Source organism: Ursus americanus, chromosome X, assembly GCF_024610735.1.
Source record: "Ursus americanus isolate L20-20 chromosome X, mUrsAme1.1.p, whole genome shotgun sequence".
NCBI classification, from domain to species: Eukaryota; Metazoa; Chordata; class Mammalia; order Carnivora; family Ursidae; genus Ursus; species Ursus americanus.
This window is the reverse complement of record NC_142164.1, coordinates 44,464,847-44,609,025: the sequence shown is the minus strand read 5'-3', so window position 1 is coordinate 44,609,025 and position 144,179 is coordinate 44,464,847. Positions and strand designations below refer to the sequence as shown.

Genomic DNA, 144,179 nt, shown 5'->3' with positions numbered 1-144,179 from the left:
GGGAGAGGAAGAGAGAATCTCAAGGAGACTCCCAGGGAGCCCACCTTGGGGCTCCATCTCAGGACCCTGAGATCATGACCTGAGCCAAAATCAAGAGTCAGAAGCTTAAGCGACTGAGCTACCCAAATGGCCCCAGAGTAAATGGCATTTATTACATGAACTTCCAGGAATATGAAACATCAGGCAAATAATATTACCATCCATATAGAAACACTGAATTTCCTCTTCTCATAATGTTTTTAGTATTTAGCCTTACATTATTAAAGTATACAAAAGACACTAACTTTTACTATTTGAAACTAGATGCCACTAATATCCAAAGTGTCAGAGTGAACAAACAAAAAACCTGAACGCTGTAATATTCCCATTTTTTAAAATATTATTTTATTATATTATGTTAGTCACCATACAGTACATCCCTGGTTTTTGATGTAAAGTTCGATGATTCATTAGTTGCGTATAACACCCAGTGCACCATGCAATACGTGCCCTCCTTACTACCCATCACCAGCCTATCCCATTCCCCCACGCCCCTCCCCTCTGTAGCTCACAGTTTGTTTCTCAGAGTCCATAGTCTCTCATGCTTCATTCCCCCTTTGATTACCCCCCTTTCTTTATCCTTTTCTTCTCTTACTGATCTTCCTAGTTTTTATGTTCCATAGATGAGAGAAACCATATGATAATTGTCTTTCTCTGCTTGACTTATTTCACTTAGCATTATCTCCTCCAGTGCTGTCCATGTTGCAGCAAATGTTGAGAAATCGTTCTTTTTGATAGCTGAGTAATATTCCATTGTATATATGGACCACAACTTCTTAATCCAGTCATCTGTTGAAGGGCATCTCGGCTCCTTCCACGATTTAGCTATTGTGGACAGAGCTGCTATGAACATTGGGGCGCATATGGCCTTTATCTTCACTACATCTGTATCTTTGGGGTAAATACCCAGTAGTGTAGTTGCTGAATCATAGGGTAGCTCAATTTTTAACTTTTTAAGGGACCTCCACACTGTTTTCCAGAGTGGCTGTACCAACTTGCATTCCCACCAACAATGTAGGAGGGATCTCCTTTCTCCACATCCTCTCCAACAATTGTTGTTTCTTGCATTGTCAATTTTGGCCATTCTGACTGGCGTAAGGTGGTATCTTAGTGTGGTTTTGATTTTAATTTCCCTGATGGCTAATGATTTTGAACATTTTTTCATGTGTCTGTTAGCCATTTGTATGTCTTCATTGGAAAAGTGTCTGTTCATATCTTCTGCCCATTTTTTGATTTGTTTATTTGTTTCTCGTGTATTGAGTTTGAGAAGTTCTTTGTAGATCTTGGATACCAGTCTTTTATCTGTAGTATCATTTGCAAATATCTTCTCCCATTCCGTGGGCTGCCTCTTAGTTTTTTCGACTGTTTCCTTGGCTGTGCAGAAGCTTTTTATCTTGATGAAGTCCCACAAGTTCATTTTATCTTTTGTTTCTCTTGCCTTTAGAGATGTGTCATGAAAAAGGTTGCTGTGGCCGATGTTGTAGAGGTTGCTGCCGCCGATGTTGTAGAGGTTGCTGCCTATGTTCTCCTCTAGGATTTTGATGGATTCCTGTCTCACATCGAGGTCTTTCATCCATTTAGAGTTTATCTTTGTGTATGGTGTGAGAGAGTGGTCAAGTTTCATTCTTTTGCATGTAGCTGTCCAATTTTCCCAGCACCATTTATTGAAGAGACTGTCTTTTTTCCACTGGATGTTTTTTCCTGCTTTGTCAAAAATTAGTTGCCCAAAGAGCCGAGTAATATTCCCATTTTTAAAAAAAGATTTTACTTATTTATCAGAGACACAGAGAGAGAGCACGTGTGCACACAAGCAGGGGGAGCGGCAGGCAGAGGGGGAAGCAGGCTCCTCGCTGAGCAAGAAGCCCAATGTGGACTCCATCCCAGGACCCTGGGATCATGACCTGAGCCAAAGGCAGACGATTAACCGACTGAGCCACCCAGGCGTCCTCCATTCTTTTTTTTTTTTTTAAGATTTCATTTTATTTCCAAAATAACTGATAAAACAATATGCAATTCTTTTTGGATTTTGAAATACTATTAGACACATGATCACAGGGAAATCTTAGCTATTCTGATAATACCATAGACTTAGGGAGGAGTCTGGAATTCAGGATGCAAAATTAATGTTTTTTTCTCTGGTTTTGGAAACAAACAAGCAGTAATTTCACCTAATATATCTAAGGTGAATGGAAAATATATGCATATATGGAATTTTTATCTTAACTGAGAAATTGTAGACAGCAGATGCTCACTTTTCTTTACTCCTAGTCCTAACCAATTTCTCTATCACACTCCTTTCTTTCCTTCTTCCCTCTCTTCCTTCCTTTCCCTTTATTTCCTTCCTTCCTTTTTTTTGAGATAAAATTCACACACCATAAAATAAACACCGTTCCACCACTGAGTGGTTTTTAGTGTAGTTACAAAGCTTTGCACCTATCATCACTAATATCAGAATATTCTCATCACCCCCCCCCCCAAAATTCTGTATATATTAGCCATCACTTTCCATTATGCCCTCTCATCTCCTGGAAAACAATCTATTTCTGTTTCTCTGGATTTGTCTACACTGAACATTTCATATAAATGGAATCACAAAATATGAGGCCCTTTGAATATGGTTTCTTTCACTTAGCATAATGTTTTTGAAGTTCATCCACACGGTAGCATATATCAATACTTCATTCCTTTTCAAGGCTGAATAATATTTCACTGTATGGATATACAATTTTTATCCATCTATCAATTGATGTACATTTGGGTTACTTCCTTTTGAACTGTTATGAATAGTTCTATGAACAATAAAATACAAATTTTTGTGTGGACATGTATTTTCAATTTTGGGGGTATATATACCTAGGAGTAGAATTGGTGAGTCATATGGTAGCTCTCTGATTAAATTTTGAGGAACAGCCGAACTGTTTCCCAAAGTGGCTGTACCATTTTACTTTCCCATCAGCAATGTAAGAAGGTTCCAGTTTATCCACATCTTTGTCTATACTTCTTATTGTCCATTTTTTAATTATAGCCAACCTAGTGGGTGTTGAGTGGTATCTCATTGTGGTTTTAATATACATTTTCCTAATGACTAATAATTTTGAATATATTTTCATGTGCTAATTGGTCATTTGTTTATCTTTTTTGGAGAAATATCTATTCAAGTCCTTTTCTCTTTTTTAAAAAACTGAATTCAGTTGGTTTTTATTACTATAATAAGTGCTAATTTTATATTAGTAGTATTTGGGGGTTTTAGTTTATTGAGTATTAATAGTCAAGATTATTGGTGAAATTTTGTCTTTTTTCTTTTTTGCATTTATTGAGATGACCATATTTTTTGCCTTTAATCTATTGACATATCTAATTATTCCATAGATTTTTTTTATCTTTAACTCATTGAATTTCAGCAATAAATAATGCCTTGTATGTTCAATTGAATTTACCTATATAAAGTGCTTTGCCATACATATTAATATTGGGAATGGCATCTATTTAAAGTGCAGTAGCAGATGCCTAATAGAAGCCACTAACACAAATGCAGTAGTTCTTTTCAGAGAAAGCTCAGGTTCAGAGGAAGTTCACAGCAGCCATTCATTATTTCTCCCTTAGAAATGCATTCTAATTGGAGAGATAAACCATTTGAACAGAGCATTATTATGGTCAGGAATATGCAACCCTGCCCCCAATCTTCCCTCATTTTACACTGAGTTGTTTTCTTGTTTTTTTGTTGTTCAGTTGTTAAGAGTTCTTTGTATATTCTGGATACAAAACCCTTTGCAGATATGTGACTTGCAAATATGTTCTTAAGTTCTTAAATATTTCTTAAATCAAGGTTTTATAGGGACGCCTGGGTGGCTCAGTTGGTTAAGCGTCTGCCTTCGTCTCAGGTCATGATCTCAGGGTCCTGGGATCGAGTTCTGCATCAGGCTTCTTGCTCCATGGGGAGACTGCTTCTCCCTCTGCCTGCAGCTCCCTCTGCTTGTGCTCTCTCTCTCTCTCTCTCTCTCTCTCTCTCTCAATAAATAAATAAATAAATAAGATCTTTAAAAATTTTTTAAAAAATCAATGTTTTATAGTTTTCGGTGTACAATTCTTGCACTTTCTTGGTTATATTTATTCCTAAGTATTGTATTCTTCTTGATGTTATTGTAATGGAATTGTTTTAAATTTCATTTTTGATTGTTCATAGCTGGCATATTAAAATACAAATGATTTTTGCTTATTGGTCTTGTAGTCTGGAACCATGCTGAACTTGTTTATTAATTCTTATAGTTCATTTGTGGATTCCTTAGGATTTCCAATACACAAGATCGTGTCATCTGGAAATAGAGATCATTTAACTTCTTTTCCAATTTGGATGACTTTTATTTCTTTTTCTTTCCTAAATTCCCTGATAAGAACTTATAGTACAATGTTGAGTAGATATGGCAAAGAGAGGATGCCTGTCTTGTTTTTGACTTTAGTGTATTTATCTAATCTTGCTTTTGATTCATTTTCCATCCAGAGAAATAATTTGAAAAGTTACATTATTCAAGTCACTACCCTTCTTAAACACTTCAATGGATTCCAGTCATACTTAAAATAAAATCCAAATTATTTTTCTTGGCCCTCTATGCTCTTTTTCTCCAACCTTATTTCATATTACTTTTTAAAAACTCTCTGCACAATAGCCACATGAATCATTTGTAGGACCTAAAATGTACCATGTTCTGTCCTTCCACAAGCCCTATACACATGCCCCCCCTTTTTTTGACAAGCCAATTTCTTCAATTCTCTTGCCTCTTTATCCTGATTTAAAACCACCTGAAAAAATTCAATCCATCGAAGAATCAATCCACTTTTCTTTTTTTTTTGCTCTTAATATTATTTGTGAGTGCTGCTGAGAAAAAAAAATCACATAATCTCAAGATTTGTTCTCAAAGTCTAGGTGTGCCCAATGTTTCTTCAGTGTTTCACTGCTGTTGTCTCTCAGTGAATTTTTGCAGTGACCATGCAGAATTTCTCTAGTGTTCTTGAACTTCTGAACTCTCTCTATCATCTCATTCTACTTTCTGTTTAGTGTTAAGCCCTTCACCTTTGTTTTGGATCTTTTTCCCTACTGCCTCTCTCCTGTGACCTTACTCCATCAATTATTCTCAATTTCTTCTATAGTTTCAATCTCTCTTCCACTGCATGTCCCCATCGATTTTAAATATGCTCAGATTGTTCTCAGGAAAAAAGAAAAAAATAAATCAAACAAAGCTTTTCCTTACCCTTACGCCCATCTCCAGCTATTGTTCTCTCTCCTGCCCTTCCTACCCAAACTACCAGAAAGAATCATATACGTTTTCTGTTTCCAATTTCTCACCTTCCCCTTTTCCAGCCTGTTTGTATCACTACTGTTCTTATGAAATTGCTCTCATTAAGGTCATAAATAACTTCATCGTTGCAGAATCAAATGGATAACTCAGTCTTTACACCTAAGTGATCTCTTGCTAGCATTTAGTCACCTTTTCCTTTATACATTTTCTTTTTCTATGTACAACTCTATATCTTTTTAAACAATCTAAACATTTTAGAAATATATAGTACAGAAATGGAGAAGTCCTGTAATCAGGATTGTTACAGATCAGTGTTTATTCTTCCAGTCTTTTTTCCCCTATGCCAAAACTAATATACTGTATATAATAATAATCTTTGGTGAAAAAGGGCTTATATTATTCATAATTGTTTCAAAACCTCATTTGTAACTTATTATATCTTGGTCCATTTCCCATGTTGGACCATATTATAGTTCTCCTAATTCTTTTTAAAATTGATTAATCATTTTTTCATGGCAAAGATTTTTTGTAATTTATGGAACTCTCCTATATTGATGGATATTTGTTTACAAATACTTGCAATTACAGACAATGCTACAGTAAGCATCCTTGTAACTTGTGTACATATTTCTGTGGGACAAAATTGTAGAGCTAAAATTAAACCATTAAATGATATAAGAAGGCAATTTTTATTTTAGTAGAAATATATGGTTATTTTAAAAGTTTGGGTAGTACATCAATTTTAAATAAAAATTACCACCAATCTCCCATTCATAGATAACCAATTTTATTTATCACTTGGTATGTGTCTAAAGTGATATAATGCTGTCGTTTTGTAATACATTGGCTCATTTAACCTCTATGACAGTCCTGAAGGGTCAACATTATTATATAAAATTTCATAGCTTAAGAAACTAAGTTTATGAGAGGATGAGGAACTTACTGACAATCACATGACTAGTAAGTTTAAGAGTTTGCATTCTGGTCAAGGCACCGTGCCAGTGTCCCTACATGTGCAATACATGGAACTATTATCTCCATTCTCTAGATTGGAAAACCGAGGCTTTGAGTTAGGTGTCTCACCCTGGGTCAACAATGAGTAATTGACAAAGCTGGAGTTTCCAACCTGGGTCTGACTTCAAAGCTTATGTGTTTTCCTCTAGATTACATTTTCCATGTCTTCTTACTATTAATATTTTAATGGATTGTTATGTTTATGAAAGTAATTTACTCTCATTTATGAAATTGTTGAAACCATGATCAAGTTTAGATAAGAAAATGTACGTAACAAATCATCTCACCACCCACTAACAACTACTATTTTGGTATATTTCCTTCCATTATTTTCTATATCCACAGGCTTTTCCTTTCCTGCCTTCTGGCTTTTGCACATTTGTTCCTTTTGTTTTCCCTCTTCTACCTCTTCTACCAGATCTTCATTTGGCTGATTTCTTGTCATTCAAGGCTAAGTTTAAATGTCGTCTTCTCAGCTAGTGCTTTTCTGACCATCTAACCTAAAGGAGTCCAAAGTTACTTTCTAGCCTTTACCCTGTTTTATGTTCTTTTGTGTTCTTTACCTTGTTTTATTGTTGCTTTTTACTTATTTATTTTAAAAATTTTGTTTTATTTTATGTATCTAACCCAGAAGCTAGACAGTAACATACAGATGGGTGAGGACCATGTATATCTTGTTCTTTTCTGTGTATCTTTTGTGCCTGAAACAGTGCCTGCCTCATGGTATGCAATCAGTAAATATTGAGTGCTTGAATTGATGAATACTCATAGAGCAAGAGCAAAAGTAAAAGAAATATATAGATATTCTCTGATAGGTACAGCTGTCCAGACACCACACAACTCTCTGTTTGCTTATTGAATCATGTTTTTGGGGGCTGTGCTTATCCCTCTGAAAAATTTGAACATCCAAACCATAATTTTCTCTCTTTACTACATTCAAGTGCTGCACTCTCTAAAATATTTTAAATAGGTATGTGTTTATTGTATATTTTCTACAGTTAGAATATAAGCTGTAAGATGTTCTTCTATTTTGTTAACTGTTGTCTCTCTAGCACATAGAATGATGCTTGGCTCATAGTAGGTGCTCAATAAATATCTGTTGAATGAATGAATAAGCATCTCTTGATATCAGTGGTGTATTACCAATCCTGTCTCTCAGACTAGAAACCCAGATCTGTGGGCCACATAGATTGGATGGTCAACATGATCATACACGTAAAGGGCCTTCAGAAAGAGAAAAGATGGCATGGGGAAAAAAAAGCTAATGTGCATAATGTACTTAAATTTTATCTCATAACAACTTTTTGAGGTAGGTATTATCTCCATTATGTAGCTGAGAACATTGTCTTTAAAAGTCAAGTTCCTTGACTTAGGTCACCCAGCTAGGAAGTGACGGAGTAAGGAATTAATATCAAATAGAGTCTGAAGCTCAATGGGCTGATATTTACCCACAGACTGTCAGAAGTTTAGTGCAGTCCTCATTCTGGTCACTACCAGTTTTGAATCCAGTCTCAATTATATAAGGATTGTTAAAGCACTAAAAAATCTATAGACTGATAAAACCACTTTTGAATTTATATCAATCTATTATTAAATATCTTACAATAAGGTGTGTTTTATAATCAGAAAATAAATAAATAATGTTTTCTATATTGCCTAAACCACCATTGAAAGGCATATGAGAAACAGTAATGAAATATTTACATCATATGTTACAATCAGGGGGATAATATGTTTAATATGTAAATATCTCATACATTTTACACCAGAGAGATCATCCAGAGAGATTATCAAAGGAAATTAACAAGAGATTTAGAGAAAATCAATTTAAAGAGATACTCTATAGTATTAATCACTTAAAAATTACAAGTAAAAATAAAAGTACTTTTTGTACCTCTCAGGATAACAACGATGAAAAATGTAAATAACAGCCAGAACTATTCAGGATGTGGCAAAACAAGTATTTTCATACTGTATGGAAGGCACATAAACTGCTGGATTTTTTGAGAAGATCATATGGCACTATCTGCTATAATAAAATGTATTCATATCATTTGGTTCAGAAAGCCCACTTTTAGGAATTTATCCTACAAAAATCCCCTTTTAAATATACAAACACACAAGCTTAAAAATTAATTGTGGCAATACTTACAACACTGAAAAATTACACGAGTGAAACACTGAAAAATATTGGAAACCAGAAAATGACGAAATCTCTACCAATGGAAGAAAAGATAGTTATATTTGAGTATAGTACTTTAAAATAATAAAATTCTCCACAGATCTAAAGAGAAGTAAAGAAGTTTTTTTGTACTGAAAATAATATGTCCAAGATACATTAAGTGAGAAAATATCTTGCAACAAAGTTGTAATTGTTTTGTAAAAAATATATGTAAGTGTATATATGCACCCTCAAATTAATGAAAATATACATAAAATACTAATAATATTTTTAAATGGGAAGTAGAAGAGAGTGGCTTTCCCCTTTTTGCTTTTATGTGTTTCTGACTCTCTATAATGAAAATGTACTATTTGTGTAATAAAAAGTTAAAGAATGAGAATGTAATCTCATCAGAAATTATTAGGGTCTGTTAGTGGAAGTCTAGGTTATATAATACTCAATGCATTCAATATGCTGTAAATTCTTTTCTGGCTTCATGAAGTATAGATGAGAGTATAATTTCAGAGAAAGTTTATGTGACATTTTAAAGGAGTGAGGCCACACTTTGGTGGCAGTGGAAAGTGTATCTAAAGCCATTTTCAAGAATTGACATTACTTCAGAAAATAAAAGAAAAAATAGATAAGAAAGTGTAAGTCCATAAAAAACCTTGAATAACCAAAGCAATCTTAGAACAAAGCTGGATGCATCATTCTCCCTGATTTCAAACTACATTTCAAAGCTATAGTAATTAAAACAGCATGGTATGAGCATAAAAACAGATACATTGGTCAGTGAAACAGAATAGAGGGCCCAGAAATAAACCCACATATATATATGGTCAATTAATTTACGACAAGGAGCTAAGGATACACAGTAGGGAAAGAACCTTTCCTTCAATAAGTGGTGTTGGGAAAGCTTCACAGCTATATACAAAAGAGTGAAACTGAACCACTTTCTTACACAATACACAAAAATGAACTCAAAATGGATTAAAGACTTGAACATAACATCTGAAAACATAAAATTCTTAAAAGAAAACATAGGCAATAAGCTCCCTGACATAGGTCTTGGCAATGATTTTTTAAAAATTAGACACCAAAAGCAAAAGTGACAAAAGCAAAAATAAACAAGTGGAACTACATAAAACTAAAAATCTTCTGCACAGAAAAGGAAACCATCAACAAAATAAAAAGGCAACCTACTAAATTGGAAAAAATATTTGCAAATCATATATCTGATAAAGAGCTAATATCCAGCACACATAAAAAAAACTCATACAACTCAATAGCAAAAAACCAGGCAATCCGATCAGAAAATGGAAGACTATTTGAATAGACACTTTTCTAAGGAAGACATATAGATGAACAACAGCATATTAAAAGATGCTCTACATTATTCATCATCAGGGAAATGCAAATCAAAACCACAATGAGATATCACCTTACATCTGTTAGAATGGCTATTATCAAGACTAGAAAAACTAGAAATAACAAATGTTGGCAAGGATGTGGCAAAAGGGAACTAATTGCACACAACCAAAATGTGTATATATATATATATACTTCTATCTATCATCTATTTTTTTTAAAAAAGCTCATACATACAGAAAAGAGAAAAGTGGTTGCCAGAGGCACAGGATGGGGTGGGAGACATGGGTGAACTGTTTGTGTTTTGTTTTGTTTTTTATTTTAAATAAATTGAATACTTTTTTTTAAATAGAGAAAGGGTAGTCTTTTCAACAATGGTGCTGGAACAATTAGAAGTCCATATAAAAATATGAACCTAATCACAGATATTATATCTTACACAAAATTAATTTAAAGTGTATTATATACCTAAATGTAAAATTAAAAACTGTTAAAATTCTACAAGAAAACATAGAAGAAAATCCATGTAACCTTGGGTTTGGTGATGACCTTTAATATATAACACCAAAAAGCATGAAAGTAAAAAGATGATAAACTAAACTTTGTTAAAATTAAAATTAAAGTCTTTCATTCTGTGGAGGACACAGACTAACTTATAGAAGCTCTTGGTTTCTAGCACTATCATCCAAATAAAAGAAGCCAAGCATCTTTGAAGAAAAGCCTAATTGTAGGACTGGGGTGCGTATATACAAAATAAGCTTGTACCATATTATACTGCCACAAAGTAGGAGGAACTAGAAACAAATGAAACAAAATGCCATACACAACTGTGGGAGTATGTCAAAAGGCACAGAAGCTAACTGAAAGAGCTTCCTATAGCCAAAGCTAGAACAATTTGAGGGGCCAAATAAGTAATATAGTATTGGATTGTAACAAAGTATAAGATAAATATCCATAAGCCCATATTAAAATAAATGATTAAATAAGTAAATGAATAAATAAACAAAGAGAGAAGAATAGCCAAGTTTCCTCTGCAGAAGAATTTCAAATAATTTATATAGAAACTCCTTCCTCAAGTTGTGGAGAATGGGCATAATTCTCTACCCTAAGAAGGACTTGTGTACAGTGACTTCCTTCCAAATAGTACATTATAGAACGGAGGAAAAAGAGTAAGTTTATAGTGAATAAATCTGACAAACACTGCCTCTGCCAAGTGATCACAGTTTATGTCCACAGTGATATCGTGTTGGTAGCATGAACTCTTGCTATGATGTGATAAGAATAACATCTTACCTTCATGGCCCTTTTCCCCAAAACACATAACTCCAGCTTAATCATAAAAAAAATAAATCCCAATTCAGAGATGTTCTACAAAATGTCTCTTCAGTACTCCTTAAAACCTTTAAAGTCATCAAAAACAGGGGAAGTCTGAGAAACTGTCACAATCTAAAGAAACCTAGAAGGAAACATATCAATTGAATGTAGTGTGGAATCCTGGATGGAATCCTGGAACAGAGAAGGATTAAGTAAAATTTGGTAAAATCTGAATAAAGTATGAATTTTAGGTAATACTAATATGTAAAAAAGGGAAAGTATAAATCCCCTGGACTATGTAAATCAGTTGCAGGAGAAATTTCAGCAGTCTCATTAAGATGTGAACGATGGGGAAATATCATGTAAGACTTTCCAGTGAGAAGCTGACTGAATAAAGAGGGTTTGGAAAACAGCCCCAGATCCCATGGAGACTTACTGACCACAGACGTTGAAAGTGGAAAATGTTAGGAGAAAAGCTCGTCTGTTCTCTAGAAGAAAGGGTCAAGGATAGGGTGAGGGTTAGGGATGGCTGTTGCATACATAGTTTGGTAATCAAAAACATTCTTTTGACATTCAACATGGACATTTTGAAGAAGCCTTGACGTAACAGCTGCATTAAATCAGCCTTGTCAAAATGTCCTGCTATCCTCTGAGAGAAAGGGCCTCTGCAAGGGAAACTAGCATTAAGGATGACAATGAGCATGCCTTGAAAGACGGGATTGAACAGAGACCTGCAATAAGAAAACCTACCAGGTAATTAGAGTAATATTTGCACAAATTCTGCTTCTGGTGACTAGGAAAGTACAACCATTTCCTCAACCAGTTTGATGGAACTGGTCATATGCTTGTCATCAATTATTTATTTTTTAAAAGAAGATGAAAAATAAGGACAATAATAGAAATACATGGGAGCTACAGTGGAGTGCTTTCCCAAACCCCAAAATAATTTGGAAATAAGCATACAATCTGAGAGTTTAAGAATAATAATCTACTGGGGCGCCTGGGTGGTTCAGTCGGTTAAGCATATGATTTCTTAATTTCGTCTCAGGTTGTGATCTCAGGGCCATGAGATTGAGCCCTACATTGGTCTCCATGGTGAGCGTGGAGACTGCTGAGGATTCTCTCTCTCTCTCTCTCTCCCTCTGTCTCTCCCTGCCCCACTCACGTGCACGCTCTCTCTCTAAAGAGGAGGAAGAAGAAGAAGAAGAAGGAAGGAGAAGAAGAAGAAGAAGAAGAAGAAGAAGAAGAAGAAGAAGAAGAATCATCTACTGGCAGATGTTATCCAACTCTGGGACTAAAGATGGAGATAATCACTACATGTATTATGAAGGATCTGTGTTTCAGTTCTACAACCAAAGGAAACCAGCAGTAATCCTATGGAGGCAGGGCTGAAATGCACTTGCATTTACTGAAAAAAATCCAAATACAAACTGTTTCCGAGAGACACAATAGGAGCAGTAATAAACAGCAGACTTCAGAAGTCATACAGAAAATGGAGAAAGACATTTTTGGTAGAAAACTAAGGAATGGATGGCATAAGTTTGATTCACGAAGTGGCAGAACTTCAGAAATATTCAAGAAGAGGAAAGGAGAGATAAAATGACCCAAACATATCTAAGATATGTTGGATTTCTGCCCTTTAAGGAGAGGGTGTCTGCAAGGGAAGATGACCATAGTGAGGCACCAGACTATACAACATCCTTGTGGATAAATGCAGGACTCTAGTGAGAAAGCCTACTAGATAATCAGAGGAAGCCTGGTACACAGACAGTAGGCAGAATTTTGTTGCAAAGGACTATATATTCAGGCTGATTAACTCCAATACTCATGGGGCCACTGGTAACAAACAGATGACCAAACAACTGATGGGATAGAGATATATCAGCAGATACCTTCTTGGCAGGAGATTCAGAGACCAGAAGGTTCTCCCTAACAATGTTCTCATACTATATAAGACTTCACATTACAGAACTTAGGCACAGCTCCAGGAAATTAGAGCAAAGTGATCTAAGAGAACTGTGTATCCATCTGGCCCAACATGGGCAATATGATCAGACCGACAATCAATGAATACTCAAGATGAAAATAAGGTTTGCTTAAGATTAAAATAAAGGAGGGGTAACATCTCTTTGGGAGACTGTGAAAGCAAACCCTCTCCCTCTAACTTTGAATGAAAATCAATTTCTGAAAGGCAAACAATTAAAAACTACACAATATGATATAAATAGTGCCCAGTCGGTTTAAATGTTAAAGGTAGGATTCCCCAACTTGAGAGCAAAACTTATAGTAGTGTGGTTAGGTACATCTTGGAATAATGAAGGAACAAAAAATTATATCATTGTTATTATCTCTTAATTTCATTTTATTCTTCTTTTGACATTCAAAATTTGAGGTTCTTTCTGGCATTAACATATTAGCCACATTTATAGTTTAAAAGGAGGCAAGAATACTATCAACTAGAAAGTGAATCTAAAGGTTATTTATGTTTGCATTTTACAGTAGCAACAGAAACAGGTGGCTGATCTGAAATATTACTTCTAAGTGTTGTTACTACACTGAAGAGTTCTTTATAGGAGTGATGCCAAGCATTAGGAAATGCAAATTTCTGTTTAGGCATTGAATTGAGGAATAAGAGCCATATTTCTCAACTAATATTTAGGATTTGAGTATTGATTGCTTAAATATGCAGGTACATGTACTTATGGACTATACCATCTGCTATCAGGGTTTGTAAGTATGGCCTGTGGACAAAATTCAGCTCACCCTCTGTTTTTATAAATAAAGTTTTATGGGAACACACCCACAGTACTTTAGCACTACAACAGCATAGTTGAGTAGTTGAGACAGAAACTGCATAGCCCCAAAAGACCAAAATATTCACTATCTGTCCTTTTACTAAAAAAAAAGTTTGCCATTCCCCAGGCTAGGTGGTCAAAGTAGATACAGACCAACCAATATAATTCTTTCAGCAGGTCCATTTCTTGGTCAGCCTGCCAAATTCTATATTAGGTCTTCTGTTCTTTTTGCCCATCCTTTATTTTTCTGAAATTGTTTATGCAAGCCTGGGGACTAGTATCTTCATTCTAAATGAATTAGTCTTCCTAGGGACAATAGGTTTAAGAGATTCATATAACCATTATTTTTTTCTAAAGAATATTTTATTTATTTATTTATTTATTTATTTATTTATTTATTTTTGGCATATGAAAATTTATTATTGTCATGTTTTCACCATCAAAACTTATGATCTTGGTCTTTCTTTCTTGCCTTTTCATAAGGTCAAAAGAGAGACATTGGCTACTTTGATAACCTTAAATGAACTCCAGGAATGTCACCAACAGCATGATCTTTGCAACCAAATCCAGCAACCAGAACCTCACCCTTTTCCTCAATAAAATTCGAACTACCATCACTGGGTACAAAGGCTGTGATTTTTTTTGCCATTCTTGATCAGGTGGACCCTGACACACTTCCCGATGGCAGAATTTGGCTTTTTGGCTTCAACCCCTACTTTTCCCAGCACAATTCCCTTTGCGTGGGCAGCTCCTTCAAAAGTGTTGGCCTTCAAGGTTGTGCTCAAATGGGCTTTTTTGTCTTGTTTATCATGCTACTTCTGATTTTGTCAGTAACTACGGAGCTTCCTGACAGTACGAAGACCAGTACACTTGCCCATCCTGCTGGTGCCACAGGCCTGAGCAAAAAAGCTCCAAAGAATATTTTAAAAGTAAGCAAACAAAAATACATAGTATCAAACCTGGATGAGAAGCAATTGAATGTGGCCATTCTGTCATTGTGGCAAGAAGCCTTTAATTCACAGATATGGATGACTGAGGCCTGAGGGCTCTAACAGAATACAAATATCTAGGAGAGAGAGAGAGAAGCAAAACTGCCTCTTGATGAGGGTGAGAAGGGGCAGGATCTCTGTGGCAGAAGCTTGAAGTGAATAATGGGGATGTCCCTTAGTACTTTGTGGGGGTCTGGGAGAAATGGTGCTTCAGATTATACTAGTACATTTAGAGAAAAACATAAGCTTGTGAAGGCTCTTAAGACTGAAAATTTATGCAAGGCTTTTCTGGACCATGAGCTTTCTGGCTCACTCTATGAAAGGGCCTCTCATACACAGGGGCCTCCCAGAAGGGGAGACACCAGCTGTGAGTTATATTTTAAAGTTCTAGGAAACAGGCTACACAGAGGGTCTATGTTTATATTATGAGTCACAGCAGGGACAGGTGGTGGGTCTGGAGCTTAATGTCTGCAAATGATGTCTCTGACTGCCAGGATTGTTCAGAGGAGTTGTTTGTAGGAGTGAGTTTGGAAGAGAGATGAAGAAATGAAAAGGATTCTTTCTCTCAGTGGCCATTTTAAATATTGGAGTCCTTCCTTGAATTTGTTAAGGAAAAATGATACCAATATACAAGGGCTGTTGTAGCAACTCAAATTCATCAACAAAATGTGAGCAGAACCTCCAGTGGAAAGAACTGAATGCTAGATAGTACCAACATTGGGAATAATATAAGAATGAATGAGTAAATGAATGAATGAATGATGAGGGATACTCTAGATAAAGAAAAACAAAAAATAAACATTCCATTTTTCTTAAATAGAGTGTCAGAATTCAAATATTAGCTACATGAAAACTCCATTATCTTGGCCTTAAAGCTCTCCCTTTTATTCCTGAATTTATATCTCTAAAATGTTATGTGTCATCTGACAGATGTCTTAGCTTGTCAACATAATATCTATCAACATTTTTGTGGGTCCACTCCTCACTCAGCAAGATTGACATCAAGGACATATTATACAGAACTGCCAAAGAAGTCAGGCCAAATACAATTTGCTGTATCTATCTAAATTTTGCCTTAACTCTTTTGTCAAAGCTCTGAATTACAGAACAAAAGAGAAACTTGGCAAGAATGGCAATGACAAAGAAAGAGGAAGATACAGCACTGTTCTATGTAGAAACACACACACACACACACACACACACATACACACATCCACACAGAGAAATAAACAGCAAAATTTGTTCTGGACAGCCACTACCATACTTTACCACTGGTGGGGCTTTCATCACCCAGCCCATTATTAACCTAGGGGCGTTTGAAGAGAAACAAGGAGGACATGTTCCACAATTCTGCAGTTGTGCTAAACTGTTGCCTGAGATAGATAATCGCGCTTTTGACTGATAGGACCATCTTAGTCCAAAGAACTCCTTTCTGCAGTGTCCAGCCCCAGCAGCCCAGTTCCAGTTCTCAACGAGGCCAGATGTTCTCTTGAATTCCGTGTCTTTGCTCACATTGTTCCCTTTGCATGCTGTGTCATATGCCCACAAGTACTCACTCAGTGTTTTTTATTTCTTGGTGGTGTTGATAATAGACATGTCATGCTTGTCATTGGACTAAGAGACTAAGGCTGGACACTCCAGGAACTTGAATTAGCCCCATGCCAATGTCTTGGAAAGCAAAGAGCACAGATTGGGAAATAGAAAGGACAGATGTGAATTATAGGCTCTGCCACTTACATACTATAAAATTCAATTAGTGAAATGTAAGAATGCTAATCTGAAGAATTGAAATAATAATGTTGCCTCATAGGCTTACTTTAAGTATTAAAGATGGCACATGGAAATCTTACAGCGCACTAGCAGGTAGAGTTCATATGAGTTTTCTTAGTTCTATAGAGAGCAGGATCCATGTCCATCTGAGTCTCATTTGTGTTTTATAAGTGTTTGTTGACATTTCATAGATAATTTCCACTTGAGTGTCTAATATGTAGTGTTCTGTTATTCATGCAAATTAATTTCTGTTAAAATAATTCCTTGGCCCTAACAGATCTTTCCATCTGAAAACCCAGAGTGTTTGTCCAGCTTGGGTCTTATGGATTTCCATAGCACTCCAGGGTGGTTGGGTAGGCTTCCCGATTTCCTCTTGGTGATCAGTCTAGACTAAAAGAGGAGAAGTGACTCACTGAAGGTCCTATCATCAAGATACTTCCAGTTCTGGAATCCAGGCAGCTCTTCTGACCCTCTCTCTAGCGTCCTGCCTAGCAGATTTATCACTGTAGCTTTGTGCTCCCATCATTTTTCTGGGGCTAAAAGGATAGCAGCAACATCCATATTATGGACTTTCCGAATGTTTACCTTTAGATATAGAAAGAGGGGGAAGTCAAAGGAAAAAGAATGAATATTGTTCCCCTCTTTGAACTCAATACACAATTCATTCTACTAGATTGAAAGATATGAAATCATTGTTTTTGTAGGTAAAAAATGACTGAACATCAGCAATTTTATGTGGTTTGGTCAAAAATAACAAATAATGTACTGTTTGCTACATAATGTAAATGTCTGTGGTTTTTCTGTTGCATTTATGACAACACCATCTCTGCTATAGAATGGAGGGGATGGGATGGGAAGTAAACTTCTGCTGAGTGCCTAGTATGGGCCAGAAACTCTGTTAGGCATTTTACCTACCTTTTCTCTATGCTCTAAAATGTGGTACAGTAGACACCAGGATCTCTTTAATATTCACATTGTCACAAATATGTGCCGTGAAGTTCAGAGAAGTTAATTACATATTCCAAGTTTACACAGTCAATAAAAAGCAGAGGAGGTGTTTTAACCCGGTTATGTCTGACTTAAAGGCCTAAGCTCTCTCCACACTGCCATATGGCCCTCCCTTCATGGTGAACTTTTAGGATGCAGGGCCAAAGTTGGTCTAAACTCGTTTGGTACAGTCCAAGTAAGATCATAGACATTCAGTTGGTTATAAATATTTATCTTCTTGAAATAGGCATGTGTAGTAGGGAATTTGCTATATGAATTTGGACTTTAGGAGAAATAAGTTATGGGATGAAGTTATGAAATTGGATTTCCCATGACTGACACATAATAATATCCAATAGATACTTCTTGAGTTAATGAATTATTGGATGAATTATAGATTTTGAGAGTCACTAGCAAGTAAAAGCAAATGTGTGCCCATCTAATTTTTTCTATGCCTATCCATTTTTCAAAGTATTTGAGATCGTACTATACAAACTGTTTCATCATCTCTTTAGAAATAACTTTTATTATTTTTAGTGGGTACAAATTTCCAGGATATAAAATTCAACTGGTAAAGAAATCTGTTTTTATATAATTAATCTATGCATTTTGAACTCCACTTTACCTATTGCAAAAAAAAGCAATCTTGCCAGCTGAAGGTAAACTCAGTCATCTTAGGGTTTTCTCAATCGGTTTAGTGTGAGGTAAATCAATTGAGGCTGGAACTTAAGTTCCATAGGTGGGGGACTTATATTACATCACCGAATGATGAATCGGTGTGGGTAAGTAAGAATAACTTGTGTGGCAGCAGTTAGGCATGGAAGAACAAGTAACCACCCTTAAATGAATTATTATTAAAAAAAAGGAAGTGGTGGGGGGGATATATCCAGTATCCATCCTTATCCACCTGACAGAAGGGGACCCTGAGGATAACACCTATTTGTTGGTTTGCACATGTGAATTACTATTGTAGACAAATTTTGTACAGCAACTTTATTCTTACCTTCTTTGAGTGGTGATGTCTAGAGAAATATATTTTCTTTGTGAGGGAAAAAGATTTTCTAGGGGTAGTAAATGTGGCAAGATGAATATACGATATATTCATAGATGAATATAGAATAGATTCAATAGAATTCATAGAACTCATAGATTCAATATATTCAAGATGATATATTTCCTGCCCCCTCACATATATCTTTTACCGTGTGATATTTCCCTCTCCCTGTTTCGATACCTGAGAAAAGATAGCCTCACAGGAATTCTAGGTGTCACCATAATGTGGGTATGGTATAATAGGAATGGCTTCCTTTCATATAAGGGTCAGAGAAGGCCCAGGTAGATCCACTGAGTTTACCATATCCCTCAGAGTTGTGCCACAAGTCCAGTCTTTTGTGTTCCCAGCAAGGCACAAAAGCTAGCTGAGCAAGAGTCCTTGTGGTCCTGAGCCAGTCTCAGGGTCAAGATGAGAGGTTGCGGCATGGCAACATAAACCATATAGGTTTAGATGGGAATTGAAATATCTTAGGGGATGTCACCAAGGACAGTAAAGATCAAGACACTACATAAGCTCTGAGAATTTAGATGTCATATGATGAGAAGGGGAGACATAAATTAATTGGATTTATCATACATTAACAGAGAAAAATGAGATGAACTGAATTTATGCTGAATTACCCTCAGTCTACTGACAGTATACTTCTTTTTTTTTTTAATATTTTATTTATTTATTTATTTGACAGAGAGAGGGGCAGCAAGAGAGGGAACACAAGCAGGGGAAGTGGGAGAGGTAGAAGCAGGCTTCCCACCAAACAGGGAACCTGATGCAGGGCTCGATCCAAGAACACTGGGATCATGACCTGAGCCGAAGGCAGACGCTTAACGACTGAGCCACCGAGGCACCCTGAGAGAGTATACTTCTTTTTTTTTTAATAATAATATTTTTAATTATATTTTGTTAGTCACCATACAGTACATCCCTAGTTTTTGATGTAAAGTTCGATGATTCATTAGTTGCGTATAACACCCAGTGCACCACGCCATACGTGCCCTCCTTACTACCCATCACCAGCCTATCCCATTCCCCCACCCCCCTCCCCTCTGAAGCCCTCAGTTTGTTTCTCAGAGTCCATAGTCTCTCATGCTTCATTCCCCCTTCTGATTACCCCCCCCTTTCTTTATCCCTTTCTTCCCCTACCGATCATCCTAGTTCTTATGTTCCATAGATGAGAGAAATCATATGATAGTTGTCTTTCTCTGCTTGACTTATTTCACTCAGCATTATCTCCTCCAGTCCCATCCATGTTGCAGCAAATTTTGAGAAATCATTCTTTTTGATGGTTGAGTAATATTCCATTGTATATATGGACCACATCTTCTTTTTTTTATAATAATATTTTTATTATATTATGTTAGTCACCATACAGTACATCCCTGGTTTTTTATGTAAAGTTCGATGATTTATTAGTTGTGTATAACACCCAGTGCACCACGCAATACGTGCCCTCCTTACTACCCATCACCAGTCTATCCCATTCCCCTACCCTCTCCCCTCTGATGCCCTCAGTTTGTTTCTCAGAGTCCATAGTCTCTCATGCTTCATTCCCCCTTCTGATTACCCCCCTTTCTTTATCCCTTTCTTCCCCTACCGATCATCCTAGTTCTTATGTTCCATAGATGAGAGAAATCCTATGATAATTGTCTTTCTCTGCTTGACTTATTTCACTTAGCATTATCTCCTCCAGTGCCATCCATGTTGCAGCAAATGTTGAGAAATCATTCTTTTTGATAGCTGAGTAATATTTCATTGTATATATGGACCACAACTTCTTAATCCATTCATCTGTTGAAGGGCATCTCGGCTCCTTCCACAATTTAGCTATTGTGGACAATGATGCTATGAACACTGGGGTGCATATGGCCCTTCTCTTCACTACGTCTGTATCTTTGGGGTAAATACCCAGTAGAGCAATTGCTGGATCCTAGGGTAGCTCAATTTTTAACTTTTTAAGGGACCTCCACACTGTTTTCCAAAGTGGCTGTACCAACTTGCATTCCCATCAACAATGTAGGAGGGATCCCCTTTCTCCACATTCTCTCCAACATTTGTTGTTTCCTGCCTATACTTCTTACAACAGAATTGGGGCTCAAAATAGAGATTAGATTCAGTTACAATGTAGAAAAGTATACAAAATAACACTTCTTGTATACTTGTGTACTTTACTGTGTCTTGAAAATTCGTACCTGCCATATTTTTCCTTCCTTGTAAAAATCATATTTATTTTTGGAGGAATTTTATAAAACATAGCAAAATTTCAGCTCTTGATTAGAGCCAGAAATGAAACTTAGATATATCAGACAAAAGAGGGAAAGAAGGGGTGGGGGAAGGATCATTGCTCTAATCTTATATGAAGACCTATCTGGAAGTTTTTTCAGTAAAGGAAACATTCCTAGAATCCCCAGTCATTTTCAGAACTCTTTACAATATGTGAAAGAAATACATAGTTGTAAAAAATTTAAATAATACAGACATACATAAGGCAAATCTGTCTATATTTCCTTTCTTCCAAAGATATCCTTTGAGCTAAAAATCCTTTAATAATTTCTTTGCATTTATTACGCTAGCACCTATGTATACATATACATATACAAAAATTGTTCATATCCTTACCCTGTTTTTCTGTTGGTGTATAAGTGCTTTTTATATATTAAAAATATTGACCACTTTTATAATACACTTTACAAATATTTTCTTTCAAGATTTTTTATGGCTTTTAAATGTATTCATGATGATTTTTGTCATATAGAGTGTGTTAACATTTTGCTTATGTACAAAGTTCAACATAAATAAATTTGGACCAGAAACACTGCACGACGGCTAATTGTATAAACCACTCTCCTAATTATATAAATCTGAAAGTCTCCTTGCTGCCAGCTCCAACTGAGCTCCCAGTCAGTAGCATGCATCAACCTTTAATCTGTACAACTGAGGCTATTTTTGACCTTTTGACAACACCAGCACTCCAGTTGAGACCATCTAAAACAAAAGAACCACCTAGCCAAACCATAGAATCATTACAAACAATAATAATAAACTGTTGATGTTTTAAGCCTCTATGCTTGGGTTGATTTGTTATGGATCAGTAGATAACCAAACACTGCCTACATTTGGATTGGTTGAATAAAGGAAAGACTATGTATATGTTTGCAAAAGCTCTCAAGAGCTGATGAACAGTGACTCCCTGACCTACCTCATGAAGCAGTGTCTCCTGCATGGGGACCTCTCAGAAAAGAGATACAAGCTTCAGATAATATTTCAAAATTCTAAAAGACAGGGAGTTACTAACAGATACTACTACATAATAAGTTTTAGAGCCTAATGTCTGCATATGATACCTTGGGACTGATTTTTTTTTTTTTTGAGAGTGGTAAGAATGGTCCCATCATTTTGAAACATAAAGAAAGGAATGAAATGGCCTCTTTCTCTCTGATTATTTCATATCCTGGACTGACTTCTTTCATTTTGGAAGGAAGAATTTGATCAACATCCAGGGGGTGCTGCAGTATTCCATAATCACCAACAGACCCTTCCTTCCTATCAAATCCAATGAAAACGACTGTACACGCTACTGCTACGATTCAATTTGCTACACAGCAGAAGTGAAGGAGAAGAGAAGGGGAAAAAAAACTTAGAAGAAGAAACAAATACCATATTTTAATAGAAAGGATTCTGAATATTAGCTGTTTGGACACCTTGTTGACATGACTGCATCTCTAGAACGGGATGTACAGTTGTTCCAGACAGTCAAAATAACATTCATTAACATTCAGTACATCCATTCCCCTGTTAGTAAAGCTGTTGGTGTCAGGGTCAGCATAGTCAGAAGTGTCAGGGAATCAGTTCAGGTATGATTTTATTATAATCACATGAAAGTGAGCTTAAATTATTTGATAAAGGCCCACATTTAGAGAGAAAAGAGAATCCCCAACAAGAGGGCAGCAATGCAGAAAGACATGCAGAAAATTGTAGTTAGGAGCAGAGATACAAACAACACGTATGTGTGTGTGTGTGTGTGTGTGTGTGTGTGTGTGTGTGTGTGTGTATTTATAGAACACTGCTGTCTCAGAATAATCCCTCTTTCAGAACAATCTCAGTGGCTTGCTGGAATAATTAAATGAACTGACCGTGTAAAGAAGTAGTCATAGTGAGAGTTCCCTTAGCTTGTTCCTTAATGGGCAGTCTTCACATATTCTGGGGTGGCCTCTGAATTCTACCAGGTACCTTGGGCATTTAAAAGACAAAATTGGTTTAGTCAGTAGACCCTGTGACTCTTGATCTCAGGGTCGTGGGTTTGAGCCCCATGTCGGGTGTAGAGATCACTTAAATAGATAAGACCTTTAAAAGACAATTATAGAAGAAAAATAATTAGTAGAAGACATATATCGGGTGACTATTCTCTAGAGGCCTAATTTTCTTACATATAATTCTTGTCAAATTGATTCCTTGCACATAAAAGAGCTTCTTCCTTCCCTTCTGAGAACCAGAGTGCTTGCAAAAATGGGGATCTCATTGATTTTCACAACATTTCTGAATGCTTGGGAGTGCTTTGTCCTTTCATCAGGTATAAGAACTGGGACCTAGACAGAATTCCTGACTCTTGTTCTTGTCTCCTTTCTGCAGATTCATCGTTATGCATGATGTTTCTACTATATCTTAACATTCTGAAGCTCAAGGAATACTAAACCTCCCAAGCCATATGTATTCATCATGTCAATCTAAAAGGTCCAAATGAGTTAAGAAAAGCACAATGATTGAATTTTATCAGACGTGTTCCATTATACAGAAATGATGTTGGATCACATTCATGATATAAACATGTTTAATTTTCTTTTCATTGTCACATTTCTGAATGTTTTCTATGATATAGTTATGCTATTGAGTTCAGGGCAGAGTTATATCTATTAAAAAAGAGAAGAGATGGAGTGGGAAAAAATTAATGTGCTAAATTTTCAGACAGAATGGTTGGGTGTGCTACACTCCATATGGTTTGCTTTGAAACCTGGATTACAATCCCCTTGTACAGATCAGGGAGTTAGGTTTTGTAGATGCTAAGCAAACTCTCCAAGTTTACACACCTTAAATGAGTGGCAGAACAGGATTTTAACCCATGTTTGCCTATTTAAATCCTATGCTCTCCCCATGCTAATACCATATAGACTTCTATTTGGATGGTAAGCTTTCAGAGTTCAAAGATTATATAATTTGAATTAGCTTGATAAAGTGTCCTTGCCTGGTCATACATGTAAATACATATTATGCTGTAGTTGGATAATAGGGCTTGGAACTCTGAAGAAAAGGCCTGTGATGGAGATATGATTTAGTCTGGCAGTGCCTTGCACTTACTATGTGTACAGTAAGTATTTGTTGAATGAATAAAAGAAGAGAAAGAAATAAATTTATATTTGTTAGTCATCAGTTAGAAAATAAAGCGTAAAGAATATCTCCTTTTAAAAATTATGGAATTGAAAAGAGAATTGGGATAATTCTGTACAAGCTATTTAATAAAATGCTTTTTTATAAATAAAAGAAAGTGGGGGCGCCTGGCTGGCTCAGTTGGTTGAACGTCTGACTCTTGGTTTCCACTCAGGTCATGATTTCCAGGTAGTGGGATCTAGCCCTGTGTTGGACTCCTGGCTCAATGTGGAGTCTGCTTGAAATTCTCTCTCCTTCTCCCTCTGCACCTCCCCCTGCTCATTCTCTCTCTCTCTAAAATAAATAAACAAAATCTTTAAAAAAGAAAGTGTATTTCTTTTGTTTATGTTGTAAAAAATGATATTTTTAGTAGATATAATACATTGTACACTCACAAAGCTAACGCAAAGTAAAAACTGTCACACCTTTAGTATTGTCTAGAACACAGTAAACTTTGAACAGATATTACTCCCATCTCCATGCCTTGTCTTTCCCATTAAAGATATGATTTTAATATAAATTAAATAATCAATTTATTATAGAGAATATTTAAAGATGTTGACAGCAACACATGAAAATGCAAATACATTTTTAACAATCTGCGAGCTTCATTGTTATTTCTGAGTTGTGGATAGATCACCTGATAAATATGGGTGAAGGGAAAAATAACAATTATGCTCTTTCCTTTAATTTCGTGTGCTCTCCTTTCTCTTATATTACCTTCTAGTGGATCATTAGAGAAACAGTTTCCTACTGAGTCCAAAAAATAAATGATGGTAATGACTCTGCTTGTTAGAAGACTGGAGATAGAAGATCAGGGATCCAGATAGCAGACCCCTTACCAATTATTGTACCATGGGCATGTTTCTTTTTCTGGGATGGCCTCATTTCTAAAATACATAGTGCTGTGTACTAGATTGTGCAGTAAGAAATTGATATTATTTTAGTCAGCAATGCCCCAATATTGACCATTTCATACAATTCATTTTAATATAATAGTGGGTAGGAGTATGGGCTTGCTGTGATAAGACCTGGGTTTGACACTAGGTTCCACATCAAACCAGTTGAGTCTTCTGTACCTCAAGTTTCTCACTTTTCAAATGAGGATAAGTACAGTATCTACACCACTATGTGTAGCTGAGAATTAAGCGTGATAATGTAAGTAAAGTGTTAGATACATTGCAAATGCTCAATAAATATTAGTTACATTTATTGTTGTGTTGTTGTTGTTATGCTTGACTTTCCAGAGAGCAAACAATGGGGGAAATGTTACTTTTTAGCTATTAAAATACTCTATGAAGCAACAATATTAAAACTGGTAAGACTGGTAGAAAAATATGAGATATAATTTAATAGAACAGAATAAAAATTCAGTCCCAAAAAGGTTTTAAAAAGTGATAAACTTGGTATTTCTAACCAGTAGGTAACATGTATTATTCAGGAAGTGGTATTGGGTCAGTTGGTAAATTTTTCATTAAAAAATGTAACTTTGACCCTCTTCTCACACCATGAAATACGAAGAAAAAAAACCCCACCATGGTACAAAAACTAATATACAGCTTAGTAGTAAGGAATTTTTAAAAACCCAAAAGTTTAATCAAATTACACAGAATGTATTTTAAGTATCTGGCACTGAAATTCATTAGTAGTTTCTAATTAAACAAAACTGAAATATCCCTTATCTCATAGACAAGCAAAAATTAGAATGGTGGATAATGCCAAGTGTTGCTTGGGGTTATGGGGCCTGTCATACTGCTGGTAGAAGTACATACTAGTGCATTCATTCTGGAGATCAGTATTAAAGTGCTTAGTTATAACAAGGGTACACATGCTCAGTGACCCACCAATTCTGCTCCTGGATGTATATCTCAAAGTCATATTTTACATAGCTAAATAAGGGAATATGTATAAGGATATATTTGTGGTGGTGGTGGTGGGAAATTGAAGGCAAGTTGGAGGTCTATCACAGGTACAGTGGAGAATACATGCCTGTTTTTCAGAATCGTTGCTGATTTCTGTTTCTGATATGTAGTCCTTTCTCATCCATAAATCAGCTCTGTCATCAAAAAGTCACTGAACCACTTCTGGCTTCTGTTTCCTTAACCAAATAAGGAAACTAGATTGATTAAGATGTCTTATCCTTTTTACATCCTCTGATGTATTATTTCAATGGACATTCCAGAAACCTTTATGTTTTCATGCCTCTGCCCTTTTAATATTAGAATAATGGATAATAACTTTAAATAATAGTTTAAATATTAGGCGTTTGACTCTCTTTCAAAGGAATCTCTACTGTAAGATCTTTATGTAATAAGAATAAACAGTTCATAATTCACTTATTCAGAATACTGTAAATACAGATAGCTTAATAGTGAGTATATTTATGGAAAAACATAAAACATGAAAGAGTAGAAAATGGTATTTTGTTGGGCACTGAAATTTTACTTGAAAAACAGTCAGAGAGGCCTGGTGTAAAACTCAGTTTATCATGGTAATCCTTTTTTTCTTATTTTCCCTCTTATTTATCTCTTGGCCATTTAAAAACTTAATTTTTAATTCCAAATCACAAAAAGCAACATATGGTAAAGTATGAAAAGAATGTAAAAAAAAGTTAATTGTAAATATTTTAATTATTTTAGGAGTGTCTGGAGTAAAATGTGAAAGTCTAGCCCTCATAACCAGTTTTATGTAATGCCTGTATCTACCTCTTGCAAATTCTCGTGTAATACAATGAAACAAACCTGATTTTTCAGGCCTCTTTCTATAACATTTGGCTGAGTAGTACTGTTTTCAGAGGGACTCTGTTGTGCCAAACTATATCTGCTAAAAAAGAAAGAAGAGCTTGTGTTCAAGTAAGAAAAGTAATGGCTCCCTGATTCCAGGGTCTAAAGCAGAATGTCTGGAATTGCTTGATTGCTTTCTGCCTCAGTCATCTGGCCCTTATATAAACATTTTACTATTCAGAAGTTTCGCTTGGGGACCAAGCCAGGCCAATCCAGCACCAAAATCAACAATCTCTGCCCCAGTCATTTGTTTGAGCCCTTCTAACTCTTAGACATCAAAAACGAAAGTACTAACTTTTAGGTTTCAAAAGAGGTGCTAAGCATTCAGAGCAGGCATCTGCAACAACTTGCAAAGTCCAAGCATCTTTCTCTTTATCAAGCAATCTTTGGCAATGAGTGCTCAGATAATAAAACAGAGCCATATCCTTCTTTCAGGAGATCCTTGTGATCAGTGGACGCAAGAGTCTCTTTCTGCTGAGGAGATAAAGTAGGAGAGCACTGACCCATACATTGGTTCAAAGAGAACTTGGATTAACTCTGGCTAAATGTGGTGCTGGCCTGGGGGTACAACTTGTCTCATAATAATTATAATACAGGGATTTTAAAAACAGTTTTCTATATTCTTCATCAAATTGCCACTGTAATCCAAGGTGACTGACTTCAAGTCCTTTGCCCTTTCCATTATTTAACCCCATGCTGCTTCATGATGTGCTTATGTTTAGTATTGCCATTCACTACTGACCAATCTGAGGTGTATTTACTGTTATTGTGACCTTAAAGCTTCTGCTCAGTGGAATCTAAGGCCTGCACTTTCTAACAGAACATCAGTAGAGCCATGCTACTCACTTCCCTGAGGCTTTTTTTCACTTAATTCCAGTTTATGGACTTTAAATTGGTACAACTTTTCTGGGTGGCAGGTGGGGAATTAAATTAAGCATGTGTATACCATTTGAGGCAGCAATTCCATGTCTTGAAATGTACCCTAAGGAAATAGTTAAGGATGTGCACAAGGGCATGGAAACAATAAAATTCATCAACCTAAATTCCTAATTTTGGTCTTTACCACAAGTATAAATTTACTGAAAGATAAACAGAAAACAAAGGATATCTATCAATGAAGGGGTATATGGAAACATAGATAAGGGTTCTAGAAACACACAAACACTCATGAACACTCATGTACACACACATCAAATTCGTCATCAAGTTCTGTTCATAAAAACCTAAAAAGTACCCATATGGGTTTCAGGGGCACAAGGAGGACAAACTCACAAATGAGCTAAATCTATTCTAAACACAAATGTGGAATGCCTTCTTTAGCAATAGAAACTGACAATGTCATTCATCTCGCCATTACTTATTATAAGAAAAATGTATTAGCTGTGTGGTAGGATTATGAAAGATTTATGTTCTTTTGATCTTTTGTATTAATTTTTTTTCTTTATGGGTAGGTGTTATAAGATAAAACATAAATTAAAGAATGACGACCTATCAGTCAAAAATTATGAATTTCTCATTAATATAAGTACATAAGTTTCCATAATTTTAATAGCATGTGGAAACTCATTTGGTATGACCTAAATCAAATTAAATTATAATGAAATTATAAAAGGGTGAGTATATTTCTTTGATATAGCAAAAATCAGCACTAAGAATCCACATCACTTTTGAACATAAATAAAAATACAGACATGAAAACTTAGAGATGTAACACATTACAATGGTAAAGAAACAAAAACCCAGGGACATCACCCTGACTTTCCTAGAGCTTGTAGTATAAAGGGTAAGATAATGAAGCCAGCAGTAATAAAGTATTGTAGCTACTATGATAGGGGAAGTCAGTGTGCTGTGGGAGCAGAGTAGATAGCACAATTACCCGCCTGGGCTTGGGTGTGTTGGGGAGGCTTCCCACGGGAAGTGATGTTTAATCTAGGACCTGAGGGATAACAAGGCATTAGCTGAGTAAAGAGAGGGCAGGGCTAATCTGAGACCCTAGCCAGATATAACAGTCAGGAAATACTCTATGACCTGCCTCATCCCCAGGGAAATCCTGTGTGGAAATCCACTCCCAGCAGTTGGGCATGTCCGGAAAAGTGCGTGAAACTTAACATCATAATTGTAGAAAGTGCCTGAACTCTGCAGTTCATACCCATGAGAGAAACCATGAACGAGACTTCCCAAGATCTGTCTCATCTTTAACTCTTTCTACACCATCTTGGCAGTGAGCTCTAGTCAGGAGGACACAAATCACAGATGGTAGCCAGAATTGTGAGCTCAGCATAACATATAGAGTTGCTGATTATTATGCTGTACACATGAAACTAATGTAACATTGTGTGTCAACTATACTCAAATTAAAAAAAAAGTGAATGCATAAGTGAGACGGTAGCTCAAATGCTCAAAACATCAGGATGATTTCTACTCTACTACTGCTCCCTTCCCTTTAGAAGGTTGTCTTCCAAGATTCCTGGACTCTGGTTTATGCTAGTGGGCTACAATGTCTGAGCCTGATCACATGTGTACAGATGAACACTAACATTGGGCAGATCTAGTGGAGTATAAACTATTATACTTCTGCAACTCGGGAAAGATGAGGTCAGGAAGCCAAGATTTAGGCTGGCCGTGGGAGGCACACAGGAGACACTCAAACACTACATGATGAATGGAAGGATGAATGAATGAATGAATGAATGAATGAAGATTTTGGAGAAAGCAGAAAATGAAACTGTGTGTTTATGTCTTCAGGGAGTTTCCATCCATATTTATGTTTTGAGATGGATTGGGATTATATTATATATCTGCTTTCTAATCTGACCTTTAAAATATTGTTGATTTTTATTATTAGAAAGTCATTTTTTTCTTTTCAATAAAAATACTCATTTTCATTAATGTGGGTTGCAGTTTGAATATCATAGAGCAGGAATTTGGGGAATGAGAAAGCTGTTTATACTCCATCAACCAGACAGAGCTTTCTGGAAGTATCCTAGAGCAAGATATTGCTAAGGAACTTAGGAACTGTTTACGACTTGAGAGAGGAGGAATAGGCAACCTGAACCCATCTTAGAAGGAGATGTATGTGCAGAACATTCTCCAGAATAGATCACATATTAGACCATAAAACAAGTCTCAACGAATTAAAAAAGATAGAAGTAATACCCTGCATCTTTTCTGACTACAGTACTATGAAACTAGAAATCAACCACAAGAAAAAATCCGGGAAGACCATAAATACAGGGAGGTTAAATAACATGCTGCTAAACAATGAATGGGTCAACGAAGAAATCAAAGAAGAAATAAAAAAGCACACGGACACAAACAAAAATGAGAACACAATGGTCCGGAAAAAGTTTATAGCAATACAAGCATACTTCACAAAGCAAGAAAAATATCAAATACACAACCTAACCTTACACCTAAGGGAGCTAGAAAACAAAGAACAAACAAAAGCCAAAACCAGGAGAAGGAAGGAAATAATAAAGATTAAAGCAGAAATAAATGATATAGAAACTAAAAAAAAAACCCAAAAAACAGTGGAACAGATCAAAGAAACCAGGAGCTGGCTCTTTGAAAAGATCAACAAAATTGCGAATGTCTAACAAGATTCATCAAAACAAAAAGAGAGAGAAACGACTCAAGCAAAATCACAAATGAAAGAGGAGAAGAAACAAATAACACCACAGAAATACAAACAATTGTAAGAGAATATTATGAAAAGCTATATGCCAACAAATTAGACAACCTAGAAGAAATGGATAAATTCTTAGAAATATCTAACCTACTGAAACTGAAGCAGGAAGAAATAGAAAATTTGAACAGACCAATTACCACAAGGAGATTAAATCAGTAATCAAAAAAATCCCAACAAACAAAAGAAGTACAGGACCAGATAGCTACACAGGTGAATTCTACCAAGCCTTTAAAGAAGAGTTAATATGTATTCTTCTCCAACTAGTCCAAGAAATAGAAAAGGAAGGAAAACTCCTAAATTCATTCTATGAGGCCAGTATCACCTGGATACCAAAACCAGATAAAGACATCACACACACACACACACACACACACACAGAACTACAGGCCAATATCTCTGATGAGCGTGGATGCAAAAATTCTCCATAGAATATTAGCCAACCAAACCCAATAATAAATGAAAAAATCATTCACCATGATCAAGTGGGATTTATTTCTGGGATGCAAGGGTGGTTCAATATTTGCAAATCAATCAACATGATACATCACATCAATAAGAGAAAGGGTAAAACCATATGATCATTTCAATAGATGCAGAAAAAGCATTTGACAAAGTACAACATCCATTCATGATAAAAACTCTCAACAAAGTAGGTCTAGAGGGAACACACCTCAACATAATAAAGGCCATATATGAAAAACTCACAACATCATAGTCAATGGGGAAAAACTGAGGGCTTCCCCCCAAGGTCAGGATCAAGACAAGGGTGTCAACCCTCACCACTTGTATTCAACATAGTACTGGAAGTCCTAGCCATAGCAATCAGACAACACAAAGAGATGGTAAGGGAGAAGTAAAACTTTCACTGTTCGCACATGATATAATACTTTATATAGAGAACCTGAAAGACCCCACCAGAAAACCGATAGAACTGATAAATGAACTCAGTTAAGTCGCAGGATACAAAATCAACAGACAGAAATCTGCTGCATTTCTATACACTAATAATGAAGCAGCAGAAAGAGAAATTAAGGAAGAAAATCCCATTTACAATTGCACCAAAAAGAATAAGATACCCCAAAATAAACTTAACCAAAGAGGGGAAAAGCTGTAGTCTGAAAACCACAAAACATTGAAATGGAAAGGCATTTCATGCTCATGATTTGGGAGAACAAATATTTTTAAAATGTCTACACTACACAAAGCAATATACAGATTTAATGCAATCCTTATCAAAATACCAACAGCATTTTTTTTTGCAGAGCTAGAATGAAGAACTCTAAAATTTATATGGAAACACAAAGACTTAAATAGCCAAAGCAATTTTGAAAAAGAAAAGCAAAGCTGGAGGTATCACAATTCCAGACTTCAAGTTATATTACAAAGCTATAATCATTAAAACAGTATGGTACTGACACAAAAATAGACACATAGATTAATGGGACAGAACAGAGAGCCCAGAAATAAACTCACAATTATATGGTCATTGATCTTTGACAAAGAAGGAAAGAGTATCCAATGGGAAAAAGACAGTCTCTTCAACAAATTGTGTTAGAAAAACTAATCAGCTACGTGGAAAAGAATGAAACTGGACCACTTTATTATACCATTCACAAAAATAAAATTTAAATGGATTAAAGACTAAATATGAGATCTGAAACCATAAAAATCCTAGACAAGAGTACAGGCAGTAATGTCTTTGACATCAGCTGTAGCCTCTTTTCTAGATCTGTCTCTTGAGGCAAGGGAAATAAAAGCAAAAATAAACTGTTGGGACTACATCAAAATAAAAAGCTTCTGCACAGCGAGGGAAACAATCAGCAAAACTAAAAGGCAACCTACAGAATGAGAGAAGATATTCGCAAAGGACATATTTGATAAAGGGCTAGTATCTAAAATACATAAAGAACTTTTACAACTCAAAACCCAAAAAGCAAATAATCCAATTACAAAATGGGCAGAAGACACAGACATTTCTCCAAAGACATCCAAATGGCCAACAGACACATGAAAAGATGCTCAACATCACTCATCATCAGGGAAATGCAAATCAAAACTACAATGAGATATCACCTCACACCTGTCATAATGGCTAAAATCAACAACACAAGAAACAACAGATATTGGTGAGGATAAGGAGAAAAAAGAACCCTCCGCATTGTTGGTGGGAATGCAAACTGGTGCAGCTGCTGTGGATAATGGTATGGAGTTTCCCCAAAACATAAAAATAGGACTACAACATGATCCAGCAATTGCACTACTGGGTATTTACCCCTCAAATACAAAAACACTAATTCAAAGGGATACATGTTTGTACATTGGTACAAACATATTGATGTTTACTGAAGCATTATTTACAATAGCCAAATTGCGGAAGCAGCCCAAGTGTCCATCAGTAGATGAAGGGATGAAGAAGTGGTATATATATGATGGAATATTAGTCATAAAAAACAAAATCTTGCCATTTGTAATGACATGGATGGAGCTAGACAGTATAATGCTAAGCGAAATAAGTCAGTCAGAGAAAGACAAATACCATATGATTCCATTCACATTTGGCATTTATGAAACAAAACAAATGAGCAAAGAGAAAAAAGAGAGAGGCAAATTGAGAAACCGACTCCTAATTACAGAGAACAAACTGATGGTTACCAGAGGGGAGTTGGGTGGGGGGATGGGTCAAATAGGTGATGGGGATCAAGAAGTACACTTGCCATGATGAGCACTGGGTGTTGTATGGAATCGTTGAGTCACTATATTGTACTCCTGAACTAATATCACACTGTACGTTAACTAACTGGAATTAAAACAAACAAACAAACAAACAAAAAACAAAAAGGAGATGTGTGTGTTTGTGTGTAAATACTTGGGGTTATATATTTTAACATACTTTACACATATATTGGTTTATTTTTAAATAATAAGATCTTACTGTATAGTTTATAATTAGATTTTTCCCATTGTAAAGTATATTGTGAGCACCTTTCAATATCAATACATATATTTTTCATGATCAGTTTTTTGATTCAGTTTAAAACCAGCTGCTTTCTGTGTGTTGAAAGTATCAATACAATTACTTTTCACATTATGAGATCAATAGGTGCTTCTTGAAATAAAATGAAACAATACAGCAGTACATTATTTGAAGTCAAAATTTAACTTCTATGTCTCTTATCTCACAACACTTTACTCCATAAAACCACTATTGCTAGTAGGCTATATGTCCTTCCAGATGTTTTTCCTTATTAATTACTTATGAACTTAAATATATGAACAGATTATACAGACACACATATAATTTTATATTCCTTTGCTGAAATGGGATCATATACCCATAATGTTCTGAAATTGTATCCATAATATTCTGAAATATTCTGATATATTTTCATTTTTATAATTAATTGTAGTTGAATTTTTCACATTTTATTGCCAGCAGTATTCTTCTGTGAGATTTCTGCTCCTTAATAAGTATTTATAAATTTCCATTTATCTCCATTATTATTTACAAATTTTTTGATTTATAAGGCAATCAATATAGCAGGTGCTTGAAAATGCACTGCAGGGGGCATCTGGGTGGCTCAGTTGGTTAAGCGTCTGCCTTTGGCTCAGGTCAGGATCCCAGGGTCCTGAAATCAAGTCCCACAATGGGCTCCCTGCTCAGCAGGAAGTCTGCTTCTCCCTCTCCCTCTGCTGCTTCCCCTGCTTGTGCTCTCTCTCTCTCTCTCAAATAAATAAATGAAATCTTGAAAAAAAAGAAAATGCACTGCTGGGCATTCTTCACTGTCCTGACCATCTCTAGGTCAATTCCAGTGCCCTGAATAATTAGATTGAAAGCTTAGGAGGCTGCAGGTTGATTTGGAAGGATCTTGGGCCTAAGGGACAGTATGGGTTTTGAGTCCCTCCTTTGTCACTTACAAGCCTGGAGACTTGGGGCAAGTTACTTAACCTATGAATCTCATAGTCTTCATGTGTTTAATGGCAATGATTCTAGCTACCTTGAACGGTGGTTATTAAGAATAGAGGAGATAAAACATAATGTTTATCCCATAGAGTAGAAATTATATAAATGTTATGTTCATTCTTCTTATTTCATCTTCCCAAATTGCAACGCCAATACTTCTGCCTGAACCCTACACCATCTCAGGAACCAGCTAATTCATGTGACTCTTTGTTTAGTTGTCTTAGCATAAGGTGCACATTTCAGCCCTACAATCGTCAATACAAAAGATCGTTGCATTAGTTACCATATGTGCGTGACACAGATGAGACACTAAGAAAATAATCAAGCCCTTTCCTGTTGTTTCACTCTCCACGTTAATGTTAGAGGTTTCCCATTGAGTCCTGGAAAGACAAGATGCAAGATGCACAGAACAAAGCATAAGAGCCGGTCTGTTTGAGAGATATTTGCATTGAGATTCAGGTCCTTGAGTAGCAGTCGTATTCAAGTCACTTATCTTCTTTCAACTTCATTTTCACAACAAAATAATGCTATCTGTAAATTGTTAATAACGTGGATTTTGAATACACACAGTCCATCACCATAACTTTGCCAATAACTGATTGTGTGATCTTGCACAAGTTACTTAATCTTCGAAGCCTCAGTTTTATCTCTAAACAAAGCATAATAGTACGACCTATTCTACAAGGTGGTAGGAAGAATTACACAGATAACACATGGAACAGTCTCAGCATAATGACTAGCACATAGTGAGTGCTCCGTTAATTTTAGCCATCATTGCTATTACTGTTCCTCTCAACCAGGGCCAGGAAGAAGGCCAGGTAGGTGAGGTAAGTGAGGCACCTAGAACACACTCTCAGGATAGTACAAATGCTGATTCCACACCTGGAGAATATGGAGTGTCTCTTTGAGAGGGAGGGCTTTTTTTAGGCAGGCCCCACCCTAGTCCATAGCAGGATTTCGGGTGGGGGCTTTGGTTTTTTTGCCTTCTAGGGGATCCAGAGAACTCTGAGCATCTGCAGTGTGCTTGGCACTGTGATTTCTCCCTTACGTATTTTACCTAATTTATTCATTACTCATAACTCTGATGTGGGTAACTGTCTCCTCCATTCCACAGATTAGGAGACTAAGGCACAGAAAAATGAAGTACCTTGTTTGGGGCCACACATTCACTAAGCGGGTAAATAGAGATGAGAACAAGTGTCCTTCTGACTGTCAGCTCCATGTTTCTTCCAATATACGACAGAGCCTCAGCTCTAAATCCCAAATTTATAAACCAGGGGATATTTTCTTCTTGTGTTCATGTGTAACAAAATTGAAATGCATATGCTCTTTTTTTCTGATATGTAGTTCCCAATCCTTTCTCTTTCATTCACCAGGTGTCTTTTTTTGGGCAAGTCATTGAACTTCTCTGGGCTCCATTTTGTCACATGTAAAAGTAAGTGAGCTAGATGCCATTGTCAAGAACTCCCTATTTTACATCATATAATTTATTATTTTATTGTGCCTATCGTTTAGCTTTGTGTGTTTCTGCCTTCTTTCTCTTGTTACATGGCAACAATGTGCAAAGATGCCCTTAAAAACTTTGGGAGTGAAACTCTCTAAAATAAGCCTCTACAAGAGAAAAATATAAAAAATGAGACTATAAATCTTCTGTTTTATATAACAGAATATCATATATGGATATAGAGTAATACAGGGTATATTTATTTGGAAATGTTCAGGATATAGAAAATATTTCTTGGCTTTCAGTTGGGATTATACTAGACAAAAAGTAAAGAAATAAATCAAGCAAAACCTGAGTGTATTGGCTGTGACTGTAAAATAATAACCTCGGTATTTTTTTTGAGGATTATAAACTGATTGTGAAGCCAGTCGCCACAGTCTCGATCAATGATAGTCTCGTTGAACAGGTGTATAGTTTTATGGGAATGGAGGTCTATTTTGAAGAACAAACCTGGTCTGCAGTTTAAATTCTGGTGCTGGTAAGAAGGGACAGAGGTGTACCTCATTACTCCGTTATCACTTGAATACAGAAAGGGGGCCTCCAGTTTAGAAGAGGAGGACACCATAGATATGATGAGAGGACAGCTGGATTATATCTCTTAAAGCAAAAGACATACTTCAGTTTGATGGGGACTTGAAAGAACTCTGAATGCTTAACTGGGTCCTATTTTGCAGTAAAATGATAATCAAAAACTTCAATTCAAAGGATTTAAAGTATTTTCACATCCTTCTCCTAAAGCTGGAATGGCACTCATGGTAATGAGTCTAAGGCCTGTGCCTTTGGCAGCATTCAGCTCCAAGATACCATATATTGGTTCCCTATAGTTGGGGACACTTGATTGCAATATACAGCTCATTTTTCACCTTCACAATCCTGGATGATTGAAAAGCAGGGCAAGTAGAATTCAGATAAGCGAGGTCAAAAGAGGTGAACGAATTTACCCAAAGTTGTCACAGAGATACTGAGTTTGGTCTGTTAGGACCCCCAAAGGTCTCCCAACTTAGTTGGACTCTCCAGAAGCCATGCCAAAGAAGGCTTTTCCCCCCTATGAGTGCCTTGCCTTTTAAGGGATAAAGGAAAAATGATTCTCTGATGTTAACATTTAGAAAGTAAAATAAGAAGACAGGAAAGCACATGGAACATAAGAAGTGCATGTATAATGTTATTTATTTTTACCTCCCTCCACTCCCCTCTAGAATTTCCTGTGCCCTTGGGAAGGGAACTCTGACTTGAAGCAGAAAAACAGTTCTCTTTTAGGAGAGGACGTTGGGCATAAAGAACAACAGGAATTCTAAATTGCATAGGTCACCCTTCCAGAGGTGGGGTAAGCCCAAATCTCTCCCAGAAATCTACCATTGTGTTATGTCAGAAAGGGCTACATAGAAACACTTTCTTTTATGAGAATTCACTATACTCAGATCGATTAGATCTCAACAAATACTTGTCCAATTTAGTTGCATTGAAGTGACTCTTCAGTAAGGTTTTTGTAGGTCTTAGTCAGCTATATTCAATGGAAACCCTTTTAATAAGGTCACCACAAAGTTCCACAAACCCATGAATCAAAAACCCAGCTTGACAAGATGGGACAAGTAGATAGACAAAAAGCAGAGGGAGGAGCTAAACGTGAAATTTAGCCAGATAATCCACCAAGTCATTACTTTTTCTTTGAGAAAATTTTGTATAGAAATGTAACACAGCTCAGATAATAATATGTTTCTCTGAATAAATATTTCCTGAATGAATGAATGAACAAGAGAGGTACAGATTTGGGAGTCGTCATCAGCAAATAAAAAGAACACACTATTTCCATTTTTTCCTATCCATACAAAAGTTTTCAAATATTTTGTATCGTAGTGTACATACTGTTTCATATCTGCTATTAAAGAGTACGACTATTACTAGTGTTTCTTATAGAAATCAAGGCTTTTCTATCTCAGCAAAGGTAACATATTGAGATAATCGCCACCTGCTGGTCAGAGTCAGAACTACACCTCTCGATATCTCTGGGAGGAGGCTATACTAGGGTTTGGGGAGGGAGGGGCCTCTGTTCTGACCCACCAAACACGGCTTGCTGGAGGCTTGAATGGCACAGGCAGGCCTTCCTGCAGAATCAGATACTGTTTAGTTCTCTGAGCTCTCGACAGGAAGTTCCACCCCTGTCTCAGATGAAGAGAAAGCCGCTAGTGTGAGTGTTTCTGAGGGAGTGTGTATCTGTGTGTGTGTGTGCGTGTGGGTGGGTGGGTGTGTGGTGTGTGCGTGTTTGCGCATATTTCGTATTTTGGGTCATATCTTTTAGGCACATTTACTTTATAATATGTACTTACTCCTACACATAAGTGTATTATCCACAATAAATACGATCATATTGTACATAGTGTATAATCTGCTTTTTATTGCCTAATGGTGAATGCTGTTCTAAGGGAATAGATCTATAACATTATTTGTATGAGCTAGATCATAACGAAATGTTCCTTGTGCTTTGAAAATTGTATTTCAATTACTTTTCTGAATTATAAAATTGATATATATGTACATTAAGGACATTAAATCATAGAGAAATGTATAAATACAGGTGAAACTGCTGTTTGCCCTCCTAAGATAAATGTTCTTAATAGAGTGTTAATATATTCTACAAATGTTTTTATCCCGATATAATGGTACTAGCATATATAAGTACTTTTGTACAAATACATGCACAGTATATATATATATATGCACAATATAAATATACAGCTATGCATATCTACTATTCAGCAAAAAAAAAGGACAACATGCTAATCTGCATCTTTTCTTTTCTTATGAAATCTTAGGATTTTTATTTGTATTTCTTATTGCGTTTGGGTTATCTTTTCATTGATTTGTTGGGCACTTACATTGCTTTTTATGAAAATTACAAGTTACCCTTTCCCCATCTCTTACTAGTCAAAAAGAATTATTTATATTGAGGATGACTGTATAATTTATTGTTTGAACTGGGCACTTTTGAAAGTGAAGGTTGCACTGTTAAACAACAGACATAAATTGGGAGCATGTCAAACCATATGGTCACCTTCTCATGTATCATGAATATTAACTCAATGTCTATACTATATGTGAATGATTTTCCTTTCCATTTCATATTTTGTTTTACCTTCTTGCAATGCAAGTGTTTTAAAATCTTACTGATTTTTATTATTAAAAAACAATATGGTTAATTATAAATGTTTGAAGAATACACTGGGGTGGAGTAATTGTCAGTCTACTGGGAGGTTAGACAGAGAAAGCATTCAAAGCCCATGAGGCCATAGGAAGCAGAGAGAAAAGGTCAGGTTTTAGGACAAGTCGAGGTTTAGAGTTCCTGGTCTGTAACTTAACAGTATTACTAACCTGAATCTATTGACTTGAGCTCTAGGTTATGAAGAGGATAGTAATTTCTATCTTGAATGTTTGTTTTCAGGATTAAATGAAATGAGACATGAAATTACTATGATATAGAATGAGTTTGATGAATGTTTATTTTCATCACCCAGGTCACCTTCCTAGTTCTTTAAAAGGCTGAGCTTCTGTACAAGCTCCACTCACTGCCTCAGGGATCAGCCAACAGATTTGGTCCCACAGCCAGGTCCCTTGGCATAAGGGGCGGGATTTCATCTCCTCTGTCATCTTCATCTCCCAGAGGGGTTGTTGAGTGAGTACTCAAGGGGCCACAATGGCAAGGGAGTGTGATCCAACCACTCCTCCAACCTTAGAAGCCCATCTTCCAGAAGGGAGGCTGCTCTGTGTCTATTGTGGGGAGAGAGAGCAAGAGCTGGAACCTCCATTCTTGCCTCTTACAAGATCTATGTATGACTCTAGAAAATTTACTCTCTGTGAACCTGAATTCCTCTGCTGTAAAATGGGAAGAATTTGATGCTTCTCCCACAGAGTTGTGTGGGGAAAATGAGAAAACTTAAAGAAGTGTTTGGCATTTAGTACGTAACTTAAAAAAACGTTTGTGCTGCCCACCTTGACTTTTCTGTACCAAAAAAGAAACTGACAAAAAGCAAAGAGCAGAACTGTCAGAGAGATTATTCGGAAATGTAGCAAGAATAAATGAAATGTTTAAATACATAATGTATGAAGTTGAGTGCCATTTCTGTGCTATGGAATGAGTTATCTGAGGAAGTTGGGAAAGGGAAGGCAGCCATTGCACTATTTCCTCTTATTCCATGTGATTTCCTGTCCCTGTTACTTCACTTTCTATTTGAACATCCAAAGAAACCGTTTTCCCTGAGCCCTGGAAAAAGGAGACAGTAGGGGCGAACCAAGCACAATAATGTACCTCAGGACCTTGGATGAGTCATTTCCCCTGTGCTGGCCTCACCTTTAATGTGGAGTCACACGCAATATGACTATGGTTAAGGGTTTGGGTGTTGGGTGCTACCATTTTCTGGTTGCATGACCTTTGGCAAATCCCTTAATTTATTTGAGCCCCATTAAAAAATCTTTCAAATGGCTGTTATAACAGCAATGACCCACAAATTAAGTTGTAATGAAAATTAAATGAAAAAAACACATGTAAAACATTTAGTGAAATGTCTGGCACCAAGTGCTCAATAAATGTTATCTTTATGTTCCTTTATTATTAGCTTTCTCAAGCCAGTCAGAGGAAGGATAAGGGGCTTGTGCCTGGGAAGGGGTATAGAGTATTACCTTAGATGGCAAGGTTCTATAAAGATGCAGTATTAAAACAGTCCAATCCTGGTGCAAGAACTGACATGTATGTTAATGAGACAGAATAGAAAAATAATCAGTAGCACCAAGTGCATGGAAACATTGAGTATTTGATAAATGCGCTGTTTCCGATTGCTTGAGAATTCATAGTCAATAAGAATTGGTGCTGGATCATTGGTAAATTCCTACAAAGGAAATAGAGATCTTATCCTCATGTCAAATGATATAATGTGAAGGTCAAAAAATCAGTACACAATACCATATATCCATCTGATGTGGCTCTAGTCACATAAAAGGTATGTGTAGCTGACATGTATGTGCATAAATGTGGATGTTTCTGACTGCAAGGGGATGCAGCAAACCATGAACACTGTTCATCAATGAGAGTGAGATTGGAGGTTATTTGTATCTTCATATAGTTGCCTGTGCTTTTGATAATATCCTAAATGAACATGAATTACTTTCATAGTCAGAAACAAAGCTCATGAACACTTTTATAGTTAAAGAACACAAGGCAGTGTGACGAGTTGAAAAGAGAAAAAGGCTTTGTGGTCATACACACTTTGTGTTCTTATCTGAGTTCTGCACATTACTAAGGAGTGACCCAAAGGTAAGATACTTAACCCTTCTGTGCTTCAGTTTCCTCATTCTGAAAAAGAGGAAAGTAACCCTTTCTTCACAGGGTTGTTGAAGTAATTTGATGGAATATCAAAATATAGATTAACGTGCTGTGTTTTATTCTGAAGTACACCTGGGATCCCATTCCAACTCTGTTACTTACTCCTGCAAGCTTTTTCACCACTCTGAACCTCAGTTTGCATATCTTTAAGTGTAGTGATGATATTCATCATGCAAAATTATGTATGTTAGCTGTCAAGCAGTGCCATAGTAGGCACTCTCCCTCGGTAACTATTTCCGTGAATATTATAATATGCCAGTAATAGAAAATAAAAAGATGGTTATTTCTGACTAGTGGCGGAAGAATTAATGGTAATTATTAATTTTTTCAAGTGATTCTTCTTCTTTTTAATTGAATATTTTTAAAGATTTATTTATTTGAGAGAGAGAGAATGAGAGAGAGTGTGCACGTGGGGTGAGGGCAGAGGGAGAGGGGAAGAGAGAATCCTGAGGGGACTCCCCACTGAGAAGGGAGCCCAACTTGGGGCTCGATCTCACAACCCTGAGATGATGACCTTAGTTGAAATCAAGAGTCCTATGCCTAACTGACTGAGCCACCCAGGCCCCGCAGATTAAATATTTTATATCTGAGAAGCCTTGATCCAGCCATTCTGCCCTGAGGAATTTATCCTACAGCAAAACTTGTTTCAAGAATTTCCTATTTGAAACAATGGTACAATCATGGTGATTGTACATATATTTTTAGAACTTGTGTAAGATTTTCCATAGGATAAATTCCGGAGAGTAAAAATTTTCAACGAAAGCATATGGCATTGTCAAATGCAGATTTAAAATGTTCAGTACTGATTTCCGCTCCCATCAACAATGGGTGAGAGCTTCTCCTTCCCCCACAGTCATCCAGTAAGTTAAAAAAGGGTTTATGCATAAACCTTGACCCAGTAATTCCTTTTGCAGGAATTTTTTTCCTGCAGGGCAATCTTCACAGTTATATATTGCAGGGGTTTGCCCCATGGTTGAGGCAGAAGGACCAAGGGACAAAAGAGTGGGGGATCACTGAAGGGAAACAGTTGAAGTGATGCACCATGCATTTTAAGCTGGATTGGGAAGGAGGGTGTAGATTTAAGGAGCTGATTCACTGGGAGAAAGTACAAGGGTCAGATGATGGGTTCCATGGTCCATGCCCCTACTCCCTGCCTCCCCACACCCTGGGGAACCCAAGGGACTCTGGGCACCTGTTCTGTGCCTGGAGCTGGGATTGTTGCTGTACACAGTTTTACCTCCCTTAATCCTCATGACAGTTTGATTTTTCAGCTCTATATTCTAGATGAAGAAACTGAGGCTCCAATAGGTAAAGAGCTGTATTTCATTGAATATAAGATGCCATCACTTTTAAGGCATGCTACTTTAGATATTACCAAGAAAAATAAAATGCTTGCTGTAGTAATGCTAAGACACCAGTGATTGAAGTGTTAAAAAGTGAAACAAATGGGTATTTTAGAATGGATGAAATGCAACAGCCTGTGTAGGGTTGATCATCCATTCTGTGCAAAAATTGTGATTAGAGGCTATCTTTTTCTGGTATCAGTCAGACTCCATGTTCTTGACATAATACAAATAAGACAAATCAGGTATTGTTTTCTCCTCTTATTGCCTTATTGTGTGGTACAGTAGAAATATTTGTATTCCTTTCTGATAGCTAGGAGTTAGTCCTTTGTGTCCTGCATAGTGGTTCTATGACCTTGGACAAGTCACTGCTTATCTGTGTGCCATCTTTTCCTCAGCTATAGGTATTAAAAAGAGGATTCTGTCGTTAGGATCACTTTAACCCATTCACATTTTATTATTTAGAATTCTGACTTTCCTGGGGCGCCTGGGTGGCACAGCGGTTAAGCGTCTGCCTTCGGCTCAGGGCGTGATCCCGGCGTTATGGGATCGAGCCCCACATCAGGCTCCTCCGCTATGAGCCTGCTTCTTCCTCCCCCACTCCCCCTGCTTGTGTTCCCTCTCTCGCTGGCTGTCTCTATCTCTGTCAAATAAATAAATAAAATCTTTAAAAAAAAAAAAGAATTCTGACTTTCCTGACACTCAGTCTTACATGACTCTGCCTCACTCTAATCTGTTACTTACAGAACAATTTAGAAACAGTCACTAATACCTTCTGATTAGGAGCCAGGATTACTTGGGGTGGGATGAAATGGTAAAGGGTGGAGGGTGTTCTCTTTGAAAGATGCCTACAGTCACATGACTAAGTAATGGGATTTATTCCTTCATTCTTCTACTTAATGGAATCCACATTACCATTTATGGAGCTTTCTTAATGCAGAGCACGTACATACAGAAACAAGAGGAAAGTGCCAGAGTGTTGGAAGTAAGTCAAGCAAAACCTGGTAAGGGCTTGCCTATGATATACATGGAAAGATTACTAAAAGGTAGAAAATAAGTTGTTTTGGTTGAGCTCTAAAATTCTAGTTGAAAAAAAAAAAAAGAAAGCCGAGGGAGGATGCAAGCAAAGCCATTCAGAAGTTTAGAATTTTTATTCGTTTCCTTTTAATACCATTATTTTAATAATAAAAATATTACCCTTTTAATGTCGACAATACAGACATGTGTAAAGTAAAATTAGATTATTGTTTCCCTGTCTCTATATTTCCTGATCACTCTGGATTGCTAAGTACTACCCTATAGAAATGATCCTTGTATAAGATTATTTATTATTGTTTGTTTGTGAGTAAAATGTAAAATTCCCAATGTGCGTGGACATGGAACACTGATTTTCTCCTCTTAAAAATGTAGGGACCAAGAGGATAAATGTGCTTAAATGAGACATGTCACAAAATGCACTTTCAGAAAGGAGAAGGGCGCAGAATATTCCAGGAGAAAGACAAATGAGAGAGCTTCAAAATACAAAAGAAGGCCATTTTTAATGTTTATATTGTGTGCATTATAAAAGAATATTGATCACCCTATGTGCCTTTAACAATTCAAAAAATAAATGAGCATATAAAGTAAAAATCTGAAAATATCCATCACTTACCAAGACCTTGTTGTATAATGTTGTGTATCTCTTCTGTGGGCCTGTAGATCAAAGCATTTGGCTGATTCTGTTTTTACAAGGACTCTGAAAAACTATTTCTTGCTTACAAGAGAAAAGTGGGCATCATGTTGCCTCTGACCCATATGAAGGCATTTCTATTACAGATAGCAGCCATTCAGAAAAAAGCTTCACACTGCCTCACATTCCATCCCTTTTCAGTCTAAGGGGCTGCTAGAAGTCCATCCCTGACCAGACCTACAGGATGAAGAGCAGAGGACACCTAAAACTGAAAACAGTCAAGGTATCTGAATCTTCTAGAAACTTTCATAGTCTGTGTGGTGTCCTTTTCTTATTGATTCATATAATAGATTACATATTCTTTATGAATTCTGGATACTGTTTTGTTCATTATATTGGTTGCAGATACGTTTTTCTACTTTGAGACTTAGGTTTTCATGCATTTTAAAATGCATGTTTTGATACACGAGTTTTAATTTCATTGTAATTTAATTATCAGTCATTTCATTTATGGTTTATACTTTTTGTGTCTTGTTTTAGAAAGTTTTCCTACCCCAGTGTCAAAAAGTTAATTCCTATATTTACCTCTATGTGTTTCAAGATTTTTTTTTTAGCTTTAGTCTTTAATCCATCTGGGACTGAATTTTCATTGGTGTGAGATACAGAAGCAATTTTACCGTATTTTTCATATAAATAAACAATTGTCCCAATACCACATATTAAATAACTTATCTCTTCCTACTGACCTGATCTGCTACCTTTGTAAAAGGTTGAGTTCCCATATATGTATGGTTCTTCTTCTGAGCTCTCTCTGGTGTTCCAATGGCTTCAATATATGTAGGGTTGCCAGATTTGGCATATCAAATAGATACCATTGTTTATCTGAAATTCCAATTTAACTGGACTTTCTGTATTTTATGTGGCAAACCTATTTGTTTGTCCCCGTGCCTATATCACAGTGTCTTAATTACTATAGATTTCTAATGGGTCATGGTGTCTGGTAGGGCAGGATTCCCTATCTTGTTTCTGACTTCAGAATTATCTTGGCTATTCCTGGCACTTTTGCTCTTTCCAATACACTTTAGAATCAGCTTGTAAATTTTTTTATTTTAATGTTTTTTTATTATATTATGTTAGTCACCATACAGTACATCCCTGGTTTCTGATGTAAAGTTCGATGATTCTTTAGTTGCGTATAACACCCAGTGCACCATGCGATACGTGCCCTCCTTTCTACCCATCACCGGTCTATCCCATTCCCCCACCCCCCTCCCCTCTGAAGCCCTCAGTTTGTTTCTCAGAGTCCATAGTCTCTCATGCTTCATTCCCCCTTCTGATTACCCCCCTTTCTTTATCGCTTTCTTCCCCTACCGATCTTCCTAGTTCTTATGTTCCATAGATGAGAGAAATCCTATGATAATTGTCTTTCTCTGCTTGACTTATTTCACTTAGCATTATCTCCTCCAGTGCCGTCCATGTTGCAGCATGTGTTGAGAACTCGTTCTTTCTGATAGCTGAGTAATATTCCATTGTATATATGGACCACAACTTCTTAATCCAGCTTGTAAATTTTTTGACATTTATTTTACGGGCTAGTATGTCAATTTTTATAAATGTTTCATTTACAAAATGCTTGAAAAGAATTTGATTTCTCTAAATGTTGGTGTAGAATCCTATGTCCACTAGATCAAGATGTTAATTTCATTTTTCAAGTCTTCTATACCTTTACTGATTTTTTACTTGCTTGATATATCAATTACTGGGAGAGGAATGTTAAGAACTCTCACTGTAATGGTAGATTTGTCAATTTCTCTTTGTAATTTGTCGATTTTTGCTTTGTCGGTGTTGAAGCTGTGTTATTAGGTAGCATAAAAGCATATAACTGTGATACCTTCCAGGAGAATTACACCTTTCATCATTCTGTACTGACCCTCATTATCTTTAATAATGCTTTTTGCCTTAAAGACTGTTTTTTTCTTGTGGCAATAATATAGCTACATCAAGTTTCTTTGTTCAGTGTTTGCCTGACATATCTTTTTCTGTCCTTTTACTTTCAACATTTCGATGCTGTTATTTTTCAATAGTAAATCTTGTGAACTCCATATATCTGGGATTATTTTTTCTTTCTGTACCATTATATTTTAGGCATCTCTCGCAAATCAATCAAATATTGCCTTTTAACAAGTGACTGGGTTAGTTTATTTATATTTACTATGATTTCTTGTGTATTTGGAGTTATTTATACCATTTGATTTTGTCCTATTTTCTTGCTTTTTCTGTGCTCCTCTTTTTCCTAGTTTCTTGGAATCTTATGGATTCTTTTAGGCTTTTTGCCCTTTAAAATCCTTGGTTTAATTCTACTCCTTTGGAAATTATACATTAACTTACTATTATGTTAGCCATTATCATTAAATTTTTTAAATAATTTGCTCACTTTATTTTAAAATCAAAAAGTTTGCATAGAGGGGAAGGAAAATAACTGAATGTTAACAATTGCTGTCCTAATTGTTTTTAAATGTTTCCTGTGGTTTCTGACAAGTATTCTTCTCTAAGTGTTCTACCAGCCTCTTCAACTCAGAACTGGTCTTAAATGTGGTCGTTTTTTTCAGCTCAAGTTATTGAAGTATACTTTGCATATAGTCACTCTGGCTCTTCTTAGGTGTTCAGTTCTATAAGTTTGACAAAATATACAATTGGTTAGCATCCTCCACCACAATGGAGATAGAAACATTTATTATCATCTGGTAAAGTTCAATCTCCTCCCCCCTTCCACCAGTCTCTGACAATCTCTGATTTGATTTTTGTCCCCATATTTTAATATTTTCCAGAATGTCATAGAAAAGGATCATATAGTAAATATTCTTTGTTTGGGCAGGGGTCTGGCTTATATTACTAAGCATAATTATTTTGAAATTCACCCATGTTGTAGCTTACAACAGTACTTCATTTTGTAATTGCCAAATAATACCCTATTGAATGAATGTACTGCATTTTGTTCATCCGTTTGCTTTTTTCCCACGTTTTCCTATTATAAATAATGCTGCAATGAACATTTGTGTACAAGTAGTTGTGTGAACTTATGTTTTTATATCTTTTGGGATTGTGTCAAATCTGAAGAGTGCTTTGAGTAATAATGCTGTCTTAACAATAGCATGTTTTCTAACCATAAACAAGGAAAGAATGCCTTCCCATTTATTTAGGTCTTCTTTGATCTTTTTCAGCAATGTTTTGTAGTTTTCATTGTACATATCTTTCACCTCCTTGGTTAAATGTATTTCTGGGTACTTTATTTCTTTGACTGCTATTGTAAATGAAATTGTTTTCTTAATTTCTTCTTCAAATTGCTCATTGCTCGAGTATAGAAATACAACTGATTTTTGTGTGTTGATCTTATACTCTGAAACTTTGTTGAATTGGTTTATTAGCTATAGTAGTTTTTGTGTGTGTGTGTGTGTGTGTGTGTGGATTCTTAAGGATTTTGTATATACGACCTGTTAGTATAAATAGTTGTAAGTCTTCCTTTCCAATTTAGATGTCTTTTAATTCTTTATTTGCCTAACTGCTCTGACTAGAACTTTCAGTACTATGTTGAATAGCAGTGGTGAAAGCGGGCATCCTTGTCATGTCATTATCTTAGGTGGAAAATTTTCAGTTGCTCACTACTGAGTATCATGTTAGCTTTGAGTTTTCTATAAATGTCCTTTATCATGTTGGGGAAGTGCCCTTCTAGTCCGAGTTTTCTGAGTGCTTTTATCTTGAATGTGTGTCCCATTTTGTCAAATGCTTTTACTGCCTCAATTGAGATGATTGTGTGTGTTTTTTCCCTTTTTTCTATTAATGTGGTGTAGTACATTTATTGATTTTCTTATGTTGAACTACCGTTCATTCATGAGATAGATGTCACTTGATCATATTGTATAATCCTCTCACCATGCTGTTGGATTTAGTTAGCTACTGTGTCTTTCAGGATTTTTGCATCTTTATTAATCAGTGACATTGGTCTGTTTTTTTTTTTTATGGTGTCAGAGGAATGCTGGCCTTATAGAATAAGTTAGGAAGTATTCTCTCGTCCTCTTTTTTTTTTTTTTTTGGAAGAGTTTGAGAAAGATTGGTGTTGATTATTTTTTTAATGTTTGGTAATAATCACCAATGAAGTTATCTGGTCCTAGGCTTTTCTTTGTTGGGAAGTTTTTGATAACCGATTCAATTTATTTACTTGTTACAAATCTGTTGAGCTTTTCTTTTCTTTTCTTTTTGAGTCAGTTGTGGTCATTTGTGTTTTTCTAGGAATTTTCTCATTTCACCTAGGTTATATAACTTGTCATATCATTGTTCATAGTATTCTTTTATAATACTTTTTTTTTTTATTTCTGGAAGGTCAGTGGTAATGTCCCCACGTTCATTATTGATTTCAGTTGTTCAAAGCTTCTCTCTTTTGTCATTCTAGCCAAAGATTTGTCAATTTGTTGATCTTTCCAAAGAACCAGTTTTTGGGTTTGTCAATTGTATTGTTTCTGTATCCTCTATTCACTTATCTCTGTTTTAATATTTACTATTTCTTCCCTCTACTATGTTTAGATTTAGTTTGCTCTTTTCTTCCTATTTCCTTAAGGTGTAAAAGTATGTTACTGATTTGAAATCTTTTTTGCTTTTAATGTAAACATTTATAGCTATAAATTTCCCTCTGGGTACTGTTTTCACTCCATCCCATAAGGTGTTGTGGTATGTTGTGTTTTCATTTTCATTTTTTCAAAGTATTTTCTAATTTATTTTGTAATTTGTTTTACCCATTGATAGTTTAAAATGGCATTGTTTAATTTTCACCTGTTTGTGAATTTTCTAGTTTCCATTGTGTTATTGATTTCTAGTGTCATGCCATTGTGGTTAGAAAAGATACTTTGTATGTTTTGATCTTTTAAAAGTTTTGAGGCTCATACTGTGACATATGGTCTATTCTGGAGAGTGTTCCATGTGCAGTTTGAGAGGAATGACAAAATAAAAACACGACATATCAGGACATATGCAATGCAGCTAAAATACTTTAAGAGGGAAATTTGTAACTCCACTTACGTTAGAATCCCACTGTCTACTCCTTTGTACTTTCCCATTCCCCAGAGGTAAACACTCTACTGAAATTGGTTTTTTTTTTATTCTCATGGTTTTCTTTATACTTTCATTACCAGTGACTGCATCTCTAATCAGAATGGATCTCATAATATCGGTGTACTTGTACTCCTTACTATTGTTACACCACCTTATGCTTCTGAGATGCTCTATGTGCTGATTCCTGTAGTTATATTTCATTGATGCTTCACCACTATGCATGATTCCAATGATTATACCGCAAAGCATCTTTTTTGGTGTTCTATTATTGAACATTTCCCCCGAAGATTTATTATCACAGTGTATCAAAGAATATTCTTTTTATTTGTTTCCTTGTGCTCACCCGTCAACTATTTTTTCACGTTGCGTACCAAGGTTGTGCAATTGCTGAATCATTATGTAGGATCACACTCAGCTTTACTACATAGGTACTAAGAGTTACCATATTGCTCTCCAGAGTGGCTGTACATTCACCAGTAGTACCTGTCATTTCCATTTGCCCAAATCGTGCATCTAAAGGGAAGGTTGCATTTCTGGTTCCAAACTTGGGCTCTGGAGTTAGGCAAGCAAGAGAGATGATAATGGTTTTGTCTCTTAGTGGCTGAGGGAGCCTAAGGAATCTACTTAACTTCCCTCAGCCTCACCTTCTTGAGGTTTAAAAAGAAATTCTGACTCCTGCCTCAGGGGAGCATTGTGAAGAGTTCAAGAAGAAATCTTTGTAATGATTCCAACATGGTATTTGGTACATCCCCCACAATGCCAGTGTTGGCTTCCTTCCCATCCCAACTGTTCCAGTCTGTAACAAGGATGTTGTTTCTCAACCTCAATAGCATTACCATGTTTTAGTGAGCGTATGTGAATGTAAGACGAGAACCACATGTACTTATCTATTTTACATAGGTATTTCAGTGCCATCTCTGTGACGTGCAGCATTGTGGAGCTGCGCTGGGGCAAAGTCCTTATCCTTTCCGTGGAACAATTCTGCTTTTCCTGTCCTCAGTCGGTACCCTCTATGTGCGCATCAGGACTGCACATGACCTGGGCTTCTGGGAAGACCTTGACGCCCAGGACGAGGTGACTGGGGATCTACTGGGAGGGACGCTGGAATGCGGGTCAGGAGCTCTTCCTGGGACTCAATGCCTGAGCCACCCCAGGGTAAGTTCCTTGCCCTGCATGTCCTACACTGTCCCATGGGCGTTCACTGAGCATCTGTCACTCTTCACACCTTCGGTGGCCCAGGGGCTGCAGAGGTCATGGTAGTGGTTTCACAGGGTCCAGGTCCTTGTGGAACTTATGGTAACCTCTGTAGAACCTCCTTAATGTGTAAAGAGGAGGAAGGACTCACTGGAGTCACCCAGAGACTCCCCAAAGATGAGCTGGGCCTGACACAGTGGGCAGGACTAATGGAGGCTGGATGAGAGGGAAGGGATAGGGAGTCCAGCCTGACTGGTGAAGAGTGGGGGCTCCCAGGGGAGCAGACATGACTCAGAGGTAACTGATTGCACACTCCAGGGGGCTGAGACCATCCTGGCTTAGGAGCAATTGCAGGATTATTACGTATTTGCTTCTTTGTGATCTTACACAATCTTTTAGGAAGTCTGGGTGAGATCAAAGCCTTGCCTGACCTAAGAGATACTTGGTTAGAGGTGTGTCCTCCTACCACTACCTCACCACCACCTTTTCTGATGCAGGCTAGGGCACTAAGAGCAGCCAGGCATCACTTCTTCCCACTTTATTCTATTCTGGAGGGGTGGAGGCAGTGTCCAATCTTGTCTGCTCTAGGTCTGAGGTTTCTGCTTTTGGATATGGCCACAGAGGGTGAAGTGTTCACAGCCAACCACTGTTTTTTTTCCAGCACAAGAATCACAGTACAGTGGGATGTCAAGGCACTGTAAATGCAGGGGACTTCTGAGATCATTAAGGGTATGATGCCATTAAGGCTTTATGAGCAGTCAAATAGGATCAATGGAATCCATATTTAGGAAGATCAGCAGTTATGCAGTACTTTGGGTTTAGGGACCACAGACGGGGACCCCAGGGTATCTGATTAGTCAGAGATAAATTCTGGAACAAAGTATTGGGAGCAGAGAGTAACACAGGATCCAGAGGTATTCTGAGTGAAGGCACACAAGCTAGTTGGAGACGAAGAGTGGAAAAGGGCATCATCAGGCCACTCCCCCTGGAGACTTGCAGCTGCTTCTGGGACTCCTTCCCCACAGAGGCTCCTGGGCCCTGATAGGGGACATGAAGGGAGGCCCACCACCCATCCGACTAGCAACCTTTGTGAGAAGTGCACCTCTTTGGAGGCGTCCATGAACTTGATGCCTTTGTTCATAATGGGCAGGAAAAGAAGCAACGTACAGGAAATAATGCCTTTTCGTGGAACTAAGCCCACATGAATTCCACAGCCTCATCTTTCCATAAGCAGAAGATGCCAGGACCCAGGGAAATGAACGGAGAGGCTGCCTCTGGGCATTTCTCTCATTACAGTTAGGGAAAATGCACACCAGAGACCCATGGGGTGTCTCAATAAGAGGGTATTAGGAATTAAGTATTATGGGATTTGGGTTTGTGTTAGGTGAATTTGGAGAGGGTTCCAGGAAATGAAAAGATGGCAGGATGGGGCAATAAGCTCCCCAATCCTCAGGCCTCCTATCCAGGGATTGAGCAGAGGACCTTCCCTCATAGGGTCCTGTGGACATTTGAGGAAATCACAAGGGCAGTGTAGGTCACACAGGAGTTTTGGCCCCAGCCACGCCTGGGATGTAGGGCTCAGCTTTCTCATCTGTAAAGAGGGAAACACAATGTGGACCCCGCAGTTATGTCAAGAGATTCAATATTATTATGTAGATTAAAAGAGAAGTCAGTGTCATATTACGCACACAGTTCATAAGAATATAGAGAATGATTGTACATCACCAGAATTTAATAGAGAATTTTGCTCGTTTCTTTAATTTTTCCTCTTTTCCAAGTTCATGGATATATTTTAGAAAAGTATTTTCTACAGTATTCCACAAAGTAGATTGTTTAAAACTTTCAAACCCACAATTCCACCTCTAGAAGGTTCCTGTGGTCCTTGCCATGGAGTACGGTGTCTGGTAAAAAGAAGAGACTCATTTAGGAGTTCTCACGGGATCTTTTAGAGGAGGGAACATCAATCCGCAGCCTCCACAGCTTCTCTACAGTACCTGGCCCCGCTGTTCTCCATGGAACAACTCTGCGGTTCCATTGCTCAACTGGCCCGTGTCCGGGGCATCCCTCTCAAAAGTGCAAGAAGTTGGGACGTCTGGGTGGCTCAGTCGGTTAAGTGCCTGCCTTCAGCTCAGATCATGATCCCAGGGTCCTGGGTTTGAGTCCCGCTTCAAGGACAATGATTTTTTCTTGTGTCTGTTAGCCATTTGCATGTCTTCATTGGAAAAGTGTCTGTTCATATCTTCTGCCCATTTTTTGATTTGATTATTTGTTTCTCGTGTATTGAGTTTGAGAAGTTCTTTGTAGATCTTGGATACTAGTCTTTTATCTGTAGTGTCATTTGCAAAGATCTTCTCCCATTCCGTGGGATGCCTCTTAGGTTCTTTTTGACTGTTTCCTTGGCTGTGCAAGAAGTCCCACAAGTTCAATGTTTTCTTTTGTTTCTCTTGCCCTTGGAGATGTGTCATGAAAAACGCTGCTGTGGCCGATGTCAAAGAGGTTGCAGCCTATGTTCTCCTCTAGGATTTTGATGGACTCCTGTCTCACATCGAGGTCTTTCATCCATTTGGAGTTTATCTTTGTGTATGGTGTGAGAGAGTGGTCAAGTTTCATTCTTTCACATGTAGCTGTCCAATTTTCCCAGCACCACTTATTGAAGAGACTGTCTTTTTTCCACTGGATGTTTTTTCCGGCTTTGTCAAAGATTAGTTGCCCATAGAGCTGAGGGTCCATTTCTGGTTCTCTATTCTGTTCCATTGGTCTACGTGTCTGTTTTTCCTGGGGCACAGCTTCATTTTTTTTAATAACAATTTTTTATTATGTTATGTTAGTCACCATCCAGTACATCCTTAGTTTTTGATGTAGTGTTCCGTGATTCATTGTTTGCGTATAACACCCAGTGCTCCATGCAATATGTGCCCTCCTTAATACCCATCACCAGCCTATCCCGATCCTCCACCCCCCTCCCCACTGAAGCCCTCAGTTTGTTTCCCAGAGTCCATAGTCTCTCGTGGCTCATTCCCCCTTCTATTTACCCCCCCTTCATTCTTCCCTTCCTTCTCCTACCGATCTTCCTACTTCTTATGTTCCATAAATGAGTGAAACCGTATGATAATTGTCTTTCTCTGCTTGACTTATTTCACTTAGCATTATCTCCTCCAGTCCCGTGCATGTTGCTGCAAATGTTGGGTAATCGTTCTTTCTGATGGCTAATATTCCATTGTATATATGGACCACATCTTCTTTATCCATTTGTCTGTTGATAATCAAACCATCATCTGTGTCTGAGGAAACTTCCCACAGGAAGTGAGATTTAAACTGTGACTGGAGGGAGGCTAACCAGGGAAACTAACCAGGGAAAGAGGGGAACTGAGAGCTAATCTAAGACCCCCAACCGGGTATCATGGTCAGGAAATACTCTAGGACTTGGTTTGTCTCTAAGGAAATCCTGTGTGGAGATCCACTACCCGGCGGTTGGGCATCTCTGGAAAATTGTGTGTGCCTTCACAGCACAATGGTAGACGTACCTGAACCTCTTCTCTCTTTGCTCTGATCCTGGGCCTGTAATATGATTTTCATCTGTGGAACCATAGAAAAGAAGAAAACTGCTCAGCAAAGGGATTTAATCATGATTTTGTTTTACATACTCTTTTACAACTCACAATGCAAAATAACTTTTAATAGATACTTACTTTTCCCAAATAACATTTTTCATTGGAGAAAATTAAAAATTGGAGATTAATCCAATGACAAAGTCCAGAATGGGGGTTTGGACATCATTTACCAGGAAAGGAGGGGCTCCGTCAGAAAGAATTTTCTGGAAGTTTACTCGAAAATGCAATAATCTAGACAGATCTCCCAGACGTTAAATCACATTAAATCATGTGACAAGAGGTTTTTTTCACCTTCTTCCAGGATGTAATAGCTGTGTGTGTGTGTGTGTGTGTGTGTGTGAGAGAGAGAGAGAGAGAGAGAGAGAAAGAGAATGTTAAAAATGTATAGATGTATATAGCGGAGCACATATGTAAATGCCTGCATACAGGTATAAATTCTGTTAAACTTTTTGTAATCTTTTAAAATTATGTGTGTATGTGTATTAAATGTGTGTATATATATAAAATGTAAAGATATATTATATTTTGACAATATTTTTATGATCAAATTCCCAATCAGGAATAAACTACAATATTATAAAACTTTATCTCAGTTTTTTATGATTTCAAAATTATATGTATTTGTTTCAAAATTAAATGCAGTGGAAAAATGTGTATTGGCATTGAAAACGTTTTTGTTATATTTCTTTGATACTATTACATAATAAGATGTCCATCCTTGGTAATTTAGTTTATATTCTCCAAATATATTTCTATGTGTCTAGTACTGTATAAGTAGGTTCACATGTTGTTTTTCTAAATATTAATCACTACACATATATATGAGTGTCTCTATATATTCTACTTTATGCCTTTTAATTGTATGTTACAATTATTTGTTCTTTAATCCTACATGATTGAGATGCAGAACTTTTGTTTAAATTATTTCATTGTAGATTTTGAATAACACCGTTCTAGGTATTCAAATTTATTTTTATATTAAGATTATTTAATATCTGCCTGTGAAATATACTGGAAATCTTTTCCCATAATTCACACTTCCTTAATGTTACTTCTTTTTGTTTTGGGGTAGACAAAGTCCTTTTTAACTTTTCATTATTTTTTTCTAAATAAATTCTTAATATAGTTCACTGTAAAACATTGGGACCAATGAATGTCCATTTGCTACTTAATGATGATTGTTAATGATTGTTCAAAAGAAAATTTGTGACTTTACTGATACTGAGGGAGCTGAGGATTTTGTCAGGAGGGTATGTGAAATGGTGGATTTTGGAATTAAGTTTTTATGGTATAGATATTTATGAAAGTGGCAACAAGGAGAAAGTTAAGATGTTAATGTGGGGAAGAACATTGGTAATAAGAATGAGGCATCAAAAGCCTCTGAGGAACGGAATTCATCCTTGAAACTCCTTTTTAGCCTGGGTGCTTTTCTTTGTTATTTCATATTTTAGTTGAATATTAAAGAAACAATTTCCCATTAAGTTTGAGAGAGAAGTGATAGTCGTGATGAGCAGAGGACTGGAATCATGATACTTAGGCCCCAGATTCCAGACCCATCACTGATCATTAGACTGGTAGCGAGTTACTTGCCCCCTGTGCTGGCCTCTGCTCTAACACACAATTATCCTCTATACGGGGATATGTCTTTACTCAAATGCCACGTTCTTCAGAGAACTTTCGTGACTGCACTACTTAAAGAAATTCAACACCCCCCCCATTCCAGACACTCCCTCTCCCCTTTCCCTGCATTAATTTTTCCAAAATAAAAACGATAGGAAAAACATAGGTAGTGCTCACTTATGTCTTCATATGTACTAACACGTTTATTTCTCACATCACGGGAAGGACTATTATTATTACCATTAGTATTATCGTTATTTATTATTATTATATCCACCTATGAGATGAGGAAAGGTAGGCACTGAGAGGTTTAAGTACCTTCCCTAAGGCCACGCAGCTGTAATGTGTGCAGGGCTGTGACTGAAACCCATCGTAATGCCTCCAAAGTCCCTGATCTTAATTAACCTTCTTGCTCCCCTCCAAAGCACATATGCCTTCTCATACACTCTATATTTTCCTTCTTGTTTACTGTCTATTATCAACTCTACTATATCATGAGCTCCATAAAGGCAAGGACTTTGTTCACTTTATCTGTGGTTATATCCTGAAGCAGAGGCACAGAGTCCTGTGGCCACCACGTCAAAAATCTAATACTAATAGGGCCACCACAGTTTTCTTATGCTTACTGTTTGCCTGTTTGACCTTTTTATTTAAACTGCATGTCCTGTAGACAGCATATATTTAGATCTTGCATTTTAAATCCATTCCTATATTTTAACTGAGGTGTTTAGTCTATTCACATTTAAAATAAATATCAATAAAATTAGATTAAATTGTAATACTTTGTTATTTTTAATGTATCTCCTTGAAAATTTTTCTCCATTCTTTCTTCTTTGTCTTCTTATAGATTAAATGGATATATTTTAGAATTCCATTCTACTTTATTGACTTTTTTTTAACTATACCTCTTTGCATTTCTAAGTGTTTGCTTTAAAGATAACAATATAAATCACTCATTTTTTACAGGGTTTTTAGAGTCCATATTGTACCACTTCACGTAAAATGAAAGAACCAAGTCGTCTTACATTTCCTTTCACCACACCTCTCTTTTAGGCTATAGCTGTCATATATAAATTATAATTCTTCCCAGCGGCTCCCTCCCCCTTCCGTTTATCTTCTGATAACTGTGCGCGGAGTCCCGGCTCCCCGCTTCGTACCTCAATACTCAGCGCTGGAGATGTTCGTTTTTAGAGATCCAGATGTATCCTCCTGTGTCTCAGGCTGATTCCGTGGGTTTTCAGGCTGGTCTGGTACATATCCTGCTGGACTCAGGGGACCAGCTGAAAAAGGGGTTCCCTACTCCTCCGCCATCTTTTTTCCCTTCCACCTACCTACCTATGTATATAAAGAAACTGTATCCAAATATTAACTCTATCAGTGAGTATTTGAATTGCTGGTTATTATTACCTCTATCTTGATTGTACTCTCCAGCAATTTACTGCTATTCCTATTGCCATTTAAATGTCCACCGGTACATGGTTCCATTGCAGATGGGTTCTCTAGTTCCTGCCCTGTAGGGAACTCAGAGAATTCTGAGCATTTGTCCCACATATGTTATTTTATGTATTCCTGCGAGGAAGATAATTATCATCTCCATTCTCTAGATAAGGAAACTAAGGTTTGAAAACAAGAGGGATATTGTCTAGGGTCACACAACCCCTGGAGGAAAAGACAGAGACGGTAACCAATGCCTTTCAGACTGCCAACCCCATATTCCCTCCAGGATACCACCAGGTCCAGCTATAACATAATCCCTCAGCTGCAAGTTACATGCTTACAAAATTCAGAGTTATTTTCGTATCGGAAAAGCATCAGGATGATGTGAAACGAGCTTATGTCTTAGGCTTGATTCAGCTTTCAAGAACCTTACCCTCTTTGTCCTTGCTTTACTTTCCTTATTTGTATAATGGGAATTGTAGATCTGGCCTCCATTGGTTGTAGTTAGAATTAAAGGACCTAAAAGACGCTGGCACGAAGTGAGACACCAAAATAGTTAATTTATCATCCTTCCCACAGGTCTTCTTTCCCCCTTGTAAAGGCTGTGCTTTTATAAAACTACCTCAGTAACTTGAGGACTGGCTGAATCATGAGGCCATCGTGCTAAGGCCACTTACTCCTTGTCTTCATGATAAAACCTATGAAGGCAACCCACCAAGTGAAGACAACCAATCCTTGAGACTGGAAGACCACAAAGCTTCCAGATGGGAGGTTTCTGGGTGCTAGGGGTCAAGATCCAGAACCCTTCTTCTGTCTCTTACAGAATGGATGTCCTTGTGTGCCTCAGTTGGGTTATATGTAAAATAAGACTAATAGCACCTTTCTTTTTCTAATTTAAATTCAGTTAGCCAACATATAATACATCGTTAGTTTTTGGTGTAGTGTTCAATGACTCATTAGTTGCTTATAACACCCAGTACTCATCACATCACGTGCCCTCCTTAATGTCCATCACCCAGCTACCCCATCCTCCCCACCCACCTCCCCTTTCCACAGCCCTCAGTTTGTTTCCCGGAGTCAAGAATCTCTCATGGTTTATCTCCCTCTCTGATTTCTTCCCATTAGTTTTCCCTCCCTTCCCCTATGATCCTCTGTGTATTCCACCTATGAGTGAAACCATATGATAATTATCTTTCTCTGCTTGACTTATTTCACTTAGCATAATGCTCTCCAGTTCCATCCATGTCGATGTAAATGGTAGGTGTTCATCCTTTCTTATGGCTGAGTAATATTCCATTGTATATACGAACCACATCTTCTTCATCCGTTCATCTGTTGAAGACATCTTGGCTCCAAGACAAGACTTATAAAACGCGACACCCCCCAAATGCATAATCCAATTAAAAAATGGGCAGAAGATATGAACAGACATTTTTCCAAAGAAGACATCCAGCTGTCCAGCAAACATATGAAGAGATGCTCAACATCACTCATCATCAGGGAAATACAAATTAAAACTACACTGCGATATCACCTCACAGCCATCAGAATGACTACAATCAACAACACAGGAAATAACAGGTGTTGGCGAGGATGTGGAAAAAGTCATTAAAAAAGAACGAAATCTTGCCATTTGCAATGGCATGGATTGAGCTAGAGAGTATTATGCTAAGTGAAATAAGTCAGTGAGAGAAAGACAAATATCATATGATTTCACTCATTTGTGGGATTTAAGAAAACATATAAATGTGCACCGGGGCAAAAAAGAGACAGAGAGGCAAACCAAGAAACAGACTCCACTGTAGAGAACAAACTGATGTTTACCAGAAAGGAGATGAGTGGGGAGGTGGGTTAAATAAGCGACGGGAATTTAAAGAGTACATTTGTTGTGATGAGCACTGGGTGTTGTGTGGAAGTATTGAATCACTATATTGTACACCTGAAACTAATATGTTAACCACCTGGAATTTAAATAAAAACTTAAAAAATAAATAAAACGTGCAGAACCTCTGACTTTGTAATATTTGTGGGAATTTATCCTCGTCTTGTTTCCAGGATTTTGCTTGATAAATAATGTCACTGTGTACTTCATAGTGTGTGGTTTTTTAAGCAGTGGTTGGGATAAAAGGAGGATGGGGTGAGAGAATTGAGGAAACTGTCAGGAGAGTTGTTGAAGTAATGGCCTGTTGTGACATTGAGGCTGCCTAGCAGAGGCGGAGGGCTGATATTCATTGAGACTATGCCGGTTGAACAGAGGGCGGTAGCCAATCTGGAGGTTAGTGTTAACGTCAGCAAGAGCATTGGCAATAGAATTGAGGAGCAAAATTCACACTTAAATTGGCTTTTCCCTGGGAGTTTCCCTCCTGGACGACATCACTGCCTTTTCTGCATTTAATCACTGTGCTGGGGAAGGCAGTTAGGATCACAGAAGCCTGAGGTGTAGAAAAGCAGCAGAAGAGTTAAGACATAAGACATATGACTTCTGCCTGCTTGGGAGCTAAGGGATACCCTAGAGCCTACCGTATGCCAGGCACTGTGGCTGCTTCCTTGTCTGGCCTGTCAGTTTTATCCTCTGTATTCTTGTGGTGTGGGGAGTTATCACTTCCATCTCCTAGGTGAAGAGACTAGAGCACAATTCAGTGAATTATCTTGTCTGGGATCACAAAGTCACTAAGTGGCTAATCAGAGATGAGAACCAAATTCCTAACTGCCAATCCTATGTTCCTTTCAGGATACCATGGAACCTCAACTGTAAATCCAGTGGTTATAAATCAGGTAATACAGATATACTGACTTACTCCGTAGGGTAGTGGGTATACTTTATTTTTGATAATTTGGTCCCAGTTTTTTCTCTCTGATTAGTTAACTGCATCATCTTGGACAGTTCCTTGGACCTCTCATTCCCCAGTTGAATTACGTGTAAAAGCCCTGGATTTGGGGTGGACCTTCTAGTCCTCTTTGACTTCTTTTTTTTACATCAGTCTAGTGTTTCACTGGGTCCTCCTTTTGGCAATGAAGGTAACAATGCACAGGCACTCACTCAAGAACATCAGGTGCGGACCTTTTCTAAACTGAATCTTAGCTAATGAACAGATGTGAGATGAGAGGTTTTGGTTGAAGTAGATTTCCAAGACCTGGATTTGATTCATTCCACAGCAGACACATAAATACACACACACACACACACACACACACACACACACACCAATGGGGGTGTCAAGTGTAAGGAGGAGAGGAGGGAACCTAGATGTGTGATACGTGTGACAACCAGGCCCCACCATCAGGACAGTCAGCTATCTGGAGCACCCTTAGTGCACTTCCACTTTCATCAAGCCTGAGGTCTTTTGTTTCTCCGGTCTATCTCTTCGGTTGTTTTTGTGTGTCTGTACGGGGGGTATACAAAATATCTTAGTGAGGTGGTGACAGAAGCCTTAGTGTTAGCAAGTGCAAAGAGCAGGATCAGCCTTGCACTTTGCTGTCCTTTAATTCCCTCCATTTTTAGGAGGTTTGAAAAACTTTTCACATGTTTGATTGCCATTTCTGCTTTGAGCGATCTGTTTTTATTCATTGCCAATTCATTTTCTTCCATTTACGTTCCTCTCCCACCATTTTATTGTCTGGTTGTATGTTAGGGACAGTATTCCATTGAGCTGGGAACAGAAGAAGCAGTACATTCATTTTACAAATATTTGTGGAGTGCCCACTTTGTGCCAGGCACTGTGCAAGGTCAGGAGACTCAGCAGTGAAGAAAACAGTCACAAATTCCTGCCATCCTGAAGTTTATTTTCTGGTGGATACTGATTTTAAATATTGGAAAATTATCCATGGTGTTCAAAAAGAAATTTATTGGCACTGTTCTAGATGCAGCAGATATAGTGGTAAACAAAACAAGCAAAAATTTCTTCCCTGCTACGGTTGTACTGGGAGTCAGTGTGAAAACTTGAACATGGTGGACCCAAGTACTCCTTGAATTAAAAGTTCATTGACTAAAACCAGTGGATCATGTGTTCATTTAAAAAATTTATATTTTTGTGACAGTTTATTGAGATAGCAATCACATACCATACAATTTCTCATTTAAAGTGTACAATTCATATTTCATGGAGCACTGCATGTTATACACAAACAATGCATCACGGGGCACTACATCAAAAGCTAATGATGTACTGTATGGTGACTAACATAACGTAATAAAAAATTAAGTGTACAATTCAGTGGTTCTTAGTGTATTTGCAGATATATGCAACCACAATCTTAAAACACTTTCATCACCATAAATAGAAATTTTGTACCCTTTAGCTATCACTCTCTTATCCCCTCATTCTTCCCCTAGTCCTAAGCAACCACTAATGTACTTTCTGTCTATATGGCTTTGCTCATTCTGGACATGTCATATAAATGGAATCATATAATATGTGACCTTCTGCGTCTGGCTTCTTTCACTTAGCATAATGTTTTCAAGGTTCATCCATGTTGTAATGTATATCAGCACTTTTTACTGTACGAATAATATTCCATTACATGCATATACATTTCATCTCTCCATTCATCCACTGGCGGGCATTTGGGTTATTTCCACCTTTTGGCTATTATAAATAATGTTGCTTTTAAGATTAGTGTGCAAGTTTTGGTTTGAACGCTTGTTTTAATTCTTTTCTGTATATACCTAGGAGTGGAATTGCAGGCCACATGTTCATTTTTAAACCAGAACAGATATTATTTGTGCGTAATTGACCAAAACAAATGCACAAGTGAATAAACGAGACTGTTTTCATGACATTACCGAAAGGCTGGATATGAACAAGAGTCAGCATGGAATGTGGACAAACACAATATCTGAAATTTTAAGAGAGGGCATTTAGCAGTTAAGTTAATGCTTTCCCATACTTCACAAATAAAAGTTACACATGTAGAAAGCAGCAGGAGTTACTTACGTTACTGAAAATCCAAATCCATTAAGTTCATTCCCTGATTTTAGGCACTTAAAGCTATGTTGAGTATTTGCAATACAATTTTTGTAAAGGCATAAAGCGAACCACTCTGAAAACAGGCAAAGCCTGTTTCCTAATTCAGACCACTGCCTAGCTCTAAATGTGAGCTGGTGCAACTGAAATGCTATTGCTATATAACTTCGCTTATTGGGTCAGAGGAAAATAGCACGGCCAGAGGTAACTTGGAACAGAACTGAATTTATCTAATACGTATTGTATTCAATTACCCCATTGTGACTTGCCAGGAAGAAGAATATAATCCTTTTTCTGATAAGAAGATAGGACAGTACTAAATATAGCAAATGAAAGTTCATTATATCCTACCACCCATTCTTCTAGTCTGTCATTAAAAATTCACTTCAAATATGCTTGCCCTTTAAGTGTTTGAATATTCTAGAATGTGCATATATATATATATATATATATATATATATATATATATCATATTCTCCTCAGAAAGCTTGTGTGGCATATTAGTGATATGACGTGGACAACTTTTAACTCCAGGAAGGCTAAACTCAAAGCCTAGGGTGGCCACATTGGTAATGTAAATAATGAAAGTTGGTGAATTTAAAAATCAAGGGAGGAACCCTTGTTTCTACAGGTGTATATTCTCCCTCCAGTCTTGAAACGAACAACACTCTCAGTCTTTTGGCCCCACACTTTCGGTTAAATGGAGGCAAGAAATATTTCAGTTTTCTCTTTACTGTAAGAAAATCAATGGCATTAATAGCAAAATAGAAGCTAACATTCTGTGTCAGTGTGCGGAGTCATAGAATAGGGAGTGAGAAATATTATGGCGAATGCCTGATGAGGAAACTGCTATCAGCTCCAGCCAGTTGTTCTCCTGAGGGAATGTAAAAATGTAGGTCCCATATGGCTAAACCCCATTTTTCAAGATAAGCCAGAAAGCTGTATTTATATATGAAATATCCCAATTTTTAGATGTTTACAGTTATGCAACTAAGTAAACATTATGTAGAAAAAATTGTGGTCCTCAGGTCACTAATTTTTATCCTCCGTTGTAAATGAAAATTAATTGAAGGAACATAAGCCATCTAAAACCAGATAAGCTAAAATCAAAAGACAGATTTGATTAATATTTCACAATTACCTTGTATAAACAGAAATTCAATTAAAATCAGAAGTAGAGAAAGAAAGGGAATGAAATTAAAGTCGGAAACATGAAGAAGCTCGCATTACATACTTCATCCAGGTGCAGTTGATAGAGCAAATATATATAAGTAGATACATAAGATGAGACTTTTCATTCCTTGGGTTATTATGGAGGTTAATTAAAATGTTGACCAAAATTTCAGAACTATCAAGGACAAATACAGTATTCAATGAGAAAAATGGGGACACTACAGCCAGCCCCCCAAGAGCCTTCCTAAAATAAGAATGGTTCTCATTTTTGACATGCCATGAGTAGTGTAAATATGGCTTTCTTGTATTGTACAGGGATTCTCAGTTTATAAGCTCTTATACAATGACCACGGTCTCTTTTTTGGCAAGGAGTGATGATCTGTATTTCATAGATCAGGAAATCAAGGGGCATAAACCACATTACAGAGAAAGGACTAGGAATAAATAACCTTTTATTCATGCAAATCTCAGTTACAGGTTCACATAGTGAAGGTGGAAATGTCAGCCGGATGTCTAGAATACAGAAAGTCAGCACTAGTCTTTGCTGAGCCTTGAATACTATTTTTAAAATTATATTAATGGCATTAAGGAGGGCACGTATTGCATGGTGCACTGGGTGTTATACGCAAGTAATGAATCATGGAACTTTACATCAAAAACTAGGGATGTACTGTATGGTGACTAACGTAATATAATAAAAAATATTATTAAAAAAATCTAAAAAAAACTACCTTAAATTTTATATTAGACTCAGTAATATACTGTATTGAGGTAAGGGTACTCTCTTTGCATTATATTTTTATGTTTTCATTCTACTTATTCGAACAAAGAAAAAGAAGAAGTTTATAGAAATGCATTTTGTGTAAAAAAATGACATATAATTTTAGCAAAATGGTTTATCAATAAAACATTTGATTGATAAAAAAATTATATTAATGTAAAAGAGTCAGGGCACCTTTTACCTTCATTTCTGAAGTTTTCTCCGCTAGTACATGGACACTGTTTACAGAGAAAGAAACGTATTCGGCATTTGACTCTGGGGGAAAAAAAAAAGAAACCACAAAAACCGCCAGTTCAAAACTCTCGCTGTCAGGGGCACCTGGGTGGCACAGTCGTTAAGTGTCTGCCTTCGGCTGGGGTCATGGTCCCGGGGTCCTGGGATCCTGGGATCCAGCCCTGCATTGGGCTCCCTGCTCAGCAGGAAGCCTGCTTCACCCTCTCCCGCTCCCCATGCTTGTGTTCCCTCTCTCGCTGTGTCTCTCTCCGTCAAATAAATAAATAAAATCTTTTCTAAAAAACCCGAAAAGCTCACTGTCAAAACTAAGCAGGAAACATACAAAAACATAATTTCCTACTGAATGATTTTTCTCAACATTAAATATTTCATTTTAATGCACTCACTAATGAAAGATTGAATGACAATATTTTTGCTAGTTGGTAATACAAATAAAGACCATACAAATAGAGAACAAAATTAGGTTGCCTTCATTCCTATTTAAAGGATGTTTGACTCCCAGCCCCCAAGAAAGTAGCCTCACTATGAACACTCTATTAAATTATCAAAATAAATATGGCTGAATACAAAGCATCCTTGCTCTGCCATTGACACCATTCATTTTCATACACTGGGAACAAAAATGGTTTGGCAGAAGGCATGAGAACAGTGTTAGTTTAAAGTGAAGAAGTGAATGTCCACAATGAAAAGGCAATAGCCTGTCTACTGAAAATATTAACTTATACGCTGAGCATTAAACTGAGAATTCCGAATTGATTATCTTCTAACACAGCGGTGCCCAAATTTGATCACTATGCACTTAGGTCAGCAAAACCACGTAGGGCCTTTAACTGTGTCATTGCTCTAGTTGTCCTCATTGGCTCCGGTTGCACCTGGCTTCGCCTGTTGTAGCCCTTTCTGTTTCCCTGAAAATACTTACAGTGTCTCAGGTTAGTCTTGCCCTCCACCCAACCCATCGTCCATCACGTGGTTTTGGTTATGTGAGTGGTTGTGGATGGGGTGGGGAGGCAAAAGGCATTGGTGGCTTACTTGATCCTGGGCATTAGGCTGCTCCCTGCACTGGTGACTGCTGAGATCTGACAGATTTGGGCTGCAACTTTTCCCCCCTGCCCTTTCATCAGTGCAGTGTTTTCATAAATAGTTAAGTGTCTCTTTATTATCACATGTACATACATACAATATTTTATCAGGTGTCTGTATAAATGGAAAATAGTGAAGGAAATAGATATCGTTGAGTTGCAAAATTCCTGCCTGACAGGATTTTGATGGCAACATCAGATAAACTATAGGAAGTGTCTGGCACATACTCGGCCTTTAAGAAATGTTAAAAATGCTAGTCCCAGAGTTCTCTTTTCTATAAAAACGGGATTTTTATGTAGAAGAAATAGCAAGACTGTAATAAAGAGCATATGAAAAGATACACAAAAGGCATGAGATGTATACACATTTATGAGCTTTGGTGCTATTTTTTTTTTTCATTGTAGTATATGGAGTTGGAAAAAGGAAAGGATATTTGTGCCATTCCTTTTTATTGCTTAATGAGTTATCCTGTCTGATTCTTTAGTTTTCAGTTCGACAGCAGAGAAACACATACACATGCACACCCTCACTCCATACATAGAGAAAGGCATTGCAGTCATTTGTCTCCAAGGGAACGTATCTTGTAGGTAGTTGGAAATGAGAGTCTGGGGATCAGAGAAAAGAGTGGGATGGACACATGAACTCGAGCTACCAATGTCCCACATATGTGTGCTGAAAAAATGAATGGCTGTGAGAGACTCAGCTTTGGGAGTCATTATCAACAAATGAAACCATACATACAGTTTGAGTCTTTATATATATATATATATATATATATATATATATATATATATATATATATGTCTCTATATATTCCTATACCTATTTTCCTATATATGTATGAATTCTTATACATATGAATTGAAAATATTTAGGCTTATTCATTTCATATTGTCTTTGTCTCTTTTTGCAAAAATTGATACTTTGCTTTTGCAACGAAGGTAGGGTATTGAAATAATCACCACCTGCTGGTTAGAACCAGAACTACATCTCTCGATATCTCTGGAGGCGGCTATGCAAGAATTTGGGGACGGCCTCTGGTCTCACGCACCCAACCGGGCATGCTGGAGGCTTGAATGGCACAGGCAGGTCTTCCTGCAGAGTCAGATGCTGCCTGGTTCTCTGAACTTCTGACAGGAAGTTCCACCCCGTCTCATGAAGAGAAAGCTGCCGGTGTGAGTGTCTCTGAGGGAGTGTATCTCTGTGTGTGTGTGTGTGTGTGTGTGTGTGTGTGTGTGTGTGTGTGTGTGGCTCTTTTTGGCCGTATCCTTTTAGACACACTTGTACTTACCCATATACATACACTTTTGCACTTTGGTGTCTTGTAAACAATAACTGGGATTATATTGCGCATACCTCATGTTTGTTTTTTTTAACTTAGCAATTAACTATGAATTACTTTTCAGGTCAGTAGATTTATGTGAAATCAGGGATCAGATCATAACAAGTTGCTTCCTGTCTTCCAAAATTTATCTCATTTACTTTCCTCAATTATAAAGCTAATGTATGTTTGTAATTGAAAGAAATCAAACAGACAGGTATGTATACGTGGAAAATGAAATGATCTGGCATCTTCCTCTTTTCATCCTGCTGAGCTATCCCTTGTTAATTCTGTAGATGCTTTTCTCAAATGTATATGTGCAATGTACGTGCAGATGCACAATATGGATGAGCAGATTTTTTTGTACACACTTTTTTGTAAGAACAGGGTGACAGCTAACCTTATTACGCTATTTATCATTTTTTAGCTGAGGATAAAATTACCAGGACTTTTATTGGTAGGTGTATTGTTGTTGGATGTCTTTTCTTAAGTTTATTTGCATTCCTATAGTTTTCTATGAGATTTTTCGTTTTCATTTATTTATGTCTTTCCTGATTCAAGAGAGCTTCTGGTATACAAAGTATGTGTTGCAGTAAATGTGAATAATTTCCCTCTCCTTTTTCAGACACCTTTTAATCTTTAAATCTCATTGACTTTTATGATGGACTCATTTGCCATTGTCAATTCATTATCAAAGTTTTGAAGGAATGTTTTGAAAAGTGTTTATTGCTGAATTAAGGAATTAATCATGATTTTATTTTTCATACTGTTTCATAACTTCCATTCAAAGTAGAATTTGTTCATCTTGCCAAACGAATCGTTTTTCCCCTTTGGAAAATAAAATTTAATTGGAGGCTCATGCCATCTGGTGGCCAAATGCAGAATTGCAGTTTGGTCTGAAAAGAGGGGGTGGAGGGGGGTGGAGAGGGGTGGAGGGGTTGGAGGGGAGTGGGAAGGCTTTCCCTGTGGAAGCCCTCTGGAGAAAACTTTCTGGGCTTTATATGGCACGGGAAGTATTAAGCGGCGATGCAGAGCCCATGGATATTAACTCCTGTGACAGGATGTTTTCTTTGGCCCTCCTCTCAAACAACAGAATGCATGTATGTGTGTGGTTATAAATATAAAGCTGTGTGTAAACTTTTTAAAAAAAAGATTTCTTTGAGTGAGGAGGGAAGGCAGAGGGAGTGGGAAGAGAGAGTCCCAAGCAGACTCTGCTACCCGATGCGTGCGCTCGATCCCATGACCCTGACATCACGACCTGAACTGAAACCAAGTGTCGGACACAACCAACTGCACCACCCCGGTGCCCCTGCGTGTAACTTTCTGATTTTATAGTATATTTAACACATTTAATGTCCAGAAATATATGTTTCAGCATTAGTTTGTTTGTTTGTGTTTGTTTATAGCATGAACAGGGGGAGGGGAAGAGGGAGAGGGAGAGAGAGAGGATCTCAAGCAGAGTCTGCGTTGAGTGTGGAGCCAGACGTGGGGCTTGATCTCACGACCCTGAGATCGTGACCTGAACTGAAATCAAGAGCTGGATGCTTAACTGACTAAGCCACTCAGGCGCCCCAGCATTAATTTTGTAAATAAAAACACAGCTAGGTTTATCTTATGCTGTCATAATCTTATCTTAGTTATTTTATTAATTAAAAATCAGTGCACAGTGGTACCTGGGTGGTAGAGTTGGTTAAGCATCTGACTCTTGGTTTCGGCTCAGGTCGTGATCTCAGGGTCAATCGATGGAGCCCCATGTCAGGCTCCACGCTCAGTACTGCGTCTGCTTGGAGTTTCTCTCTCCCTCTGCTTTTGCCCCTTCCCCATGCTCTCTCTCTCTAAAATAAATCTTTTTAAAAAATCATTGCACATGTACCCTGAAGCCCCTGGAAAAAAGAAGAAATATACATTTGTGTTCCCCTCTTCAAATTCTATGTGCCACCTCAAAATAACCAGGGTTTCTTCTTTTCTATGGCTAAATACACACACACCACCAGCAGTGCACAGGGTTCCCTTTTCTCCATATTTGCCAACATTTATTATCTCTTGTCTTTAAAAAAAAAAAGGATTTTATTCATTTACTTGAGCGAGCGAGCGAGCGAGAGAGAGAGCAGGAGTGGGGGAGGGGCAGGGCCAGAAGGGGCAGGAGAAGCAGACTCCCTGCTGAGCAGGGACCCCCCCCCCCCCCCCCCGCCCCCTCCGCCCAACACAGGGCTTGATCCCAGGACCCTGGGATCATGACCTGAGCTGAAGGCAAATGCTTAACCAACTGAGCCATATCTCTTGTCTTTTTTATGATAGCCATTCTAACAAGTGTGAGGTGATATATCACTGTAGTTTTGATTTGCATTTCCCTAAAGATTATTGATGTTGAGGACCTCTTCATGTATCTGTCAGCCATTTCTGTATGTTCTTTGGAGAAATGTCTATACAGGCCTTTGCTCATTTTTTAATTGGATTGCTTGCTGTTATTGAGCTGTGTGAGGTCTTTATATCTTTTGGATAGTAACCCCTTATATGATGTATGGGGTGTATGATATATGATTTGCAAAATTTCCTCCCATTCCGTAGGTTGACTTTTTATTTTGTTGTTGATCTTGTTTGTTGGGTTTTTTTCTGTGCAGAAGCTTTTTAGTTTGATGTGGTTCCACTTGCTTATTTTTGATTTTGTTGCTTGCCCTTAAGGTGTCATACCCAAGAAATCATGGCCAAGATTCATGTCAAGGAACTTTCTTCTCTATATTTCTTTCTAGGAGTTTTATGGTTTTAGTTCTTACAAATGGTGTAACATAGAAGCCTAATTTTATTCTTTTACATGTAAATATCCAATTTTCCTGGCACCATTTATTGAAGAGATAGTTTATTCTCTATTGAGTATTCTTGGCTTGCTTGCCAAATATTAGTTTACTGTATGCGCTTGGCTTTATTTCTGGGCTCTCAATTCTTTCCTATTGATCTATGTGTCTGTTTTTAAGCCAATATCACGTAGTCTTGATTACTCTAGCTTTGTGATACAGCTTGAAATCAGGAAATGTGATGCCTCCCAGTTTGTTCTTCTTTCTCAGGGTTGCTTTGGTTATTCAGTGTCTTTTGTGGTTCCGTATAAATTTGAGGATTGTTTTTTTTTCCATTTCTGTAAAGAAAAATGCCATTAGAATCTTGGTAGGGATTGCATTGAATCTATAGATGACTTTGGGTAGTGTGGACATTTTAACAATATTAATTCTTTCCATCCACGAAACAGGATACCCTTTCCAATCATTTGTGTTCTTCAATTTCTTAAATCAATTTGTAGTTTTCAGTGTAGTGAGCTTTCACTTCCTTGTTTAAATGTATTCCTAAGTATTTTATTGTTTCTGGTGCTAGTGTAAATGAGATTGTTTCTTTTATGTTTTTTTGATTCAGATTTTTATTTAAATTCTAAGGAGAGAACATAAAGTGTAATGGTGGTTTCAGGAGTAGAATTTAGTGATTCGTCATTTACATATAACACCCAGTGCTCAACACAAGTGCCCTCCTTAACGTCCATCACCCATCCAGTCTGGCCCCTGCCCACGTCCCTTCCATCAACCCCACAGTTTTTCTCTATTGTTAGGAGTCTCTTATGGTTCGCTTCCCTCTCCTTTTCTCCCCCTTCCCCTATGTTCATCTGTTGTGTTTCTTAAATTCCACATATGAGTGAGATCATATGGTATTTGTTTTTCTCTGACTGACTTATTTCACTTAGCATAATACACTGTAGATCCATCCACATTGTTACAAATGGCAAGATTTCATTCTTTTTGATGGCTGGATAATAGTTTTCTCTATATATATCACTTTTTTTTTAAAAGATTGATTGATTTGAGAGAGAGTTGGGGGAGGGGCAGAGGGAGAGAATCTTTAAGCAGACTCCCCACTGAGCATGGAGCCACACATGGGCCTAGATCTCAAGAGTCACGAGTTCATGACATGAGCCAAAACCAAGAGTTGGATGCTCAACCGACTGAGCCATCCCGGTGCCCCTATGCCACTTCTTTATCCATTCATCAGTCGATGGACATTTGGGCTCTTTTCATAATTTGACTATTTTTAATGATGCTGCTGTAAACATCGGGGGTGCGTTGCCCTTTCAAACCTTGTAGTGCAATTGCTGGGTTGTAAGGTAGTTCTATTTTTAACTCAACCTCCATAATGTTCTCCACAGTGGCTGCATGACTTTGCATTCCCACCAACAGTATAAGAGGGTTCCCCTTTCTCCACATCCTCGCCAACATCTGTTGTTTCCTGTGTTGTTCATTTTAGCCATTCTGACAGGTGTGAGGTGGTATCTCATTGTGGTTTTGATTTGTATTTCCCTGATGATGAGTGATGTTGAGCATCCTTCCACGTGTCTGATGGCCATCTGGAGGTCTTCTTTGGAAGAATGTCTATTCATGTCTTCTGCCCATTTCTTAACTGGGTTATTTGTTTTTTGGGTGCTGAGTTTGATAAGTTCTTTATAGACTTTGGATAATAACCCCTTATCAGATATGTCATTTGCAAAAATCTTCTCACATTCCATAGGCTGCTTTTTAGCTTTGTTGATTGTTTCCTTCACTGTGCAGAAGCTTTTTATCTTGATGAAGTCTCAATAGTTCATTTTTGCTTTTGTTGTAAATGGGGTTCTTTTCTTTATGTCTTTTCCAGATAATTCCCTGTTGGCCTATAGAAATGCTACTGATTTTTGTATATTAATTTTGTATCCTGCTGCTACTGAATTCATTGATTAGATCTAACAGTTTTGGGTAAAATCTTTAGGATTTTCTCTGTGTAAAATCATGTCATCTTCAAATTGAGATAATTTCACTTCTTCCTTTCCAATTCTGATGGCTTTTATTTCTTTTTAACACCTAATTGCTTTGGCAAGGACTTCTGGTACTATGTGGGGTAGAAGATGTCAAAGTGGGCACTTTTATCTTTTTCCTGATCTTTGAGAAAAAGCTTTTAACCTCTTGCCATTGAGAATGATGTTAGTGGTGGGCTTGTCATATATGGCCTTTGTTATGTTGAGGTCTGTTCCTTCTATAACTAATCTGTAAAGAGTTTTTATCATGCGCAGATGTTGGCATTTGTCAAAGGCTTTTTCTGCATCTATTGAGTGATCATGTAATTTTTTTTCTTTCATTCTATTAATGCAGTGTATCGCGTTTACTGATTTGCGTATGTTGAACCATCCTTGCATCCCAGGTATAAATCCCACTCGATCATGGTGAATTATCCTTTAATGTGCTGCTGGAATTGGTTTGCAAGCATTTTATTGGTATTGTTTGCATCTATATTCATCAAAGATATGGGCCTGTAGTTTTCTCTTCCGGTAGTGTCCTTTTCTAGTTTTGATATAAAGGTAGTGCTGGCCTCGTAAAATGAATTTGGGAATGTTCTTTCCTCTTCAATTTTTTGGAAGAGTTGGAGGAGGATTGACATTAATTTTTCTATAAAAGTTTGGTAAGATTCACCAGTGACACCATCTGGTCGTGAACTTTTCTTCATTGGGAGATTTTTTTTTTTTAATGGTCATCCAATCTTCTTATGAGTAATTGGTCTGTTCAGATTTTTAAAATTTCTTCCTGATTCCATCTTAGTAGGTTGTATGTTTCAAGAATTTTTCCATTTCTTCTGGGTTGTCCAGTTTGTTGGTGTATAGTTGTTCCTTCTTTTTCTTTTTTTTCCTTAATTAAGGAGTTGGCTCATGCTATTGTGGAACCTGGCAAGCCCCAAATCTGCAGGATAGGCTGGCAGGCTGGAGACCTAGGGAAGTGCTGCAGTTCAAATTTTGAAAGTGGTTTGCTGGCAGAGTTCCCTCTTCCTTCAGGGAGGTCAGTCTTTTCTCTATCCAGGCCTTCAGCTGGTTCGATGTGACCCACCCACATAATGAAGAGTAATCTGCTTTGCTCTAAGTCTACTGACTTAAATATTAATCTAATCCCAAGAAATTCTCATAGAAATATCCAGAATAATGTTTGACCAAGTATCTGGGTACCACAGTCTACCTAAGTTGACACATAAAATTAACCATCACAGCTGGGATCCTGTTACAACTGCAGAATTTCAGACCCTGCCACCCTGCCACAGACACTCACCCTCCCTGACCCCCAGAAATCATGCCATCCTACCATGACATTACCACCTTTATTTGATGCAGGTTAGGGTGCTAAGAACAGCCAGACACCATTTCTCCCTGCTTTATTTTATTTCGGTAGGGGGTGTGAGACAGTGTCTAATCTTGTATGATCTAGGGTCAAGGCTTCTGCCCTTGGTTATGGTCACTGAAGGGGTGATGTGTTCACATCTGATGACTGACTTTCCAGCACAGGGGTTACGGGGTGGTAGAATCATAAGGAGCAGTGCTTGAAGAGAAAGTCTCTGATCGTTAGAGAAATAGTACCATTAAAGCCTTATGAGCAGGCACATAAGATAAATAGAATCCGTATTGAGAAAGATAAGCAGCAGTTACACACTAGAGCTAGGGGGTGGAGTTTCCAGGCAGGGATCCTAGGGATAAGGGTATCTGTTCAGAGCAAGATCTGGGACAAAGTGTTGGGAGCAGAGTAGCACACTGGAGTCAGAGGGATTTTTAGGAAAAGCACAGAAGTTAGTTGGAGATAGAAAAAGTCATCATCAAGGCCACTCTCCTGGAGTTCCTGCAGCTGCTCCCGGGGTTCCTTCCCCACAGAGGTTCCTGGGCCCTGATGCGGTACGGGAAGGGGTCCTCCACCCATCCCCAATAGCAGCCTCTGTGAGAAGGGCATCTCGTTGGAGGTGTCCATAAACTTGATGCCTTTGTACCATGGGACTGAGGGAATTGGGAGAATCGGCAGGAGAATGAGTCACTGGAAGACCATGGCATCTGATCTAGCTAGGGAAGGAGGCCAAGGATGTGGAAACCTAATGATGTAGATGTGATGATGTAGAGAGAGGCAGTAAAGGGGCCATGCAATGGGTTCTGTGGTCAGACAGCTCGGAGAGCCTAATTTGAGCCAGACACTGCAATTGCTCGCTAACATGTGAGACTGCCTCTGTTCCTCACGGTGCAGGCTCTGTTCTCTGGGTGAGGAGGCTGAGACTTGTCTTTGATCACTGAGGCACTACATGGAATAGCATGGAATTACTCCTTCTGTAATGGCAATTATTCCCTTAGTTCATATTTCTAAGCAATTCACACACCCCTATATGGATTCCTCGGGTAAATGTACATAAAGAACTGAAAAGTGGCAAGTGGTAGGAAATGACTTATGTGAGACCTGCCAGTACAGGCATAATTTGTAAACCGGAGATACCTCGCCTGTGCCATCACTTACAGGATGGTAATGTGAAATTTGGTACTGCTAGTATTTTAATTTCAAAAATTCTGCCTGCTTGTGGTCTACAGTCCAAACGTTACAGAAGTGTGGGAAATAAATTGCACAAGCTTCCCTTTCAAATCTTGCCTGCGATTCTGAACTGCCAATTGCTGATCATTGAGAAAGGTCCCACAGAACCGACCATAATGTGAGATTCCGTGCTATTGTTGTTTGTCTGGAAGCGAAACTAAATGTCTGAACCCCCTCAAGCACACGGACACAGAGCACCCTTGTCAGCTCTCTGAGAAATGCACGGGGCAAACAGGCTGACCCTCACTCCCAGGTGCTAAAGTGAGATCCCTCCCACAGTGCACCTTCAGAGAGGGGAGAGGAGTACAGTGGGTGGATAGGAAGACAAATGCAAGCAAGCATGGTGAGAGGTGTGGAAAGGCCCATTTCCCATTCACCCGTGTGCAAGTCATAAAATTGTTGACGGTATGCCTTTGAATGCATTCAAATGATTAGGAATAAGAAGTAAATAGATGTGAGTCCTCATCTTCCTTCCTTCTACTGCCCTAACTAGCTAGTAGGCAGCCCTTGCAAAGCCCCTATTTGTTCCTGGTCACACGCCTGCTTTTGCAGGCCTCCAGGAAGAGCATTTGACTGAGTGACACTATTTCCAAGGCCAATCCCTGGAAGCAGTGTGTGTCCTTTATCATCAGAATTTATTGACATACTACCTATGGAGCCAAACCTGTGTACCTGCCGGGAACTGCCAGGGTGAATAATGTCGGGGAGAGAACAGGGCCTTTCCGTCCTGGACTCACTGGCTCATGGTTGGGAGAAGGGCGGTCCAGGACACACAACATACAACATGCAACACAACTCTTTATTATGAACATAAACGGCAATCATGAGTGGGGAGAATACATGGAACAACTGATCCTTCAGGTGGTTATGTTACCTGGCCTGCAAGGTAATTTTGATTTCTCTTGGTCAGTCAGGCCTCCAACCCCAGTCATGGGCATGGCCTCAGGCTGGAGAAAAGAGAAACAATGATGACGTGGACATCCAAGGCTTCTTTTAGGCGATTTGCTTGAAGGCCTCCTCTGGGATCTTGCCCTCGTTCTGGAGGGAAGGAGTTGGGACATCAGAAGAGCCAGATTCGGAGTTTCATTCGTTCATCATTTCATTCATTCCCTCCACCTGAAGGCCCAGAAACGCCCATCTGTAGCCTGCTTAATGATTCCTAGACCTCACCTTGAGCATCATGAAGACCTGACCAGCTCTGGTGTAGTTCCACTCGTTGTCCTGAAGGCACCTGGCGTGGGAGAACAGGTGATCTCGGTTAGTACCATAGTACAGACATGTTGACCATGTGATGCTAAATCTGTGCCACTTTTTTGCTGGGATGCATGTACCTGTATGAACGCTACGTGCAATGATGAAGAAAGACCTAGTGAAAATGTCTATCGCTGCCATTCATCCCCACTAGAATTCAAAAAAGAAAAATAGACCTTTCCAAAACAACAAGGGAACTTAATATATATTGATAAAGAAAGACATTCAAGAAAACAAATGGAGGGGCGCCTGGGTGGCACAGCGGTTATGCGTCTGCCTTTGGCTCAGGGCGTGATCCCGGCGTTCTGGGATCGAGCCCCACATCAGGCTCTTCCGCTATGAGCCTGCTTCTTCCTCTCCCACTCCCCCTGCTTGTGTTCCCTCTCTCGCTGGCTGTCTCTATCTCTGCCGAATAAATAAATAAAATCTAAAAAAAACAAATGGGAAATTTTAAAGTACAAGTTTCCAATCATTTTTATTGAGGTATAATGCACATACCATTTTATTATTTTTATGCACATACCATTCTAAAGTGTACAATTCAGTGTTTTCTTAGTATAGTCACAAGATTGCACAACCTTCACCATTACCTAATTCCCAAATAATTTTATCACCTAAAAAAACCTCCTTCAACATTAGAGATGACTCTCTATTCCTCCCCTTTCCCCAGACCCTGGAAACTACTAATCTGCTTTTGGTCCCTGTGGATTTGCCTATGCTGGGCATGTCATATAAATGGAATCAAACAAATGTGTGACCTTTTGAGGCTGGCTTCTTTCACTTAGCATGCTTTCAAGGTTCATCCGTGGCATGGCTTATATCAGAACTGTATTCTTTTTTATGACTGAATAATATTCTACCATGTGCATGTACCAGATTTGTTTATCCATTCATCAGCTAAAGCACATTTGGGTTGTTTCCACTTTGGGGCTATTATGAGTAATGCTGCTATGAACATTCCCGCAGAGGTTTTAGAGTGAACATGTTTTCATTAGATACTTGGGCGTGGAATTACTGGGTCATAGGGTAACTCCATAGTCAACATTTTGGGGAACTGCCAAAATGTTTTCCCCCAACCACTGCTCCATTTTTATTCTCATCAATAATACATAAGCTCTCTAATTGCTCCACATCTGCACCAACACTTGTTATCATTCATTTTATTGATGAAAGCCATCCCAGTGGGTGGGAAGTGGTAACTCATGGTGGTTTTAACCTGCACTCCCTTAATGACTAATGGTGCTGAGAAGTTTCTCATGTGCTCCTTGGCCCCTTGTATATCTTTTGGGAGAAATGTCTATTCAGAGCCCCTTTCCACTTTTTTGAATTGGGTTGTTTGTCCTTTTGCTGTTGAGCTGCAAGGGTTCTTCATATATTCTTGTCAGATATGTGATTTGCAAATATTTTCTCCCATTCCTTTGGCAGGAGTTTTACTCTTTTTGATAGTGTCCATTGGTGTACAACAGCTTTTTAATTTTGATGAAGCCCAATTTATCTATCTTTTCTTTGGTTGCTCGTGCTTTTGGTGTCATATATAAGAAACACTTGCCTAACTAATGAAGACTTACACCTATGTTGTCTTCTACGGTTTTTATAGTTTTAGCTCTTAACCTTTAGATCTTTGATCCATTTAGAGTCTATGTGTGTACAGGATGTGAATCTGGGGTCAAAATTCATTGTTTTACATGTGGATATCCAGTTGTCCCAGTACCATTTGCTGAAACAAGACCATTTTTTTTCCAACAGATTTTTTTTTCAGCACTCTCATTGACAATCAATTGACCGTAAATGTGAGGGTTTATTTGTGGACTCTCAGTTCTACTCTCTTGATTCATGCACTGTCTGTATGCCTGCACCACATAGTCCTGATTACTGTACCTTTGTAGCAAGTTTTGAAATTAGGAAGCGTGAGTCCTCTAACTTTGTTCTTTTCTTTCGAGACTGTTTTGGTGCACTTACGTATGAAGTTTAGGATAACCTTGTCAATTTTTGCAGAGCAGGATTTTGACAGGGATTGTGTTGAATCTGTAGATTGCTCTACTGCCATCTTAACAATATTAAGCCATTTAGCAATATTCCACCCCATGGAAATGGGGTGTCTTTCCATTTATTTAATTTTTTTCAACAATGTGTTATGGATTTCAGAGTATAAGATTTGTGCTTCTTTTGTTACATTTGTTTCCAAATATTTTACTACTTTGATGCTATTGTAAATGGGCTTGTTTTCTTAATTTCATTTTTGGACTGCTCATTGCAAGTACATAGAAATGCAAACGAGTTTTGTACATTGGTCTTTTATCCTGTAACCCTGCTGAGTTTATTAGTTCTAGTAGCTTTTTGGTGGCATCTTTCAGATTTTCTATATATAAGACAATGTCATTGAGCATTATACTATTTTTTTTAATCCTTCACATATATAATAGTATGATACCTTTTCCATGGGCTTTCTTTCTTTCTTTCTTTCTTTCTTTCTTTCTTTCTTTCTTTCTTTCTTTCTTGGAAGCGAACTATCCAAAATGTTACTTTTCCAAATTCCCTGCGAGTTTCTTTGATTCACACTCCTACTCCACCCAAGCGCTGTCCCAACTCACCCTTCTTCCCATGCATACCCAGCACTCACTTCTGAGACCACTCGAGTTTCATCCCAGACTGAGTGGAAAAAGCATGCACCATTTCCTGCTGCTCCTGGGAGAGGGTGGGCATGGTACTGGAGGTCAGTGTAGGCTCTTGGTTGGAGAATGCACTCCGAGTCTCATTGGGGGTGGCATCTCTCACAAACAGCTCATCATTCACGATGCATAGACTGAAGGGAAAATGGGCCCTCAGACAAGTGGATGAATGTACAACTCCACATCCCCAACAATGATCCTGCTCCCACTGCCATTTGGCAACCAGATTCCTTCCATACCCCTACTGTGCCTGCCCCCCCCATACCCAGATTCCTGGGCTGGTGCCTCCACCCCTCCCACAGAGCCCACCTTTGCAGGGACTGTCTACCAACCTCACTAGATGTGTACTTAACCTGCAACCCAGGGATGATTTTACACCCACATTCATCCCTTACAATAGCCCAAGGGAATGGATGGTCTAATACCCATTTTCCAAGGAAGACAATGAATCACAGAGAGGTCATGTGACTTAACCAAGATCACACACACCCAGAGAGTGCTGGGGTCAAGAAGAGAACCCAGTGCTAACTCCAGAGCCCATGCTCTTAACCACCAGACCAGACTGCTCCTTGGAGCTACCTGTTGGCTTTCCACAATACTGAGAAAACCAAGATGTCTTCACCACCATGCTCCCACACCCCTGAGCCCAGCCTGGGATGAGCATTCCCACCTACAATGTAGCACTCACCTGGAATTGCTGGCAGGGGTAGCGATGAAGGTCCGGGTGAAGGCACGAACAGAACCCTGAGACTTTCCTTCCACTTCAACAACAAGCAACAATACCCCCTTAGAGTCACACATGCTTCACATGCCCACACAGTGTTCCCCAGTCAACGTCTGACTTGATACTCATGCTGAAGGGAACAATTGTTCACTGGGAGTTGGGGTGTCTGGTATGGGGATGGCAAAAGTAGGCACAGTCTGCTCCCAGTTACAAGGCCTCTACTATGTGATAAGAGCTGTGACAACCACTTCACATGTTCATTCAATTCATTTTTCACAGCTGCCTGAGAGGTGGGTATTATTAGCCCCATTTTGCAAGTGAGGAAACTTAGAGGTTCAGTAACCACCTCAAGTGGTTCTCAGAATAAGATCTGGGATGACAGCCATGAAACTCCACAGACGGTGTCCCTAATGCCCAAGCTGTGTGGGGCAGACAGGCATAGACCCAGTCCAGACCAGGATGGTTTGGGGACAGCATGGAGGCAGGAGAATACAGAGGGAATAAGAATAGAAGGGAAGGCATCAGGGGAGCCTGGGACAGTTCTGAGAGGGAGCCCAGCCAGTGGGGAGGGAGCAGTAGGGCATCTGGGGAGGGGCTCTATGCACACTCACCTTCCTTGAACACCCCGTTGACAGAGAAGCAGAGCATCTTCTCCTGAAAGGGAAGAGCCCAGGTGCTAAGTCACCTAAACTTCCTACCCACCTGTGGCTTTCTGGGGCTGCCCTTGGGAGGAAGCAGGTGCTCACCGTCTGGAACCATATGTCCACTAAGAAGGAGCTGAGGTCGTGCTGTGTTTTGGGCAGCACACAGAGGGAGAACACGATGTCACGTTTTGTACGCTTCAGTGGCTGAACACACAGGTCTGTGGGGGAGGAGAAGCAAGCGAAGGTCAGGGGTTGCCAGACCCTGGGCCCTATAATACCCCTGCACACCCCCTTTCTCTGCCCAATCTTCCTCATCACACACGCACAGGGGTCCTTGGGCTTCTTCATATTCCTGCTTTCCTTGAAGTACTCGCACAAGCTGCTTCTGGCAGAGAAAGAGAAACAGAAGGTGTTGGTCTGGCCAGTGTGGGTGTTTCCAGGAGCTGCCCTGTGTCCACTGGGGAGCCACAGGGCCCAGGAGCAGAGTCTGAGCTTTGCTACTCACGGGGCTGGGTCCTCCGGGTTGAAGGGAATGGCCAGGGAGAAGCAGGCCTCATCGTGGTAGGCACCAAGGAGACCCTGACGGTCTCCAGAATCATAGATCATATAGTACCTGTGGGACAGTAATGAGGAGAGTCTAACTCTGTGGTCTGGACCCCAAATGAGATTTCAAGACCCAGTCAGCAGTCCTGAGCTTGGGTGGCCTCACCCATCCTAGCCATCCCCTTCCCCAGATTCCCAGGAGTACTTACTGCTGCAGGAATTGCAGGACTAGACTCTTCAGTGTATCAGATCCTTTGTAGCTTTCCTGGAATCAAAAGACATTTGAGACTATGTGGCTGATAAAGCCTCCCTTGTAATACCCCAAATGCTGTTTGATCAATTTTCCCTCACCTTGCAGGGCTTTATCAAGGAGGGTGTGTCAGTATCCATGATAACTGGTGGTGATAACTCCTGGCCATCCTGGAGAAGGGAAGAAGTCAGCAGTGGAGACCAGGGAGGTGGCCCTGGATGATCAGGGGTAAAGATGAGCCCAGGAGAGGGTGCGGGTCAGAGGTTAAGTATGAAAGGGCACTGGAAATTACATGGACAAGAATACCGTGGGTGTCTTCATCATGAGTTCCTGAAAGTATTTACTATTATATGCAACTTTTGTCTCTCTCTCTCTCTCTCTCTCTCTGTGTGTGTGTGTGTGTGTAGACATTTTCCCAGAAAGCATATTCATATCTTTTTCAGGAGTCCTGGTCACCTAAAATAGTTAAGGGTCTGACACAAACATGTAATCTAGGCAAGACCCAAAGTGCTTGAGGGCAGGTGTGGAGGTGATCAGTGTTAGTAAGAGACAATGATGAATGTAGGCACTTACCAGGCGCGACAACATAGGGAAACAATCCCTGATGGCACTGTCCAAAATCAAAAATAGAAAGAAGTGACTGGTAGGTCAGGGTTGCAAAGCCTCCCGCCTTCCCTTTTCCTCCCTTCCCTCCCTCTCCTTTCCACTGGGTAGCTCCCACCTAGACGGCTTTGACTCCCTTCTTCAGTGCCACAAGAAGCAACATTTGGAGCCCAGGCTCCAGGGCTGCCTTCCCCTCCCTGCCTCCCTTCCTTCTAAATCCTTACTGAAGACTCCAGAGAGAAGAGGGAATGGAGCGGGAGCCCAGCGCTCTGCTACCCCACTAGGGGTCCAGCATGTTGCAGGACCACAGTACTCCCCAGGGATGGCCCAGGATGCTGGGACGGGGAAGTGAGTGAGGCAAGGCCCAGGAGGCAGGGAGGGAGAGTGAGGGGGATGAAGACAGAAGAAGGAATGAAGGTAGGAGGGGAGAGGTGGGAGAGACATAGGGGAACGAGGACAAAGGAGGAAGAGAAGGCAAAGCAAAAGGAAGGGAAAGAAGCTCTACCATGGTGGTGGGGATGAGGAGGAAGAGAGAGGAAGGGGGAAATGGCTCCCTGGCTGCAGTCTTTTCCTTCATCTGCCCTGGCTGGCCCTGGCGCCTGAGGTAGGAATGGAAAACATGCAGGTGTTGGGCTGGGGGCCCACCGCATGCTGGTTGAACCTTTGTCAACTGTGTGAGCTCAGTCTGAGGCGGGCATGGGAAATGAGCCAGCCACGGGGCAGGAGACCTTCCCCAGAGGGAGTACAGGGTCAACCCCAGGTCAGCATGGAGCTGAGGGTCTGTGGCCCCCTCGCGATCACCGCCTTCCCTCCTGATGGCCCCAGTGCACCTGTGCCTGTCTCAGTCGGTTCCTAGCCTGAGGAATCATACCTGTGCTGGGCTACCCAGGGCTTCTCTGTAGGACCAGTTGGGATGATGTGACGTGTGGAGGGAAGGGAGAGAAAGTGTCTCTGAGAGGCTGGTCCTTCTGTCTCCTCAAGCACCTCTGTCCTCTGCCTTCCATTCCTGCCTCAGGAAGCCCTCTGCTCACTGGCAGTCATCCATTTCTGGCCCCCTGACTCAGGGAACCCTGGTTTCTCCCAAGGAGGGCCCTGATCCTGGCATTGGGTCAGAGGAATGGATGTCATAATAGCAGGTCCCTAGGACCCTGGCACTCAGCATGGGGCAGGAAAGCCACCATGGCAGCCTGAGATTAGAGAGGGCAACCCTTTTGGAGTAAGGGAAGGAGGTCCCCTCTCAGAATAAGGGAGGGAAACCCCATCTGAGCAGGGAGTTAAGAAGGTCTGTCTCAGCATGGGGCCATGGGCTGGAGGACCCTTCTCAGTCCAGGGCATCAACATCTGGCTCAAGGCTGGTCACTCCTGGTCCTGGTGAGGAGGAGGAGCCCTGCTTCCTGGAGCACACACTCTTGTTGGGCATTCTAAAGAACACTGAATGCATAAAAAGGGCACTTGATGAAATGAGCACTGGGTGTTATATGCCACTGATGAATCACTAAATTCTGTCCCTGAAAATAATAATACACTAAATGTTAACTAAATTGAATTTAAATAAAAAAAATTTTTAAAAGGTCGTTTTTAAAAAAATTAAACAAACAAACTAACAAAGAATACTGACTGCAGAAAGGTGGACATAGACCCCAGACCAGGAGAAGAGGTGAGCAGGTCAGAGGAAAGAAACTCCTTACAAGTGAAGGACACAGAGAGAGAAGGTGGGACCATGGTCCTTCTAGAGGATGAGGGTTGCAGCTTCCTGCATACATGCATTCTCAGGGACAGTTCAGGCTCCCAGGATCAAAGGTTCCTAGGAAGTGTGAGAGGTGTTCACACTGACCTTATGTAGGTGGACTGGTCTGGAAAGGTATCACACAAGGGGTTCCCTTCTAGCCAAAGCTCTTCAAGATCCAGCCCTTTCATCTTGTTTAACTCCCACACCAAGTGCAGCTGAGAAATATGGAGAAGAAACTGGCAAGGGGTCCCAGGGAAAGAGAGACACACAGGCCCCTGCACCCCCAGCCCCCACCTTTCCACACTGGTACCTTCTGTTGCCTCCTGTCATCACTCTGATGAGCACTACCACCCACTGTCAACCCCAACTTTGATCTGGCTCCCTCTTCTCACCTCATTTTTGGAGAGGTTCAGGATCTTGACTGTGGGGACCATCTCTATAATGTCAGACAGGCCATCCAGCTTGTACAGTTTGTTGTTGCTCAAGTTCAAGGACAACAGCTGTTGGTGAAGAAGAGTTAGAGTGACAGTTACTGTCTAGAACCTCAGAGACAAATCTGTCCTCCACCCCATGAGTTCCACCCCCTACCATTAATAACAGCACTGGGCCTAAGGCCTCACCTTGGGGTAATTCTCTTCAATGATCTGCAGAGTGGCAGCCATGCAGTTTCTTCGATTCAGGATTATATCTATATCATGGCCCACCAAGTCTTCAGGAAGCCGAGAGGAGGCAATCAGAAGTCTGAGAGGGGTCCAGGGCCAGCACCAACTCCTCCCCACGTCGCCAACCCTCAGTCTCCCTCCCAGGCAGATCCCTATGCCCTCACCTGCCCTAGAATTACTGCTGTCAAGTGTACCTGGGTCAAAGCGGAGACACTGGAGGTCAAGAGCTTGCTGGGAGACGTCATAGCGTTTGTTCATGGTCAGCTGCAGAGAGAGGTGGAGAGAGCCACTGGGAGGCTCTGGTGGGGACAGGGAAACCAGGGGCTGGAGGAAGAAGAGGTGGGTCTGGGTGTGGGCACACAGTGGGCTTTGAGCCTGCATTACCTTTAACTGCTCCATTTGTTCTGGTTCCAACTTATACCGCACAGAGTAGGGTACAGTAGAGGGATTGACAAAGATAGATATCTGCAGGAAGGAGAGGTGGGGTAAGCATCAGGAACTCTCATTCTAAAGAAGACAACCAGCCCCTGCCCTGTCCTCCCGCCCTGGGACTAGGTAGAGGTAATGCCCTCAACACATACCTTTCGGTTCTCCTCGTCACAAATCTTGTAGCTGACATCCTTCAATGCAGAGGCAGTGTCAACATCCTGGACAAAGAACCGAGCCTGGTTTTTCACGTAGTGAAACTGCAGGAGGGGGAGGCAACAATAATTTTGGAGAATAGAGTCTTCCTGCTCAGTGGGCTCCCCCCGCCCCCACTTCCCTGTGCCCACTCATCTGGCTTCACCATCCTCTCTTACATCCACTGGAGTGAAGGGGACACTGCAAAAGCTCTGGATTGAACTCATTAGCCATGTCTTGTCATACTTTCTCCCATAGGGAATCTAAAGGTGAAAAGAAGGGATGGGAGTAAGGAGAGATAACAGAGACTTAAAGCTGCAAAACAGACTGAACAGCATTCTTGTCTGACCCTCTACTGAGCTTTAGAGGGGTTCGAAAGAAGGGAGCACTGGCATTACTTCTTATTTTTGTGCCAAATATGGATTTCCTAGACCCTCCAATGGAAACAAATCTCCATTGGAAAGCTCTCCTCCAAATAACTGACGTAAGGTTGTTTAATGTGGTCTTCCTTTTTCACAAGGTTCCAGGGTATTCTATCTAATGCAGGCCTTGCCAAGACACTCACGGTGATCTTGAACCAGCTCCCTGGGGTTCCATCTTGTGTGTTCTCCCCCATTTCTCTCTTCAGATTTTTTCCAGCTCTCCACACGGTAATATGGATATGGCCTTCATTTTGCCATTTCACTCTCCTCTTGTTGTGCCGTGTGCTATAGGGAGCGCTGTGAAGGGGAAGTGGAGAGGAGGAGGGTGGCCATAAATGCTAAGAAAGTCTTCTTCTATACACCCTCACCTCTCTGTCACCAGGAGTACAGTTAGGATTGCTTAACCATTATTCCACTTCTGGCATTCTTCAGTTTTCCAGTGAGAGAAGAAAAAGAAGACCAGGGAGCGTGAAAGACTCGCACCGTCCCAGGGGCTGCTACATGCAAAACAGTCTGCCCAGTCACTTACTGTCTTACTTGGGGCTCCTCCTGGACATCCCTCATCAACACATTTCCATCATCCTCCTGGAGGTGTGAACGCTGAGGCTCATATCCACCACGTTCATAAGGAGGGCTCCTCTTGCCAAAATTACCTCGGAAAGAACTCCAAACTTTCTTTCTTCCTTGAGGTGAGCTACCACCATCATTGTATTCTCAAAGGGGAAACAAAAATACAAGTTTGAAGGCACATCAGTGGTCCACTTACCGTGTACCACATCTTAGGCTAACACCATGGTAGGGCAAGCAAAGTGTCAATCTGCCCTGAGGGTCCAATCCCCCAAACCCCAGAAAGGAAACTCCTCCTCTTGTCCAGATACGAGAGCCTTATTTGACAGATGGCATGACCAGGGGAGGAATCTTGGGGGAAGAGGAGGAGGAGGAAACTGTATTGAACCTTTTAAAGAATGAAGCAGGATTTATAAAAAACAGAGATGTGTGCATCCATGGGTTAGATCAGAAAAGAAGCATACACCAGGAAGACATCTGAATTGTGCCTTCTCTCAGGCCTGTCTACACCAATACCAGGGAGGCAATCTTTCTCATGCTTCACAAATACAACCAGCCACAAAACTGATCCTGCTAATGATCAGCAAGCTGTATTTCCTTTGCTGGTGCAGTTCAAGTTTAACGTTAGGTGGGACTGATGTAACAGCCTCCTAAGCTGTCCCCCTCCCTCTAGCCTCGCTGTCAACAATACTCAGTTTGAAATATCCAGAGTGAGCTTTCTTTTTTGCCCAGCCTGAAATGCCTTTCAGATGATGGGACAATTCTTCCTAGCCTCAGCTCCTCTGCAACAAAGATTTGAATGACAAACTGGAATGATATAGCAACTACTATTTCTAAGTGTGTACGGATTCTTCTTTTTTCTTTCTATTATTGATTTCCAATTTGGGTCCATTATGGTCAGAGAATGTGCTCTGTGCGATTTCAATTCTTTTAAAATTTGTTGAGGTTTGTTTGATGGTCCAGGAGATGATCTAGCTTGATGAATATTACATAGATATTGGAAGGAAAATGTTCTTTGCTGTCGTTGGGTGGAGTGCTGTATTTATGACATATAGATCCTGTTTATTGTGTTATTCAGATCTATATCCTTGCTGGTTTTGTCTCTAGTAATTTTATTCCTTGCTAAGTGGGGGGGGTAATGTTGAAGGCCCCAACTACAATTATGGATGTGGTTATTTCTCCTTTCAGCTCTATCAGGTTTTGCTTCATGTACTTTGAGTCTCTGTTGTTTGGTGCATACATATTTAGGATCATTATGACTCCCCAGTGGATTGATCCTTTAATCATTATCTAATGTCTCTTTCTGTCTCTTATCAATTTCTTTTGCTCTGACATCTATTTTCTTGGATTTTGTAACCACAGGTATACTTAGTGTCTCAGTGATATTTCACCCTGTATTCATTCCTAGGAGTTGTATTGATGTTCACCTCTCCCCCTGCAAATACTCCCTGTCAACATATGTAATTTGCCATGTGGAATGATTTGGAAATTTTCTGGCATCTACAGAAATAAGAGTCCCAATTCTCTTGCCCACAGTGGATTCATTAAGGGTATTTTATTTTTACCACATTCAACTGAAACAGTGTAACAACAGATGATACTACTAGTGGTTTGGGTAGGCAATGGGGGGAGGTTAAGGTACCTAGACTGGCAGAAAACAGCTTCCTTTTGGGTTCTAATATTTAAGGCTCTCTTGGTTTGTGTGTTGTACATTTTGTAGCTTAATTACTCCATGCTGTCTCAGGGCACACTTATGAGTAAAAATCTGTTCACTGCTGATTGCTCCATGATGTAGTGATTACAACCATGCTTCAGATTAATTCCTCTGGGGAGTCACTGCTTCCAGTGTGTGGCCTTGCTGTCAGGACAATCCTGCTACTCACAACCTTTGGGACCTTCCCTGTGTGGAACTGGAAGTGGAATTAAACATGGATAGAGCATTTGACCCTGAAATGCCAATGACTCAGTCCTCAAAACTTGGGAGCGGCCTGGAGTGCTCTCTCTTTCTCTTTCACACTCCACATCCAAATGACCAGGAAATCTCTTGCCTCCTCTCTTCAATACATCCAGAATCTTCCACTTCTCACCACTGCCATTATTACCACCCTGGCCAAGACACCAACATCTATCTCCTGGATTATGCTGCCTTCCAACTGGTCCCTCTACTTTCATCCTTGCTCTCCTACCATCTGTTTTCAGCCCAACAGCAAACATAATTCAAATCATTTCACTCCTCTGCTCAAAACAATTGCTTGAAGCCCATCAACATGTTAAAAAGCCAGGAGTTCATAATGATACTAAACAATAACAACAACAAAGAGGAAACTTATTAGTGACCTTTGGAGAATGCCAGGAAACCAACTGGTTTTCATGAAAATCCACCAATGAAGGGAAAAACTCAAATATTAAAAAGAGGAATAACAGTTCATGGTCAACATATGGTGTATGGAGCATCAGAGCCATCTTTGAGAACTGACATTACTTCAGAAATAATGTTGTCAAAGGGAAAGTGTTAAAAGTGAGCTACCTAACAGCTACAGCAATCAACAGGCTGACCAGCTAAGTCTAAAGAGGGCCAGAGGCCTCCCTCATCAAAGTGATTCAGACAGGAGCAATCTCAAGCATAGCCTTGTTTTGGGAATCTCATAGGACAGTGGGCATGTGATTAAACAGCCAGAGAGACCACGCGCACACACATGTGCACACACGCATATCCACTTACTGAAGGTTTGCATCTCAGCATGATCCCTGTCTCACTGTTGTTGTGTTAAAATCAAAGACAACAACAGGAGTATCGGAAATCAGCTGGTGCCTCTCACTCAGTCTGCCTGGGGTCTCCCTCAGTCTCTACCACAGTATTAACTGACCTCCCACAAAGAAATGGTTGTGAGTATCCTTTATGACATCATGTTTGTTCACATGGCTACTTCCTGTGTCAGTTTGGGATTCTGCCTACGTCATTGCTATGCCGTTGGGTACATGGCAATGGCATCCCTGCTGTGGTAGGGAAAGAACAGGGTGAGAAGTAAACCAACACTTGCCCAGCAGCAACCAACATTTGCTCAGTGTTGGGCAGACTCACTAGAGTTCTTTAACCTCCTTACAGAAGTCCAAAAATGATTGTATCCATAGTCTCTTTTCAGATCACGAATATTAGGCTCACAGGGATTAGGTACATTTTCCAGGATTTCTCAGCCAAGTCAGTGGTGGAATGGAAACTGTGTCCTCACCTATTGATCTGCCTCCATATCCTAAGTGTTCCTCCAGCTAGTGTGATGGTTCTCCTTTAATGGTGGACTTTCAGGTCTCAAGGACAGATTTCTGTGAGCAGACCAGGGATGATGTTTTGTAAGCAGGAGTTAGTCACTCTTGCTTGGGTGGGTCCAGGGACCTTGGACCAATTGGAGATATTGGTCTTGAACTAGATGGAGAAATCTGTTTGGATCACAGCGTTTGCAGATTAGGAGTCACTTTGAGCTCACCGTGTCTGGCATATAATGGGGCTTAATTAGTATTTGTTAAATGAATGTAGGCAATGTAGATTTGGGATCAACAAAGCCACTTTTGAGAATCCACACATCTCAACCATTTCTACCCACATCTGCTTATTCCAGAAAAAAACTGGGCTGCAGAACTATTTCATAACCTGCTTGTAAAACTAGCATGTGTTGAATTTGTGTTTTGTAAAATTAGTATTTCTCATGATTGTAGAGTTAGAACTAGAGCTAATTACCCCTCTTCTTGATTAATGCTAAAACTATGGCTTTTCTGACCCAAGGAAGGGAGGCTTTTGCAAACTGGTGGCAGAAATGAGGAGAGGCTTTCCTTAAATCCTGCAGCTATAGCTTCCTGGGTGCCTGGCATGTGTAGGAAGGATGTTCTGGACCTACATGCGTGTCTGTGGGCTCAACTTTGTGACAGCAGTATCGTCCTTGTCTCAGAGGAAAGTAAGGGTGTGTGCATGAGCATGTATGTGTACATGGGCATGTGTTAATATTATCAGTTTTAGATTTGTATAATTGGATTACAGATACATGAATTTCAAATCATGTTGGAAAGTACACTGCCACACAAAACAGTATCTTAATGTACATTTTCTTTTCATGTATTATATACTATATATACCCAATTTTTGCTTCTTGTTTTTAACACGCCCTTTAATTTTTTTTACATCTTGGCATTTTAATATTTGAATTGATTTTCAAATTTAAAGTATTAGAATTCTCTATACAAGGTAGATCTAATGGTGGAGGCCCAATTATCCAGTGGAGCATATCTTGGGATTTAGGACAGTTCCAAGATTTGAGACTGTGCTCTACAGCTTCCCAGAAGAAGCACATCATATTTTGAGTTATAAGAAACAATTTCCTAAAGATATTTACACCACTATACTTCTCCACTAACAGTGCAGGAGAGTCTAATTTCCTACAGTGTGCTTAACCATTCAGAAGTCATTCTCACACTTTGACCCAGACATTTCACTTAAAAAATTTATCATACAAAATACTGTATGTTGAAATACATACTTGTAATTATATGGCTGTGATTTATAGGCTCTTTGACACAGAAAGACAATGGGATCAAGCAATAGCTGATATTGACAGAAGAGGGGTAGAGACGATTGTCCCTCAAATCAAGGATGGGAAAGAAGGGGCATGGGCACCTGTCATATGGAGCAAAAAGGCCAAGGGATGGACGTATGGGCCAGAAAGATGAGGGTGATCACTGGGAAGAGAATGAAGCACAAATGGAAAAAGCCTATGAGGAACCGAATTCATCCTGGCAATATGCACCTCTCTGGAAACCTTCCTTTCTTTCCTTGTATAACTTGTCTGTCTCTGCTACTTCATTTTCAAGCTGAACACCAGAGAAACAGTTCCCATGCAGTCTGAGAAAAGAGAGATCATATGGGGGAAGAGCATGCAGTGATGAGTCTCTTAGACGGAGGGCTAGAGTTCAGGTCATGTTGGTCCCAGACACCATAGCCAGCATTTCCCACTGGACTTTGGGTACCATCCCAGTGCTCATTTCAGCCCTAACACAGAGTCATACATCATTGGTTATGGGCATAGGAATAGAGGTCGGATGAATGAGGGTTTGAATCCTGGTGCTAAATTCTATGGTCCAGGGGAAAGTAAGTTTTCGTCATGGTGACTCACCTTATTTTTTTCCCCTTAAATTGAAAAATAGTAACAGTTTTGCCTCATAATTGTAAAAATTTAGTTAATACATGGAAATACATGGAAAACACCTGGAGAAATGCCTGTGGCCAAATAAGCACTGTAAGTAAGTTAGCTATTATTACGTCAGTACTTAGTACAACATCTGGTGTTTAGTAAAGGATTAATGTGTGTTATTTGCATTCACTGTTATTAGTCTTCTGGGAAATGAGAAGGAAAACAGATGGGTATATGGGAGAAGATTGTGATGTCAGCTACTAATGTGTTTTATAAAGTAGCAAACAGTAAAACAGGAAAGCCTTGGTGGGAAATGATCTGACATTCGTCTGATTAAGAGAACCAATATAAAAAGCTTACACTCTGAAACAGGTATACAGAATGGTTTGAAATGGGGTTTACATTCTGAGTTCCAATATTTTTGCTAAAAATGTATTATTGTTTAAAAAGTGTTTGGGGCACCAGGGTAGCTCAGTTGATTAAGTGTCTGACTTGATTTTGGCTCAGGTCATGATCTCAGAGTTGTGAGATCAAGCCCTGCATCAGGCTCCATGCTGCTTAAGATTCTCTCCCTCTCCCTCTATCCTTCCCTCCCACTCATGCTCTCTCTCTCTAAAAAAAATAATTCAGGTTTAAGTGGTAGGCTCAAAAAGCAAGATAGAATACTCCTGACACCTTATAACACTATGTGAAAGAAGAAAAAAAAGTCAGGATACAAAACTGTATATTACAGAGTTATGTCAGTAACATGGTTGACCAGCAAGCTACAGGTCTTCTTTCCCCCAGAGACACTGAGTTAACAACAATATTGAATCAGAATACCTCTGTAAGGACTCTGGAGTTCAACTGAGAAAATACAGCATTAAAGCCCTTATAAAACCAAGAAGGGATTTTAGCTAAAAGGGTAGTGAAATACAGGTTGTTTTGCAAGATTGTTCTCTGCCTCTCCCTTTGTGACATACCACAGAACAACTGGGAGGAAGTCGCCCATATTCCCTCACCTCCCTTGAGATGGAAACAAGAGTGGACCATGTAGTCAACATTCTGGCTTGTTAGGGGGCTGATTCAGGATGAATTTCTGTCTTGTTGAAATTAGAAAACTTACTGGGCTCGCATCAAAGTTTAGAAAGTGCTGAAAACAGAGGTGAGCAGTAAATCAGAGCTTCAGTTTCACAGGCAGATGCCAGGGAGAGCAAGAGACCAGAAAAGGTATGAAAGGTCCTAGAACTTCCATCAAGGTTGACCTTCATCCCCAGCATGAAGCCTATACACAACTATTGGCAGAGGTGATTGCTTTTTCAAATACCCAAATGTCAGCAAAAAATTACAAGACTTACAAAGAAACAGGGAAGTATGGTCCAATTAAGAGAATAAAATAAAACTCCAGAAACTGACTATAAAATAAAAAGTGGATCTATGAGCTGCCTGACAAAGAATTTAAAATAACTATCTTAAAGATGCTCAATAAAAGTGAAAACAGATAGACAACTAGATGAAATAGAAAAACAATGTCTGAACAAAATGAGAACACCGACAAAATGATAGAAACTACAAAAAAAAAGCAGAAATTTTGGAGCTGCAAGATACAAGAACACCTGAAAAATCTATACAGGGTTCAAGAGTAGAATTCGTCAGGCAGAAGAAATAATTAGTGAACATGAAGACAAGTCACTTGAAATCACTGAGTCAGAGGAGCAAAAAGATAAAAGAATAAAAAAAAGTAAGGAGACCTATGGGACTCATGAGGCATTATGAAGAAGAACAATATACGCATTAGGGGAATCCCAGAAAGAAAAGAGAAAGGGGCAGAGAGCTCATTTGCAAAAATAATGGCCTCAAACTTCCCAAGTCTGAGGAAAGACATGGACATGATGATTCAGGAACTCCAATTAGGATAAACCCAAAGAGAATCACACCAAACTACATTATCAAATTGTCTAAAGTCAAAGACAATGAGAGAATCTTGTAAGCATCAAGAGAAAAGCAATTCATCATGTACAATGGAACTTTTTATAAAATTATCAGTTGATTTGTCAGCCAAAACATTGCAGGGTAGAAGGGAGTGAGGATATATTCTAAGTATTAAAGTAAAATATATATATATAACTGTCAACAAAGAATACTGTATCTGGCAAATTGCCCTTAACAAATGAAGGAGAAATTAAAACTTCTTCAGCTAAACAAAAGCTGAGGGGGTTCATTATCACTAGAATTGTTCTACAAGAAATACTAAAGGGAGTCCAAGTTAAAATAAAAGAATAGTAGAAACACTAAGCTGTAGGAAAATATTTGATTCTGCAGTAAAGGTAAATAAATGGGTAAATATAGCTGTATTATTGTAATTTTGGTGCATTAAATGACAATGAGAATTAAATGACAGAAATATTTGTAAAAACCTATAAATCTATGTTAATGAATATACAATATATAAAGATGTAATGTGCAACCTCAATAGCATAACGTAGGGGAGGTGGAGGTGTAAGGCAGTAACGTTTTTGTATGCAATTGAAGTTAAATTGTTATCAATTTAAAACAAATGCTATACCTTTAAGATGTTTCATGTAATTACAGTGATAATCACAAAGAAAATAACTATGGAATATATGCAAAAGCAAATGAGAAGGGAATCAAAGCATATCACTACAAAACATCAATTAAATACAGAGGAAGACAGTGAGAGAGGAAAGTAGGGAAAAAGCTACAAGACATACAGAAAATAATGAACAAAATGGCAATAGTAAGTCCTACCCCATCAGTTATTACATTAAATGTACATGGATTTATCTCCCCAATCAAAAGACATAGATTGGCTGAATGGATTGAAAAAACAAGATCCAACTATATGCTGTCTACAAGAGATTTACTTTAGATCTAAGGACACATGTAAGCCAAAAGTGAAAGGGTGGAAAAAGATACTCTATGCAAATGGCAACCAAAAGAGAGCAGCAGTGGTTATACTAAAACCAGACAAAATATACATTAAGTAAAAAACTGTCAAAAGAGACAAAGAAGGACATTATATAATAGTAAAAGGATCAATTCACCAAGATGATATAACAATTATTTATGTATTTATGCACTAAACTACAGAGTTCCTAAATACATGAAACAATCTTTGATAGAATTGAAAAGGGAGATAGACAGCAAGACAATAGTAGGAGACTGTAATACCTAACTTTCAATAATGAATAGAACAACCAGGTGGAAGATCAATAAGGAAATAGAGGACTTGAGCAACGAATAGATTAATTGGGCCAAACAAACATATACAAAACACTCCCCCAAGAACAGCATACATTCTTCTCAAGTGCATATGGGACATTCTCCAGGATAGAGTGCATGTAAGGCTACAAAATAAGTCTTAACAAACTCAAGAAGACTGAAATAATATAAAGCATCTCTTCCAATCACAATGGAGTGAAACCAGAAATCAACAGTATGAGGAAAACTGGAAAATCCATGAATGCACTGAAATTAAACAACACACTCATAAACAACTAATGGGTCAAAGAAGAAGTCACAAAGGAAATTAGAAACTACTTTGAGACAAATTAAAATGAAAATACAACATACCAAAACTTACGGGATGCAGCATAAGCAGTGCTAACAAGGAAGTTTATAGTTTTAAATGTGTACATTAAAAAGACAAAAGATCCCAAATCAACGACATACCTTTATACTTCAAGAAATTAGAAAAAGGACAAGCTAAACCCAAAACTAGCAGAAGGAAGGAAATAAGTAAGAGCAAAGATAAATGAAATAGAGAAAAGAAAAACAACAGGAAAAATCAATGAAACTTTAGAGTCGGAAAAGATAAACAAACTTGACAACCCTCTAGTTAGATTCACTAGGAAAAAAAATAAAGATCCAAATAACTAAAGTCAGAAATAAAAGAGGGATATTACAACTGATAGTACAGAAATGAAAAGTATTGTAAGAGTATACTATGAACAACCGTACGCCAACAAATTGGAAAACCAGAAGAAATAAATTCTTAGAAAAACACAAACTACCAAGACTGAATCATAATCAAAATAGAAAATCTGAACAGATTGATAGTGAGTAAAGAGAGGCAATCAATTACCAAAAACCTCCCAACAAGGTAAAGCCCAGGACCAGATGCCTTTCACTGGAGAATTCTATCAAATATTAAAGAAGAATGAATGCCAAACGAAACCTGTCCAAAAAATAGAAGAAGGAACACTTCCAAGCTTATTCTATAAGACCAGCATTACCCTTACACCAAAGTCAGACAGACACTACAAGAAAATTATAGGCCAATATCCCTGGTGAATATTGATGCAAAATCCTCAACAAAATATGAGCAAACCAAATGCAACAGCACATTAAAATGTTTATACACCATGACCAAGTGCAAGTTATCCTTAGGATGTAAGAATAGCTCAACATGTGAAAACCAATCAATGTAACACATCACATTAACAGAATGAAGGACAATAACAAACTGATCATCACAGTTGTGCAGAAAAACATTTTACATAATTCAACACCCTTTCATAATTAAAAAAAAACACTTGACAAAATAGGAATAGAAGGAAACATCACCAACCAGCAGAGGGACGCAAATAAAAATCACAATGAGATATCACCTACACCTATTAGGATGGCTACGAAAAAAAAAAAAACCACAACTAAACAGAGCAAGTGTTTGTGAGGATGTGAAGAAATTGGAAGCCTCATGCACTGTTGGTAGAAATGCAAAACAATATAGCTTTTATAGAAAATAGTATGGAAATTCCTCAAAAAATTAAAAAAAAGAACTACCATATGACCCAGCAATCCCAATTCTGGTTATATATTCACAAGAATTAAAAGTGGAGTCTCAAAGAGACATTTGCACATGCATGTTTATAGCACTATTCATAAACAGCCAAGAGTTAGATGGTAAAATGTTCATTGATGGATGAATGGGTAAACAAATTCTGGTATATACATACAATAGGATATTATTCAACCTTAAAATGGAAGAAAATCCTGTCACATGCTACAAGATGGATGAACCTTGAAAACATTATGCTAAATGAAATAAGCTGGTCACAGTAAGAAAAATACTGTATGATTCCACTCTTATGATGTATCTTAGGTAGTCAGATTCATAGAAACAGACAGTGGAATGGTGGTTATCAGGGCCTGGGGGGAAAAGGGCAAGGAGAAGCTGTTGTTTAATATAGTTTCAGTTTGGCAAGATGAAAAAGTTCTGGAGATTGGTTTCACAACAATGTGAGTATACTTAACAGTGCTGAACTATATACTTAGAAATGGTTATAATGGTAAATTTTATGTTCTGTGTTTTTTACCACAATTTTTAAAAATGTACATTATAATACATTACTCAGAAGTAAATATTAGTGGAAGTTTATGTTTTGATTTATAAATGAAAACATAAAGAAGTCAAGGTAAAAGAACATAAGAATGTCAACAGTGTTTAAAAACTGGGTGGTTGGGGCGGCTGGGTAGCGCAGTCGTTAAGCGTCTGCCTTCGGCTCAGGGCGTGATCCTGGCGTTTCGGAATCGAGTCCCACATCGGGCTCCTCGGCTGGGAGCCTGTTTCTTCCTCTCCCTCTCCCCTGCTGTGTTCCCTCTCTCACTGGCTGTCTCTCTGTCACATAAATAAATAAAATCTTTTAAAAAAAAACCTGGGTGGTTGGAATGCAGATATTTATACTTTCATGTCCACGCTTCACTTGTATACAAGGCTGGGTTGAGGTCTTGTCAGGTGCTTGGGGGGAAGCACTACTCCTATTGACTCATTACACAGCACAATAGAAACAATTTATTATTGATAATCAGATCCCCCTGTCATCTCTCTGATTAATGAGCTGCAACAATTTGGATGATTCACCCAATTTATCCTGATCCCAAATTACTTACATGTAAAAATCAGGGATAGAGATAACCACCACCTTGATCAAGATATAAAGCATATACCACATGGGTATATACCATGTCAAATTAGTCTCCTTTTCTCTCCTCTCCATGTAAACCTTGATCTGCATTCTGTCACTACATATTCATTTTTCCTGCTCTAGAATCTCATATAAATGGAATCATACATCCTCTATGCCTTTGTGTATGGCTTCTTTAAGTCAGCACAATGTTTTTGAGATCCACCCATATTTTTGCCTTTTTTATTGCTGAGTAATATCCCATCACATGTATCTGTATACCTTTGATATTATTGTAATGAGATTTCAGGAAGAAGTGAAAGTAGATCTTGATGTTAAATTAGCCATATTTCTTGATCAATTTTTTCTTCTTTTATAATGGATATAATTTCTTCCTTTATCACTCTTTTATCACTCTAGAAAATATTATCTTAAGGTCCTTTCAGCTTTTTCTATTTTTTTTTTATATTCCCTTTGTGCAAATCATTTGATTTGTTGAGTTTGTTTTGTCTCTTCCAACCTTACGCTGGGTTGTGATTGTCTCCTGCAAAGAAAGTTTCACTGCCAAGTCAGCACTGTGCTCATAGGTGCTTGGTTTTCATTTACACATTGTTTATTACTACTGGCATATTATATGTATTTATTAATGTAATATTATTATTCCAAAACCACAAGTATAAAATTTTCAAGTGAAATATTGTTAAATACTTGCACTGTCATCATTTAAATCATTCAGGTAGCTCTGAACCTTGTTCACTCACTACAGCTACTTGGGGAGATAGAAAAAAAGAGGGAGGAGTGAAGATAGCGGAGTAGTAGGGGGGCCCTAAGCTTGCCTCATCCCTCAAACACAGCTAGATAGATATCAAATCATACTGCCGACTTTTTGCTGTGTTTTACCATAATCTCCGAACCACAGTGTAGTTTTCCACCGCTTCTCTGGAACAAGCCTGCAAACCAGAAAAGTGTGGTGGGACCCTCCCCCAGAGGACTAGTGCAGGTCCAGGCCATGTGGATTCCTAAAATTTGGAGTTTTGAAACCCAGCTGCACACCTGAGATAAAACACAGGAGTACTATGCCACCTGGCAGCAGATAGCTCAGACACAGACAGGGTGAAGGCATGGACCTGACAGAAGCCAGGGACACAAGATGGGTGATTGTTTGCTCTTCTGTGAAGACTGACAGGTGCAAACTCCCTGCTCCAGGGACAAGAGAGTGGGACGAGGCCATTCCCCATCCCCGCCCATCAGCACTGAAAGTCTTCAGTGAGCAACACAGTGCCCCCAGTAGAGGCTGGAACTGCTTACACCAAACTCCGTCCCCCTTGACCCTGCAGAAGCATCTTTCCTAGGCAAGTCCTCCTGGAATCAGTGCAGCAGGCCCCACCCTTAGAAGACCAGCACAAATCCCTCATAGGCACCAAGTTTACTGATCATGGAGTGCTGCAAAGCTTCAGCTCTGGGTGAAATAGGATCTAGCTCCTTCTTCTTTTTTTTAAATCTAGCTTCTTTAAACAAGCAGACCAAAAGACACCTAGTTAAAACTTAGCACACAGTGGACAAGGTCAAAACAACCCCCACTGCAGGCAAAAAGAAACTCTGTAGAGGACTGACCTGAGGGCAGGAGCAGCCAAAACACAGGAGCAGAGTACATATACGACCTTTTTTTGGGGGGTACCTCTTCTTAATATAACCATTACTCTCAGAAGCAGGAATATAACAAGCTTTCCTAACAATCTCACACACAAAAAAACAGTAACCTAGACAAAATAAGACAGAGGAATTCACCCCAAAAGAAAGAACAGGAAGAAGTAAAGGCCAGGGATTTAATCAATACAGATATAAGTAAGATGTCTGAACCGGAATTTAAGACAACAATTATAAGGATATTATCTGGGCTTAAAAAAAAGCATAGAAGACACTAGAAGATCACTTACTGCAGAGATAAAAGAACTAAAAACTAGTCAAGCTGAAATTAAAAATGCTATAACTGAAATGCAAACTTGACTAGATGCCATGACAATGAGGATGGATAAAACAGTAGAATAAATCAGTGATATAGAAGATAAAATTATGGAAAATAATGAAGCTAAAAAGAAGAGGGAAAGAAAGGTATTGGATCACAAATGTAGATGTAAGGAACTCAGCAACCCCTTAAAGGTCAATAACATTCATATCATAGGAATCCCAGAAGAAGAAGAGAGAGAAAAAGGGGCAGAAGGTTTATTTGAGCAAATTAGATGAGAAAACTCCTAATCCGAATAAAGACATAGACACTGAAATCCAAGAAGCACAGAGAACTCCCATTAAATTCAACAAAAGCTGGCCATCACTAAGACATATCATAGTCAAACTCACAAAATACACAGACAAGGAAAGAATCCTGAAAGCAGCAAGGGAAAAAAGTCCTTAACCTACGAGGGAAGACAGATCAGGTTGCAGCAGATCTGTCCACAGAATCTTAGCAGGACAGAAACGAGGGCCATGATATATTCAACATGCTGAATGGGAAAAATATGCAGCCAAGAATATTTTATCTGGCAAGGCTGTCATTCAGAATAGAAGGAGAGATAAAGAGTTTCTCAGATAAACAACAACTAAAGGAATTAATGACCATTAAACCAGCCTTGCAAGAAATATTAAAGGGGACTCTTTGAGTGGGGGAAAAAAAGACCAAAACAACAAAGACTAGAAAGGGACAGAGAACATCACCAGAAACATTAACTTTATAGGTAACATAATGGCACTAAGTTCATATCTTTCAATAATCATTCTGAAAGTAAATGTACTAAATGCTCCAATCAAAAGACATAGGGTATCAGGATGGATAAAAAAAGACCCATTTATATGCTGCCTACAAGAGACTTGTTTTAGATCTAAAGACATCAGCAGATTGAAAGTGAGGGGATGGTGAACCATCTATTATGCTTACAGACATTAAAATAAAGTAGCCATACTTATACCACAAGAACTAGATTTTAAACCAGACTATAACTAGAGATGAAGAAGGACATGATATCATAATTAAGGGGTCATCCATCAAGAAGATCTAACAAGTGTAAATATTTATGCTCCCAACTCAGGAGAAGCCAAATATATAAATCAATTAATAACAAACATAAAGAAACTCAGTGATAATAAAACAACACTTTAACATCCCACTTATAGCAATGGACAGATCATCTAAGCAGAAAATCAACAAGGAAACAATGTCTTTGAAAGACACACTGGACTGGATTGACTTAACAGATTTATTCAGAACGTTTCATCCTAAACAGCAGAATACACATTCTTTTTGAGTCTACATGGAACAATCTCCAGAATAGATCACATACTGGGTCACAAATCAAGCCTCAACAAGTACAAAAGGCTCGAGATCATACCACGTGTATTTTCAGAACACAATGCTATGAAACTTGAAGTCAACCACAAGAAAAAAATTTGGAAGGACTCCAAATACATGGAGTTTAAAGAACATCTTAGTAAAGAATGAATGGGTTAACCAGAAAATTAAAGAAGAAATAAAAAAATACATGGAAGCAAATGAAAATGAAAACACAACAGCCCAAAACCTTTGGGATACAGCAAAGGCAGTCCTAAGAGGGAAGGATATTGCAATACAGGTCTACCTCAAGAAGCAAAAAAAAAAAAAAAAAAAGTCTCATATACACAACCTAATCTTACACCTAAAGGAGCTAGAAAAGGAATAGCAAATGAAGCCTAAAGCCAGCAGAAGAAGGGAAATATTGAGCTACCCTATGACCCAGCCATTGCACTACTGGGTATTTACCCCAAAGATACAGACGTAGTGAAGAGAAGGGCCATATGCACCCCAATGTTCATAGCAGCATTGTCCACAATAGCTAAATTGTGGAAGGAACCGAGATGCCCTTCAACAGATGACTGGATTAAGAAGTTGTGGTCCATATATACAATGGAATATTACTCAGCTATCAGAAAGAACGAGTTCTCAACATTTGCTGCAACATGAACGACACTGGAGGAGATAATGCTAAGTGAAATAAGTCAAGCAGAGAAAGACAATTATATGGTTTCTCTAATCTATGGAACATAAGAACTAGGAAGATTGGTATGGGAAGAAAGGGATAAAGAAAGGGGGGTAATCAGAAGGGGGAATGAAGCATGAGAGACTATGGACTCTGAGAAACAAACTGAGGGCTTCAGGGGGGGGTGGGGGAATGGAATAGACTGGTGATGGGTAGTAAGGAGGGCACGTATTGCGTGGTGCACTGGGTGTTATACGCAACTAATGAATCATTGAACTTTACATCAGAAACCAGGGATGTACTGTATGGTGACTAACATAATAAAAAAAACATTAAAAAAAAGAAGAAGGGAAATAATAGATTAGAGCAGAAATAAATGATATAAAAACAACAAAAAAAAACCCAGTAGAACAGATCAACAAAACTAAGAGCCGGTTCTTCGAAAGAATTAACAAAATAGATAACCCCCTAGCCAGACTTATCAAAACGAAGAGAAAACACCCAAATAAATAAAATCATGAGAAAAAGAGGAGAGATCACAACCAACACCACAGAGATGCAAACAATTATAAGAGAATATTATAAAAAATTATAGGTCAATAAACTGGACAATCTGGAAGAAATGGACAAATTCCTAGAAACATACAAACTACCAAAACTGAAACAGGAAGAAATAGAAAATTTGAACAGACCCATAACCAGCAAAGAAATTGAATCAGTAATCAAAAACCTCTCAAGAAACAAAAGTTCAGGGCCAGATGGCTTCCCAGGGAATTCTACCAGGTATTTAAAGAAGATTTAATGTTTATTCTTCTCAAACTGTTCCAAAAAATAGAAATGGAAGAAAAACTTCCAAACTCATTCTACAAGGCCAGTATTACCTTGATTCCAAAACCAGACAAAGACCCCACTAAAAAGAAGAATTACAGGCCAATATCCCTGATGAACATGGATACAAAAATTCTCAACTAGCAAACTGAAACCAACAGTACATTAAAAGAATTATTCACCACGATCAAGTGGGATTTATTCCTGGGCTGCAGGGGTAGTTCAATATTCACAAATCAATCAATGTGATATACCACATTAATAAAAGAAAGGATAAGAACCGTATGATCTTCTCATTAGATACAGAAAAAGCATTTGACAAAGTACACCATCCATTCCTGATAAAAATCCTCTACAAGTAGGTATAGATGGACCATATCTCAACATCAGAAGGGCCATATATTAAAGACACAGAGCTAATATCATCCTCAATGAGGAAAAACTGAGAGCTTTCCCTCTAGGGTCAGGAACAAGACAGGGATGTCCACTCTCACCATTACTATTTAACATAGTACTGGAAGTCTTAGCCTCAGCAATCAGACAACAAAAAGAAATAAAAGGAATCCAAAGCAGCAAGGAAGAAGTGAAACTTTCACTATTTGCAGATGACATGATACTCTATGTAGAAAACCCAAAAAACTCCACCAAAAAACCTGGCAGAACTAATACATGAATTCAGCAAAGTTGCAGGATCTAAAATCAATGTACAGAAATCTGTTGCATTTCTATGCACCAATAATGAAGCAAAAGAAAGAGAAATCAAGGAATCGATCCCATTTACAATTGCACCCCAAACCATAAGATACCTAGGAATAAACGTAACCAAAGAGGTAAAAGGTCTGTATGCTGAAAAATACAGAACACTTAAGAAAGAAATTGAAGAAGACACAAAGAAATGGAAAAACATTCCATGGTCGTAGATTGGAAGTACAAATATAATGCAATCCCTATCAAAATACCAACGACATTTTTCAAAAAGCTAGAAAAAACAATCCTAAAATTTGTATGGTGCCACAAAAGACCCCAAATAGCCAAAGGAATTGAAAAAGAAAACCAAAGCTGGTGGCATCACAATTCCGGACTTCGAGCTATAGTACAAAGCTGTAGCCATCAAGATGGTATGGTACTGGCACAAAACCAGGCACATTGATCAGTGGAACAGAACAGAAAACCCAGAAATGGACCTACAACTACATGGTCAACCAGTCTTCAAGAAAGCAGGAAAGATTATCCAATGGACAAAAACAGTTTCTTTAAGTAGTGCTGGGAAAACTGGACAGCAGCATGCAGAAGCATGAAACTGGAACACTTTCTTACACCATACACAAAAATAAATTCAAAATGTATGAAAGACATAAATTTGAGACAGGAAAGCATCAAAATCCTAGAGGAGCACACAAGCAGCAACCTCTTTTGCCTCGGCCATAGCAACTTGTCACTAGACACAACTCTACTAGACATGACTCTAGAGGCAAGGGAAACAAAACCAAAAATGAACTATTGGGACTTCATCAAGATAACAATCTTCCGTACAATGAAGGAAACAATCAACAAAACTAAAAGGCAACCTATGGAATGGTAGAAGATATTCACATATAACATATCTGGCAAAGGATTGGCATATAAAATCTATAAAGAACTTCTCAAACTCAATGCTCAAAAAAACAAATAGTCCAGTTTAGAAATGGGCAGAAGACATGAATAGACATTTTTCCAAAGATGACATCCAGATGGCCATCAGACACATGAAAAGATGCTCAATATCACTCATCATTAAGGAAATACAAATCAAAACCATGATGAGACACCACCTCACACCTGTCAGAATGGCTAAAATGAACAACACAGGAAACAACAGATGTTGGTGAAGATATGGAGAGAGGGGAACCCTCTTACACTGTTGGTGGGAATACAAACAGGTGAAGCCACTGTGGAAAACAGTATGGAGGTTTCTCAGAAAGTTAAAATAGAACTACCTTAAGATACAGCAATTGCACTGCCAGGTATTTACACAAAGGATTCGAAAATACTGATTCAAAGGGGCACCAGAACCCCTATGTTTATAGCAGCATTATCTACAATAGCCAAACTATGGAAAGATCCCAAATTTCCATCAACTGATGAATGGATAAAGAAGTGGTATATACATATAGTGGAATATTACTCAGCCACCAAAAAGAATGAAATCTTGCCATTTGCGATGATGTGGACGGAACTACAGTGCATTGTGCTAAGTGAAATAAGTCAGAGAAAAACAAATATGATATGATTTTACTCCTATATGAAATTTAAGAAACAAAACAGATGAACATAGGGGAGAAATAGAGGGGAAAACAAACCATAAGAGACTCTTAATGATAGAGAACAAACTGAGGGATGATGGAGGGAGGTGGGTGGGGAATGGGCTAAATGGGTGATGGGTATTAAGGAGGGTACTTGTTTATGATGAGCCCTGGGTGTTATATGTAAGTGATGGATCACTAAATTGTACTCCTGAAACCAATATTACACTATATAGAATTTAAATAAAAATTTGAGAAAAAGAAATAAAAAAAATGCTAGCACCAGGGTATACCTACAACAACTAAAGCAGAATTGGAACCAGACTAGGCAACTACATTTTTTAAACTCTGCACATGACTGCAGTGTGCAACCAGGACTGAAAACTACTGTGTTGAAGTGTCAGTTTTTGGTTTATGCTTGCCAGAAGATCCTAGGAATGATTTCCATCTCGTTTGCTGACCTTCCACTCAGTGCTATTTTGGAGACCTAGTGATTCCATTAGCATAGAGCAGGGAATTGGCAAACTATGGCCCATGGACCAAAACTCTCCTGTGACCTGTGGGCCCTACAAGCTGAAAATGGCTTTTACATATTTGAATAGTTGAAAAATCAATTCCCACACCTGAGTCACAACACCATGAGCAAATGGACTACTGAGAAAAGACCCTAGAATGAAGTCACTATTGACTACAGTAAATCTTCCTGGGCTTAGCCAAAAGAACTTCCAGCCATTTACCAGTTACTGTGCACTTGCTTTGAGGACACTTGCTCTAAGCCAGAGTTCAACAAATATTCCTGGAAAAGGTCAGATCATAAATATTTGAGGTTTTGCAGGCTTTTCAGTGTTTGATGGATCTATTCAAATCTGTTGTTGTCAGCCAAAGGCTGCCATACATATAGCATGGCTCTGTTCCAGTAAAACTTAACATATTGCGACAGACATGAGAATTTCAAATAATTTTCATGTGTCATAAAATATTATTCTTTTAAATTGAAGAAATAGAAAATAATAATGTAAATAGTTTTCTTTTTTAATATAAAGAGGATTCTTGACAAATAATATAGGAAAGGCAAAATTACTATTCAATCTTAATTAGTTATAGAAATGCAAAAAAATGGAAATAATAGCAAACCAAATCCAACAATGGGTAAAACAGATAATACAACATAACAAAGTTGTGTTTATCCCAAACTTACAGTGTGGTTTAACATTAGGAGATCCATAATAATCCATCACATTAATAAGATAAAGAAGCAGGAAAAGGATAATCATCACAAAGATTTCAGAAAAAAGGGCATAAATAAAATTCAATAACCAATCAAGATTAAACAACTCTCAGCTAACCAAGAATAGAAAGCTATTTCTTTAAACTGATAACATGCATTTTTTTTAAAAAGACTAAAACGAACTCCATACATAATTGTGAAACATTAAAAGCATTCCATATTAAATCAGAAGAGGCAAGGATGACTCATATAATCAGTTCTTTTATAAAAAAAGATTTTATTTATTTAAGAGAGAGAGAGAGAGCACATGAGTTGGGGGAGAGACAGAAGGAGAAGGAGAAAATCTCAAGCAGACTCTGCACTAGCACAAAGCCCAACATGGGGCTCAATCTCACAATCTTTAGATCATGACCTGAGCCAAAATCAAGAATCAGATGCTCACCCAACTGAGCCACCCAGGCGCCCCTCATATAATCAGTTCTGTTCAACATCTGAGTCTCTTGGGGAGTGAGTGAGTGCAGTTAACCAAAATAAAGAAATGCATACATATATACATAAATTAATAAATGTGTAAAAGTGAAGAAACAAAACTATTTTCATAAAAAATTCCAGAGAATCTACAGAAAATTATAAGAATAGAGATTAACCAATTTATTGGATGTAATACTAATATATACAAAAGAATTGTAACAGAAAATAATACTTCATTGTGAATATATCATTTACAATAGCAAAAAGATTTGGTTCCGTGAAATATTCCGTGAATTGGCTCACTTGGCAACTCTCACTTGTAAACTCCATGATGTTCTGTTAAAGCAGCCTGAATGGACTAAGACACTACCTCTCTCTTTGATATTCAAATTGCTTATTAGCATAGTTATCTTAAAAATATGACAACATAAAAATCTTTTTACCTTCATTTCTGTATGTCCCATATATCTCTGATGGAAGAACATATTTTTGTTGCTGTCTTTCAGACATAGTGTTTTCTATATCAAATCTGGAAGTGCTGAGAGAAAAGATAAAGTGGATATGATATAATAAAAATATTACACATGACAATATTTTTTAAGTGTCTATCAAACACAAAACCCCACAAATATAAACACAATCCTTTATTTACTGAATTTTACTCATTCACTACGATCTATGTGATCTTTATGAAATGTATCACCCATAATTTTACTTAATATGCTTTTCTTGAATAAATTTACTATTTTTTCCACATGAAGAACAGGAAAAAGGGAGAGAGTTTTCAAGGGCTCTAAGAAGCAATCGTTAGAAAATCAGGAGGAAAATCAGAAGCTAATAGTCTGGCTGGATTAGCTTAAGCCCTTAGAGATCCCTAACACAAAATATATGCACCCAATGTGCACTTTGAAAAACTATTGAACCACAAAGTAAATCTAAGAAAAACATTCTTAAACTCCATATAATGGCTACTGTCACACTTAAAAATATTTTTTGAGTATAGTTGAACTTTCACACTATTGAAAAAATATTCAACTCTCTAAAAAAGTCTCTCTTCTTACCTCTCTCTACAGAATCAAAGAAGAAAGAGAAATTAAGATCAGATTTGGAATTGTTTATACAAATTGGCATCTAGGAGGTCTCTGGTGTCTCTGGTAACAGCCCGGTCAGACGATGGCAGAGGAGTCCAATACATACAACTAATACGGCAAGGCAATAATCAAGAGTAGGGCTTTCGTGTGGGGGTGGGGAAGAGGAATGGGAACCGGGTCCCACTGCGTTTCTAGAGACTGGCCATTGAGAGAAGTACACGAACCCCTGCCGCAGCATCCTGTCAGGCCAATTCTCTGAGTAACTGGTGGCCCGCTCCGCCCCCCCCCCCCCCCCCCCCGGCCCGAGTGCCGTTTGCAGCGGCAGGATATAAAAGTTCGCGGAAAGGATGGGATTTGAACCGGAGTCTCAGGAAAATTCTCCCTTTGCCAGGGGGCAGACCGCAGTTCTAAAGGTCTTCTCTATGTATAGGTCTGACTTCTCAGAAAGCTAAGTTAAGCCACACTTCAGGAGACGCCACACACTTAAAAGCACAGACACTCTCACACGACCGTAGGGGGATCACGTGACTGCAGGATTCGTGTAACCCACAGCTGTCGGGGGTCTACCTGTGTTCCAGGGCCTTCACTGGCAGGGTCCACATGACAGAAAGATCTAAGTGGCCTCGGGGTTCAGAAGCCCTCGATTTTCACGTGACTGAGAAAGCTGAGCCTCACGTGACCATAGGATATAGGTGACCAACAGCGATTGGATAGCTGCAGTGCTCACGTGACTGCCACGTAATGGTAGAAGCCACATGTCTGCTGACTCATAGATTTACAATTTGGTAGTCCACGATCTTCGTGTGATACAGACAACCGAGCCTGACATCCATGCCACTTTGAGAGCTGAAGCTTCCACATGCCACTAGCTAGTAAGGGCCACATGACAGGAAACATGCACATGATGGGGAGGATTTAAGAGTCCGTGATGCTGCGGTGACTTGAAGCTGAATGTACCACGTGATCATAGTGACAACCTGTTCAGAGAGACCAGGTGAACTTACGGTTTAGAAGCCCACGATATTGACATGACCAATTGTACTGTCCACATGATGACAGTATTCATGTGACCACAGCCTTACGAACCCACAATGCTCAAATGCTGGGTCAGCTTCGTAACAGGTGGGTACAATAACAGTAGAATTCTCCCAATCTGCATGTTTTGGGAGAACATTCTCTTCATGAGATCTGGAGATACATTCCTGGGCTCCCTAGTGTTGGTGGTGGCTCCAAGTGACCTTCCTAGGCACACGAGCTTGCGCTTTACCTGCCCCACCCCTTTTTTAATGTGCTAATTATGTTATTTTTCAAATAATACATGAAATTTAAGACATAAATTAATACATAACAATGAAATGGGTCCTTCCTAAAACCGTAACAATTGCAATATTGTGGAGATTACTTCAAAAGCCTAAGGAGGGGTTACAGATAAGCATTGTTGACTTAATTTCATGCAAGTCTAAAGGAAATTAAAGCAAACCAAGTAAGTGAATTTTAGCTGTTAATTAAAAAAAAAGATAATTACTATGTGTCAAGGACTTAAAAATGTTAACTCATTTAGTAGTCGTAATTCTGTGGAGTAAGTACTACCTTTATTATTCCAATTTTCACAGATGAGGACGTCAAAGCACAGATGTGTTAAGTCACTTGCCTAAGAAGTCAGAATCTATAGGTGTCAAGCCAGGGATTGCCTCCAGACACTCTGGATCCAAACTTTGTGTTCTGATCACCCAGTAGATTCTCCAAAGAAAATTAATATTACTTTAGCCTTCCTTATTCAGACTAACTGGAAAGCCATCTACAGTTTCTGAAAAGTTGAGATAATGGAGGACCTCTTTGAAATGCCATTTAAATAATATCAAGTACTACCAGTAATTAGAACCAATCAAACAAAATTGAAGCGAATTAAGGCCCTTAGAGTTATTTTAATGTATAAACATGATTATAATAATATATGTAATATTCATTTATATAATAGGTGGTATATAATGCTATTTGCAAGTTGAAAACATCTCCTTTTAAATGAATACCAAAAAGAGAAATATTGCAGAACTTAAACATAATACCTGGCTCTTGGTGGAATTACAAAAATTAAAAATGAGTGGAATCTGAATTAGATATTTCTGTGTTTATACTTTGAATTTTCCTAGAAAGAACAAAGAAAGGAGAAGAATATACAATGTATTTTTTTAAAAATTGCAGTGTTATGAACACCCCTCTTGTTGATCTGTGTGGAAAACTGAAGCTTTGTTGTATATCCACAATAAATTTGACGTAGCCTTGCTGGTTTGCTGACTTAGGAAACTTAATGCTATAAAAGCAGTGGTATTATTTTGCTGGGTACCTGCAATATAGCATAGTTACATAAATAAGCTGAAGATAATTCAACAGACCAATTTTGCACCACAGTTAAATTTGAATATTTTGGTAAGGAGGACAACAGACTGTGTGTTTGTAGTTCTAGGACTACTGAAGGAAGTTGTGATCTTTTTTTGAGTGACTGTAATTTGTTAAAATTGGTGTTCTGTAGATAATTTTGAAAAATCATTTACAGGACACATGCAAATACAGGTTATGAAAATGGAGCTATGTATTTACAATAAAACCTATTATGAAAATTCAAATGGGATTTAGGAAGCATCTATATACAGTCACAGGAGTCTAACATCAAGACCTGATGCCTGGCCCAAGTCTAGTTTCTGTAACTACCAGAATTATAATTTTTCTTCAGAAGAGTCAGATTTTCTCCTGCCAGACCTGATAGTCATATCATATATTTTTTTTCTCTGAGATGATTACCAGGAATTTTTTAGGATTGAAAAAAATATTCAGTTACATCAAGGGGTGCCTGTCAGCACTCTTTAATATACATGGCGGGGGGGATGCTAAGCCTGTGGATACACATCAATATGAACACAGCTTATATGTGCTAGGCAGTTTACACACTGCATTTATCAGGTGCTGCATTTATTTAGGTGAGGCGGATTGGTAAGTTATTCTTCTTGAACATTATTTGGCAATATGTACTGTGAACAACTTTTACTACTTTTATGTATCTGTTCTGTGGTGACCATTTTGGAGGTCAGTGCTAGTGGCTTTTGGAGGGGTTGCTTTACCTAACACAGAAAGATGGAAAAGGGGAATAACAGGCAGTTGCGATCCGTTAAATTAAACATAAATACTGAAATGCTTTTGGTTCAAAAACAAGTATGTACGACTGAATTAGAGGTCCTACATGAATTTACTTTCAGAAAGTAAAATTGACTTACCTGATAACATTATACAAGGGAATTCATCAGATGTGACTATATCTTTATAGGAATTGTAATCAGAACATGTTGGGGTTTTTTTTGTTGCTGTTGTTGTTCCTTTAAAAAATTCATTTAACTAGAAGTAACTTTACTGCCAGTGTCAAGCAATGGGAAAGAAGCGAACCAGTTGTAGATAATGCTCTGTGACAAAGTGCTCAGTATGCTCCGCTTCCCCAATATAATGTAAAATTCAACAGCTACAAATAATGAGCTCATTCTTGGGGGCTTCCACAGCATGGAAATAGAAAATTACATCCACAATGAAAACTTTTTTCTTATTACATTCAGTTAGCCAACATATAGTAGTATATCATTAGTTTTTGATGTAGTGTTCAGTGATTCATTAGTTATGTATAACACCCGGTGCTCATCACAACACATGCCCTCCTTAATACCCATCACCCTGTTACCCCTCCCCCCACCTTTCCCTCTGAAACACTCTGTTTCCCCGGGGTCCATAGTCTCTCATGGTTCATCTCCCTTTCTGATTTCTCCCCCTTCAGATTTCCCTCCCTTCCCCTATGGTCCTCCGTGCTATTCCTTATGTTCCATATATGAGTGAAACCATATGATAATTGTCTTTCTCTGCTTGACTTAATTCATTTAGCATAATCCCCTCCAGTTCCATCCATATTCATGCGAATGGTGGGTATTCATCCTTTCTGATGGCTGAGTAATATTCCATTGTATATATGGACCACATCTTATTCATTCACTCATTCATTCATCTGTTGAAGGGCATCTTGGCTCCTAGCCACGTTTGGCTATTGTGGACATTGCTGCTATGAACATTGGGGTGTATGTGTCCCTTCTTTTCACTACATCTGTATCTTTGGGGTAAAAACCCAGTAGTGCAATTGCTGGGTCATAGGGTAGCTCTATTTTTAACATCTTGAGGAACCTCCATTCTGTTTTCCAAAGTGGCTGTACCAGCTTGCATTCCCACCAATAGTGTAAAAGGGTTCCCCTTTCTCCACATCCTCTCCAACATTTGTTGTTTCCTGTCTTGTTAATTTGTCCATTCTATCTGGTGTAAGGTGGTATATCTCATTGTGGTTTTGATTTGTATTTCCCTGATGGCTAGTGATGTTGAGCATTTTTTCATGTGTCTGTTAGTCATTTTGTATGTCTTTTTTGGGAAACTTCTTTGAGGCCAAAGTATGGAGAGGGATGAGAAGATAGGGATTCCTTACAGGGTTTTTGCTCATGAGCTGTGCCTCTTATGATAGTATGATTCTCTGATATAGATTGAAAACCCCATTCACCTGAAGACCATTAAAAATAAGTAAGTGTGGTTCAAGGCATTTAAAGTTATCAAAAGGGGAAAATTTAAATGGTCTCAGCTTGGCTTTTGTTATCCACTCAATGTAACTGGTTTTTTTTTTGACTCTCAGAAAATAATATTTAAAAACATTGTGAAATCAGTTTTTATATAAACAGCCACACTGTTTTCTTGTTATTATGTCACACTTCAATCTACTGCTGAGAGATATGTTTGCAAATGATATAAATGAGTGAGCTTAGCCAGCTTTCTTTAGAAGAAAATTAGGCTTGGGGACTAAGTGATATTGGTGAACTTTGTATTTCCATAATATCACCAGATAATTCTTAATTAGCTACTTCACACAGTCTGAGTCCAATTATAACCTAAAGTGTACAAGATGCTCTACCAGTATATTTTTTCACAAAATCTGAAAAAAACATGGCAAGTCCTGTGCTCTCTAAAAACTGACAGGTACATTCAATAGTCCACTAGAACTAGGTTCTGAAATCCAAATTTAGTTCAGTGTATCTGTTTTTATATGGGATACTTTTATACAAGCCAGCAATTAAAAGTCTTTCAAATGATATACATTAATACATGCAAATGGTCAGAGTAGAAAAACTGAAAATTTAGATTTAAATTCACTCAAGTCCCTTATGGGATAATAGACACTGAAACACAAATTATATGAATAAGTGTAATTGGAAATTAAATAATTTTGACATCTGCTACACTAACCAGAAAATCATACTCTAGCTACACAATTTTTAGCTGATAAATTCAGTAAGCACACACTCAACATCCTAAATCCAAAGTCTCATAGGGCAGAAGTTTAAAAATACTGCAGAAGAGGGAGCTAATTTTCTTGACGTAGTTTCCTAAAGGAAACTCGTTCTTTTGAAAGGGATTGTAGAATGTAGCTTATAATTTGTTTCTTGTAATAAACTTATTATTGATAAAATATTATCAGTAATTAGACCTGGTGAAAAGGAGGGATAAACAATGTTTAAAAAATTCTTCTATTAGGGGCGCCTGGGTGGCGCAGTTGTTAAGCGTCTGCCTTCGGCTCAGAGCGTGATCCCAGCGTTCTGGGATCGAGCCCCACATCAGGCTCCTCCGCTGGGAGCCTGCTTCTTCCTCTCCCACTCCCCCTGCTTGTGTTCCCTCTCTCGCTGGCTGTCTCTCTCTGTCAAATTAATAAAAATCTTTAAAAAAATTCTTCTATTAAATACTAGTAAATCAAATCCAACCATACATTAAAAGAATCATTCACCATGATCAAGTGGGATTTATTTCTGGGTTTCAAGGGTGGTTCAATATTTGCAAATCAATCAACGTGATACACCGCATTAATAAAAGAAAGGATAAGAACCATATGATCCTTTTGATAGATGCAGGAAAAAAAATCTTCTATTAAAAACATCAGGGGCACCTGGGTGGCTCAGTCATTAAACATCTGCCTTCGGCTCAGGGCGTGATCCGGCATTCTGGGATCAAGCCCCGCATCAGGCTCCTCTGCTGGGAGCCTGCTTCTTCCTCTCCCACTCCCCCTGCTTGTGTTCCCTCTCTCACTGGCTGCTTCTCTCTGTGTCAAATAAATAAATAAAATATTTTAAAAAAATAAAAATAAAATAAAAACAGCAAAGATATGTTGACTGTTATAAAATGACTGACTGGCCAGGTTGCTCAGTTGGCTTAGTCAATCATGACATTAGTGAAAAAATGGAACAATGAACATGATTATTCTTAGTTTTTTACTTTGGCAAGAACAATTAACATGAGATCTACCTTCTTAACAGATTGTGACCAACAGTATTGTTATCTATAGGCACAATGTTGTATGTCAGATCTCTGGAGTTTATTAATCTTTCATAACTGAGATTTATATATGTTGGTTAGCAGCAACTCCCCATATCTCCTATCTCCTACCTAGCCCCTGATAACCACCATTCTCTTTGCTTCTATGAGATTGACTATTTCAGTTGCCACATATAAGTGTAATCATGCAGTACTTGTCCTTCTGTGACCAGCTTATTTCACTAAGAAAATGCCCTCAGGTTTCCTCTATCTTGTTGCATATGACAAGATCTTCTTTCTTAAGGTTGAATAATATTCCATTGTATGTATATATCACATTTCTTTATTCATTTATCTTTCTATGGACCTTTTGGTTATTTCCACATCTTGGCAGTTGTGAATAATACTACAATGAACATGGACTACTAATATCTCTTCAAGATCCTGATTTCAATTCCCTTCAATATATACTCAGAAGTGAAATTGCCATATCATATGGTTGTTCTGTTTTTAATTTTTTGAGTAACCTCTATACTATTTTCCACAGAGGCTGCATTATTTCCCATTCCCACCAACAGTGTACAAGGGTTTCAATTTTTTCACATTCTCATGTTTATCTTTTATTTTTTTTTTATCACAGACATTATAATAGATGTGAGGGGATCTCATTGTGGTTTTAATTTGCATTTCCCTGATGATTAGTGACATTGAGCATCTTTACATATACCTATTGGTCATTTGTGTGTCTTCTTTAGAGAAATGTTTACTCAAGTTTCTAGCACAAAGAAAGAGCAAAAGAGAAAAAGAGGGATAAAACAAAAAACAGTTTTTCAAATGGCAATAGTAAATCCTTCCCTATAAATAATTACTTTAAATATAAATGAATTAAACTCAAAAGAAGTAAAGTTGCTGAATTAATAAAATACAATATATAAGTATATGCTGTCTACAAGAGACTCACTTTATTTTTTTTTAATGATTTTTTATTATGTTAGTCACCATACAGTACATCCCCGGTTTACGATGTAAGGCTCGATGATTCATTAGTTGCGTATAACACCCAGTGCACCATGCAATACGTGCCCTCCTTACTACCCATCACCGGTCTATCCCATTCCCCCACCCCCCTCCCCTCTGAGGCCCTCAGTTTGTTTCTCATAGTCCATAGTCTCTCATGCTTCATTCCCGCTTCTGATTACCCCCCCTTTCTTTATCCCTTTCTTCCCCTACTGATCTTCCTAGTTCTTATGTTCCATAGATGAGAGAAATCATGATAGTTGTCTTTGTCTGCTTGACTTATTTCACTTAGCATTATCTCTTCCAGTGCCGTCCATTTTGCAGCAAATGTTGAGAATTCGTTCTTTCTGATAGCTGAGTAATATTCCATTGTATATATGGACCACAACTTCTTAATCCAGTCATCTGTTGAAGGGCATCTCGGCTCCTTCCACGATTTAGCTATTGTGGACATTGCTGCTATGAACATTGGGGTGCATATGGCCCTTCTCTTCACTACGTCTGTATCTTTGGGGTAAACACCCAGTAGTGCAATGGCTGGATCATAGGGTAGCTCAATTTTTAACTTTTTAAGGGACCTCCACACTGTTTTCCAGAGTGGCTGTACCAACTTGCATTCCCACCAACAATGTAGGAGGGATCCCCTTTCTCCACATCCTCTCCAACAATTGTTGTCTCTTGCCCTGTCTATTTTTGCCATTCTAACTGGTGTAAGGTGGTATCTCAGTGTGGTTTTGATTTGAATTTCCTTGATGGCTAATGATTTTGAACATTTTTTCATGTGTCTGTTAGCCATTTGTATGTCTTCATTGGAAAAGTGTCTGTTCATATCTTCTGCCCATTTTTTTGATTTGTTTATTTGTTTCTCATGTATTGAGTTTGAGAAGTTCTTTGTAGATCTTGCATACCAGTCCTTTATCTGTAGTGTCATTTGCAAATATATTCTCCCATTCTGTGGGCTGCCTCTTAGTTTTTTTGACTGTTTCCTTGGCTGTGCAGAAGCTTTTTATCTTGATGAAGTCCCACAAGTTCATTTTATCTTTTGTTTCTCTTGCCTTTGGGGATGTGTCATGAAAAAGTTTGCTTTGGCCGATGTCGTAGAGGTTGCTGCCTATGTTCTCCTCTAGAATTTTGATGGATTCCTGTCTCACATCGAGGTCTTTCATCCATTTGGAGTTTATTTTTGTGTATGGTGTGAGAGAGTGGTCAAGTTTCATTCTTTTGCATGTAGCTGTCCAATTTTCCCAGCACCATTTATTGAAGAGACTGTCTTTTTCCCACCGGATGTTTTTTCCTGCTTTATCAAATATTAGTTGCCCAAAGAGCCGAGGGTCCATTTCTGGGTTCTCTATTCTGTTCCATTGGAAGAGACTCACTTCAGATTTAAGGGCACATATAGGTGAAAGTAAAGGGATGGAAAAAAATATTCCATGCAAATAGTAATGAAAAGAGAACAAAGGTGGCTATACTTACATCAGACAAAATAGATTTTAAGTCAAAAGCCGTCAGAAAAAAATAAAGAATATTATATAATGATAAAAGGATCAATCCATCAGGAAGAAACAACAATTATAAATATATAAGCATCCCACATCAGAGCACTTAAATATAGAAAACAGACATTGGCAGAAAGGAGAAATAAACAAAACAGTAATGGTAGGAGACTGCAATACCCTACTTTTACTACTGCATAGATCAACTAGATAGAGAATCAAGAAAAAAAATAGTGGATTTGAGTAACACCATGGACCTAAGAGACATATACAGATTTTTTAACCCAACAACACAATATACATTCTTTTCAAGCTCCCATGGAACATCCTCCAGAACAGATCATATGATAGGTTACAAAGCAAGTCTTAATAAATTTAATAACATTGAAATACTACCAAGTATGTTTCCTGACCACAATGGAATGAAACTAGAAATCAATTGCAGACATGGTCAAAGTGTACGTAATGAAAATTTTCTTAATTAAAAAATAAAAATATTCATTTAAAAAAATAAAAATTAAAAATAGCAGAAAGAAAACTAGAAAATTCATCAATAGGTGGAAATTAAACAACACAGTTTTGCACAGCCAATGAGCGAAAGAAGACATTAAAAGAGAAATATAAAAATATCTGGAGAAAAATGAAAACAAAAACACAACATATTAAAACTTATGGGATACGGCAAAAGTAGTACTAACTGGGAAGTTTATAGTGAAAACATCTACATTGAAAAAGAAAGATCTCAGGGTGTCTGGGTGGCTCAGTCAGTTAACCGTCTACCTTCGGCTCAGGTTGTGATCTCAGGGTCCTGGGATCGAGCCCTGCATCGGGCTCCCTGCTCAGCTTGGAGTCCACTTGTCTCCCCTTCTCTGCCCCTCCCTACCACTTGTGCTCTCTCTCTCTCTCTCTCAAATAAATGAATAAAATCTTAAAAAAAGAAAGATCTCAAGTAAACAACCTAACCCTACATCTCAAAGAACTATAAAAAGAACAAACTAAAGAGTAAACATGATTAAACTAGTTTGACTGTGTTGACATAACCTGAAGCAAAATGTGAGCAAAACCAAAATACACCACACAATTTATCTCTATGATATAAAGCATGTTTATTAAAAGTTTATGTTTTTATCTTGATGTTTGGTTTTCATATCTATATATTTGCAGATTGAATTATTATCTTTCGTTTAAAGATTTTATTTATTTGAGAGAGAGAGAGCGCACACAAGTAGGGGGAGCAGCAGGTAGGGGAGAAGCAGGCTCCCCTCTGAGCAAGGAGCCCAATGTGGGGCTCGATCCCAGGACCCTGGGATCATGACCTGAGCCAAAGTTAGCCGTTTAACCAACTGAGCCATCCAGATGCCCCTGAATTATTATCTTATTTTAGATTTCCTTTCACATGTGTATTTTGTGTTTGTTAAGACAAATGTTCCTTTTAACCCACTGGCATACCTCTTTTTATTGTATTTTGTTTTATTGTGCGTCACAGATACTGTATTTTTTTTAACAAATTGAAGGTTTGTGGCAACCCTGTGTCACATTTTGGCATTTTTCCAATAGTATTTGCTCACTTTGTGACTCTGTGTTTCATTTTGGTAATTCTCAAAATATTTTAAACTTTTTCATTATTATTATATATTGGTGACCTATGATCAGTGATAATGACTCACTGAAAGCTAAGATGATGGGTAGCATTTTTTAGCAATAAAGTATATTTAAATTAAGGTATATAAATTTTTTATATGCTATTGCACACTTAGTAGACTACAGTGTAAACATAACTTTTATATCCATTATGAAACCAAAAATTCATTTGACTCTTTTAATGAGATATTCACTTTATTGTGTTCTGGAACCAAACCTGCAATCTTTGAGGTATGCCTATATTTACAAATATGTGTGTTAATGGAAGATATTCTTTAATTTTTATATATTTATGAGACTAGTTTTCCTTTAAAAGCCCAGAGCTTTTAAAGATATTCCATATTGAAATTTAATGACGCTCTTTAAAGAAAATTGTTGATGACTATGAATGGTGACAATTTTCTTTGTTTCCATCTTTCATATCTTTATGAAATCTGTTATATGTTTACAGAATGATAAAATAGTAAATATGAAGAATTTATTCCTTTACTAAAACTAACCTGACACAATAATATCTAAGTACAATAGTAAAGAAAGGGCCCTGTTAAAAACCTGACAAAGAAAATTAGATTTAAGCATACCACACTGAATGTCTTTGAGATTCTTCCAAAATTTATACTGTGTGAGTGAGAACTTCAGTGCTTTGTAACTACCTATTCACTAATTCAGTGTAGGTAGTTCCTGAATAGAAGTACCTGTCTTTGTTACTTAGATAGAGTATTTGGAAACAAGTAGAGATTAAGTATTGTGGGTATTATGCTTATATTGATAAATGTGCTTTGAGTTGATCCCTGCAGGTGACATCTTTGTTTACCTACAGAATATTCATTCCTCACATTTCTAACAGGCTCAAATTTTCATTAGCGCACCTCTTGTCTCATACAGTCATGTGTTTGGGAGGAATTTGACCACTAGCTCTAAGGGTGTGTGCAGAGTTAGTCTAATTGAACCCAATAAACCTATGTCCCTGGCCACAGTGTTTGGTGGAGCCTGAACTGAGCCTGAATCTTCATACCTTTGAGTCACTGGATCAACTAACCTTGAAGCCTCCTCTACTTCTGGACTCTCAATTATATAAGCAAATGAATTTCCTTGTTGTATAAACAAAAATGACTTTCACTATCTGTTACTTGTAACTTTGTTACTTACTGCTTTATATATTATTGAAGCTATGTTACCAGGTGAAAGTAAATTCACAATTTTTATCTTCTTAATAAATTTTCTTTTATGATTATATAGTAGCCTTCTTTATTCCAAATACTGCTTGATATCGACTTTGCTTGACACTAATACAAATAAACCATCTTTCTCTTAGTTTTACTGGTCATTGATCATCACACTTTATTTTCGTCTTTTCTGCGACAGGTTATTGTACCTGCTTTATAACCTGCAAAACTCTGCAACATGTTCATAATACTTGTATTAGGCTATTCGGGCTGCCATAACAAAAATACCTCAGACTAGGTGGTTTAACAACAGAAATTTGTGTCTCACAGTTCTGGAGGCTAGAAGTCCAAAATCAAAGTGTTGGTAGGTTTGGTTTCTTCTGAGGCTTCTCTCCCTGGTTTGTAGATGGCTGCCCTCTTGCTGTCTCTTCACATGGTTGTCTCTCTGTGCACACACGCTCCTGGCGTCTCTCTGTGTGTCTTAAGCTCCTTAAAAAAAACAAAATGGATTTACTTATTTAAAATTTTTATATTTGAGTATAGTTGACACACAATGTTATGTTAGTTTCAGGTGTACAACATAGTGATTCAACTTCTCTATAGGTTGTGCCATAGGCACAAGTGTCACCATACAATGCTATTACGATATCACTGACTATATTCCCTATGCTGTGCCTTTTAGCCCCATGATATTCTTTCCATAACTGGAAGTCTGGATCTTCCACTCCCCTTCACCCATTTTGCCCGTCTCCTGACTCCCTTCCCCTCTGGCAACCATTGGTTTGTTCTCTGTATTTATGGGTCTGGTTCTGCTTTTTGTTAAACTCCTTATGAAGACAGCAGTCAGAATGGATTAAGGCATATAGCAGCCTCACTTTAACTTAATCACTTCTTTAAAGATCCCATTTCCAGATGGAGTCATATTCCGAGGCACTGGGAATTAGGGCTTCAACATATGACTTTTGGGAGAACATAATTCAGTCAAAACAAAGCCCAATGTTAAGATGGCATTATTAAAAGAGACAAGAGAGCAAAGACAGGAACAATGACACAGAGCAGGCAGGAAGATGGCATGTTAGGCTTCCATTATCCTACAGCTTCTCCAGTTCATATGATTCTCTAAGGGCCAGTAACTTCCAAGCATTGGACTGAGAAATTTGCTTTGCCACTACCTTGGCCTGGACCTGAAGGATGGGAGCCAGTATATTATACTAGCTAATAATTCATAGCTTAAAGTTTAACGCTTTCTTATTATCAATATGCCTTCTATTTTAAGACACTCAATCTCCCCTAACCTTAACTTCCTAATTAGATATAGACATAAAATAATTAGTCATGCTCCTCAAATTGTTGTGAGAATTAAATGAAATTTAAGTATACTTCTGCACATAATAAGGACTAAGTGTTTTATGGGGTAGAATGTTTGGAAAGCTGGTTCCACAGCCTTTTATTTACACAATGGACAGGCTCCCGGTGAACAGCTTTCTATTCTAGGTCATGCCACAACATTGTCTATGAGAAATGCAGAAGAGGAAGGGTTGACCTTGTAAACTGGGGTTAGACACCATAGGGGTCCAGATACCTCCCTTACTCTAGAGCCCCTTACATTTCTCTATATAGACTCTTAAACTTCAGGAAGACAAAGACATTGCCTGAATTTTTTATGGTCCTATTTTCCCTTCTTATCATTATGCTTGACATGCACTAGGTGCTTGAATGAATGAATGAATGAATGAGTGAATGAATGAATTATAGTTATATTCCATGCATATATCGTTCTTCCTTCTAACAGTTTATAGCCCCTGGCAGACCAGAACTCTAGGTGTAGAGCCAGAGCTCTCAAGTGATTCAGCATATATTTATGGAACAGAAACCTATGCTTGCCTCTAACTTGATGAGTTTCAGAGAGGCATTCTGGAGATCTTGGCCTTTGTATTTTCAGTAAAACTTTTATATACACTTCCTGAGAATCTTATATAGGTGGCCTGAAAGATAGTTAAAGATTAAGTGAAGCTTCTGAAGGTGATCTGATCTAGCTTACTCAATAGGAAGAAACAGTCAAAAGGGAAAACCTGGGGGCTGTGGGTCATCAAGAGGTTACTCTGGTTACTCATTTCCACTATTTAGTTAAAGAACTGGAAGTCAAACCCTGTCCGATGTTGTAGGCTTACCTCTTGGAAGAATTCCAGCTCCATCACTCAACCAATTAGATTATGCCCACCCACACTGAAGAGGGAAATCTGCTTTACTCAGTTTATCAACTCAAATGCTAACCTCATCCAGAAACATCCTCGTAGGCACACCCAGAAATAACATTTTACCAAAATATCTGGGCACCCTATGGCCTTGTCAAATTGACATATAAAATTAACCATCATCATGATTCTCATCTAAATCACCTAATACCAAGGCATGGCATATTAAGGGATAATATGGGCAGAGGAATAACTGTAGAATCTAGTCAAAAATTGCAGAATGTAAGGAAGGATAAAGGAGAACATTGTGACTTTCTCCTGAGTCTGCCACTGTGAAGGGTTGTTCTGGCCTGACCTGGGAAAAAAGCTGAGCACTGTGAAGATCCACTCAGAATTTTTCTTTTATCTTACAATAGTACCATGAAGGTGAACAGGCAAGATTCTATTCACTCATAATTTATTGTTTTCCAAAATGGCGGTGCCAGTTTGCACTCCCACCAACAGTGCAAGAGGGTTCCCCTTTCTCCACATCCTTGCCAACACCTGTTCTTGTGTTGTTGATTTTAGCCATTCTGAATCATTACACTGTACACCTGAAGCTAATATTACACTGTATGTTAACTAACTGGAATTTAGATAAAAACATAAAAAAACACTGATATCTAATAAAAAACATAATTTATTGGCTTTTCCTCAAGACAGACATTCTTTCTTTTTATTATGTTATGTTAGTCACTATACAGTACATCATTAGCTCTTGATGTAGTGTTCCATGATTCATTGTTTGCATATAACACCCAGTGTTCCATGCAGTACGTGCCCTCCTTAATATCCATCACCAGGCTAACCCATCCTCCCACCCCCATCCACTCTAAAGCCCTCAGTTTGTTTCCCAGAGTCCATAGTCTCTCATGGTTCATTCCCCCTTCTGTTTCTCCCCCCCTTCATTTTCCCCTTCCTTCTAATATCCTCCTTGCTATTCCTTATGTTCCACAAATAAGTGAAACCATATGATAATTGTCTTTCTCTGCTTGGCTTATTTCACTTACAATAATCTCCAGTTCCATCCATGTTGATGCAATTGTTGTGTAATTATCCTTTCTGATGGCTGAGTAACATCCCATTGTATATATGGACCACATTCTTCTTTATCCTTTCGTCTGTTGAAGGGCATCTCGGCTCCTTCCAGAGTTTGGCTATTGTGGACATTGCTGCTATGAACATTGGGGTGCATATGGCCTTTCTTTTCTAACTAACAAAACCATTTTAATGAAATCCCCTGAACAAAGCAACCTTTTATCCCAGTTTCATTGGTAATAGTCCATGTACTGAGGGTTTTTTGTTTTTTTTGGTTTTTTTTTGCCCTCCTTTCATAGAGCAGTGCTTTTGAAATAGTAATGGTCCCTTTCCACATGTTAAGAATATTCTTCTTTCGGGGCGCCTGGGTGGTGCAGTCGTTAAGCGTCTGCCTTTGGCTCAGGGCATGATCCCAGTGTTCTGGGATTGAGCCCCGCATTGGGCTCCTCCGCTGGGAGCCTGCTTCTTCCTCTCCCACTCCCCCTGCTTGTGTTCCCTTTCTCGCTGGCTGTCTCTCTGTCAAATAAATAAATAAAATCTTTAAAAAAAAGAATATTCTTCTTTTTATTTATTCAGATGTATTTATATCCACTGATTTGTCCAGATGAGAAAATATTTATCATTAAAATCATTAAGATAAAAAAATCTTCTCTTGGAAGGCTAGTAAAATTGGACACTAAGCATTAGAAAAAGGCAATACAAGCAAGGAAAATTATAATACATGTATAATTATAGATGTGAAAATTCTAAACAAAATATTACCAAATTGAACTAACCAATATCTTATAAAGAAATAAGATCACAAAGGATTTATTCCAGAAATGAAAGCGTAGCAGACTATTAGAAAAACCTATTCATGAACTTCTGCTTATTCCTGGAAAATTGAATACAAATGCTTTTTTGATCTCATTAGAAGATTTCTCTCCTGAAATGAAGAAAATGTGGGAAAAAAGGACAGCAGACAAAAAAAAAGTCTGAGTAAAATTTTGGAAGCTGGAAAACAGATGGATCTGTAATAACTCCTGAGTAGACCACAGAAACTAAGCACCAAGTCCCTAAGAAACAAATTTCAGAATCCTAAAAGACTCAAAAACTAGTAGTCGTAAGTACCTTCCAAGGCAGAGACCAGAGTATGAATCTGATTACTGGGGGATTCATTAAAAGCATCTAAGACATATGCACCCCAATGTTCATAGCAACAATGTCCACAATAGCCAAACTCTGGAAGGAGATGAGATGTCCTTCCACAGACGAATGGATAAAGAAGATGTGGTCCATATATACAATGGAATATTACTCAGCCATCAGAAAGAACGATTACCCACCATTTGCATCAACATGGATAGAACTGGAGGAGATTAAGCTAAGTGAAATAAGTCAAGCAGAGAAAGACAATTATCATATGGTTTCACTCATTTATGGATCATAAGGAATAGCAGGGAGATCAGTAGGAAAAGGAAGGGAAGAATGAAGAGGGGTAAACAGAAGGGGGAATGAACCACGAGAGACTATGGACTCTGGGAAATAAACTGAGGGTTTTATAGGGGAGTGGGCTGGGGGATTGGGATAGGCCCGTGATGGGTATTAAGGAAGGCACATACTGCATGGAACACTGGGTGTTATGCGCAAACAATGAATCATGGAACACTACATCAAGAACTAATGACGTACTGTATGGTGACTAACATAATAATTAAAAAAAAGAATAAAAAATTTCAGCCACGTTGGGGGCGGGGATCTAAAACAGAGCCTTTAATTACCCTTATATTTTGTGCTGTTTCTAACAGCTGGGATTCCTACCTCAGGTTCAACATTATTTTACTGTTTTTTTTTAAAGATTTTATTTATTTATTTGACAGAGAGAGAGACAGCCAGCGAGAGAGGGAACACAGGCAGGGGGAATGGGAGAGGAAGAAGCAGGCTCCCAGCGGAGGAGCCCGATGTGGGGCTCGATCCCAGAACGCCGGGATCACGCCCTGAGCTGGCTGAAGGCAGATGCTTAACGACTGAGCCACCCAGCCGCCCCTATTTTACTGGTTCTTGTAATAGCCATTGCATCACATCCTACAATAGGTTGTTCATCATTCTGTGGGCATTGGAGTGGGGTAAAGTTGATAAAACTTCCTTTTAAAAATCAAGCTGCCAAAAAAAGACCAGAGCAATCTAGATCTTCTCTTCTTAGGTCTGGCAGGCAGCCAGTTGAACAGGCACAACAGGGGCAAGCACAGGGTAGGAGTGGGAAGCAGCAGGCACCTGTCAAAATCCATTCGATGTTCTTAAAACCTCTCTGAAGAAGACTGGAGCTTCTGCTGCAGCTGTGCTTGTGGCAAGTTTGAAACTTCTCTCTAAGCTTCTTCAGAATTTTTCCATTTCTCTGAAGGTAAAGCCCATATTTAACCACTCAACTTTGGTTGAAATAATTTGCAATAACAGGTGGCAACCTTACTGAAGCAGGATATTATTGGGGCACTTAGGGCCACTTTTGACAGCAGGGGCTGAAATCCATCTCCCACCTCTTAACTAATGATAAATTTAATTACATAAAATATTCAAGGTGCCTTTTACTGATATCCTCAGGAGTACAATGGAAGAGGTTACTTGGCACATTGCACAATAAAACTTCATCAGACTCTTTTCATTAGGCAGTCCTGCCTCCCTTCCCTGCAGTATTATGAGATGGAAGAGTATCAGCCCCTGTCCTTCTTGAACAATCTCCTTCTCTCCAGCTCTCTGTCCTAAGTGGAGCCATTTACTTCTCTCAGCTTATCACTGAATCCTCATATACATTACCCTGTTCTATCACGTAGAGACTAAAACAAATGTCACATGCTTCCTGAAGGGGCTTGCCACCACAAAATGATTTAGGATATCCTAAAGGAAGGAAATCTTTCTATTGTCAGGTTAGAAGAAAACAGAAGAGTTAAGAGGATATTGAATACTTGCTTTGCTAATCACTCATTTGTCCTGAAGTTCCCTATCCTCTAATGAGGTGGGAGCCAGAAAAATCTTACAATGACACCATAAGCATATGTTAATGGAGGGCTGGCTTTCTATGTATCCCACAAACATCGTTCTTGAAAAATTTATGTGCATTTTATAACTTATATTCCAAAGATAATTCCAAATATTTTAAGCCAAAGTGGTGAATAATTATAGGTATTTCAGATTGGTGAGATATTTAGGGAGATGAAAGTCTTGTGCCCTGGCCTGACTTCTTCCTTGACCTTTTATGTTGATGGCAAGCTTCCTGCCTCAAATACATTTGCATTAGAGCAAGGCATTTCCCAATGGATATCCTCACCAAAGTGACATCCTTCAAGAACTGTTAACAGTCGTTAAAACGTATCCTTTACTTCCTTACATCTTTCTCTAACTTATGTGCATGTATTTCTTTCCCTCTAACAACATGATGAGCTTCATGAAGAAAGTGATAGGGATCTTAAAAGCCTTCATATCAATGTTCTATATGTCCACTGTGGTGGTTACATGTGTGAATGAATTTATCCAAATTTATTGAATTATACACCTAAAATGGATGCATTATATTGAACATAAGTTATAGCTCAGTAAAGCTAATTTTTAAAATGTCTTTGTATCCCTTCCAGATTCTAGAGCTGAGTCCTGCTCATATGTGGAATCAGGTATTTTCTGATTGAATTATTCTGTTAAATTGTATAGTTGTTTTGTTTTGTTTTTGTTGTAGCCAAGAATATTATCAGGAGCTCCAGACTTATATATCCAATAACATGGCCCCACCCAGACTTTTTCACAGGCTCCACAAACAACATGACCAAAACAGAACTGTCAATTTCCTGGCATTGCACTAAACCTGACCCTCCACTCAATTCCTCATCTAAGAAAACCACCCTAACCCAGTTGCAAAGATCCACATTCTAAGAGACACACTTGATTCCTTTATATCCCTCACCACAAACATGGACTTCGTCAGCAAGATCAGTACTTCTGGAATACATCTCATTTCAAACTCCTTTTCACCCCTTCCTTTGCTAAGACTCTGGTCCATGCTGCTGTAACTTTTTACTCTCATGTCTGGAGCAGTCTGCTACCTCATCCCCTTGCTCCGATATTCCAGTCTGTTCTACAAAAAACATTTAGACTGACCTTTAATAAGGTAGATTGTAATAATATTCCTTCCTTTCTTAAAGTGCCTCAGTGGCTCCATCTTAATAAGAACAAAACCCAGAGTGCTTACCATGGCCCATAAGGCCTTCTGTGACCTGGCCCCTCCCACTACTCTAACTTCATTTCCTAACACTGTTCTCCTAAGGCACACTGGCATCCAAACTATTTCCTAAATGTGTCAAGCCTGTTCATACTTTAGGGCCTTTCTTCTTGCTGCTCCCTCTGCTCTTTCCTAAGGTCCCATATCTTCCCACAGCTGACCCCTTCTTGCTAAGTATCAGATAAAAGTCATCTCCTTAGAAAATTCTTCCCTGCCTTCCCCACCTTAGTGGCTCTCTATCGTATTTCCCCATATTATTTTCGCAATAACATGTCACCCCTGAGGGTATCAACCGCTCTAAAATGTAAGCTTAATGGGAAACAGGACCAAGTCTGTCTGGTACTCTGCTTTATCTCTAGTACTTATCACAGTGCCTCTCATGTCCTTGGTAACCACTAAATATTTGTTGGGTGAATGAATGACATTGATTAAACATATGTATGCTAAGTTGTGATGAGCCAAGCAGTCTGGGACAGGGGATTTGGGAGATTGGGAGAGTGAGTTTAGGTGTCTCTAAAACAGCAGTTTTGTTTGAACCTATGAAAATTGTGGTTGGAAAATTGTGTAGAAAGAACACAATATTTGAGGGAGTGCTTCTAGCTGTCTTGGGTATAAAAGTGTAGCATATATTCTATACCAATTATCCTTCTTTCTTAATAATAGAAACCCAGGGCACCTGGGTGCCTCAGTCGGTTAAGCAGCTGCCTTCAGCTGATCAAGCCCCACATCTGGCTCCTTGCTCAGCGGGGAGCCTACTTCTCCCTCTGCCTCTGCCTCTCCCCGCTGCTTGTGCTTGCTCTCTCTCCCCCTGCTGTCAAATAAATAAATAAAATCTTTAAAAAAATAATAGAATTTCAAATTTATTTGGGACAGTAGTGTTCCCAATAAAAGACCACATTTGTAGCCTCCTTTGCAGCTATGTGCGGCCACATGACCAACTTCCACCCAACAAGGTGATTGTAAAAGTGTTGTGTGGTAGTTATAGGAAGGAAGCTAAAAGGTAGCTGAACTTCTCAGACCAAGATATTACACCATCTGTTGTGCACCGAACTGTGTGCCACCCAAATTCATATGTTGAAGCTCTAACCCCCTGTACCTCAGAACATGACTGGATTTGAAGATAGTGCTTTTAAAGAGGTAATTAAGTTAAAAAGAGGACATTAGGGTAGGCCCTAATCCAATCTGATTAGAGTACCTATAAGAGGAGTTTAGGAAATACAGAGAGATACCAAGGGTGTGTACGTACAGAAGGATGACCACGTGAAGATGGAGCAAAAGGGTGATTACCTGCAAGTCAAGAAGAGAGGCCTCAGAAGAAACCAATGGTATAAATACTTGGATCTTGGCTTTCTAGTTTTCAGAACTGTGAGAAATAAATTTCTGTTGTTGAAGCCACTCAGTCTGTGGTATATTTGCCCTAGAAAACTAATACACCATTAGATAAGGCCTTCGATTTTGACAGCTCATGAGAATCAATTGGAGAGCCTTAAAAATACTGATGACCAGGGGGAGTTAAGATGGCGGAGGAGTAGGGGACCCCTTTTTCAGCCGGTCCCCTGAGTCGAGCTGGATAGGTAACAGACCAGCCTAAATAACCACGGAATCAGCCTGAGACGCAGGAAGATACATCTGGATCTCTACAAATGAACATCTCCAGCACTGAGTATTGAGGTACCAAGAAGGGAGCCCTAAAACCGCGCACAGATATCGGAAGATAAACGGAAGGGGGAGGGAGCCGCCGCGTTTGGGCGCCGGGAAGCGGCAGCCACCTGCACGGGGGAGCGGGTGGACTCACGGAGGGCACCCGCGAGAGAGCGGACTGAGACCGGTGAGCCGTGAACGTGCGCGCCACCAGGCATCTCGCGGAACACCGGAATCCTGGTGTGCTCACGGGATCCATACTGAGACCGGGAACTCCCGGAGCACGCGCAGGGCGGCTGGCGGCTGGCGGGCCACCTGCACGGGGGAGCGGGCGGACTCGCAGTCGGCACCCGCGAAACAGCTGACTGAGACCCTGAACCGGGTGCGCGCGCCACCAGGCTTCTCACGAAACTCCGGAATCGCGGTGTGCTCACCGGGCTTAGACTGAGACTGGGAGACCCGGGAGCGCGCGGGGCGGCCGGTGGCTGGCAGCATTAGAAACACAAAGGACAGAGACGCGCCGGCCCTGGAAGTGAGGGCAGGGACGCCGGGTTGGTGCGCACATCCCGGGACGCTGCAGGGTTCAGTAGCACCAACAGTAACAGAGTTAAAGTGGCCAGAACATCAGTGGAGAACGGGCCGCAATCCCTCTGTTCTGTGACAATGCAGCCTCTGCTGCTCTGACTCTCAGAAGAGGCATAGCCGACCGCCAGGGAAAGCCGCCAGAGAACAAAAGCCTGGAAATACCAGCTCAGAGAGTGCCCATCCCCATCCCCCCTCGCAGGGGACACGGAGACTCTAACCAAACACGGCTGCCTGAGTATCGGCGCGGCAGGCCCCTCCCCCAGAACACAGAAAGCAGGCTGAAAAATCAAGAAGCCCACAAGCCGAGGCGCCTGGGTGGCGCAGTCATTGAGCACCTGTCTCCGGCTTAGGACGTGATCCCAGCGTTCCGGAGAGGAGTCCCTCATCGGGCTCTTCCGCTGGGAGCCGGCTTCTTCCTCTCTCACTCCCCTGCTTCTGTTCTGTTCTTGCTGGCTGTCTGTCTCCCTCTCTCAGATAAGTAAATAAATAAAATCTTTAAAGAAGAAGCCCACATCTCTAAGATTCCTATAAAACAAGGGGCACGGCCTGGGACCCAGTCAATAATTTGGGCTCTGGACAACCCCGCAACCTCTCCTCATCAGAATGACAAGAAGGAGAATCCCCCCCCCCCAGCAAAGAAAAGACAGTGAGTCTGTGGCCTCTGCCACAGAAGTAACGGATATGGATGTAACCAAATTATCAGAAATGGAATTCAGAGTAACAATGGTCAAGATGATGAGTAGACTTGAAAAAAGTATTAAGGAAAATGTTACTGAGAATATAGAATCCCTAAGGGCGGAAATGAGAGCGAATTTGACAGAAATTAAAAATTCTATGAGCCAAATGCAGGCAAAACTAGAGGCTCTGACGGCCAGGGTCAGGGAAGCAGAGGAAAGGGTTAGTGAATTGGAGGATGGGTTAATAGAGGAAAAAGTGAAAATAGAAGATGGTCTTAAAAAAATCCACGCCCACGAATGTTGGCTACGGGAGATTACTGACTCAACGAAACGATCCAATGTTAGAATCGTCGGCATCCCCGAGGGGGTGGAGAAAAACAGAGGTCTAGAAGAGATATTTGAACAAATTGTAGCTGAAAACTTCCCTAATCTAGCAAGGGAAACAAACATTCGTGTCCAAGAGACAGAGAGGACCCCTCCCAAGCTCAACCACGACAAACCTACGCCACGTCACGTCATAGTGCAATTCGCAAATATGAGATGCAAGGATATAGTATTGAAAGCGGCCAGGGCAAAGAAATTTCTCACGTACCAAGGCAAAGGCATCAGAATTACGTCAGACCTGTCTACACAGACCTGGAATGAGAGAAAGGGTTGGGGGAGCATTTTTAAAGCTCTTTCAGAGAAAAACATGCAGCCAAGGATCCTTTATCCAGCAAGGCTGTCATTCAGAATCGACAGTCACTAACCAATTTTGTAACCGTGAAACCAGCCCTACAGGAGGTATTACGGGGGGTTCTATAAAAGTAAAAAGGCCCCAAGAGTGATACAGAACAGAAAGTCACAGCCAATACAAACAAAGACTTTACTGACAACATGGCAGCATTAAAAGCATATCTCTCAGTACTCAGTCTTAACATTAATGGTTTAAATTCTTCCTTAAAACGCCACAGGGTTGCAGATTGGATAAAAAGAAATGACCCATCCATTTGCTGTCTACAAGAGACTCATTTCGAACCCAAAGATACATTCAGACTGAGAGTAAGGGGATGGAGTACCATCTTTCACGCAAATGGACCTCAAAAGAAAGCTGGGGTAGCAATTCTCATATCAGATAAACTGGATTTTAAACTACAGACTATAGTTAGAGACGCAGAAGGGCACTATATTATTCTTAAAGGAAGTATTCAACAAGTGGATATGACAATTATAAATATATATGCCCCCAACAGGGGAGCAGCAAGATACACAAGCCAACTCTTAACCAGAATAAAGAGACATATAAATAAAAATACATTAATAGTAGGGGACCTCAACACTCCACTCTCAGAAATAGACAGAACACCCTGGCAAAAACTAAGCAAAGAATCAAAGGCTTTGAATGCCATACTCGAAGAGTTGGACCTCTTAGATATATATAGAACACTACACCGCAGAACCAAAGAATACTAATTCTATTCTAATGCCCATGGAACATTCTCAAGAATAGACCATGTTCTGGGACACAAAACAGGTCTCAGCCGATACCAAAAGATTGAAATTATCCCCTGCATATTCTCAGACCACAACGCTCTGAAATTGGAACTCAACCACAAGGAAAAATTTGGAAGAAACTGTAACACATGGAGACTAAGAACCATCCTGCTCAGGAATGACTCGATAAACCAGGAAATCAAAAATCAAATTAAACAATTTATGGAGACCAATGAGAATGAAAATACAAAGTCCAAAACCTATGGGATACTGCAAAGGCAGTCCTAAGGGGGAAATACATAGCCATCCAAGCCTCACTCAAAAGAATAGAAAAATCTAAAATGCAGTTTTTATATTCTCACCTCAAGAAGCTGGAACAGCAACAGAGGGACAGGCCTAATCCACGCACGAGGAAGCAGTTGACCAAAATTAGAGCTGAAATCAATCAAGCAGAAACCAGAAGTACAGTAGAGCAGATCTACAGGACTAGAAGCTGGTTCTTGGAGAGAATCAATAAAATTGACAGACCACTGGCAAGACTTATCCAAAAGAAAAGAGAAAGGACCTAGATTATTAAAATTATGAATGAAAAAGGAGAGGTCACGATGAACACCATTGAAATTGGAAGGATTATTAGAAATTTTTATCAACAGCTATATGCCAATAAACTAAGCAATCTGGAAGAGATGGAATCCTTCCTGGAAACCTATAAACTACCAAGATTGAAACAGGAAGAAATTGATTTCTTAAACAGGCCAATTAATTATGAAGAAATTGAGTCAGTGATAAACAACCTTCCAAATAACAAAACTCCAGGCCCGGACGGTTTTCCTGGGGAATTCTACCAAACATTCAAAGAAGAAATAATACCTATTCTCCTAAAGCTATTTCAAAAAATAGAAACAGAAGGAAAGCTGCCAAACTCATTCTATGAGGCCAATATTACCTTGATCCCCAAACCAGGCAAAGACCCCCTCAAAAAGGAGAATTACAGACCGATTTCCCTAATGAATATGGACGCCAAAATCCTCAACAAGATACTTGCTAATAGAATCCAATAGTCATTAAAAGGATTATCCACCACGATCAAGTGGGATTCATACCTGGGATGCAAGCGTGGTTCAATATTTGCAAATCAATCAGCGTGATACATCATATCAACAAGAAAAGACTCAGGAACCATATGATCCTCTCAATCGATGCCGAAAAAGCATTTGACAAAATACAGCATCCTTTCCTGATTAAAACCCTTCAGAGTGTAGAAATAGAAGGTACATTTCTCAATCTCATAAAAGCCATCTATGAAAAGCCTACTGCAAATATTATTCTCAATGGGGAAAAGCTGGAAGCCTTTCCCTTAAGATCAGGAACATGACAAGGATGCCCACTCTCGCCACTATTATTCAACATAGTACTAGAAGTCCTTGCGACAGCAATCAGACAACAAAAAGGGATCAAAGGTATTCAAATCGGCAAAGAAGAAGTCAAAATGTCTCTCTTCGCAGATGACATGATACTTTATATGGAAAACCCAAAAGAAGCCACTCCCAAACTATTAGAAGTTATAGAGCAATTCAGTAACGTGGCGGGATACAAAATCAATGCTCAGAAATCAGTTGCATTTCTGTACACGAATAACGAGAACGAAGAAAGAGAAATCAGGGAATCCATCCCATTTACAATAGCACCAAAAACCATACGTTACCTTGGAATTAACTTAACCAGAGACGTAAAGGACCTTTATTCTAGAAACTACAAATCACTCTTAAAAGACATTGAGGAAGACATAAAAAGATGGAAAGATATTCCATGCTCATGGATCGGAAGAATTAACATAGTTAAAATGTCCATGCTACCCAGAGCAATCTACACTTTCAATGCTATCCCGATCAAAATACCGAGGACATTTTTCAAAGAACTGGAACAAATAGTCCTTAAATTTGTATGGAACCAGAAAGACCCCGAATCTCCAAGGAACTGTTGAAAAGGAAAAACAAAGCTGGGGGCATCACAATGCTGGATTTTGAGCTGTACTACAAAGCTGTGATCACAAAGACAGCATGGTACTGGCACAAAAACAGACACATAGACCAATGGAACAGAATAGAGAGCCCAGAAATGGACCCTCAGCTCTTTGGGCAACTAATATTTGATAAAGCAGGAAAAAACATCTGGTGGGAAAAAGACAGTCTCTTCAATAAATGGTGCTGGGAAAATTGGACAGCCTCATGCAAAAGAATGAAACTTGACCACTCTCTCACACCATACACAAAAATAAACTCCAAATGGATGAAAGACCTCGATGTGAGACAGGAATCCATCAAAATTCTAGAGGAGAACATAGGCAGCAACCTCTATGACATCGGCCAAAGCAAACTTTTTCATGACACATCCCCAAAGGCAAGAGAAACAAAAGATAAAATGAATTTATGGGACTTCATCAAGATTAAAAGTTTCTGCACAGCCAAGGAAACAGTCAAAAAAACTAAGAGGCAGCCCACGGAATGGGAGAAGATATTTGCAAATGACACTACAGATAAAGGACTGGTATCCAAGATCTACAAAGAACTTCTCAAACTCAATACATGAGAAACAAATAAACAAATCAAAAAATGGGCAGAAGATATGAACAGACACTTTTCCAATGAAGACATACAAATGGCTAACAGACACATGAAAAAATGTTCAAAATCATTAGCCATCAAGGAAATTCAAATCAAAACCACACTGAGATACCACCTTACGCCAGTTAAAATGGCAAAAATAGACAAGGCAAGAAACAGCAATTGTTGGAGAGGATGTGGAGAAAGGGGATCCCTCCTACATTGTTGGTGGGAATGCAAGTTGGTACAGCCACTCTGGAAAACAGTGTGGAGGTCCCTTAAAAAGTTAAAAATGGAGCTACCCTATGATCCAGCCATTGCACTACTGGGTGTTTACCCCAAAGATACAGACGTAGTGAAGAGAAGGGCCATATGCACCCCAATGTTCATAGCAGCAATGTCCACAATAGCTAAATCATGGAAGGAGCCGAGATGCCCTTCAACAGATGACTGGATTAAGAAGTTGTGGTCCATATATACAATGGAATATTACTCAGCTATCAGAAAGAACGAGTTCTCAACATTTGCTACAACATGGACGGCACTGGAGGAGATAATGCTAAGTGAAATAAGTCAAGCAGAGAAAGACAACTATCATATGATTTCTCTCATCTATGGAACATAAGAACTAGAATGATCAGTAGGGGAAGAAAGGGATAAAGAAAGGGGGGGTAATCAGAAGGGCGAATGAAACATGAGAGACTATGGACTATGAGAAACAAACTGAGGACTACAGAGGGGAGGGGGGTGGGGGATTGGGATAGGCCGGTGATGGGTAGTAAGGAGAGCACATATTGCATGGTGCACTGGGTGTTATACACAACTAATGAATCATCGAGCCTTACATCGAAAACCGGGGATGTACTGTATGGTGACTAACATAATATAATAAAAAATCATTATTAAAAAAAATACTGATGACCAGATCTACCCCTAGAGATTCTATTTCAATTTCTTGAGTCTGGGCATTGGAGGGGACTTTCCTATATATCCCGAATTGAAAACCACAGATCTAAGAGAATAATGTTTTGCATTCTATAGAGGAGATTGAAAGTGTTGGATTTAGCATCATGTGGAAGGCATTTCCCCCCACCCCATAGCTCTCTTCTTCCACTGTTTTCCCCACCCCACAGCTCCCTTTTTTATTGTTCTATCCAGATCCCCACAGATGGATGGACCCAGAGATTCTCCCACCTCGTCATCCTATTATAAATCCAAGATCCATGTTAATTTGAGGCAAATTAAGCAGCTTCAGCCCCACTTCCAACCCTCCTTGCCAAGAAAAGTTAAGTCTCGAGGAGCCTCACCCTCTCAGATTCTGCCTGTTAGCCTGATCCAGGGTTCAGAAGTTACTTTCTGGCCTCTCAGTCCAATTAGGAAATGTGCAAAACATGAGAATCAGAGATTTTACTAATGGAAAATAAGCATATGAAAAGATATTTAACATTTTGAATCATCATGAAAATGCATGATAAAATATAAACACACTTATCAGAATGGCTAAAAAATAGTGACAATACCAAACACAGACAAATCTATGGATAAACTGAGTCTCTCAGACTTTCCAAGAGAACGCGAAATGGGACAGGGACTCTGGAAAACAATTTGGCATTTTTTTTTCAAAATTAAACATGTAGTAACTGGATAATACAGCAACTGCACTCTAGGCAGTTTACCCAGAGAAATGAAAATTTGTGTTCAGATGAAAACCTGTACATGAATGTTCATAACAGTTTTATCCATAATAGTGAAAAGGTAGAAACAGCCCAGATGTCCTTCAATAGGTGAATGGTTAAAGAAATGGTGGTAAATCCATACTGTGGAATACTGTTTGGCAATAAAACAGAACAGATTATCGGCACACTTAACAACTTGGATGGCTCTCAGGGGAATTATGCCCAATGAAAGAAATCCATTTCAAAAGGTTACACCCCATATGATTCTATTTATATGACATTTTAAAAATTACAGTAGTGTTTGACAGAGGTTAGAGATGTGGGGCCAGGGAGAAGGTGGGTGTGGCTATAAAGGGTAGCATGAGGGAAGCTTGTGGTAATGACACAGTTTTGTATCTTGTTTGTAGAGGTAATTACAAAACCTACATAGCTAGTAAAAGTGCATGAAGTTATACACATATATTATATACAGACTAACACATAAAACTGGTGAAATCTCGGTAAGCTTTGTGGTCCATTTCTGGGTTTGGCTATTGTACTACAGCAATGCAAGATGCTATCATTTAGTGGGGCGCCTGGGTGGCTCAGTCGTTAAGCGTCTGCCTTCAGCTCAGGGCGTGATCCCAGAGTCCTGGGATCGAGCCCCACATCAGGGTCCTCCGCTGGGAGCCTGCTTCTTCCTCTCCCACTCCCCCTGCTTGTGTTCCCTCTCTCGCTGGCTGTCTCTCTCTCTCTGTCAAATAAGTAAATAAAATCTTAAAAAAAACCTTAAAAAAAGATTTATTAAAAAAAAAGATGCTATCATTTAGAGAAGGTGAATGAAAGGTATACATGACCTCCCTGTAAATTTTTGCAACTTTTTGGTAAATCAATAATTATTTCAAAATCAAAAATTTAAAAACAACACAGGACTTGTGAGAAAAATAAGGTTTGGAACACAACATTCAAAAAGCTTGTCAGTGACACATTAAAAACCATGAGACACTCTGGACTCTGGAAAACAAATTGAGGGTTGCAGAAGGGAGGTGGGTGGAGGAATGGGGTAACTGGGTGATGGGCATTAAGGAGGGTACGTGATCTAATGAGCCCTGGGTGTTACATGCAACTAATGAATCACTGAACACTACCTCAAAAACTAATGATGTACTATATGTTGGCTAATTCAACTTAATAAAAAATAAGATTAGATAAAGGTAAACAAAAAAAGAAGAACTTAGTAAAAATGTTAGCATGATTTTAGGCCTGGTAAATGATTATGAAATTCATAAATACTGTAATAAATATGGTACTTTACTTGATAAAGATGTTAATTTTGTCTATAGAAATTAATATAGGAAGTGTCTCAGCTTGTGAGTTACTGTGAAGTGGTGGAGGAAAGGTTGTCTGGACACAGGGAACAAAGCTTGGATTTTAGGGTACTCCAAAAATGGAGTCCTTACACTATAATTTTCAAGTGCCGTGGAGGCCTGATATAAATGCTAGAGATTGCCAGAAATGAATGGGGGAGATGAGACCTTTTGGTCATTGGCTCATGGTTGGGGCAGAGGAAGACTAATCTAAGACACAGAATGTGCAAGGTCACTCTTCAATGTGAAAATAAACAAGGATCATAAGTAGGGAAAATACAGAACAACTGGCAAGTCTACCAGGTAAAGTTTGGCTTCATGGTGTGCCAAGCCCAAACTGAGTCATAGATGTGGCCTCAGGTTCGAGGAAACATATAACAAATATGATGAGGATGAAAATAAGAACATATAAGGGCTCCTTAAAATGGCTTTGTTTTCAAGATCCTAAGTCACTGCATGAGGGCCTCCTCTGGGATCCTACCCTTGGTTTGGAAAAAGTGAAGAGAGAGAATTAGGATGTCAGCAGAGCCAGTTGTCCCGAGTTTCATCTCCAGGACCCCTGACTTCTGTCCACCTACCCTTCCTAAAAACTAAAGATCCGTTTCCTTTTATCTCTGAATTCTCAGACTTCACTTTCTGATGAGTAAATAATTTTGTAGTCCTGGTATGGTCTAGTCATTGTACTGAAAGCACCTGTTGTGGGAGAGGGCAGACGACCTCCCTTCAGATTAAAGTGGAGACACTTTGACCACACGCTGCTAAATCTATGCTACAGAAACAAGCGTCCAAGTTTACCAAGTTGTATGTACCAGAATGAGCAGGTGGCACTGCATATAATGCTGATGAAGTAGTGAAAAGGTAAATGTCTATTAATAATAGCTTATGACCTATTGAGATTCAATTGTTTAATACAGAGATCTTAGAAGAAAAGGTAGCTTAATATATACTGAGAGAAAACTATAATACTAATAATACTAATATTATAATACTACTAATAAATAATAAAAATAATAAACTAACAAAAGAAGTTTCAGAATAATATGTACAGCAGGAAAACTGAGTTTTGCAATATATTCAAATATATTAGTATAAAATTAGGGACTTTTTCACATGTGAAATTTTGTAAGAAACAAATATAATTACCTGCATAAAGATAAGAGTAAGACACAAAAATAATTTTGTAGGAAACAAATTTTGTAAGAAACAATATAATTACTGGCAGGTTTCCATTTTTCCCTCCTCTGCTCCTCCCAACTCTCTGCTATCCCCATGCACACCCAGCACTCACTTCTGAGACTTCAGTTTCATCCCAGACTGAATGGAAAAGCCTGCACCATTTCCTGCTGCTCTGGAGAGAGGGTGGGCATCGAGCTGCAGGAAGGTCTGGGCACTGCGAGGGAGAATACACTCTGGGTTTCCTTGGGGCTGGTGCCTGCCAAAACAACTAGCCATTCACAGTGAGGAATGGGGGAAAAATGGGCCCTCATGTAACTGAAAGAAGGACAACCCCCCCACCCCGATAATAACCCTGTTTCCACTGCCACTCAGTAACCAGACTTCTTCCATACCCCTTTGTCTGCCTCCCAGACTCCTTGGCTGGTACTTCTAGCCCTCCCACAGAGTCAACCTTTGGAAATTGTCTGCCACCTTCCCTACATTTATAGGTTTATACCCAAACCAAGGACAATTTTATTTTATTTTATTTTTTAAAAAGATTTATTTATTTATTTTAGAGGGAGAGAGTATGGGGATGAAGGGCAGAGGGAGAGTGAAAGGGAGAGAAACAGACTCCCCACTGAGCACAGAGTCCAATTCCGGGCTCGATCTCACGATCTCACGACACTGAGATCACGATCTGGGCCGAAATCAAGACTGGGATGCCTAACCAACTGAGCCACTCAGTTGCCCCCAAACCAAGGACAATTTTATACCTGCATTTACTCTGTACAATAGCCCAAAGAATGGACAGTCTAATCTTCATTTTCAGAAGAATATACTAAGTCACAGAAAGGTCATGTGACTTAACCAAGGTAATACTCCTGCTGAATGGTGGGGTCAGGAAGATAATCCACATTTTGATTCCAGACCCCATGCCCTTGACCACTAAGCTAGACACTTTTGCTTAGTGTCTACCTGTTTGCTTTCTACAATATTGAGACAATCCCAAGGACTGCAACACAACATTCCCACACCCTTGAACCCAGGCTGGGCTGCGCGTTCCACCCACAAGACAGCACTCACCTGGAATTGCTCCCAGGGGTAGCAGTGAAGGGCCAGGTAAAGGCAGAACTGAGACATTCCTTCCACTTCAGCAGCAAATAACAAACAACAAGACTCCCTTAGAGTCACACGTGCTTCACACGCTCACACAGCTTTCTTAAGTCAGGGTCTCACTTGATATTCACGCTGAAGGGGACAATGGTTCTCTGGAGGTCAGAGTGTCTGGTATGGGGATGGCAGCAGTAGAAGCAATCTGCTCCCTGTTACAAGGACACTCCTATGTGCCAGGTCCTGTGAAAACCACTTCAGTAGTTCATTTGATGCATTTCTCACAGATGCCCAAGAGATGGACATTATTAGTTCCATTATCAAATGAGGAAACTTCCAGATTAAGAGCCCAGGGTCACAGAGTAAGGACCTAGGATGAGTGCCATCAAACTCCGCAGCCTATGTTCCTAACGCTTCAGTTGTGCCTAGCAAACATGCATGACGCAGGTCAGACCACGATGGTTGGAAGCAGAGTGAAGGCAGGAGAACATAGAGGGAATAGAAGGGAAGGCATCAGGAAAGCCTGGGACAGTTCTGAGAGGGAGCCCAGCCAGTGGGGAGGGAGCAGTAGGGCATCTGGGGAGGGGCTCTATGCACACTCACCTTCCTTGAACACCCCGTTGACAGAGAAGCAGAGCATCTTCTCCTGAAAGGGAAGAGCCCAGGTGCTAAGTCATCTAAACTTCCTACCCACCTGTGGCTTTCTGGGGCCGCCCTTGGGAGGAAACAGGTGCTCACCGTCTGGAACCACTTGTCCACCATGAAGGGGCTGAGGTCATGCTGAGTTTTGGGCAGCACACAGAGGGAGCGCATGATGTCACATTTTATATGCTTCAGCAGCTGAACACGCAGGGCTATGGGGGGAGGAGAAGCAAGCGAAGGTCAGGGGTTGCCAGACCCTGGGCCCTATAATTACCCCTGCACACCCCCTTTCCCTGCCCAGTCTTCTCCATCACACACGCACAGGGGTCCTTGAGCTTCTTCATATTCCTGCTTTCCTTGAAGTATTCGCACAAGCTGCTTCTAGGAGAGACAGAGGAACAGGAGGTGGTGGTCTGGGCAGTGTGGGTGTTTCCAGGAGCTGCCCTGTGTCTGCTGGGGAGCCACAGGGCCCAGGAGCAGAGTCTGAGCCTTGCTACTCATGGGGCTGGCTCCCCGGGGTTGAAGGGAATGGTCAGGGAGAAGCAGGCCTCATTGTCGTAGGCACCAAGGAGACCCTGACGGTCTCCAGAGTCGTAGATCAAGTAGTACCTGTGGGAGAGCAATGAGGTCAGTCTGTCTCTGTGGTCTGGACCCCAAATGAGGTTTCAAGACACAGTAAGCGGTCCTGAGCTCGGGTGGCCTCACCCATCCTAGCCATCCCCAGATTCCCAGGAGCACTTACTGCTGCAGGAATCGCAGGACTAGACTCTTCAGTGCATCAGATCCAAAGAAGCTTCCCTGAAATCACAAAAGTCCCCAAGACCACGGCGGATACCCCCTCCTCACGCACCACCCAAAACCCTGCTTGATCTGCCCTCCTCACCTTGCAGGTTGGTAACCTCTTGTGGGCGGCAATACCAACGCTCGTTGGCGAGGGTGACTCCTGGCTGTCCTGGGGAGAGGAAAAGGCAGTGGGCAGTGCAGACCAGGAGCTGGTGCTGGACAATCAGGGGAAGGATGGGCCCCGGAGAGGGTGAGGGTCAGAGGCCAGGTGCAAAAGGGCCCTGGAAATTACATGGCCAAGACTGATGCCCCTGGAGAACGTGGTTGAAGGAGATCTGCAGCCTTTGTTGGGTTAATACGTGGATTTGGACCTCCATGAGTTTTAAGGGTCATGAAAAGTGTAACTTCTGTAACACCTAAATGGCTTCAGGGCAGGTTTGGGGCAGCATCAGTGCCAGGAGAGGAGTCAGTGATCAAGGAATACACTTACCAGGCGTAATAACTTGGGAAACAGTTCCAGGATGGAGCTGCAGAAATCCAGACAAAACAGAAAAGTCAGAGAAACTTTGCAGGTGTCCTTCATTATGGGAGCAAGCACACTTACACCTGACACACAGCCCAGTATGTCCCACCTACACTACAGTGTCCCAGCCTCCTGGGGCCCTTGGCACCTCCCTTGTGGATGGACCTAGAGGGAAAGCACACACTCCCTTCCCCTCCTCTATCTGATTCCACTCCTCCGCCCCACCCCCTCTTCCCTCTCCCCCTGCGTGGATCCCACCTAAACTGTCCTGACTCCCATCTCCAGTGCCACCAGAAGCAACATTTGGAGCCCAGGCTCCAGGGCTGCCACCCCCTTCCTGCCTCCCTTCCTTCCTTCAGGTCCCCACTGAAGGCTTCAGACAGAAGAGGGAATGGGGTGGGAGCCCAGGGCTCTGCTACCTCACTAGGGGTCCAGCACTCTGCAGGACCATGACACCCCGCAGGGGTGGCCCAGGATGCTGGGGCAGGGAGGTGAGTGAGGCAAGACCCAGGAGGCAGGGAGGGAGAGGGGGCGGATGAAGACAGAAGAGGGGCTGATGGTAGGAAGGGAGAGACGAGAGAGACATAGGGGAGTAGAGACAAAGGAGAGAGAGAACGCAAAGCAAAGGGAAGGGAAAGAAGTTCTACCATGGTGGTGGGGGTCAGGCAGGAAGAGAGAAGAAGGGGGAAATGGCCCTCTGCCTATAGTACTTTCCTTCATCTCCCTGGCTGGCCCTGGCACCCGAGGTAGGAATGGAAAACATGCAGGTGTTGGGCTGGGGGCCCATTGCCTGCTGCTTGAAACTGTGTCACCTGTGTGAGCTCAGTCTGAGCCAGACATGGGGAACGAGGCAGCCACGGGGGCAGGAGACCTACCCCAGAAGGAGTAGAGGGTCAAGCCCCAGGTCAGCATGGAGCCGAGGGTCTGTGGCCCCCTCTTATGATCACTGCCTTCCCTCCTGATGGCCCCAGTGCACCTGTGCCTGTCTCAGTCGGTTCCTTGCCTGAGGGATTATACCCGTGTCCGGCTACCCAGGGCTCCTCCGAAGGACCAGTCAGGATCAAGTGACCTGCGGAGGGAGGGGAGGGGGCGGAGCCTCTGAGAGGCTTGTCCTTCTGTCCTCTCAAGCACCTCTGCCCTCTGTCTTCCATTCCTGCCTCAGGAAGCCCTCTGCTTACTGGCAGTCACCCACTTCTGGCCCCCCAACTCAGGGAACCCTGGTTTCTCCCAGGGAGGGCCCAGCTCCTGGCAGCGGGTCAAAGGAATAGATGTCATGTTGGCAGTCCCCCAGGACCTCGGCCCTCAGCGTGGGGCAGGAAAGCCACCAAGGCAGCCTGGAATTGGAGGGGGAATACATTTGGTTCAAGGAAAGGAGGGTCCCTCTCAGAACAAGGGAGGGAAGCCCTGTTTCAGCAGGGAGGCAGGAAGGCCTGTCTCAGCATAAGGCCCTGGGCTGGAGGACCCTTGTCAGTCCAGGTCATAGCATGTGGTTCAAGGTGGTCACTCTGGCCCTAGTGAGGAAGGGCAGCCCTGCTTCATGGATCACACTTTGGGCAGGGCACGCTAGAGAAGGCTGGGTGCAGATAGCCTGCAAACGGACCTCAGACCAGACAAACGGGTGAGCAGGTCAGAGGAAGGGAAGGAGACGTCTAAACACAGGCAAGGGACACAGAGAGGAGAGCATAGAGCCTCTGGTCCCCCCAAAGGCACAGAGCTGCTGCCTCCTCCAAACAGGCACCGTCAGGCAGAGTTCAGAGTCCCACGGGGTGACACAGTGTACAACTGACCTTATGTTGGTTGATTTATCAGGGAAGGCGGTGCATGGGGGGCTTCCGCTGGCACTCATCTCTTCTGGCTGCAGACTTTTGCCCTGGTCCAACTCCCCTGCAGACTTCACCTACAATTATGAGGAGGAAACACACGGAGCAGAGAAAGATGGCCTGGATGACCCTGCACCCCCAGCCCTTCCCTTTTCCAACAAATCCACTTCCCTGACTCTTGTCACCACCCCGTGAGCTCTCCCCACCTTCCTTTCAAAGAAGGACCTGGGTACCACACCTCACCTCACTGTTGGAGCGGTTCAAGTTCTTGATGCTGGCGGCATTCTGCAGAGTGTCGCACAGGCTGTCCAGCTGGCAGGGGGTCTTGTTGCTCGGGTTCGAGGGCAAAAGCTATGATGAGGGAAGAGTTACAGTGAGGACCCCAACAGGGGATATCTGAGACCAATCTGCCTCTGCTACCTAATCTCTCCCACCTTCACCATCAGTCTCAGCACTGGGCCTGAGTCCTCACCTCGGGCATGTTCTTTTCACGGGTCTGCAGGGTGGCAGCCATGCTGTTTCTAAGACTTGGTACCATTTCAATATCATGGGTGATCAAGTCTCCGAGAAGGCGAGAGGAGGGAATCAGAAGGCTGAAAGAGGCCCAGCTGGTACAGCTCCAGCACCAACCCCTCCCCACATTACCATCCGTAAGGCTCCTTCCCAGACAGGCTCCTCTGCCCTCACCTCCCCTAGAATTACTGATGGAGACATACCAGGGGCAAAGCGGACTCTCTGGATGTTAAGAGCTTTTGCTGGGAGACTACATATCATTTGTTCATGGTCAGCTGCAGAGTTAGAGATGGGGTCAGTGGCTCTTGAAAACCAACACACTTTTAAATAACTGATGAGTCAAAATATGTCTAGACTTATTTTGCGAACAAATTATTGGTTATCTTTGGTAATAAGTCTAGACTTATTTTGCAAACAAATTATTGGTTATCTTTAGTAAAATGAGGGTGATTATAGGACAAAATGTGTTTCAATAACACATCTTTGTAGATGTTAGATTTTAATACTATTTGCTATAAACTGTACTAGGTCCTGATTCCTCCTAGGGTCCTACAGTTGTAGGCCTGGCTACAACTTTCCAAACTAATATTGTGATTTTTCTCCCACTTTCTGACTTGAAAGCATTTAAGAACAAAAACTTCCCTTTTCCTGAGGTCCTGAAAACTAAATATAAATGACTTGATGTAAAGAAATCCCCATGCTAGCTCATTAACAGACAGTCTTTGTGCTTACTGCTCTATGGGCCACTCAAAAAGATCACTGAAGACATTTGAACTGCAAACCATGAAGATCTGTGAGATTGCCACTAGCTGTCCTCATTCTATCTAAAGAGGTTTTTCTCCCTATAACTTCTGTTTATTTGATGTACAAAAATAAACAAAACAAATATATAGTCCTAAAAGTCAGGATGGTGGTTATTTGGGAGGATAAAGGAAACAGTAATGATTGGGAAGATACACAAGGAAGATTTCTGGGGTCTGGCAGTGTTCCACTAAACTCAATCAATGTTCTACACTCTGGTAATGCCCTATTAAACTTGACCTTTACCTTATACTATTCACAAAATCAATTTTTGTTCAATGAAAAGGAAAAAAAGGAGAAGTAGAAGAAAAAAACTGAAATTGATTTTATGCATGGTGTGAGGTAAGGATCAAGCTTACATTTTTTCCATATGCCAATCAATTAATGCAGCACTATCAGTTGAAAAGGATATTCTTCGCCCATTGCTCTACAATGCCAAGTTTTGCCATAAGTCAGGTCTTCAGTTCCACTCATCTATTTACTTGTACTTGTACCAACATTATATGTCAGTCTGACATCTAGAAGTCTCATCAACTGGCTACCCTCAGAACTCAGAGACCGGCTTAATGTTTGATCCAAACATTAACCATTGTTTTTCTTTTGTTTCCATAGAAACACCTCTTATTTAATACCTGATTACTTGAAACATAGGTGTAGCTTTCAGAATACACCTGCATCACTGCCTCCTGAAATGAGTTTGACTAAACTGACCTATTACTAGGACTAAGAGACGGCACCAACGAGATGAAATAATCCACCTGCTCAATATTTAATACGTGACACTCCCAAGGAAGTATTCGTGGGGGGGGGACTGAAGGGGTTCAGGACACGCCTACTCAGAATATGCCACTTTGGCATGTGGATTATTTTGAGCTGAAGGCACTTGAGAACCTGCAGACTCAAGCGAAAGTTTTGTCCCTCTTTTAACAACACACAGAGAAACCTAAAATGGGGGTCTTTCCCAGAATAAGAGTTATGAACAGAGATAAATTTTATCTGAGGGGCGCTTGGGTGGCGCAGTCATTAAGCGTCTGCCTTCGGCTCAGGGCGTGATCCCAGCGTTCTGGGATAGAGCCCCACATCAGGCTCCTCCACTAGGAGCCTGCTTCTTCCTCTCCCACTCCCACTGCTTGTGTTCCCTCTCTTGCTGGCTGTCTCTCTCTGTCAAAATAAATAAATAAAATCTTTAAAAAAAATTTTTATCTGAGTGACACATCTATATGGTAGGTCAAACATCTGATTGCCAAACATCTGCTCCTGTTATCACGTTGTGAAGTGCATTCCTTTCCTCTGAAATCCCAGACCGCTACTCCATTCTCCTTGATTCAGAATGACATATATACCTCATTTTGCCAGACTGCCTTTGGGATTTACTTGACTGTGGATTCCTCATACTACACCTATTAAATTTGATTTTCTCCTGTAAATAACTCACTCACTCACTCACTCACTCGCAGGTCAAAGTAGAAGTCTCAGGGGAAATTTTAAAAATTTAAACTGAATGAAGATGAAAATTCAATATCA

At 39.3% G+C, this 144,179-nt stretch overlaps 2 protein-coding genes, 1 long non-coding RNA gene and 1 pseudogene across 3 annotated transcripts; all 4 read right to left on the bottom strand.

Moving 5' to 3' along the window:
- Nucleotides 1-14,487: 14,487 nt before the first annotated feature.
- Nucleotides 14,488-14,863, bottom strand: LOC123794083 (small ribosomal subunit protein uS12 pseudogene; annotated as a pseudogene).
- Nucleotides 14,864-75,293: 60,430 nt separating this feature from the next.
- Nucleotides 75,294-106,702, bottom strand: LOC123787048 (nuclear RNA export factor 2-like). The gene is made up of 22 exons (XM_087859467.1): nt 106,668-106,702; nt 105,453-105,547; nt 85,073-85,256; nt 84,687-84,840; nt 84,301-84,384; nt 84,082-84,186; nt 83,885-83,965; nt 83,695-83,764; nt 83,459-83,547; nt 83,231-83,338; nt 82,944-83,053; nt 81,080-81,116; nt 80,608-80,676; nt 80,466-80,521; nt 80,219-80,326; nt 80,040-80,098; nt 79,816-79,931; nt 79,681-79,723; nt 79,034-79,106; nt 78,297-78,479; nt 75,596-75,656; nt 75,294-75,463 (listed from the first exon to the last, which is right to left on the bottom strand). Exons 1-22 carry the CDS (start codon nt 106,700-106,702, stop codon nt 75,419-75,421), a joined length of 1,965 nt encoding a protein of 654 aa, XP_087715593.1. The 3' UTR covers nt 75,294-75,418.
- An 8,814-nt stretch (nt 106,703-115,516) lies between these two features.
- Nucleotides 115,517-139,158, bottom strand: LOC123787052 (uncharacterized). The gene is made up of 4 exons (XR_015723242.1): nt 138,538-139,158; nt 138,312-138,427; nt 138,177-138,219; nt 115,517-118,278 (listed from the first exon to the last, which is right to left on the bottom strand). It is a non-coding gene; the product is annotated as an uncharacterized LOC123787052 (long non-coding RNA).
- Nucleotides 139,159-140,427: 1,269 nt separating this feature from the next.
- LOC123787045 (nuclear RNA export factor 5-like) lies at nt 140,428-141,879 on the bottom strand. Its single transcript, XM_045789469.2, has 4 exons — nt 141,814-141,879; nt 141,585-141,692; nt 141,309-141,418; nt 140,428-140,590 (listed from the first exon to the last, which is right to left on the bottom strand). Exons 1-4 carry the CDS (start codon nt 141,877-141,879, stop codon nt 140,533-140,535), a joined length of 342 nt encoding a protein of 113 aa, XP_045645425.2. The 3' UTR covers nt 140,428-140,532.
- Between the last annotated feature and the right edge of the window lie 2,300 nt (nt 141,880-144,179).

Excerpts from the sequence above, each read along its gene's own strand:
- LOC123787048 (XM_087859467.1), bottom strand. The coding sequence starts at position 106,702 with ATGTGGACCCTGCCAGTGAAGGCCCTGGAACACAG. Across the intron at positions 79,724-79,815 it reads TGGACATATGGTTCCAGACG|GAGAAGATGCTCTGCTTCTC; the intron begins GTGAGCACCTGC and ends CTTCCCTTTCAG. Across the intron at positions 75,657-78,296 it reads AAACTCGAGTGGTCTCAGAA|GTGCCTTCAGGACAACGAGT; the intron begins GTGAGTGCTGGG and ends CTCCCACGCCAG.
- LOC123787045 (XM_045789469.2), bottom strand. The coding sequence starts at position 141,879 with ATGGTACCAAGTCTTAGAAACAGCATGGCTGCCACCCTGCAGACCCGT. Across the intron at positions 141,419-141,584 it reads TGAACCGCTCCAACAGTGAG|GTGAAGTCTGCAGGGGAGTT; the intron begins GTGAGGTGTGGT and ends TCATAATTGTAG. Across the intron at positions 140,591-141,308 it reads GATAAATCAACCAACATAAG|GTCACTTGATCCTGACTGGT; the intron begins GTCAGTTGTACA and ends CTCCCTCCGCAG.